Here is a 144179-nt window from a genome sequence, read left to right as displayed (position 1 = left end):
ATAAACTTTTACTGTAACATTCACTATATAATAATGTTACAAAATATATCTATTGATCGATCATTTCAGTTTGAGGGAAAAGAGACTTACACTCAAGAAGAGATTGATGTAGTCCGAGTAGAATGGGCAGAGCAGGTTGATGGATATATCCAAGATGAAGTACTAAAATAGTTAGCATGCAAGTATGTATATTTCTTATTTCTGGTATGACTTGAGTTATATATGTAGCAACAATTTGAATTATGTCTCCTACAAACAGTAATAGTAGTAATACCTTAATTCTGGATGTTGGACTTGTTGTCTTTGCAGGTATTAATACTTGTTTTGGATGGTGTATATATATGTAGCAGCAGCAGCAGCAGCAATAGCTACCTAGCAGCTAGTGCTTTGAATTAGGTAGCTAGTTAGCTTCAAATCAGTTATAATACATTTGATCTGGTGCATGTTGGACTTGTGGTTAGTTCAATTGTGTTGTCTTTGCAGGTATTACTTGTTTTGGACGGTGTATATATATGTAGCGGTGGCAGCAGCAGCAGCTACCTAACAGCTAGTGCTTTGAATTAGGTAGCTAGTTAGCTTCAAATCAATTATAGTACATTTGATCTGGTGCATGTTGGACTTGTGGTTAGTTCAATTGTGTTGTCTTTGCAGGTATTACTTGTTTTGGATGGTTCGTATGTATATATATATATATATATATATATATATATATATATATATATATATATATATAGCAGCAGCAACAACAGCAGGCAGTAGCAGCAGTAGCAACAGCACTAGTGCTTTGAATTAGCTAGGTAGCTAGTTACCTTCAAATCAGTTGTAGTACATTTGATCTAGTGTTGGACTTGTGCTTTTTGCAGGCTGCATCTTTTGAATGTTAGGTTTATATGGACTTGTTTGATGTATACTCGATGTTATGCGCACAATTTTTATAATATGAGATCATATTCCCTTATGGATTTAATGACTCAATTTTCAGAACTTTGAAAATATAATTTATGTGTCTTAGTATAAAAAGCATGACACATATGAGAATGTATTTTTGTGTCCTCTTATGAATTTAAGGACTACATTTACAGGTACTTGAGGACATAATTTGTGTGTTCTTATATAGAAAAGAGGACACACTTGATAGTGTATTTGTTGTGTCATCTTATAGATTTAAGGACTCTATTCCTAGAGATTGTAGGACACAATTTGTGTGTCCTCATATAGAAAAGAGGACACTTATTTGATAATATAAGGATACAATTTAGGTGTCCTCTTATACATTTAAGGACACCACGTACACAGCTATTAGGACACATTTTTATGTGTCCTCTTATAGATAAGAGGACACATTTTCGGTGTCCTTGTTTGGGACTTACAATGACACCCGGATAGGGGACTCTTTTTTTACGTGTCCTTGTATGTATTTAAGGACACGGTTTAGGTGTCCTTAAATCATGTTATTGTACTGGTGGTGAGACAAATTTTGGGTTGGCAAAATTTATTATTATGAGCAGATTTCTCAAGTCAAGACTAGGAAGGTATTCCAAGTATTTATTTATTTGGAATGGAAGGAATCAATTGCAAGCTAATCTGTCAAAAGAAGATTTGGAGCAATGGAAGATTTTGTTGAATTTTCTTCAATCAATGGCTCAAATTCGAGGACGAATTCTTTCCAACTAGGGAAGCCTGATGCGGGTGCTGGGTGCATATGGGGCAACATCAAAAAATTATTTTGTTGGTTTATTATAGATTCGTAATCTTGGATATTTCATTATTTAGATATTTTTAGAGTATCGTTTTACATTTAATTTAGGATTTACATTTAATTAGCTTTCCATTTTAGCTTAAGTCTACTTATTCTCCAAGTATTGTAAACCCTACAAATTTGGGTAATGTAATTGTTGTCAGATAGCTTATGGTTTATTTGAGGCATGGATTTGCCATTCTTTACGAGTTTGTCACTCCTTATTTCTGGTGTCTGTTGAGTGACTGTGGGGGACCTGTGTTCAATACCTTTTCCCCATCAGAAAGTCTGTACAACATGAAAATTAATATTGTTTCAAAAGGAAGAAGAGCAAATAATTCAACTGACAAAATAATAGCAGTAAACTTGGAGGTTGAATTCTCTGTTTGGCATCAATTCCGTCAGTTTTCAGACAATGCTCGATCTCTCTTCAATTGTGATTGTACTTTTAAGCAATGGGTTAAAAGTCTTCGTATTCATATTTTATTTATAAATATTGAATAATGAGAAAAAAGATAATAGCAAAGTTAAACATTGTTTATTCTAGCAAACATATTTATAGGTTCACAAAGATATAATGTAACATATTTAACCCTAAAATTTTCCCCAAACTGTATCCAATTGAAAGAGAGAACTGAAATTGATACTTACGCTTTAAGGAGAATCGAAGATGAGCAAACTTGTGCGGACCTTGGCCTGAAAATGGGAGGAAGAAGAAGAAGAGTCGCTAGCCTGTTCTTGATTTGGGTCACCGATTTCAAGGAGAGAGAAACATATCGGCGTACCCTATAAGCTGAAGAAGACGATCAGAGTTGTTTAGAATTGGATTTTCTTTCTTTCTATTGGATTGTAAAAACAAAGTTGCAGTCATTTCTGATTCTTTTGAATTTGAGAGAGTGGCGGAGGGCGAAAGAAGAAAAAAAAAGCTGAGACATGCCCAGGTTGCCCAGCTGATAAGAACAATTAGCCGACCTTATTTGGTAGCCTGAAATTGTGAAAAAAAAGCCAAAGGCAAAACCGACATTTTACCATTAAGTAAACAGATGTGAACAGTCAACTCATCTTTCATATATTAGTAATATGCCTCAACTTATCAGTGATTTTGACATGTGAATAGTCTCTGGGATAAAAAAAAAAAAAAAAAAACAACCAATAGATCTAGGAGCTAGCTCCGACAAAATTTCCAACACATATCAAAGTATTTACATTCTCATAGCTAGCCTAATTTAATGGAAATGATTCTCTTAATAGGATTGATGCAAGTGAAAGGGTTGAAGTCTCCTGCTTGAGAATTTTCTTTTAAATTATATTGACTGACACATGCACACAAAACCATTTTCTGATAACATGCAATAGTCAAGAATGAGATATCTAATTAGAAATTAATTAGATTATATCTATGATACTCTCATCTCCTGGCTGTAATTTCTGAGCTTTATTCTTGACTCTTGCTTGCTTCTGATCATCCCATGCCATCATGATCTGGCTTTTCAGCAAACAGCTACAGTCCAAAGATGCGCCTACTATGCTATTAGACATTTAAATTAACAACCAGAAAAGTTAAAATTCAATTCTTTGGTTGTCTCGCCTCATCCTTGAACTCATTGATCCCACCATGTCAAACCCAGTTGGAACCTTGCAACATCCCAGCTGTGATGCAGATACATTTCTGTCCGAAACCGGCGACCTCATCGCCAATAAGCTCGAACCCTTTGCGAGACCTACACTGGCCTTGATGGCAAGTGAACACAAGTCTTGGAGAGACAGTGGTGCTCTTAGCTGAGAAACTGGCATGAGGAAGTAGATTTGACCCAGCTGCAGCTCTTCATCGGTAGGAACTTGAGGGGCGTCCGAGTCGACGAACATGAACTCCGAGGGGCAGAGGAAGTAGTTGGGATTCTGTGAGAGAATGTGGGAGGCTTTTACTGGGCTCCTGAGCTCTTGTAGCTTCCCATCCAAATGAACCATCTTGACTGTGCTTGAACCATATACAATTCTTCCACCTTCCTTCAAGCACCGAGTAGATGCACAAATACCCATTAGAGAGATTTGTAGAGAGAGAGATTGTTCAAGTTTTGTTGGGTTGATGATGTACAGGAAACTGAGGATGGTGTTGGGTGGAGGAAGAGAGGGTTGTTATATATAGAGGTAGGGGAAGGAGAGAAGCACACACAAGAAACCAAGGGTACTAGGGAATCATGATTGACCACAAAAAATAACCATAGTTGACCCCAACAACAATTTTATAATTCGGAAGTTTGAAGCGCGTATGGGGTCATCGTTTTAAGCCTCAAGGGGAGTGGGGAGTGTTTGAAAATGGTTCATGTGTGGCATGACTTTATGGCTTCTAGTCCCAGTGTTATGGCTTCTATTCCCACATTACAACTAGCAAACTGGATTGGAGATGCGTATAATCTCCCAACTCACACACATTAATTAGTATAACATTCTTCCCGATGGTCTTATTTCCGCCAAATCCGTCCATTGGCATTCTCCCTAATGAAGCCCTAGGGTTGTCTTTGATTAATACAAGGTAGAGCTGGCCTATTTAGTATCGCCAAATTTGGCTGATTGCATCACTTGTAGGAATAGTACGTGATTGCTGAAGTTACCGAATGTTTGGCAACGAGATCAACCTGAAAGTCAGATGTTTAAACAGATCAAAGCCTAGAGTTATAACATGTAGAGGGTGGGTGAGCACCTAATTCCTTTCATATCAAAAACCCATAAATCATTTATTAAATGCTCAACCGTGGATAGAAACGTACTACATGCTTTTATTTCAAAAAGTATTGGCAATTTTTTCATTTTTCACAGGGACAGTGAAAGCAAAAAGCTTTCAAATAAATTTAACTGCCCTTGTTTCTTGTGGTTATTCATAGATTAGTCCACTTTACCTGCTACAATTTTGTTGATGATGGAATATTGGTTTGATGAGACTCTTGCTATTATTACTAATGCTCTGTATTAGGCTGATTATTGTAATGTCTGTATTGGTACTCGACGTTCAGGTATATATTATGACCCCAGCTATACTATCCTTAAATAAGAACAAATATGATCGTGCGGACGAGGCCTCTCAGCTTAACTGGGTTTCAAACCCGTTTTTGAAAGAAAAAAAAAAAAACAAGAAGATCCTCTCTTATATTATATCTCACAATAAATGATAATTACCACTTATAGTATAGACGAGATTCCAAACAAACAAATTTACAATGAGATGTATATGATTCGGTTAAGATGACATACTGGCATGTATGTCAAGAAAATTTGACTTATACCTATATATAAACAAGAGACTTCTTATACATGTATTTGTTAGAGATTTCGGATATCATTTCTGGACATACTCTAGATGTTTATTATAGTCAGGGATTTAGGCTCGATATCCCCCCCCCCCTGTATTCAATAATTTCAGTAATCAATACTTGAGGGCCACTGCACTTTTGAATAACCAAGAGACTGTGCATAGTTACTTTATATGTTGCCATCAAGTTGGAGTTTAGTGAAGATGAACAAAAGTTAGGGTACTCGAAGACGTAAACATAGCAATCCATGTTAGCATCTATAAAGGCTTTGGGTCCTTTTGGATTAGATTAAAGCATATATAATAACATATGCATGTTCTAGACTCAGAAGTACGCGCGTATATAGCTGCTTAATTAATCATATGTATATTATACAGTAATATTTAAATAAATGTATCCAATATATATTTTGAATTGAAAATCATATGTTGTACGTGCATTGTTCATCTTTGACAGTTTTGACACGTTAACTGGACCGCCCGGAGACGTACGTACTTGTTTACTTTCCTTTGGATCGATCACGAGTTCATGACGCGTCCAGGTCAAAATGGAGACTTGAATTTCAGTAAAGATATATAGAGCCAGGTTTCTGAAAATTGTTTCTTCTTTGATTGTGTGCTGTTACTACTTTAACACACACTAAATTTGAAAATTGAAATGATTCCTTCACATTTGTTTTTCTTTTGGCATACCCTAATAGATATAGAGTTCTACATACGTAGATGGAAAGAATATTAATTCGTTAGCTTTGGCATAGTTCTATCAGGATGTCCTTTTCTCCTTTGGATCGATGCTTCTAAATAATTTCATTCTTTTGAAAGGGATCGATGGATTGGCCTTTTATGCGGTTATTAGGTTATTCATTTCCAATCAAATCAAATGTGTTAACAATGCGCATCTGCTTTTCGAGGACAACTGTATGCAAGTCTAGATTACTGTGTACCGAAGAAGGTGTAATTATAGAGGATATCAAACGAAGTTAAGGGCCATTTGATCTTCAGTGGTTGCCTCCGCACTTAAATTTTTAAGATTGAAATTTCATGAATTTTAGGTACGATCAGATAAGTACGTGGACTTGTAATACTTAAACTCATGATGCCAGTGAACGGTCCTAAGGAACCTATGCTGTTGGTTGCAACTGATTGTCATGACTTGTCATGATATCACCTTTTGATTTCACAAGCTTTGGCGACTGGTTGCTACTCAAGTTGTAATTGGTCGCAATTACTCTCAATAGTAACCACGATCTGTCGGGGCTTTACTAGCAATTGTTTAGGAGTACTAAGAAGTTCGAATTTTCTTATTTTTCTTAGGTCTTGTTTGGTTCGCGGGTTTGATGGCTTGAGAAAGAAAAGAGATTGACTTCATGTTTGGTAAGCACAAGGAGAGGAATAAGTTTTCCAAAGCAAAGGAAAGGAAAAAGTGGGGAAGAATTAATCCTTCCATACCCCCATAAGGGATTCATCATTTTCCATTACTCATTCATTGTATTACTTATTTACATTTTATTATTTTATTACATTAATAATTATTGTCAACTCTTTAGTGTTACCAAACATAGAAATGGAAAGCTTATAGAAATCTTAATTTCTTAATTTCCAATCTTATAGGAAAGACAAATTTATTATTTTCCTTTTTGTGAACTAAACGAGTCATTTCTACCCTTTTTCCTAACTCTCTTCCTCGGCTTCATATATTGTTTAGTTATGTGAGCTGCATCGATAGTTTCCAACTCTCCCATATCGGAAGTCCAAGATGGGACTCACATTATGTAAGATCATCGAGTTTAAACAAAAGTTGAGAAGAAGGCCAGGTCCTACATTTTTTTTTTTTCACTAAACTATGCCTCATACTGCTAGAATATGTACTGGCAAATGAGAATCAATTTAGTAGATTTAATTGAAAATTACCAATATATCTTTGAATTCGGCATCCTACTTTAATTTTGAGGTTGCTTCAATCTAGAATATCATACGTTGCTTTGTCGTAAAACAATATTGCTGGAAAAGAGCAACGTCTTTTTGTAGATACGCAACATGAGTTGCATGATTAAAATAGCATGTTGCCCTTAATTGAGGGAGCAAAAAGCTTGGATACACAAATGTCTTAATTGATGAAGCTTAGGTATAAGATATGCCCCAGAGTAGGTTATAAAAGAAAAAGAAAAGAAAAGAATATGTACTGGCAAAGACATCTCTTTAAAGGACGATTAGAAAATAAAGATTTCAATAATTATGCAAAACTGTGTAATAGAAATGATCAGAGAGACAGAGACAATTCCTTATGTATACTGTCTGTGATTGTGATCCACTTCTAAGATGTTCATATATTCATTTGAAATCAGTTGTCCATCCTCTATGCTCATAAAAACAAGCATACGCAACTCCAGAAACAGAATTAGGGTGTTGTTAATTTCGAATATATAAACACTAACCATGGAGATCATTGCAGAACCCAAATCTCACCACCCTCTTCCCTATCCTCGTCTTCCAAAATCACACTCAACTTTGCCATAGAGGTATAACTTCCACCACCACCATGGCGTCCGCTTCTCCCTCTTCTTTTCCTCACTGTGTCTCGATGAACGCCAAAACTGCCGCTGCCGGCTGCCATCTTAGGCTTGACATCCTTCTTAATAGTACTACATACAATTTGATCATCCCCTCCTTTACAACAACACCTATTACTCCGTCTCATATTGCCAAGCGCCAAACTTGCCCTAACAGCCAAAGCCGCCATCTCATCTGCCTGAAGCGGCTTATTCAACCAACTCACCGGCAACACAAAGTAAAGCTGACCCAGCTGAAGCTCTTCTTCCCCATTAACAGCTGTAACAAAGCCTCCGACATCCATGTCGTCGGCGTCACATACAAAGCCCGGGGAGCTGATCTTCTGGAGTACGTAACTGGGTCTGAGAATTCTTGGAGCTGCCCGTCTTGGAGAATCAGTTCGGCTGTGGCCACGGAGGTTGACGAGCTGCAAATGCCCATTTAGATAATGAGTCATTTTGGTTAGGACTTCGAAGTTTAAAGGAAGATCTACGCGTTTGTTTTGTTAATTTGATTGTATAATTATTTAGTTTTGGTTACTCTTTAATTAAGGGATCCCAACAGATATTTTACTTTATTTGTGTCAACTTTTCTTGCAACTTGGGATTGATCGCCATTATCTTGGACCAATCTCTTCCAACAGTTGTTTGGATATATACGGTGATCCATATATTTATGAGAAATACTTAATTGCTTTAAAAAATATTTACTTTATTTGTCATGATTGAATTTGAGCATACCTAAAACATGATTCAACCTATATATAAGATATTTTGATACTATTTGTTGCAGCGTCTTTACAACTTGTACACTCTCGTATATAGTATATACTCTCATTTTCCTTTCATATAAAACTAATTAAATCATGAAATAGAAAGAATTAATTATATTTCCATAGAAGTTGATCAAGTAGATCCAAGGCTTGACAATGGCAATTAACTTCTTTTCGTATGGAAGAAGAAGCATTCCATATATTGGCGAAGAAGCATTCCATAGAAGTTGAAATTTAATTATTCTTTTTGAGAGATATGTCATTCACAAACAACTTACTTCATCATCACTTCAGCGAGATCTGAAGCAGAAATCTTGAATCGCTGTTCTGGTTTTCTGGTATGGGAGAGGTTTATGGTTTAGGCTGTTTCTTGCCTCTTCATTTTTTGAAGATCATTTGTAAATATCAGATAGAACAAAATGGTAAATAGAACTGCTTTGATAATCAAATATGCACCACAAAGACAACACAACAATTTGCTAACACAGTGTAAACCTCTCCACTGAGGAAACTTCACTGCATGGCTTGTAACGTAGCCAACACGAAAAATCAATCCACTATAAATCAAATGAGTTTACAGTATATAAGTAGTGTTGTTCACAACAGTCACTGTCACTTAGCAACAAATGCTAACTTGATTTATAACTGATCTAACTTCTTACTTAATCACCACACTATCAATATAAGCCTATCTTCCAATCTTCCTTGATCTCAACATCTCACTGATCTTGACAATGAAGTATGCAAGTGACAGAGTATGCAAGGAACCGAAACATATAACATGCAAAGAGAGTTTTTCAGAAAATGATTTGTGTAAACATTTGCAACACAAGGAAACAACTTTTGATACCCAAAAACTCTACACACATAAATAAGTTTGAAAACCTTATATAGAGGAGCAAGACTCCCTCTTAATCAAATCTCTTCTTAACACCGAAGAAGATAAATATGGAAAGGTTTTAAAACTGTTTTTAATATGCAATCAAATCTTTTCTAACTGTAAGCAATCAATATCTCTATCTGATATGCATGTTGAAAAACCTTTTAATGCAGATGAGTATATCAAATCAATCTAACCGATATGCATATCAATTTAGAATCATGCAAAATGATATGAATTAAAAGACACCTTTATCTCAAGATCAGTGAGCATGATTTCCTTGATTTTCTCTTGGTGATCTGATTCTGCAATCTTCTTTTATAGCCTTGAGTCACCGGAAAGGCAGGAGAAATATTCTCCCAATCCTCTGCTCCTTCTGCTCTCCTAGTGACCTTGGGAAAGCATGTGTTGAATGGTAATAGCCCAATATACTTACACCATTGTTCTTCGATTTGGTTAAATAACCTTGATTTTTCTATGATTTCGATGTTTGTTCATTACTTTAAATTTCTTTCATATTTTTAACTAAATAATGTGGTATGTGTTTGACACAAAAGTTAAAACACGTTAAAAAAAGAGTGGTTTTACTGACACACTCATATTCTCTATTCACACACTTGACACTCCCTCTCATTTTCTATTACTTTAATTTAATTTTTTATTATAAAATACCATAATTACCCTCCCTTGCAATTATGTTTTTTTTTTCCTTCCTATTTTCAGTTTAGCAAGTCAATCATCCCTAGTTTTGTCCGCCTGCCTCCTTCTGTGACTTTGTGAGCTCTGTCTTTAAAACTCTTTTTTCTCTTTTTTCCCCTACCAAAAACTAGTAAAAAAAAAAATCACCATCCAACCAAAAGGCGATTCTTCAAAATATAGAGACCAATTTAGAAGCAAAAAAATTACCCAATTTCTTACTAGTGAAACACATACAGAAATAAATATGATGAAATTATTCAAGCAGTGATATCAATTCTAAGTTAAAACCCAAAATGAATAGACCCACATAACTACAAAGCCGAAGGAAATCAAAACCTTAATATTAAAATTGTATTTAACAAGTGCACCAAATAATTTCAGTTAACATCACATTAGAGAGATAGAATGAATATGCTAGATAAGTTTTTTATGGAAAAAAAAATGGAAAAAATATTTTTGAAGATAGAGCTCATAGAAGGAGGAGGGCAAATAAGACTAGGGATGAATGACTTGCTAGATAGAAAATAGAAAATAGAAAAAAGAAAAAAGAAACATAATTGCAAGGGAGAGTACGTAGTTAGGGTAATTTGTAAACAAAATTGAATTAAAGTAATATAAAAGGAGAGGGGGTGTGTGAATAGAGAATATGGGAAAATTCTACAATGTGTTAACGTATGACATACATACAATTGCCTTAAAAAGTGGTAAAATGAGTCCTCAAAATAGTACTATTAGTCCTTAAAGTAGTAACATGAGTCCATAAAGTGGTAAATTTTCTTAGTTACCACATGAGTTCTCAAAATAGTAATATTAGTCCTCAAAGTGGTAACATCAGTCCTTAAAGTGGCAAATTTTCTTAGTTTACCATATGAGTCCTCAAAATAGTAATATTAGTCCTCAAAGTGGTAACATGAGTCCTTAAAGGGATAAAAATAGTTGATGTATGAAAAATGTTAACATACCATAGCTGTACCCGAGAATATGAATATGTCAATAACACCACCCTAAAAGAACTCGTCCAAATAAGTTAGAATTCAACTCCCAATCCATTATTACTCCCTTTCATCGATTAATAGAAAAAAGATCGCAACAGAAACTTGGGTTCTCAAGAGTAAGAGCGCCGCAATGTCTTTAATCTCAAAAGTTGAGGTTTTCACTGTGTAACCAAAATTATTCTTTTCTGTGTGAATTTTTTATTTCTGCCCAGTAAGAATTGCAACGTGTCTATCAATTCCCGATTTTCAGAAAACACGTTTTGTCCTAGTATTTTCACAAGTTCTGTTTGGTCCTTTGTTCTCAATCTTCTTTGCTTCTTAAATTGGTGTATAACATGTACAATAAGTGTACACCATTGTATAAATATTTGTGGATTTATATATAAATATATTGTGTTTCTTTTTAAAAAACAACACATTTGCACTTTAATCACTTTTAAGGCACAGTGTAGGCCATATTTACGGCATATATTTGCATGAAGTAAATGTCTTTTACGACACCAGTTTTATATACTGCTAGACAAAAGGCTTCACACGACACCTCTCAGACGACGTAACACTGTTTTCCGTGGTGTGAATAATTTCTCATTATTGAGACGACGGTTGTAAAATTTCCGTCTTCTAATATGAATTCAACCAACGGGTGTTTTTCATGCTGGAATTATGTATTGCTTCAGAAGACGTTTATAAATGGAAGCGTGGTGTGAGGTTGAATTATTATAGAGGCAGCAAGTTTCTCACAATTTGGTATTCCTCAGCATGTAGTGGTGATACGACGGTTTGTTTAAAACCGTGGTATGAATTCATAGATTTGCAAGTGCAAAACATGTCCACCAACATTCCCTCCAACATTTCCCTCCATTCACCCCTCCAAATCCATTTCCCTCTTACCGGACAACAAGAGGCGGCAAAACTGAAAATTTTAAAGTGGCATTCAGACAACATATATGTGGAAAAACATGGTCTGATGCCTTGTACATATATGTGAATCAACATTAATGGCCGTGTCCTAGCTAGCTAGACAACTACACTAGCATATATCCATTCAGACCAAATTATTAGAACACTAGAGAAAAAGTCTTTCCAAAACTAATGCCTTAGCTTAGACCAGCCCACGCCTATACCCCGACACGGCATTCACTCCACAAAACCCCACAAATCGACTCACCCCGACTCTCTCTCCAACTCACTCCGACTCTCTCGCTGTCTGACTCACTCCACAGCCACCCCGACTCTCTAGTACCCAACTCTCGTGGTAGCATTCACTCTCTTTCCAAAACTCCACTGCTACTCTGACAATCTCTTTCCCAATCCCCGACTCTGAAGCCCTTGACCACGAATCCACCGCCTCCGAGATCTCTCTGGTACCCCTCCGATTCTCCCCTAGTCGAGCGAGCTGGGCGCTGGGAATAAAGTCGGCGGCCTAGGCGGGGCTGGACGGCTCTGGACTGTCGGAGCCTAGGCGCTTTCTCCCTTTCTGGGTTCGAAATTAAGAAGGAACGCCGCTCCTCGATCAGTCAATTCTCAGACTCTCAGTCTCTCACCGAGTCTCCGGCCAGCTCTCTAGCTCTCTAGCTCGCCGGTAAATCGAATTTCTCTGGGTTTTTGTCTTTCAATAGAATTTCTGGGTTTCAATCTCACAATTTTTGATTTTCTGGGTTCGATTTTCAGGGCTTTCTGGGTTCGATTTTAGGTTCGATTTCTGGGTTCAAGGCTTAAAGGTCGGTGATTCTTCAACCACGAAGCTTGGTGATTCACTGATTCTTCAAGCTCAATTTCTGGGAATTCTGGGTTCGATTTCTGGGTTTAAGGCTTGAAGCTCGGTTCAACCTCGAAACTTGGTGATTCTTCATGCTTGATTTCTGGGTTCAAAATTCAAACTCGGTGATTGACTGATAGTTGAAGCTCGATTTCTGGGTTTTGGATTCTGCAAGCTCGGTGATTTCTGGGTTTTGTGGTGAGTCATTGTCTCAACTCTCAAAGTATCAAACTGTGATTCTGTGAATGTTATCAAACTGTGAGTCTGTGAATGTTTAGTTGCTGGGTATTGTATTGAACTGTGATGAACTGATGACCGTGTTGTTGATGAGTAGTCAGAGCAGATGACTCATGGTTTCCGTTGTCTTGTAACTCTTGTTGTCTTGTTGAGTTGTTGATGAGAATCATGAGATTAAGTTTGATTGTTTGGACTGCTCTGTTTTGGTCCTTTTGGACAGTTTCTGTGAGTGTTTTGGTCCTTTTTATTCTGATGGTAATTGAATTTGTTGGGTTGCAGTGAGGCAGATGTGTATCTATTCAGTGGTTGCATTAAGTCGTGGAAAAACCTCTTTTTTGTGAGACCTGATGCTGTGTTTAATGGGAAGAAACCTTCAGTCTCTCATATCTTCTCTCAGTCTCTCTTTTCTTTCGTTTTGTCATGGAACCTGATGGTAAGTCCTCGATCTTCCTCTTCCTTTCTCTTTTTTCTTGTTCGCTCTATGTTATGGTGATTGGGATTTAGGTTTTTGAATTCTCGATCTCATTGAAAGTTAGGATATTAATTTGGGATTAATTTGTCAGGGTATGAGAATGTGAAATTGGGGGTTAGGGTTTCTGTTTCTCAATTTGAATTTATGTTACTAATGATTGTTGACAGATTTCTTCTATGTTTAATATGAGATTGGAGATATAGTTAAAGGGAGGACGGTGAGCATTGCGGAGGTACAGTTCGCGACAGCAAAAATGTCACGGTACCCGGTCTCGATTGTGGATAGCCAAGCCATTGCCCAAAACATAAGGTCAGCCCTCGTCAATTAAAGACTGCATTTGTTACATTCAAGGACGCCGAAGCTCTTGAAATCGCCCTCTTGTTATCGGTATATATGTACTCAAATTGCTTTCCTCTCTCTTGGAATTGAAGTCAGTGTGCTTAGTAATTCTATTCTCTTCATAAGAAATATTTATGTCTTTACTCTTTTTTTTTAATAGGTTTTTTCTCTTAATTAAACTTGGGAACACTCGAGGTTTTATCTCATGTGCCTTATCAGATTACAGCCATCAGAGCAGGCTTCTTCTTCAATGTATACTTTTAACGGATTTTGATTTTTGTTTGGGTGTAATTTTCAATGAGCATGCATCTTCTTCTGTTTGGCTATAGATATTGAAAAAAATAACTTGCGTTTTGGATTGCAGGGAGCAACAATGGTTGATCAGATTGTGACTATCTGTTGAATGACCAAATAATGAGATGCCAGTAAGTTTACTTGAAAGTTGTCTGCAATTTGTTGTTTCCTTTGGCCAAAACTTGCTGTTTATTATTGCAATTTATGCAGGAAGTAAAAATGATGAAAAGTGCTGTTTGTGCTGCATTTGCTGAAAGAGTTTCATCAAATGCTGAGGTAGCTAATAACAACACCACACATCTAACACTTTTAAGAATTGTAACCTGTTGAAAACAAATTCTATACAGGGAAGTAAGTACCTTTTTGCTGTATGTGAGATTTTGCCTGGAAATGGAAACAAGTGTAGAGAACTTATGACAATATTTTAGGGTCTTTATGTAGGTGAATGTTTAATTCTTTGGGCTTTTCAGTGACAGAAGGATGATTGAAATTGATTATGTTTTCCTGTTATTTTCGTGTTAACAGTAGCATCAATCATACTAAACTGTGAGTGAGAACTGTTGATTAGGTAGAATTATGTTTGATTGCGTGATCTTGATTTAAAGTCTAGCAAGAGAGCTTTACCCCTTTTGTATACTTGCACATTTTACCTTAGTATACATCCCTCTCTCACTTTGTCTAATTCCTAAGGTCACTTTGTTTATATATGAACATTTTGGTACTAGGTGTTGCGGATCCTGATGGAACTTGGCGAAACTGCAAGCTCAATATAAAGAACTGCTCATCCGCTCAGCTCAAAACCATTCAAAGTCAGTCTCACAAAAGACATTAATTTCTAATCTATAGTAGACCAATATTAGATCGTTGTTTACATGGCATTTAAATTCTGTTAGTATTTTACAGATTTCGGGTTGCTATCAATGGAATTTTATGGTGTAGTGGTTGTTTCAAATTTGTGTGTGCATTTTTGGCTTTGATATTGAATTTTTTGAAAGTTTCAGAGTTGGATTTGAATCTTGAGTACAAGCCAGATGTCAGGGAAGACTTAGAGGCTGTGGGGAAGAAACTTGAAGAATGCACCGGACAATCATGTGGAAGATGGAGCAGTGACGAAAGCTTTTGAAGTGATAGAGAGAAATTTGTTTAGGTAGAAGTTGTACTGAGGCTAGAAGTTGGTCTTTTTTGGGTTGGCCTTAATTGTAGTTCGCCTTATTTTGTGATCCCTTATTTTGTGGATACATCGGATCCATTTAGAATGCTATGGGATTATAACAGCTTTCTATTATGATTAAATTACCATTCTTTTGGTCATTTTTGCTTCCAGAATCTGAATTTTGCCATTACAACAATAGTAGGAAAATATGTCATTTGATGAGGTTTTTAGGGTACAATCAAACAAAATTTCTGCAATTCAGACGACGGTTTGTATTGATATCATGGTCTCATATGTCATGGTACAACAGTTTGAGTTATATGTGTCGTGTGAAAGCACACATGCACTGAATTTTTAAGTCATCACACCACATTTTCCTAAAAAGCGTGGTCTCAGTAGAAGTCACACCACGCTGGAATCCTAAAACCGTGGTATGAGTGGAAGTCACACCACGCTGGAATCCTAAAACAGTGGTATGAGTAGAAGTCACACCACGACATATTTCTGTCGACAGCATGTCGGCAGATCTGCCGGTCCATCAGATGACGAAGTCAGCTGCAAACCGTCGACCCAATGATCGGTATACGACGGTTGAAAACCGTCGTCTGACAGCATTTCATCAGACGACGCCTCGATAGACCACGGAAATGCAAAACGTGAGACGACAGTTTTAAACCGTCGTGTGAAGCCTTTTGTGTAGTAGTATATATACTGCACTTTTTTACAACGTAAATCACTAATTAAGGTGCTTAATAGGTGCACTTTGCAGGCTGTAAAAGATTCTTTTTACTATAGTGCTTCATGACCTTATAAGTTGCCTGCCCAAGATCAAAACCCTAGAAGAAATCACAAAAAAAAAAAAAAAAAAAAAAAAAACAACGAGCTGAGGACCTCAATCGGGTTCAAAAGATCTAAGGATCAAGCTTGTTGGACGAGTACATGACATACCTTTCAAGCCCCGAATGAAGACATACTAAGACTTCACATGTTAGATCGCTAACAAAAGACGATGTAGTCTTGGATGCATTTTTCAAATTTCTAGTGTTTTTCATGGAAGTTTTGGAATTAACTGGTGAAGCACAAAATTTTTCTTGTTTTACCATCTATTTGGTTAAAAAAAATTATGCAATTAACTGCAATAGTTCTATAGTAAAATATAAAAAAAGATTAATTTTGTCAAAAAAAAAAATGTTGACAAAATCTCATAATTAAATCCCTTCAGTCAAGAAAATTGCTCAAACAAGTCATTTAAATAATTCACCACTTATATCTCTTCATTTTAAGATCCCATCTCCTCATAATCCCTTCACCTTATAGTCCCATCACCTTGAAATTCCTTGGAAAATATATCCAAATCCCCTACCCAAACACTGCCTAAGAGAAATGAAGGAGCACACCCTCTAATTCCTTGCTCTTGGAGCTTTGATCTTAGCCCTTTAGGCCTCAATATCAGTTGCTCATAGATATATAAGAACAACACTAGCAACCCAACCACCAATACTGACAATATGATCTTTGCTACTACCACTAACAGCTCTGCTTCAATTTTTTGACCTTCCATTTGCTGCTGCTTGTAAATCTTCATTTCAAATTATAGGGTATATGACTATTATTCAATACTGACAACCCTATAGAAGATCAAATTTCCCAAAAGAGAGAGTGAGTAGAGAGTATGCGACCACAATACTACTCAATACCTTATCAATGCTTTCCCTATTGAATTTCAATAACCAAGGAAAATTGAAGTAGAGTACTCACCAAGAATTTGCTGCAACTATTCTGCAGTGAAAATCATAACGTCTAGGAAATTCACAAAAAAGTTGTAATCCTAGATGAGTTATGAATCACAAAATTCTACTCAGATTTACACGGAGTAATTTGATTACTTTATGCAACATATTGAAAGATCAAAAGTCAAAGCATCAGTTTTTAAAAAAGGACTGCATGCAGAGCCTACACTACCATTTTCCAATTAAAATCTAAAAAACTCATAAAGCAAAAGGCAATTAACACCCCAAAGTTCCAAACTTTCCTACCCATTCGGGCCATTTCACTTCAAAACCTCAAAACCCATAAAACCCAAAAGCCAAAAAAATAAAAAGATCCAAACTTTTAGATGGGGATTACCTTTTGATGACTTGAATACTGATGGCGGGTCCACGAAATCAGCTTATGGCTGCATTCGTGCGATCACAATCCAAGCACACGGTAATGAGCCTTCCACTAGGCGACAGCTGGTGCAGACCCCAGCACACACCACTGCCTATATCTAGGGGGTCTCACCTCAAGCTCCAGGTATTCATTCCAATCCACTCACTCTAACTCTTTCCTAAACTCATAGTCAACTTCCGCTTTTCCCTATGCCTAAGTACAGAACATTCTGGATTTCCTACTAACTATTTCCTTTGTTGTAGGTTTATGAGCAGAGGTCATGAGCGAGCCAGGTTACGGTCTCCTTCTGCTCAACTAACCCGTCCGGATTCATGTAAAAACAAATATAAAAAACCATACCATAATACCATTCTCGGCCAGCAGAACACCTTGCAGAGATCGATCGCATGCAAGAATGAATCAATACCTCCCTCGATTTCCAAAAAACCCAAGCGCATATATTCAACAATGAATCAAGCCCTAAACACAATAAATTAATTAGCAATCAAATAATGAACAAAACCCCATAAAAAATAAAAGATCCAAAACAAGATGGATCATATCATACCCGAGTAGTGAGCAAACTCAGAGGCAAGAGAAAGGAAAAATTCAGACGCAAGCTGATGATCAACTTTTATACTTAGGTGAATAGTAGAATCTTTAAAAACAAAAGAAATAAGGGCAAAAAAGTGTTTTTATCAACGGATCAGTTTGAGTCAGCTGTAACAACCCGGAATTTTAATTATATATTAGATTGTGTGATAATATTTTCTTTACTAGATTTTGTGTGTGTGTGTTAGAGAAGTCTATTACCCATTACATATAGACTTGTGAGGAAGCTAGTTTTACTTGATTGGTTTAAACATTTTCATATGAGACCTTATAAACCCAATCAATGAATCTCTTTTTATGTTTGAGTGCTAATCATAGGATCGATTCATAGCTTAAAATAGATTAGTTAATCAAAATGTAAGTTATCATATTTTAGTATGCAGTGGAAATGAGACATCTTCGACAGTGTCATCAATTCTAATGTAGCAGCTGCAAATTGATATTGATATGCCTTGGTCAATAAGCTCATGTATCATTCTGCTCAAATATGCAGACATTTTTTGTTAGAGATAAGTGTAGCAAAATCAAATCCAATATATATAAACAAGATGGAGTAGCTTTAATAATCGAGCATATTTAGCTTAAGGTGAGAATATTTAAGGACAATGCCTTAATAGCTCCTACTATCAAAACTTTTAACTAAGGTTTGAACTGAGAAGGTTGTACAAAGTCTATTCTTATAATCACATTGGCTCTTGTTCAGCGAGAAGGTTTCCTAGTAGAATGAGGTGGTGAAGCTAAAAGCTCAAGGTCTTAGACTATGATTAGTCTTTTGACACCTCCTACTCATGGAATATATAACTTTACTATATGTTAGTATATTGTAAATATGTAATCTTGATGATCAAGTTATATCTAGATAAGACCATTCATGTCAATCACTTCATTGTGCTTGGTGATTAAGTCATTAAGTGATAGGTTTTGACAAACACATCTATATGCAGATTTTATTATAATTGTTTTGCTTGATGGCCAAGAACTTGACTAGTATAAATAGCAGCTATCTACTTGATTCATATCCACACTACAATGAGAGCAATAGAACAACAGAACGTGAGTGAGGGAGACAGAGAGAAAGGAGTAGAATAATATGTGAGAATAGAGAGGGAAGAAGAGGAAAGGAAAGAGGTAGAATAAAGAGAAGGTAAGGCATGATTACGAAGATTAGTTTCGGAGAATTAGATTTGGGATTCAAAGGTTTGTTTCTAAAATATATTTCTATTTCTATGGAACTTTGTTAATGTGTTTTGGCTCAGTTCTCGTCTAAGTTGGCTTAATATTTTCCACAGTTAATAACTTAAGTGATTTTCAAACAGAATGCAAGCATATAAACAGATTAAGATGATAAGAAAGTTGGCTTTCTTAAGGTGGGTGTCCTGAGTAAATTCTTAGGTTGTTGTTTGGGTTGGAATTGTTATTTTGACTTAACAACAAGAGATTAGAGTGATCAAAGAATCTATATGCACCAGTTTAACTACCTTAGACTGAGCAGTAACCTCAAACATTAGTTTGTAGGCATTGGAGAAAGCTAGAACAAGTTTCTGCATTATAATCATTTAGTTAACTTTGAGCAACCATATCTTTTGATCTAGACCTTCATTTTAGAAACCATTTGCATGTCTCGAAAGCTTATAATGTAAGCTTGATATCTATATAGTTTTGTACAATTTCATTAAAAATTCATTGGTTAAGTTTGAGGTTAAAAACATAGGTCTATGTTCTGTAAATCAGTTTTTCTGAGTTTTTGACCCAGTTTCGTTTTTACCAAAAATTGTATGTTTCGATTAGGTATTTGAAGTTGGAGTCTTCATAAAAGTCTCAGTAGACATCTTGAAGATCATTTCATAATTGTAATCTGATAAAAATAATTTTCTAGATTAAATTATGATTTTTTGAAGTTGAGGGTCTGCATCAGAAAACTCTGCAATTATCACAATGTTTCTGTTTGTTCTGTTTCATTTGAACAGTACATTATCTTTATTCAAACTTGTTTAGGTCAACCATAAACTGAACATAGATATTCTTATCTTTTCAACAAAACTTGTGACACCATTTTCCGAATTCATTTGAGATACTTATGTCGTTGTGAAATTGGCTAGCCATTTCTGTTTTTCGTCATAACAAATCTGTAAGACATTTTGGTTGGTCAGTTAGCACTTCAATGAAATCTAAATGGCTTGCGATTTTAGGTACTATTTTCTTAAGACATAAGCTCGATATTGAGGATTGTTCTTAAGGCAGAATCATAGCTTTGTGTTTAAAATAAATTATGTGCTTATGCATAGGAAATGTGAATTGTACTTGGATATTTACTTTTTATGCAGGAACATGTATCTATACAATAGCTTGGAATCCATGTAGGGGATCTGGGGAACCTCTACTCAACTGTATTGTACGCATATATGTTGCTTGACATGTTTGTTATGGAATGAATGCATATTTGATGCAATTACATTGTGAAGTATATATTATCAATTGATGCATCATCCATTGAGTACATATGAAGTATACGGGTGGCAATGGTGATATCTGTAATGCTATTGGTAGAAGAAAGTTTGAAATCATCTTTTGCGCAGTTGAGTCCATAACCTCAGCAGGTACCAGATCCCTGCAGGTATGCCCATTGTTAATGCACAATTAGTATAGGGATGGAAAGGGTAATTCGGGACTGGCAAAAAGGGCATGGACAAGATGACTTGCAAAAGAGGGCTAGGGGATTGATTTTGGGTGGGGGTTAGTTCATATAGTTGAGTACTCTGAGTCACCTTCGTGGTAAAATACATGGTATGGAACATGTAGGCTCAGTTATTCTGCTGTGTGAATTAACGGGAATAGAACATGCATTCATCCATACCATATGATGATTGTATGGTTATCGTTTGTTTGAAGAGGAATAGCTCCTTATTGAGCTACAGATTGAGCTCACCCCTTAACAGTCTTGCAGGTTATTAAACACAAGAACTATGAAGATTAGTGATCGAAAGCAATTAGAGTTAGTTTGAGTTTTGCATATGTAAGATCATTATTCCGGAAGTGAGTACTCTTAGTGATCTTGAGTTGGATTTATCCTTATATCGAAATGAGAAGTCAATTCCATTAATAAAGTATCGATTTTATTTTCTATTTGTTTATTTTTATTTTTACTCACACCTCGGATTTCGGGAAAATATTATTTAAAAAAATTGACTCTAGTTCAGGGTGTGACATTAGCACTGTTCCTAAGCCACAATAACCAAACCCTCAATGTGTGTGTGTGATTACTATATTTAGACGTTGGGGTCTTCTGGGAACTGTAAGTTTTGGGAGTTTTTTGTTCTCCTAAAGAAAACGCATATATGAACTTTAAATTTACTTCTTTTTTACCTTTATTCTTCTGAGTTCTTCTGAGTTCCAAGCCAGTTCTTTATGTGTTTTGCGTTTATAATGATAGTATCAGGTTGGGCTACTTAGTTAATAGCTCTTTGTGACATGTCATTGAGGGGTTACACGTCCATATTATTTATCAATGAAACTTTAATGCTAACAAATAATGGTAATATCACCATGGTAAATGTTATTATTTATAATTATTTTTGAGTGAATTGATGAGTAATTTTGTGGTCTTAAATATCATGTTGTGGTCCGAACCAGAACCAATAGATTTAGGACCCTATTGCACCGAAGAAAAAAAAATCATAGTAAATGGATCTAATAAAAAACAAATACTTTACATGTGAACCAATCGATCAGATCTAATTACATTAGTGCACATCACTCCGGAACTATACTATAATTGTCCGAATTACCACCATCTACACAAACCATGCTAGGACAAATATTAGCCCCCACAAAATTAAATTTCTTTTATTGACTTTTAACAAAAAATAAATAATTATAGGAAATACATTGCCACAATCTTTACAGCAAGCACACCAAACACCAGTGAAAGTGTTAAGGGTAATATAGGAGTGTTGGTTATTTTTACTGTGTTGGTTGTTATTTTTACATAGATTGCTTTAGTATATAAAGAGATTGGATGGTTGTAATCAAAATATTCCAGTCACAATGTAGTCCTCAATTTTCTCACGTTTTCTCCCTCTTCCTTTCTCTCATCTTCTTCTTCCTTTGTCTTTGATTCATAGCTCAGCTTTCAGAAAGCACTGCAGTGTTTCAAATAAGTACCACAAGCAAACCATGAAATTAACCAAGCTATATCATGAGACCATGAAAGCAAGAAACCAAACAACACTAGTTAAAATAGAAACCCATAACATTAAACACACGGGATGATAATCGACATTCCTCGGCCTCTGGATATTAAGTTGCAAGCGTACATATATCAGGATGGTCGCATGAAAGAAGCAATAACCGCAATTATCAAACTCGTCGGATCACCCAGCAATGCTGATATCACAATCTTCAGAGCCAACCCAACCATCTCACAATACCTCCTCACCTTACCTCTGCTGTGACCGGTCTGAACCATATTCTTGATCTTCGGAACGCTTGTCATCTCTGACCCCATAAGTTCAGTCGAGCTCTCCTCGATTATTTCCCTCGCATATGCTACTTCCAACTTATATTTCTTGCATCTCGACCTATAAATCCACCTGCCGTCTTTCTCGATCAGCTTCAGCTTGAGACCCTCATGCTCGAGCTCCATAGGAAGGTTTGCGCAGCAGGGATGGAGGTCGAAATCGCACCCCTCACAACGGTACAAAAACCCGGTTACAGGTTTGGTGCATGCATCGCAATATTGCGTGGCTTTCTTCGGCGGCCTCAAGCAGAACTTCAAGTTTTTGCACTTGGGCATCAGCGGGTGGAACATAGGAGTATGAGGATCGACGCCGCAGTGCTTGTGGAGGTCGAAGTTACATGCGGCGCAAGTGTAGCGCTGGCCCATTCCTATCATCTTGCAGCCATCACACCTGAACGGGAATTTTGTGTCCTCGAGTTTGAGCTGGTGGCAGTGGCTTTCATGGGATATGTGATTCCCGTCAATGATCATGGCTATGTTTTAAGCTGGCTTAGTAGTTTAAGTTGGAAGTTCTGGTATAACGAACTTAAACCTTTGAAGGGCATTATATAGAGGTAATGCAAATATATCATTTATGCATTTGCATAAACAAATGGTAAGTTACATGGCAAATGCCATTACGTATCAGTCTAGGCTACACGGTGCGGGACTTAGGTGGAAATTTATCAACGTAACCGTGTGAGTATACCGTCGTTAATTAAGGGGTTTGAAATGGTTCTGAAATTTCTATGAACTATTTATACAAGTTAAAAGACCATATTTTTAGCATTTATGGGACCTCTGATAGCAACAAACCGGATCACCTTCAAGACTAAAATCTGTGAATTATTTATACAAGTTAAACTTAAAAGAGGTTTTTCGATCCAAGTCCTCTTTGTTATATAAAAGTTGGATGTAGTCCGCGCATCTTTTCTTGTTAATTGCGGTCCATTTTCTTTTTTAATAGTCCATTTTACCCTTAGAACCAAATAAGGTAAATAATTCCAAATTCACTAATTAAATCACAATTTTAGTTCAATTTTAAATTTCAAATTCAAATTCCAAAATTTAGAATTCATCAATGAATAATTTTTAGACATATAAGATTAAATGCATTCCTATGAAATAAATATACCTAAGATGTAGGTATCGAATACTTATATACCTATATTATAGGATGAAAAACTTTAGAACAAAAATCTAAATCAATTATATCTATATAATAGGTATTTAAAGTTGTATAGTAGAGATTTGACCTATCTAGACATATGAAGCAGGAAAAAGAAACATAGAGTATATTACCAATCTAATGAAAAGGTACAAATATGTACATAAAAACCTTTACCTAATTGAAAGATAAAGGTATGAAAGAGAAAGTGAGAGATAATGAGAGATCCTTAGATATAGAGATATAGAAAAACTTGGAAATTTTTTTAACTTGTGAAGTTTTACCTATAAATGAGGCATGTAAATGTGAAATAAAAATGCCTGATCAAATTCTATGGCAAATATTACCTATAACACCATAATCGATTCTATATCAAACGTAAACAAAAACTTCTTACCAAGTTTATGATAAAGGTAGCTGCGAATTGAAGAAATCACGTTAGTGAGACCTAAAAACGAATTAAGAAGAGAGAAACCATACAAAAACTACAGATATGAGAGAAAAGGAAATAAATAAAAAAATCAGAAGTATTATGAGTTGGAAAGAAGAAATGCATGGAAGAAGGAGAGAAAACAAGAGATGATTCGGTAGAAAAGAAGAAGAAAGAAGAAGAAGAAGAAGAAGGAGAAGGAGACAATATGTAATAGGGAATAGCTAGGAAAAATAATGTCTTAATATATAAAGATTCCTCTTTTGAATTCAATCAAGGATCTAATAATGTTAATTTAAATTCAACATAATAAATTTGCTAATTTTACATTAACAAGATTGCAATAATTTAGGATTATAATTAATATATTGATTTTTACTGTTTATTGTAGAATATATTAAATAAGGGTATGTTAGGAATGAAAAATTTAGATGTTAAATCAGTAAGATAGAAAAGGAAAAAAATCTAACGTGGCATGTGAGTCATAGGACCGCGATTAATAAAAAAATTGATCCGGACTACACCCAATATGGGGTGCGAGTTTTGGACTTAAATCAAATTAACTCTTAAAGGGACCATTTTTTAGCATTTATTTTGGAAGTTCTAGTATAACGAACTTAAACCCTTTTTTTTTTTTGTCAACACTCGATCAATAAACCATGGGGAAGAACCCTTGACAGAACAAACAAAGAGCCAAGACCAAGCCAACTAAACTAAAGGTGGACCTGGAAAACCATCATACAACAAAAATTGAAGTAAAGAGGAGGGAGGGTCATGACGAACCCAGTTGGAAGGACACTTCCCACTGTTAACTAACGAAGCAACAAGATGGGCTGCTTTATTAGCCTTCCTACTTAAAACTATAAAGGGCATTATATAGAGGGAATGCTAATATAAAGCATTTGCATAAACAAATGGTAAGTTACTTGGTAAATGCCATTACGCATCAGTCTAGGCTACACGGTTCGGGACATGGGTGGAAATTTATCAACGTAACCGTGTGAGTACCGTCGTTAATTAAGGGGTTTGAAATGGTTCTGAAATTTCTGTGAACTATTTATACAAGTTAAAAGACCATCTTTTTAGCATTTATGGGACCTCTGATAGCAACAAACCGGATCACCTTCAAGACTAAATGAGCATTTCAATTTTTTATTTTTATTTTTATTTTTTTTATATAGATTCTGATCTTAATGTGGTAATCATCGGAAAATGCCACCTATTTACATGGCACTTGCAATATTCTTGGTCATTGTTAGACGTATACGTCAAGGCAATTAGGAAAACTCAAATTCTGGGTTTTGGAATTTGCGGCAAGTACAGAGGTAATTGCCTCTCGTCTACCAAGGTTTCCGATTTCTTCAAACAACCAAAGTGTGTCTCAAAATTTTTGTACGTAGTTTAACTTCATTTATTTAAGTGATATCACTATCGTCCAAATAATATGATACATATATTGATTAATATTTAGGGAAAATTTTGCAAACAGTACACCAAATAAAGGCCACTAATAATTTTTATACATAAAGTTCCAAACCGAGCATTTTGGTACACGAAATCTGAAACCCGACCCACTATTCATACACGACGTTAATGACGCCGTTAACTTTATGTCATTAGTCATTTGTTCAAGAGTAATTTAGTACTCTTTGACTCTCTCCTCTCCACAGACCCAGGTCACCCAACCACCTCCGATTAGAATTTCGAATAGATTTGTGGAGGACAAGGGTGCCGAGTTCGGCCGGTGGGATTGACCGGAACAACAAGATCTCTAAGACTCTAGTGGTCTTGAATGTCTACGAGCTCACCTCTATCAACAATTATTCAGTTTCATTCGGTCTCGGAATATTTCGCTCCAGTATTGAAGGTCTAGGTTTATTTTTGTTCTTCATCTTTTGGTGATCTGGGTGTGGTTGTGTATTGGTTTTCAATGTTTGCAATGGTTCTGAGAATAGGAAAACAATACTGGGTATTGTTAATTATGATGGATGCATCTACATTTTGGGCCAAGATTGGTACTTTAAACCTTGATGTATAATTGAATGGAACACAAAGTGGTTGGAATAGCCCAAGATTCCAAGGTGGAGCCGTATGGATCTACTGGGTCTTGAAGTTTTCACCTTTTTCAAGTGATTTAGGTTATGGGTCTTAGTTTACATTTTTCAGTATTGGTTTTCTTCTGGGACTCTTCGATCTTCTGGGACTGTGGGGTTTATGGGTGCAGTTACTTTACAGTGAGGTGGATTTGAGCTGAGGAATAGAGAAGAAAATCTTGTGGAGCTGTTTAGAGGTTTTGATCCTTAGTTCAGCTGATCTGGAAGTCGATTATGGCGCAGAGAGGTCGGGGAGCAGTGGCTAGGCAGTTGGCGAGGTGGCAGTCGAGGTCTTGGGCGGCTTGGTGGCGGAGCGGATCGGGGAGGACTGGAAGAGGTGGTGAGTTGGACGATTTCGGTGAGTGGATTTTGGGAAAAAGATGAGGGGATGGTGGACGACGGAGTGGACGGAATGACAATGGTGGTGCTATAGTGGCGAGAGAGGAGGTGGTTGTAGAGGTCCATCCATGTGGCAGAAACTAATGATGAAAGGGTGGTGGTGCTGCATTGAGCAAGCAGGTGTGTGTGTGTGTGTGAGAGAGAGAGAGAGAGAGAGAGAGAGAGAGAGAGAGAGAGAGAGAGAGAGAGATATGGGTGGCCAGAGTAAGAGAGAGACAGAGATGGGTGGCCAGAGTAAGAGAGAGACAGAGATGGGTGGCAAGAGTGAGAAAGAGAGATACCAATTTACCCCTCAATTTATGCCAGGTGGCAGAGGATGAAACAGCGTTAGTGACGTCGTGTCTAGATAGTGGGTCGGGTTTCAGATTTCGTGTACCGAAATGCTCGGTTTAGAACTTTATGTATAGAAATTATTAGTGGTCTTTAGTTCGTGTACTGTTTGCAAAATTTTCCCTAATATTTACCACCATGGTCTTGAGGTAGGACCACGCTGGTTCAGACTATGAGGATTTTTTTTTTTAATTATTAATTTCTTATGCTATCAGACAAATCATAAATCATCTACAATCAAACCAAAGTAGTCCATTTCAAAAAAAAAAAAATGAAATAAAAAAAAATCAAAGTAATCAAAGTTAAAAGCCAAGAAAACCTCCAATATTGTAATGGATAGTAATCTAAATCTTGTAAGAATTTGGTTGTATCGATCCAATCTGAGGTGTAGTAGATTTCGATCTAATTCATTATCGCTCCGGGTGATTAGTTTGTGTCATTGAATCTGGAAGGATATATGGATCCATTTGAAGCCAAATCTTGTGACCATGCAGCTAGCATTTTGTCTCCGCTTACGTAGTGGTGTAGTGATTGAGCTGTTGCAACTCTGTTGTCATCTATCTTTTTCTCATTTTTTGTATTTGTCTCTCATACATTGCTGTGATTATGTGACTTTTTGGCTTTGTTGTACCGTTGGTCTTAAGGCCGGCTGTTTTAGTGGCTTGTAGAGAGAGAGCCGCTGAGTGATCTTGGTTAGAGAATGTGGGAATATCGGGGACGGATTTGTTTGGAAGTCTTTGGATAAGAATAAAGTTATGGTACGTTAACACTTCTCATACATATATATATATATATATATATATGTCCTATTTCATGTAATATTTGTTTGAGAATGAGAGAATTGAGAGAGATTGATGAGAGAATTGTGTGTTCCACTACTGATAATAGGAGCCCTATATATAGGGATTAGAAAGTACATATTCTAATGATACAAGGAAAACTATTCCGGATAGGACTAGGAATTCTAGAACCTTCTCTCCTATTACAATCATAGAACTAATCCTAGTTAGATAAAGCACACAAATGTCAACATCCTTCAACACTCCCCCTTGTGCCGCTCAAACTTGGTGGTGACGTTTCATCCGTTGCCTCGTTAAAAACCTTGCTCGAGTGAAAAACCCTATGGGACAAAAACAAGCTCGAGGAGGAGAAAAATAGTACAACACGTCCTTCACTCTTCGAGAACGAACATGTAGACATCATACCTCCCCCTAATGTCGATATCTCCCCCTGATTGATACAATCATGGGAGTTCGGATAACTTTCTCAATCCGATGCTCTTCAGATGTTTCTCGAAGGTGGATTTAGGTAACAACTTAGTAAATAATTCCGCTACATTATCCTCTGATCGGATTTGATTCACTTCAATCTTTAGAAGTGATTGTTGTTGCTGATTATAAAAGAATTTAGGCGATATATGCTTGGTGTTGTCGCACTTGATGAAACCTAACTTCATTTGCTCAATACAAGCTACATTATCCTCATATATGCATGTAGGTTCATCTGTGGTAAACTTCAAACCACAAGTTCCTCAAATATGTCCAATTACAGACCTTAGCCATATGCATTCACACACAGCCTCATGTAGGGCAATAATCTCTGCATGATTTGAGGAAGTAGCAACAAGGGTCTGTTTTGTAGACCTCCAAGATATTGCAGTGCTTCCCATGACAAAGACATAACTTGTTTGAGAGCGACCTTTGTGAGGGTCAGAGAGGTACTCTGCATCATCAAAACCCATCAAAACATTATTGTCATTTTGATGGAGGGGAGGACGAAGGCACTGACCACTATTGGCACCGGCGGCGGCAATATGGCCGGCGACAATGCTTTGGATGGTGGCGACTTACCTCTTGGGGTCCGATCCCAATTTTTCGTCATTCCTCTTTTCTCTGTAGGGATAAAATAAGCTCATATCAATCATACCTTTTCAGTATCGAAATATTGTCTTTACACCAATCCAATGGCAGTGTGTTGGCACATAACTATGTTGAGCTAACAAGTTCATTGCAAATGAGATGTCCGGTCTTGTGCATTGAGCTAAGTACTAAGTAAAATAATGCACCTATTGCGCTTAGATAGGGCACTTCGGCCTTTAATAACTCTTCATCCTCATCCTTTGGACGAAACAGATCTTTTTTGGGCTCAAGACTATAGCCAATCATGGGAGTACTCACAGGCTTTGCTTTATCTTCATTAAAGCGCCTTAGAATTTTCTGAGTATATGCAGACTGATGGATCAAAATCCTATCACTACAGTGCTCAAGTTCTAAACCGAGACAAAACCGTGTTTTCCCAAGATCTTTCATCTCAAATTTGGATTTCAAATACTTAGTAGTTTCCTTTAACTCATCTAGAGTTACAATTGGGTTCATGTCATCAACATAAACTGCTACAATTGCAAATCCGGAACTTGTTCTTTTAATGAACACGCATGGGCATAATTCATTGTTGATATATCCCTTCCTAATCAAGTAGTCACTTAGACGGTTATACCACATCCGTCCGGATTGTTTTAATCCATATAGTGAGCGTTTCAATCTTATGAAAAACGTGCTCCGTGGTTTAGAGCCACTTGACTTAGGTAATTGAAGTCCATCTGGTACCTTTATATATATCTCTGAATCTAGATCCCCATAGAGATATGTAGTAACCACATCCATAAGCTGCGTGTCAAGTTTTTCAGAAACTACCAAAATGACATGGTAGCTGAACGTTATAACATCCATTACTGGAGAATAAGTCTCCTCGTAGTCGATTCCAGGGCGTTGTGAGAAACCTTGTGCCACGAGGCGGGCTTTATATCTAACCACCTCATTTTTCTCATTACGCTTTCTAACAAAGAACCATTTATGGCCTACAGGCTTTACATCTGGGGGTGTCGGCAGTATAGGCCCAAATACCTGTCCTTTTGCTAGTAAATCTAATTTAGCCTGGATCGCATCTTTCTATTTAGGCCAATCTGCTCTTCATTGACATCTTTGACAGAGCGAGGTTCGATATCATCATATTCTATAATTCCTTTTACAACATGATATGCAAAGGCATCATCAATAGCAATAGAATTTATATCCATCATCTCATGTACACTAGTGTAATTCATGGAGATCTCCCTATTCTCTGGGATTGGTTTTGACATTGGGGCCTCCCCAAGGATGTCTCTTGGACAAAACCATAATCCGGAATATTCTCATGAGATGAATTATTCACATCGATGATTAATGGATTATTTTGGGCCAAACTCGCTTTCTTTCTTGGGTGAGAATGCATTGAACCTTTGGGCCTCCCGCGCTTCCTGGCAGGAGCCATGAGCCTAGCCACAACGTCACTATAGGGTGGGACGTTGGCGCCAAGCTCAGGTTCCCTTGTGATGGCGTCATGTCCTCGAATTTTAGGGACATCAATCCTTGCAGGCATGTTTGCAGCAGGTATGTGTGATCCTGTCACTTTAGCAATATTAGAAAACGCATCAAGCATCGAATCTACTGCGTTCTGAAGATCAAGAATTCTCCGCACTTCAATTTTAGACTGTACAGTTCGGGGATCAAGATGAGACAAAGTGGGGACAAACCACGACAATTTCTGTCGTTCCTGTTGAACATTTATATTCTTATCTCCCCCTAACGACGGGAAGACTGTCTCATCAAAGTGACAATCCGCAAATCTAATGGTAAAGAGATCGCTTGTCAAGGGTTCTAAGTAGCGGATAATAGTTGGAGAATCATATCTAACATAAATGTCTAATCGTTTCGGATGACCCATTTTGGCGCGCTGTGGCGGCGTAATTGGCACATAAACTGCACACCCAAATATGCGTAAGTGTGAGATATCAGGCTCATACCCAGTCACCATCTGGGATGTAGAAAAGGGTTGAGTGGCAGTGGGCCTCAGACGAATAAGCACAGCTGCATGTAAAATTGCATAGCCCTAAGTAGAAATAGGGAGATTGGTGCGCATTACCAATGCTCTAGGAACTATTTATAGTCGTTTAATGGCAACTTCTACGAGACCATTTTGGGTATGAACAGGTCAACTTCAATCCCAACTGAAATGCAATAATCATCAAAAGTTTTTTGTGTAAACTACCCAGCATTGTATAGTCTTATAGACTTAATAGGATGATCAGGGTGGTGAGTCCTTAACTTAATAATTTGTGCTAGGAGTTTAGCAAATGCAGCGTTTCTGGTGGACAAAAGCATGATATGTGATCAGCGTGTTGATGCATCAACCAACACCATAAAATATCTAAATGATCTGCAAGGTGGTTGAATAGGTCCACAAATATCACCTTGGATTCATTACAAGAATGGTATGTTTTCTTTAGTGTCTTTTGCAAAAGATGGTCTCGATCCTAATTTTGTTAAAGAGCAGGCTTTGCAGAACAAATGATAGGCTTTAGAAGCAACCAATAAAGATTTTGGTTGAGCCATGAAGTCACAATTGACTTTAGAAGTAGAATTTGGAGTCAATGGGGTCCATGTGGCGTCAATGCCACTTTGTTGCCGTAGGGGGAAGGCGGCGCCGGCCTTTGGTGGCCGGACTTGCATAGGGACGGTGCCATGAGGCGCAGGTATCCCTCCTTGGTCCAAAATTTGAGTTTACTTCTTTTTGTTCTAAAGAATGGATGTCTGTGTGAAGTCTTTAATATACGGATCATCATATCACGACCTGGATGTCCCAAACAGTCGTGCCAAAGCCTATATGTGTCGGAATCCCATTAATAATCTCTCATAGCATAATTGGATTCAATGATTCGAATAGTGGTTGCGTACAACCCGCTAGATCAACACATATGTTTCTCTAAGACTCTTTTATGTCCGTAGTCATTAGAGGTGATGCAAAGAAACTCTTGTCCATTCTCACAATGTGTTTCCACATGAAATCCATTGGCTCTTATATCTTTGAAGCTCAATGGGGTTCTTCCAGCCCCAGGAGCATAAAGAGCTTCGATGACATTAATATTTGTGCTATTTGGCAATATAAATTGGGCTGATCCTCTACCATGAATGAATTGAGATGATCCAGCCATTATAGTCATAGAAGATCGAGTAGGCGTCATCCATAGGAACAACTGCCTATTTTGAAGGATTGTATGTGTAGTGGCACTATCCACGAGGCATTCTAGCTCTCCGGGAAACATACTGAAAAATAATAAAGTTTGAATTTAAAATATGTCCAAGACATTCAAAAATAAATTGATACTTTATTAATAAAATAGTCAATGATTACATCAAAACTTGTTGACCAAAATTTAATCCAAAATGAAAATCAAAATTTTGGATAAATTGTAGTCACTCAATCCATTTGGTAACTCCAATTTGGTTATGACCAGGTAAGGTAAGGCGAGATTTTAGGGGAGTATTGCTCACTTGTAAAATCGTTCTCTCAGTTAAAACCTTTCCTAGACATCATAATTACTCTTGGATGAGCCTAGTGAGAAAGAGTTAATACAAAATATCATTTTATTGATTTAAGGCATAATTACCATTACATAATTATTGAAAAAATAAAGGACTGTACTAATCAAAATCTGCGGCATCCTTGTGCAATACTTTGTCAGATTTGAAGTCCGCTATGGTGAGATTAACGTCAGTGTCATCACCCTCATCTTCTTCTTTGGTAAAGTATGCCTCTTGCTCTCTTACTTCAATATATGCTTTATAATGTGCAGCCAATTTGTTGCTTGCATTGCATTGCTTGAACCAATGTTCAATAGATCCATATCTATGGCATGCATCATTATGATTTCCTCCCTTTAATTGAGGTGCATCTTGTGCACGAGGACGAGGTTGACGTCCATGTTGGACGATGGCACCACCTTTATGGCCGGCGGCTTAGTGTCCTCCTCTCCCACGTTGGCTTTTGTTACCATGTGTTTCCGCTCCATTTTGGCGGTTACCTTCCTTTGTAGGGCGGTTATATGGACCAAAACTTCCTTTTTGTCCCTTAATTTTAGGGTTCCGCTCCTTCCACCCTCCTTTGGGTGCATTGTTATAATTCGTCTCTTGAACGCTCTTAGTTCCAACAGGCCTTAAATTATAATTCTTCACGAGGATGTTGTCATGTTTTTCAGCTACATACATGACATTAATTAGCTGATGGAACCTCGTGGTCTGTCCAGCATTGTACTCACCTCTGTATTGCTTGGATACCAAAATTGCTGAGACGAAGAAGGTGGAGACAGTTTTCACAATTAGCTTTTGCTCTGTGATGGGCTGTCCATAGAACTCCAACATGGTTTTGAGGCGTAGAGCTTATGAATTATATTTAGAGAAGGACTTGAAGTCGGCGAATCGTAGATTGCTCCATTGAACCTTCAAGTCGGGGAGGAGGGAATCCTGGACATTACCAAAACGTTCTTCTAGCGCAACTCATAGTTCTCTATCATCCTTGATTGCCATGTGGCGTCTTATTAAGATGAGAGCTATGGCGTTGTTCATAGCCGTACACTCAAATATGAGCTCAGGATTTAGTGCCTGAATTATGGGTAGGATCCCCTTTGAAGTGAGATGGTTCTCAACATCTGTAACCCAACTGTGGTATTCTGAGCCAGTTGAATCAAGCATAGGAAAGTCGAGCTTCGGTTTTGAAATCCTGAAAACAAGAAGAAGAAGTAGATTAGTTTCGGAGTCAAAGCTTCCATGACAACTAATAAATAATAAGATTTCCGAGCTATGCTACCAAGAAATCGATTTCCAAGAATTTTTGGATTAGACCGAAACAATGATGTTTATATGGTCATAAATCGATGCTTACAAATGCTCTTAGTCCAAAGTCTTACAGACACTCTTAGTTCGTTTATAGCATGAATCCCCATGATTCGGCTTTTCAAAGAATCAAGCTCACGTTACAGAAAGGTGGGATGTAGAAGAAGGTGTTGGAAAATGGAGATGGATGATGCTTCGAATGAATAGAACTTATTAGGTTGAGGCGTGTAGTCACTGCCCTTAAGAGTAGATCCGCCCCTCGAAGACTAAGTCTTGGTGTATCAGGTTAAGGCACCCTATGACAGGACCCGCCCCGGATTCCACCCTGGAACTCGAGGTGGCCCTGCGGGGCCCACCTTAGTGATAACTCTACCGAGAACTGGTCGAGTCACCCCTAAAGTGGACTACCCAAAACAGTAACCCACAATAGATCAGAGCCAAGCAAAGAAGTGCGGAAGCTATTCGTCAACTATGCCTCGAACCACGTACGCCCGACCTCAACTAATAACGCCTGCAAACTGGGCATTTGAAAACGAAGGGCCCAGGGGAAAGTACACGAAAAACGTTAGCGTGAGTGGACAAAAATAAACAAATATAAACCAAATGGATTTTATACTTTCCCACATTTATTTCTTTTAGAAATTCCCGATGCATGCAAGGATTTACGAAAACAAAACAAGAGAAATTCCACTCATAAAAACCGACTAGCCCCGCTAGTCCCATATGATTTAAAAGAAAAAGTTGGAACTCCGATACTCAAGGAAAACAAGACCAGCCCCGCTGGTTAAATGAAAATCGAGCTAGCCCCGCTAGCTAAGAACAACAATCAAAGAACATAGGGGAAATGGGTTCACCATACGGGAATGGAGCCCCTCAGGCTCTACCTACCCTCGACTGCCATTCGCACATAGATTGTGCGAGGAGGAGAACTAATAACCTCAACTACCATTCGCACATAGATTGTGCGAGGAGGAGAATATAACCTCGACTACCACCCACGTGAGGAGGAGAAAGCTACCTCACTGCCACCCACAAACACAAAGTAAGTGAGGAGGAGACCTAAACACATGACCCGCGTATGGTGAAAAAGAAGATAGTCGAAAGCCAAGCAAAACTGTATAATTTCCCCACTTATTTCACAAAGTAAAAATCCAAATGTATAAAAGACGTGACCCCGCACGCCAAGCTCAACTCAGGTTCAAATATAAGTAAGGTATAAATAAGTATAAAATTATACTTCCTCGAAACTCATTAATAATCTCAAATCGTCGAGTAGAAATAAATAAATAGTATAAATTGATCCGCATGAGTCAAAGTCCTCAAATCGAGCATAACGAAATTTAATTCAAATGTTCAAACCAATAAATCAATCATAAACCAAACAAAATAAAATGCTCGATAAATAAGTTGATAAATCAATATCTTAAAACATGCGGAATTTAATTTGCATGCATCAATTAAAATCAAAGGTCCACTCACAGTACTATTGGGTGACCACACAAACGAGTTCCTTTATCTAGCCGTAGCTCGCAACATTGCCCTGTACACAATTAAATTTCCGTAAACGGCAATTCGATAAAATAATTACGAACCTAAACGAAACCTGAAAATCTCTATCTCCAATACTTCTCAAATTCACCCCAAATCTCTTCCACAATTCCAATTCCTCAATTTACATATTCCAATAATGAAAACGAGGGAAATCCGACAGCCGGATGTCCCATGATTCCACCACAAAACTCCAAACTTCGAAAATTCACAAACAATTCCAAACTCCTCCAAAATTCACCAAACTTCACATATATGCCCTATGATAATTATAGAATTTAACTAGCCAGAAAATGAAATTAAAAAGCTTCCCTAGCCGCCGCTACCGCCGCCCACAGTGGCGGCACCGCCGCCACCGCCACCAGCTCCGATGGCCACCAAACTTTGGCAGCAGCACCTACTCAACACACTGATTCAACTTCTCAACTACAACATTCCCAAATAACAACTAGAAACAGTCGAAATCAATCCAAGAACACCAACCCAGAAAATTTCAAGAACCCTAATTCGATCCGGCCTCTACACTTCAAATCGCGTTACAAGACCATAGGGGAAATGATCAGTGGTAAAAACCAAACCTTCGACGAAGAAATGGGGACCGGAGGTGGCCGGAATCGCTGGGAATCGGCAAAAGTCCCAAACTGCAGCCGGAGTGGTTTAGGCTTCGATCCGTGGTTTTCCGGCCAAATCGTGGAAAACCAAGGCTGCTGGGGTGCTCGGAGGGAGGAAGCGCTCCTCTGGTGACCGGTGGCACGCCGGTTGGTGGCCGGAATCGCCGGAAATCGGAGGGAGGAAGGAAAGGGTCGAACCGGAGAAGAGAGAGCTCGGGGGGGGGGGGGGGAGAGAGAAAGGGGAAGGGTGGGTTTCCGGAAATGGAAACCTACCCTAGGTAACTTTCTATTTTAATCAAAAATTACCATGAACAGTAACTTCACATTTTTGGCCATAACTCTCGCATACTAAGTCCGATTTTTACGCACCACATATGCACGCGCTCGGTTTAACGTCCTCTACAACTTCCATGAAGAACCTTTCCTCAAATTTTGACCCGAACAAAAGGTCAACTTTTAGGGCCACAAAAAGTACTAAACCGAAAGTAAAAGTGAAAGTAAAGGCTGTTTACCGTCCAAATGACTAGTAAACCGGTAAATTCAGGTTCGGGACGTTACACCCTACCTCCAGGATACAACAACCTTGATCCTCGTATGTGTACACTCACAATACTTGGATTGGTAGAACAGCTTTGAAACTTTCTTTGGTGAAACAGGGAACAAAGAAAAAAGACTCACAAATACATGATATTGAGATAGCTATGTTGAGTTTTTTTTTTCCTGTGTAGATGAGCTCGTCAGGGAGGGCATAAATAGTAGTGCATGAGAGCAAATTAATCATGGAACAATTAAGCTTTGTAACTGACACTATTCAAACACCCCAATGCATGCAGACACAATATATGACCAATTCATGCAATTAAGGAGAGTTACAGACCTGTTGAGTTTTGAATATGGATTTGAATTCCACTTGAACGGTCCAATTGAACATGAATGCATGATTGAATTCAAATGATCATGTAACAGACCACTATTGCCATTAACTCATGTAACTGAAAATCTATGGCAATCAATATAATCATTTGAATTCTTTGAATTCCGGCATGAAAGAAATGGATGCATTCAATTGGAATGGAATACTAACAGCAAGTATTTTGAAATAGCATGATATTCTAACAATCCCCCACATATTTCAAAATACGAAATGAACTAGGAAATGAAGATAGAAGTACCAAAGGAAAATTGAGAAAATAATGCATCTAAACTGGTGTCTTTTGGACTATGAACCAGCCATTGGATAGGTTAGCCGTGACTCACAGAAATTTGGTGAAAATTAAATTTTCTATGAACCATAATTTCTTTAGTGTGAATCATGCAACTAACCACCCACATTAAGTCCTCGAAATCAAGTTGTTCTCTACGGGTTGGCGCAAATCGACCATGCGCACCTGGATTTTCATGAGTGCTCTAGAGAACCTGCCCAAGTCTCATAGGAAGCGGCCCCACTTCCACACTCAAATAGGTGAATCCATCAAGTGTGTACTGGAATCAAACACACCACCCTTAATAAGGGCTATGGTATTCATTAAGAACAATTTTGTTCAACCTTCCACGTTCCAGTTAAGCACTATCTACACCATAGGGAGGGACACTTCAATGAATAATCAATAGTGCACTACAGGTCAACACATGACTTGTTATTACCCATATGAACCTACTTCCTGGGATCTCCATTCACATAGGTTGGGTTACCATCACTCTTGACCTTTGATGCAGGCATAAGTCCCATCCCCCTCGATGTATCAGCCACTACCTTTTGGTTTAGTGGTTTTGTCAGAGGATCTGCTAGATTCATCTCTGACCTCACAAAGTCTAGGGATATTACCCCATTCTCAAGCAATTGCCTTACAGTTTTATGTCTTAGGCGTATATGCCTACTTTTCCCATTATATGTTTTATTTTGAGCTCGGGCTATTGCGGCCTGGCTATCACAATGCATAGACACAGAAGGAGCAAGTCTATTCCATAATGGAATTTCTGCCAAGAGGTTTCTAAGCCACTCAGCTTCTGAACCAGCCTTCTCTAAGGCTACAAACTCAGATTCCATGGTGGAATGAGTTATCAATGTTTGCTTGGATGATTTCCAAGACACTGCACCACCACCAAGAGTAAACACATACCCACTAGTGGATTTAGTTTCATCTGAATCAGAAATCCAGTTAGCATCACTATATCCCTCAAGTACAGCAGGCGATCCACCATACATCAATCCAAAATCAAGGGTACCTCTTAGGTATTTAAGTACTCGTGATATAGCTGTCCAATGATCCTTATTTGGACTTTGAGTGTACCTGCTCAATCTATTAGTAGCACATACAATATCGGGTCTTGTGCAATTTGTCAAATACATTAAGCTACTAATAATTTGTGCATATTCAGATTGACATATACCATCACCTTTATTCTTCTTCAATTGGGTATTAGCATCATAGGGTGTGGAAACTGGACTAACATCAAAATGCTTAAACTCTCAAAATTTTCTCTACATAATGTTCTTGAGAGAGTAGTATTCCTTCTTGGTTCCTAGTAATTTTAATTCCAAGAATGACATTGGCCACACCCATATCCTTCATGTCAAATTTAGATGCCAAAAAAGATTTGGTCTCATTTACAACTTCAAGACTAGTACCCATGATAAGCATATCGTCAACATAAAGGCAAATAAGCACACAAGAATCTCTAATGACTTTACTATATAAGCATTTATCTCCATCATTAATCATAAAGCCATTAGAAAGCATAACTTTGTCAAATTTATCATGCCATTGCTTAGGAGCTTGTTTCAAACCATATAAAGATTTTACAAGCCTACATACCTTATGCTCTTGTCCTTCAACGGTGTATCCTTCGGGTTGGTCTATGTAAATCTCCTCTTCCAATTCACCATTCAGAAATGCAGTTTTAACATGCATCCATTTGATGAATGACAAGATTATGAATGGATGCCAATGTAATAAGAACTCTAATTGAGGAAATTCTACTTACAGGAGCAAAAGTATCAAAATAATCTATATCCTTCTTTTGTTTATAACCCTTAGCTACCAGACGCGCCTTAAACTTATCAATAGAACGATCTGGTTTCAATTTCTTTTTAAAAATCCACTTGCAACCTAAGGTTTTAGCTCCTGGAGGTAAATCTACTAACTCCCACACATGATTAGAGAGAATTGACTCTAATTCGCTATTGATAGCTTCTCTCCAGAAAGGTGCGTCAATGGAGCTTATGGCTTCACTATAAGTTTGTGGGTCATTGTCAACTAAGAAGGTATAGAAGTCATCTCCGAAATTGGTTTCTTTTCTTACTCTCTTACTTCTCCTTGGTTCAATTTCGGGGCTTCTGTTTCTTTCATGTTCAGAATTTGAACGTGAAGTGGCTGCTTTATCTCCACAAATTTTCATTGGAAAGATGTGCTCAAAAAATTCAGCATTCTTAGTTTCCACTATTGTGTTCACCTCCATCAAGTTTTGATCATTTTTGACAACTAAGAACCTGTACGCAGCACTATTCTGAGAATATCCAATAAGCATTGCATCAAAGGTTTTAGGACCAAATTTCCTCTTCTTAGGCTCAGGTATAAGTACCTTTGCCAAACACCCCCACACTTTGAGGTATGTTAAATTAGGTGCATGACCTCTCCATAATTCATATGGAGATTTCCCAGTATTCTTGTAGGGTATTCTGTTTTGAATATGACAAGCAGATAAAATTGCTTCCCCCCACAAGTTTAAAGGTGCTCCTGAACTTACTAACATGGCATTCATCATTTCCTTTAATGTTCTATTTTTTCTTTCTGCTATTCCATTGGACTCGGGTGAATATGGAGGTGTCACTTCATGAATTATGCCATGTTCTTCACAAAAAGAACTAAATGGGTTTGACTCATACTCTCCACCTCTATCGGTCCTCAAACGTTTTATCTTTTTGCTCAATTGATTTTCTACTTCAGCTTCATCTTTATTCCTAAGTAAGTATACCTTGGTGTATCTAGAGTAGTCATCTATAAAAGTAATGTAGTACTTTTTCCCTCCTCCAGTCATTATTTGTTTTAAGTCCCCAAGGTCACTATGAATCAACCCAAGAAGCTCAGATTCTCTTTCTACAGATTTACAAGACTTTTTAGTTGACTTAGACTCTACATATACTTCACACTTTTCTTCGTTTTGGCAAGTAGAATATGTAAGCATACCAATTTCTTTCATTTTCTTAATATAAGGAAAACTCACATGACCAAGTCAGAGGTGAGTTTGAGAAGAACCTTTCCTTTTCCAACAATTGGTGAGGGCCTAGAGTCACCCATGAACACATGCTCTTCTCCTTCAGATATTGGAGTGAAAGAGGTGAAAGCAGATCGGTTTCCACAAATGTGCCTAGTAGCACCAGAGTCCACGACCCAGTCTTTTGCATTAGTCACCACATTGACTTCAGAGACAACCGCTGCAATAATGTCATCTTCAACAACCAGATTAGCACGGGCCTGATTCTGGCCTTTCCTGTCTTGACATTGGAAAGCATGGTGCCCAGGTTTTCCACAAACATAACAACTTCCTTTCTTTTTGATATTGGGATTGAAAGGCTTAAGCTTATTTTCAGTCTTAGGGAAAGGCTTATTGTCATGCTTGTGTTGAGATTTGTTATCATGCTTGACAATAAAAATTTTACGCTTACCAGTTGGCTTGGAAGGCATACCTTCAACAATGTTGGCTTTAGATATCATCTCTTTCTCTTGGTCGGCTTTGTCTTGAAGATGGTTTGTTTCTTCAATTCGGATATGCACAACCACATCTTCAAGACTCATTTGTTTCATTTTGTGCTTCATGTTGTTCTTGTAGTCCTTCCATGATTCAAGCAGCTTTTCAATGAGACTTCTAGACAGAAATGCTTCAGGTAATTCAACGCCTTCAGTCTTCAAATCATTGACTTCCTTGTGAAACTCATGAATTTGAAGTGAAACGTCCTTGTCCTTAACCATTTGATATTTAAGGAAATTCCCAATTGCATATTTTTGGGTTCCAGCATCTTCAGTCACGTACTTTTTGGTGAGAATCTCTCAAATTTCAGCAGCAGTCTTGTAGGCACAATATATATCAAAAAGCTCATTTGAAAGTGTGCTCAAAATAGTGTGCCTACATATTTTGTTACCATTCTCCCATTCAGCCAACTCTTTGTTATAATTCTCGCTACCTTCCTTGGGCTTGGCCTTCGTGAGGTAATCAGCCAAATTCATGACATCGAGGACGGAGAAAACCCTTTCTTGCCACCTTTTGAAGAAGGAACCCTTGAACACATCAATCTTGGTCACATCAGGAATCTTGGTGTTGGTCAAAGCAGCATCCATGGTGTAATACTCTTAAGATGGTTGGAAAATGGAGATGGATGATGCTTCGAATGAATGAGAACTTATTAGGTTGAGGCGTGTAGTCACTGCCCTTAAGAGTAGATCCGCCCCTCGAAGACTAAGTTTTGGTGTATCAGGTTAAGGCGCCCTACCCTCCAAGATACAACAACCTTGATCCTCGTATGTGTACACTCACAATACTTGGATTGGTAGAGCAGCTTTGAAACTTTCTTTGGTGAAACAGAGAACAGAGAAAAGAGACTCACAAATACATGATATTGAGATAGCTATGTTGATTTTTTTTTTTCCTGTGTACATGAGCTCGTCAGGGAGGGTATAAATAGTAGTGCATGAGAGGAAATTAATCATGGAACAATTAAGCTTTGTAACTGACACTATTCAAACACCCCATCGCATGCAGACACAATATAGGACCAATTCATGCAATTAAGGAGAGTAACAGACCTGTTGAGTTTTGAATATGGATTTGAATTCCACTTGAACGGTCCAACTAAACATGCATGCATGATTGAATTCAAATGATCATGTAACAGACCACTATTGCCATTAACTCATGTAACTGAAAATCTATGGCAATCAATAATCATTTGAATTCTTTGAATTCCGGCATGAAAGAAACGGATGCATTCAATTGGAATGGAACACTAACAGCAAGTATTTTGAAATACCATGAAATTCTAACAGAAGGGAGGTTTTAAGTCCCCGAGAAAAGAAAAGAAATTTAAATTGCATAAAGCAAGAACTTTAATTTAAATACTTACTTGTTGATTCAGAGCTTGAAACCTTGAGTCTTGAACTCTTGAAGTTTGGAGACGATGTAGATTGACGAAGGGGCCTTGGTAGGCTCGGTGGTGTACGGTGGGGAGTAGAAGAAATGAGCCGAGCGCGGCTTGTAGGATGGGCACGGTGTGGAGGACGTGTGCATCACGGAGAAGGAGAAGACGTGTGGCTGCAGGGGCAGCAAGTGCACGGGTGTGCAGGTCGTAGGGCTAGCGTGGGCTAGGTGCAGCGGTGGTGAAGCTAATAGTGAAGAAGATTTCAGTTTTTGGGTTTTGATTTTTGTGGTTAGGACTCGTGCTAATAACGTGTTTAAGAATGAGATTGAGGGAGATTGATGAGAGAATTGTGTGTTCCACCATTGATAATAGGAGCCCTATATATAGGGATTACAAAGTACATATTCTAATGATACAAGGAAAACTATTCCGAATAGGACTATGAATTCTAGAACCTTTTCTCCTATTACAACCATAGAACTAATCTTAATTTGATAAAGTACACAAATGTCAACATCCTTCAACAATATTTATAATTTTAAAGACTCATGTTGTAACTAGAAAAAGTCTTCATTAAGGCAAATAAAGTCCTCTTTAGAATAATATAGGTTCTCATTTGAGTAACTAAGTCCTAAATTGGTAATTTGGCATGTTCTCATTTAAGTCCTAAAAGTGGTTTTAAAAAAAATCGCTCTGTTAGGATTTTTCCCTAGCCTTATTTTTTGGCAGTGCCGTCAACAGCGAGAGACGGTGCTTTGGCACCAAGTCCAAGGTTGCTCACGCCACGGCTTTTTGGGAGTGGTTTCTGGCAAGGAGCCAACTTCGTGGGAGATAGGGTTGCTGCGATGTATCAGAATAAGGATGATCGTTGGTTTGGGGAGGCTAATTGACTGTCTATGGAGGCCTGTGTGGTTCTTGGCAGTGTAGGGCCTATGTGGTTCTTTGGATGTCGTTGATCGGAGGGCATGGTCATGGGTCGATCGCGAGCAGTTGCAGTGGCTGATGGCGGTGCTGGTTAATCGTGCCAGGGGGACTAGACGGGAGTCCAAATCAGAATGGAGTTTGTGGATGATTTGTTCTTGGGCCCAATGTAGAAAAGTCAATTTGGGCTTGAGTTTTCCAAGGATTTGGGACCCAGGAGGTGTTTTGGGTATATTTTTGATCAATTGTGTTATCTATATTATTTCGAGTGTACCGTGTTTAGGTGATAGGAGCATGAAATGTGACGTTAATACTAAACCCTATGTTTTGCCAAGTTATTTCCTTTAACTTGATCAATTTAACTTAGTTAGTGTTTTTACAGGTAAAATGGAGTCTCAAAGTCCAAAAATGACTAAGGGAGGCACAAGTGGCCTGAAAATGAGAAGAAATGAAGAAATGGAAGTTCTCCCAGTTGGACTAGGAAAAGGAGTCCTAGTTGGAGTAGGAGTCTGAAGCTGACTTGGACTAGGAGTTCTACTTGAACAAGGAAACCCAATTCTACTCTCTGAAGGAATTCTAGTGTGACAGGAGTCCCTATTGGATAAGGATTACTCAAGAAGGTTTTGAAAGAGTGTAGAAGCATTGCAGAGAAGAAGTTTGTATTCAACTAGGAAACCTACTTGCATATGGAGTTCTACTCATACTAGGAGACCCGTGGAAGCTAGGAGAAGGCCATGGAACATCCAAGAACTATCTAGAAAACTCAAGAAGGATCATATGCCGTGCACATGGAGAGGAATACACTTTGGATTCGGTTTTGAGAGAGATATGGAGTTGGAATTCGAAGTGGAAAAGGATTGGAATTGCCGTGATATTCTTGAAGGTTCTTGACGTCTCAATTCTTCAACAAAGGTGTGGAAGAAATGTGAGAGGCATGTGATGGCAAGGGAAACGGAATTGGACACAAGTTATGCATTTAAAGTCAAATCCATTACAGCCTCGGAAAACTGACTGTGCAGATCAGTCAACTTCAACGGAGTGTAAAAAATATCTCAAAGCTTAGAAAATTATGGTCTTTATATGTTGGAAATCTAAGGATGTCTAGTTTCCAGATCTTTTTACGGCTTTCGATATCTATTTTCTAGAGGAAGTTATGGCCGATTTAGTGCACTGAGGTCAAGTCTGCCGGAAATCTGTTTTGTGTCAAAGAAGTCCTAAATCAACACGAACTTGGAGAATCAAGTAGAAACAAATTGGGAGAGGCTTTGGGACGTCTCCCTATATATACCTAGTGTATTTGACTTCTCAAGGTTACAATTTTTCTCCACAAATTCGGTTCTCACTTGTGTGCTCTTAAGTTTTCAGGTTTTCACAATCTTCAAGGAGCTAAGCGTGCCACCTTCCTCCACCACCGTGATCTTCACTTGTTGCTGTGCTAAGGAGCTGCTTTGGATCTTTGGGACATAACTAAGGGTTGTTCATATGCTTTACCATACATTTATTCACGGTTTTTGTGTAATTGTTAGATGGATTTTTTGCTTTGGAATTTCTATGTGTAATCCGAAACTTTTGAATATGCAAACCTATTTTCGAATGCAATTTTGATGTTCTTTTCAATGGTTGATGTGTTTAAGTGTTCTTGATCTTGCTTAGTTGCCGAATATATGGATTGATAATCTGATTTTGTGCTTCATTACATGTAAAGTTCTTGTGGTTGCAAACATAGGAAGGCTTGCATGTACTTGCTAGTAATTAGGTTTTATGTTTTGTAAACCCTAATTTACTGAAGTAGTAAAGGCTTGCTTTGAGTCGAAATTGGATTATTCATGTGATGATAAGTCTTGACTTGCTTTGAGTGCTTGGATTTGCATGTCTATCAATTCTTTCTTGAACTTAATGAATTGAAAACGGGATTTTTCAACGCAGTTGCTTTGATTGTGTGATATCGACTTTTCAAAATAAATTGTTATGGTACTTTGCTATTTTGATTTACTTAAGAAAGAAAGTTAAAAGGGACATTGGTTGATTTGATCTTTGTGTCTTGGTTGATAGCTTTCCATGGTAACTAAGAAAGATTAAGAGATGCATGAAACGTTAATCTTGAATGGTTCTTGATAAATTGTTCTTCAAAAATTCTTCTTTTCCCACCTTTGTAAATAAAAACAATTTTATTTCTTTTTATTTCTTTTCTGAAAATTTATATTTTGATCTTTAAAAACCCCTTTCTTTACCGTTTTCTTGTTTGTGTATATGTGTAAATTGATTTAGGTTTCTTAGGATGCATGTTAACGTAACTACAAAGTATATAATCTGAAATATTTAATTAAAATAGCAAATAATTAATTTGTAAGTGTTTTTGCCAAAATTATATGTTTGTGTTTTTCAGGAATTTGTTTTGGTGTTTTTTAGGAGTTAGTTTGGTGTTTTTTAGGGATTGCTAAAAAATAGGGATTCTTTTGGTGTTTTTTTAGGAAAACTAGTTAGAGTTAGTTTTAAACTTGTATTCCTTGTTTGACTTGGTTTAGAATTTGTATCCTTGTTGTATATGGATTCCTAATGTGAATATGACTTGTAAAATGTATATAAGTAGGAGTAGGATTTCCAAAACTCGTTTTAACTTGGTTTTCTCTCTAATTTTCGGATTCTATGTATATATATACTTGTATATTTTGTTTCTTTCATACCTTTTGCTCTCTAATTTCGAGTTACATGTATATGTTGTTCTCTAACTCTTTGTTGTTGTTTGTTTTGAATTTTATGCATTACTTCAATGATATTTTAAATGCCCTATTGTAATGTGGGGGTAACACTTGTAGCATTTTATCTTACGTGATCATTAAATAATCAGTGCAGAGTTATAAATTTTCTTGTTCTCATATGGAGGAAAACACTCCTATGAGAATTGTGGTTGATGGTTTATTTAAGGCTTGCAGATAAATTAAAATACAGGGTTTTGCGAGCTAAAGGGACAAGCACGATATGACCAAAGGGAAAATAAAATATGACATAAGTCATATATATGCCTCCCGGATGAGGCTCTTATAGTCTCGAGGAGGAGACTATATATAAAATCGCTGAAGGGGGATGTGCTTAAGCCCATAAGGGAGTCACCTAGAGAGGTAACCCAACTTCTGTGATTAGAGATCCCATGAAGGGAGTTCAATGTGGTAGAAACAATCCATACTGCGTGACTCAAATATAGCACACATAAACTTTAAGGATATATCCAAAAGAGATATTATCTTGTGCATCCCTAAGGCATTAAAGTGCTATATTAAATGTGACGTTAGGAAGGGAAAACAATGATACCCTGAATGAGTTTCGAGACGGGAAAACTCCCGCGGGGTCCGGGCACACGTACCCCTGGAGAACTCACCTAAGTGAGAGTTGTTCGTGAGGCCGCGACAATGAGAATTGGGCTATTCTCTAATACTCTCATGAGAATCAAGATACGCGCACGGCCATAAATGCGCCAACACGCGAACTTGTCTAATTACCCGTACTGTGTGTGTGATATGTTGAAGTTTGGTCAAAGGTATCAAAATTCAAGACAGTGTCACTTTGGTTCCTCAAATAGAGACTATCACACTAAGCTAGGTTCAAACCCGAGAGGTACCTATGCTGATTGCACAGTAGAAGCACTCACTTATGTTTTTTAATGATTTTATTTTAATTTTAAATCAGTGGGGGATTGTTGGAAATTTTATGATTTAAAATTAAAATATATTTTATTTATTTTGGGGGTTATTTTATTTTGTGTTTATTTCTCTATTTATGGTTTAACAGTTTTATGTTTTAAATATATGATTATTATTTGACCGTTATATGGTTAATGAGGTTATTGATGGTATGGTAAGTGTGCCCTATATAAGGGTACGTGCCTATGGTTGGAAGGCATATGGTGAGGCATGAAACATGCATATGTGTGGGAGTTTAGATTGTCTGAGAATGAGGGTATACATGACGGTATAATCCACCATAATGCAACCACTCTAGCCAAATACCTCTACCAAAGATATTCTTACAAACTATACATATACATACTTTACTTATACACCGTTTTGAGTGCACGGGTGATAAAGGTTCAATGGGGCTTCTTAGCTGCACGACGGAGCTCGAAGAGTTGTTGTATCTTGGGGGAAGTTTGTCATTCAACCTTGTGCAGTAGGGGACGAATCTTCTCTTAGGACAGTGCGCTTGCACGCCTCGACTCGATAAGTTTTCCTATATAAAAATCTATATATTATATTATCTTCTTGCTTTATTTTATTTTCTCATCTATATCATTATTCTTATTTCCTAAGATATTACCATATTATTTTGTCTTTTATTTTACAGGAATTCCGTCCCATATTTTTTACACTCGATTTGAATCAAATTCCCTTCTACTTGTGCAAGGCATGCACTCGATTCACTACTCTACTATTCACTTGAGAGTGGTTTATGAAAATGACCTAATCCTCTTTTCCTAGCTACGAGGAAGTACCTTTACTCATCTTGCTAGGGAGAGGAATCATGCTGCGCTCATACCCTTTCTCGTTGGGCTTTCAGTAATAGACCTTGTAATGTCTTTTTTAATTATACTCCTCCCATACTTTTTTTTTTTTGGATCAAATACAACAACTAGTCTATTGTAAGTCGAACTCACGATCTCCACTTACAAATGGGAGACTTATGTCATTAGACCAAATGGTACTGGGAATACTCCTCCCATACTTATACTTGAGGAGATTATCACCCACAAAGACATCGGTCGGGTTTTTGTTTCTCATCGGTTTTTTGCCGATGTCTGGGGCCATAATTCTAGTAGTGGATATTACCATATTATTTTGTCTTTTATTTTACAGGAATTTCGTCCCATATTTTTTACAACAGATAATAGGGCAAATGAGAGGAGACAAAGACCCAAATTAGGGTTTTGCCAATGGATCATAATCTGAATGTGTGATTATTGATTTGCATTGAAAAGTATGAGAAAATATGTACAAATAAAAAATTATTGAGGGGCAATAATACTATTATTGGGGGGGGGGGGGGGGGGGGACAATAATACGACTATTAATGTGGGATAATAATATGATTATTAGAGACAATAAAATCAGATGCCGGATTTTGGTCACCGATGACCAGTTGTTGGAATTCGGCTACTGGACTTTGGTGACCTATTGCCAAAATCCGGCCACCGGACTCCGGCGGCCAATCACCGAAGTCTGCCAAGTCTCCATGACTCTCTTTAAGTGACAAAGAGGGAGAGGGCAAAATTGTCTCAAAAGTTAGAACAAAAAAATCTTATTGGGTATTAGGGCAAAAAAAAAATGTAACTTCTTGGGTAAGTGGGCAATCTTAAAAGAAGTTTGAGTAAGTGGGATTAGTGTAGCTCAAATTTGGGTAAATAGACATTTTCCCTATTTAATGCACGCTTTCAATTAATACATATTCCTTCATGTTTTTAATTTAATATTTAATTGTGAGAGAAATAGTTTAGTGAAAATAATTCATTGTTAGATCTGCTTTTTTTTTTTAAGAAGAAATATAAATTTTATTGGATCAAAGAGATCAGTTATATTCTCTAGTGATAATATCCTCAAGAGAGGGTATGAGCAGCATGATTTCGATCCCCTCCCTAGCAAGGTGAGCAAGGATCTAACATTGATCTAGGGTTTCCCACAGTGAGCGCAGCCTATTCAATGTGCGGGATAATTGGGCGCTCTATTAGATTACGACAACTCTGACTGGTTTTTCCAACACACCTTGGATAGCAACTACGAGTAGCTATTGCATTAAGGCATCAATCATGGGATTTAAGTCTCGTAAGCCTTAAATTATCCATTGAAACAAGGTTTGAAATGTTTGAAGAATAGTTTACAGAAACCTTCATGCCATGAAATGATCCACACATACATCTTTTCTCATCTATTTTTAGGTTTTAGCTTGCCAATGGTAAACGCTTCTTTTTCGGACCATCTAGATTAGGGTGCAGTCCTAATCTTATACCCATATCCACCAAATTTAAAAGAGTTTTAAACCCATCCTTGGTTTTTCCTGGAATGTTCAACAACGTTCCTATTAAACTATCACACACATTTTTTTTTCAATATGCATGACACCAAGACAGTGCCTAATAGGGAGATACTTCCAATATTCAAGCTGATATAATCCTCAACACCCATATAAGCAGGAAGAGAATTTTTTTTCCCCCAAAAGGCCAATGTGGAACTTCCTTCTCCAACCTCAATAATTCTTCTCCAGTAAACGGCACTGGAGCTGCTGCATGTTTTAGTCGGTTATTGAAAGCAGCCCTTAGCTTTGGATAAGGATGGTGTCTTCCTAAAAACTGTTGATGAAGGGTGTAGGTCATCTTCCCTCCGTGAACTAGCCTTGTAGGTTCTGTTTTATCAAGGCAAATTAGACATGCATTATATGTAGTATTTCACTATACTCCCTGAAAGGTTACCGTACAATGGAAAATCATTGATTTTCCAGAATAGTAAAGCCCTTAGAGTAATAGTTTTATTCTTAATGGCATCGTAAACTCCACTCACCCCTTCCCATAATAGTTTCAGGTTATCTATCAACGGTTCAAAGTAAACATCGATGTCGTTTCTAGGTTGTTTAGGGCCCGATATCAATAAGGTAAGCTTCATGTGTTTCCTCGATCTTCAGTACCAACCATGGAGGCAGTTTATAGGTTATCAAAATAACGGGCCAACAACTATATTTGCTACTTAAGGAACAATAAAGATTAAACTCATTCGATGACAATGCAAGTCATAGGTTTAGCTCATTACCAAAATCTGCCCATTTTTCATCTACTAACTTCCAAGACACCAAATCTGCAAGGTGAAAAATTAAGCCATCCTTGTTTCTCTTGGTGGCATGCCAAGTTAAACTCTTTGATGTTTCAGTTGATTGAAACATTCTTTTGAACCTAGGAATATGAGGCTGGTACCACAACACTTTTGCAGGTACTCCCTCCTTTTCTTTTTTGTTTTTGCATACTTCCCACCTAGAAATACTACATGTAGAATACAATCATTATATAGAGAGTACAATCAGTATGGCAGGCATATATTTTGGTGTAATCCATTCCCAATGCACTCAAAGTCTTCTTTGCCTCATACACAAAGCAGGTATCTCATTTCATATGGGAGGAAAACTCAGCAAAGGCAATCAACTAGTTAAGAGTATACTGCAACACTCATGCAATGCTTGGCTTTCAAGTTGTAAAGTCTAACAAGCACATTCATCTTCGTGTGCCTATCGCAACAAGGGTATAAGGGTTTGTTGGCATCTTTAACAAACTGCCTTAATTCATTATACTCAATTGAAAGCTCTTCATCCTCATCGCCTTCCAACTCCACATCACTATCTAATTCTACTTCATAATTTGCTCCCATGTTACCCTCCACAGTTTCAAATTCAACAGCTTCTGTCTCTACGCTATCACTATCACTATCTAATCCCAACTGTACTACAACCTCCCTATGCTCTATTTATTAATTTATCATAACCTAAGTCCATCCCATTCACAAACAAGTGATCCTTTATTACTTATGCAGAAAAATCTTTCACATTTCCACATTTTGTGCAAGGATACACCACTACAATAATAGGCTATAAGGACACCAAACAAGGACACATTATTCATGTGGTGTCCTTGACGGGTTATAAGGACACTCTAACATGCAAATGAGATTTTCCAGGGGGTGGATACTATTTCGACCGTTGTGTCCTAAATATTCCCATTTCACTTTACTGCTCAAAACAGCTCCAAATTTTGACTTCGCGCCCGAGCTCGCTCCCTCCCGAAATTTCACTTCCCTCCTTCCAAATTTCAGTTCCCTTCTCTCCCAAATTTCAGTTCTCTCCTCCAGAAGCTTTATTAGACGCAACAGCTCTCAAATTTCTTCTTCTCCCAAAAACCTCTCAGACCCTAGCACCACCGCGATGACCTCGACCGAGAATCCGAGATGGAGGACGTCATACGACGTCGCACCGCCACACCACGTACCGCAAGAGGTTACTCTAGCACAAGGAGCTCGACTCCTGAGTCCACGCAGGTCAGATTCGCACCCCAAACCATCTTCTATCCAACTACAAATGTTCCCAATATGTTCAATTTTTAGTCTAGGGTTTCGATTCCGATTTTCAATTAAGCCGATTTTGTGCCCTAGCTGTTAATTTTGGTTGGTGTAGTTTCTGGGCAGTGGGTTTCTGTGTGAATTGGGAAATTTTAGATGGTATGAGGAATTTGTTTGGGTATGAATTGCTTGTTTCGGGTTTTATAGTGCGAGAAAACTTGCGAGGAGCTAAGAAGGAGTTTGGAAAACTAAAGATGATTTGAAGTCGCTTCAAAGTGTTGGTCACATTATAGGGGAAGTTCTAAGACCTCTTGATTATGACAACTAGTTTAAAATGTTACACTATTTGAAATACAGTGAAGTTTAACTCGAAACTTTCATTTTCAAGGCTGGTACTATTGTGATTTACGTTTCAGCATTTCTTAATTTTGATGTATTTGAGGTAGTTGATTTGTGGGATTGTTACATGTTGCTGTAGGGGTGATGGTCGAATTTGAAGATGGAGGTGGAAGGATTCCATACAGTCCGACTAGAGGTGGCAAACGGGCAGCTAAGCACGAGCACGGCACGGGCCCGGCACGTTTAAAAGAGGCCCGGCAAGGCCCAAGCCTGTTAGTGGCCCGGCACGACCCGAGCACGTTAGAATAACGGGCCGGGTTGGGCCTAGGAATATTGGCCCATTGGCCCCGCCCGGCCCGAGCCCGTAATGGGCCCAGCACGGCCCGAGCACAATATATTGTGGGCGGCCCGTTATAAATACAAAATTTCATTTTTTTTTAAAAAATAATTAAAAACCACAATGATGAGATTTGAATATTAGACCTCTTTATTTAAAATCTCATGACAATTCCACTAATGCTATTTCTTTATATTGTCAAAATAGTGAAATAAAACATTATATCCTTGTTTTGACATAAAGTATTTTTTCTAATCTCATAATAATAAAACTATAGAATGAAGAAAAGAATAATATGATACTAAATCTTTATCATTATATTAATAAAGATTAATCTCACAATAATATACTACAAGCAATATATTTTGAGTTATTTTTTTCTTTCTTTCTTGTAGTGGAATATAAAAAAATTATTAGAAAACTAATCTTAAAAAGCTAAGATTAAGAAAAATATTGTAGAACTTAATTTATTTTAATTTTCTAAATAGTTAAATAAAATTAATTTTTATTTATTCAAATTAAGATTTTAAAATCGTGTTTTATAGTGGGTAGGCACGAGCACGGCCCGTTTATTGACCCGGCACGAGCATGGCCCGGTACGGTATGGGCTCGGGCCATGGGCCGGACCGGGCTTAATGTTTAAGTAAATGGGCCGGCACGAGCCCGGCACGATAATAAATGGGCCGGCCCAAGCACGACACGAAGCACGACTAGGCCCGCTTAAAATGGGCTGGGTCGGGCCGGGTTTGCCACCTCTAAGTCTGACATGCCTATTAATTTGGAAGGTAATATAGGGGTTACCACATTTTGCGAATTTATATTATTTTGCATTCTTGCTTGAATTTGATATGTTGCTTCTGTATATGATATTGAAATTGATCCTTTTTTATGTACTTTATCTCACTTAAGTTGTTTGTTTCTTCTTCTTTGTACAGGAGACCAAGTGAAGCCAGTGCTTGACCTGGTGAATCCTCAACGTAAGTAAGTTATTCAAAAGCCACTTGGTTGCTGGCCACTCTTTTGTTCAAGTTGCGTAAGCGTTTACTATGTAGTGCTGTGACATAATAAACTTGATATGATATGTTTCAGTAGTCACTTATTTAGTCTATTAAGGACTTCGGGTACTTTTTTTTTTTTTTTTCCCAACTAAAGCTCTCTTTTTCTTGTTTCATTAGTGCATTGTTTTGTCTATTGGAGTAGTTTTCTGATGAAGAATAACTTTTCTTGTTTTATGTTCTATAGATTATTGAGGAGGGTCCAATAACTGTAGCTCCACTAGAGACAATTAGAAAGTTGGAACAGGCAGCTCGAAGGCTGGCTAAAAGTGTTAGCTATGTTGGAGCAGCTACTGTTGAGTATCTGTACAGTATGGACACTGGCAAGTACCATTTCTTAGAGTTGAATCCTCAGTTGCAGGTATATTATTTTGATTTAAGCCTTAACTTTGGCTACAGTCTCATTTTAGCTTATGGTTCTTGTTAAACACCGTTTTAAATTTGTTTTGGTCAATGAATAAAACATTGACAAATGTGTTATGTGTGCTTCAAGTAACATAGAAAGAAACTATGCCTAACTAAGCCATCAGTCATAATTAATGCAACCTCTTAGAAAAGGATTGAAATCATATGATCAGTAGGATCGCAAGAATTTCATATAGCTTCTACTACTGCCTATGCATGGGCAAACTGAGTTACCTTCTATTCTTGCATCTTTTTTTCAAGACATTTAATTTTCAGAGTGCTAAATGTATAGATTTAATTCAATGTAGGTGGAGCCTTTTCCTGATTCTCTCTCAGTGAATGCTTACCTTTTCCCCTTCTTTTGCAGCAAAAGAAGAGCTTTATCCTGTTGCTGATGCAACTACATTTTTCATTGACCTTCACCACATACTTTGAGTTATAGCAACAGGGAATATCAGAACTTTATGCCATCATCGCTTGAATCTTCTGGAACAAGTAAGTAGACTTGTATTGATCAAATAGTCATTCAAATGCATACAAATGCTCTTATGAATGGAGGACAAGTAATTGTTTTCTAACAATATGCTTGTCTACCATGTAGAAGTTCAATCTTCACTTAATGCTTAATGCAGATAAGGAATTTCTGGCCCAAAAAAGTGCTCCACATCGTGACTTTTATAATGTTAGGAACGTCGATATCCATGTTCATCACTTGGCATGCATGAACCAGAAGCATCTTTTGAGGTTTATAAAGTCAAAGTTGAGGAAGGAGCCTGATGAGGTCATTTGACATTTCAATGCCAATACGTTGTCAAGTGATTCTTCTTTCTTTCCTTCATTTCAGTATTATAGTCGCTGAATGATCAGCTGTAGTGAGTTTATATTATTTGTTATAAGTTACGACTCATGTATGATAATCATTGGTTGCTCAAGTTCATATACTTTTCTATTGAGGTTGTAATATTTCGAGATGGCACCTATTTGACCTTGAGAGAAGTTTTTGAGAGTCTGGATTTGACTGGGTATCTCCTCTGTCCCACTTTCAATTTTCAACATATTTGACTTCTGTTCTTTGAGGTCCTTATTGGTGTATTTATAATATATTTGTGAAGATGCACCGTGGATGACATAAACACTTGTCACATTTGTTTCAACATGTACAACCTGAATGTGGACCTTTTGGATGTTCATGCAAACAAAAGCACATTTCATCGTTTTGATAAGTTTAATTTGAAGTACAACCCCTATGGTCAAAGTAGGGTCATGGAGATTTTCCTTAACTAGGATAATCTTATCCAAGGTATAATTATTTATTGGCTTACTTGCTCTTTTCATAGTGAAGTATTGGATTCTCAAGCCATGCATGGCTTTTGAGATGTTATTTCTGTCAAGTCTTAAGAGGCATTTTCATGATCATCTTTTGTTGAATAGGCTGTTTCCTTGCTGAGCTAACAAAGCAAGTGTTTACTGATCTTTCTGCCAGTAAACATCAGGTGCTTTCTTTCTCTGCTACCATGTAGATTTAGGGTTTAGGATTTTGTAAAAATCTTGAATTCTTAATATAAGAGACTAAAACTTGGATTTTGAACAAGTTTGGTGTTTTCTATTTACTGCAGGTGATCCTTATTTATTGTGGCTAATTGACTTATGTTTCTATCTATATCATCGTATGCATGTTTTTTCTTTATTTGAGTTCTGCTATGTTTTGAAGTATGAAGAGATTGAGCCTCCAAATGTGGATGAGCTTTCTGACATAACTGAAAATACATTCACTAAACAACAAGTATTTGATCTTTTCTTTGCGGTTGAATTTCTTTTAATCAATTAGTATGCCCTTCTTCATGGTAATAAATAGGATTCATACTAAATGTAATTTTCTGGTGATTGTAGAGGTGATCAAGATGGAGGCTGACTACAAAGTAAGTTCCCTTTGAACCTTCCTCTTACATATTTGGATTTGCCAAGTTGATATAATCTGATATTGACTGCTTTGCTTTGCTTTTCTTTCTCTTTTTTTTTCATTTTTTTTTCATGCATACTCCTAATATGTAGTTTTAGGCTTTGATTTACTACCTCACAGATCTAAGTGAATTACTAATGGTTTTATTTTTGGCTACTAGGTATATAACAAAACCTTAATATGTTTGTTTCATTGATGTTGGTTTCTTGATTCTGTTGCTCTTTTGATTTTGCTGTGTTATTGTTTTTGCTCTATTGTTGTTTCAAAGGTGAACCCATTCCTCCCTGTAACACTACATTAGTTATCATTCAAGGTAAACCCATTCCTCACTGTTAAGTACTCGATCTTCATTTGTGTATTGGTTGCATGGTTTGATTAGTTGTAGCTTTGTTTTGTGTATTGGTTGCTTTGATCAGTTTTAGATTAGTTTTGTGTACTGGTTGCATGTTTTGATCAGTCGGAGCTCGATCAGATTTGTGTACTAGTTGTTTTGATCAATTTTAGCTCAGTTTTGTGTACTGCTTGCATGCTTAGATTAGTTGTATCTTAGTTTTGTGTAATGGCTGTTTCGACATAGTTGTACATCAGTTTTGTGTACCGCACTACTACAAAAACCACATATAAGGACACTCAATGGTTACATTTCACTACTACGTGAGTGGTTCAATGGCATAAAATAAATTCATATTCTGGTTGTTTCTAATGAGGGATGACCAAAATCCAGTTCCTTTTTCCTTTCCTGGGTTTTTGTTTTGGTTTTGAATAGGGAGTAGTTTAGAGAGAAGTACAGGAACATCGCCACAACACATCGGTCGCTGCTGTAAGTGAATCTCATTTCCCAGATCTACATGCTCAATTCTTCTTGAGATGATATTTTTTGGTTGCTTTGCAGAAATGTTAGTGTTGGTCCATAATATATCAAGTTGTTGGAAGATCCTATAATCATTGAGCTTGCATTAGTCTGTAACTTAGACATGAGACATGAAACATGAGTTTTGTTCCTTAATACTTAACTGATCACCTGGAATCATGAATGAATTTATTTCACATTTGACAGGGATATATACGAGACAGTGCATTTGAACCACAATGTTGGGCTGCTCCAGGGATGCATATGATACCAGCTTCAACCAAGTCTTGAATGTAGAATTGGATCAGATTATTGAGCTTTTAACAAAATCTTTCCAAGCTGGTGGTTCTTCCACAATGGGTCAGTCTCCTATTTCATTAATGTTTTGTATCTGTGCATCAAAATGTGATATCTTAATCTATTTCTCATTTAATATGTTCTTATATTTCTGTTTGATTATGAAATGATGACTTTGCTCTTTCTTCTGAGGTTGGATGATGAAAATGAAGACATGAAGACATGGCCACCTTGAATTACCAAACAGACTTATCAATGCAAGAATCTTTCCTGAGAAGCAAAGCGCGTGTTCGTTGGTTAATTGAAGGGGATTGAAATACTACTTTTTTACATAATATGGTGAAGATTCGTCGAGTTCATAAAACTATGACATCAATTAAACTGCGGTCACAAGTATTTCATAGTCTGGATCAGATTGCATCCCAAGTGGTAGATCATTTTGAGACCTTATTCAGTAGGGACTCCAGTATCATTGACACTGGGCTAGTGACACGCACAATTCCGACACTAGTAACTGAGGCAGAGAATTTGAGTCTTACCTATAAGCCAACAGCAGAGGAGATTCATAAAGCAGTGTTGAATTTAGATGGTTCCAGTGCACTAGGTCCTGATGGATTTGGAGGTATTTTCTTCCAAGAATGCTGGGAAGTGGTAGCCTTGGAGGTAATTGCTGCAGTAAATAGTTTTTTTTTACAATGGTTTTATTCTCCCCCATTTCAACTCCAGCTTAATCATTTTGGTACCTAAGAAGGAAGAAGCTGATAGTATCTCAGATTATCGTCCCATTGCACTGGCGAATTTCATTTTCAAAGTAATCACGAAAATTTTAGCTGACAGACTTGGGTTGGTTGCTTCCAGGATTGTTTCCTCCAACCAAAGTGGATTTATCAAGGGTCGTTCAATAGTGGACCCAATTATTCTTACATCTGAATGTGTGAACCTTCTAGATAGAAATGGTAAATGGGGTAATATTGCTATCAAACTCGATATCAGCAAGGCTTTTGACACTTTTTTACTGCGATTTCTTCAAGCTTTTGGGTTTGATTCATTATTTATCAGCTGGATTAATAATATTCTTGAGTCTGCTTGGTTGTCATTTTTAATAAATGGCAATTCATGTGGTTTCTTTCAATGCTCAAGGGGCGTCCGACAAGGTGACCCTCTTTCGCCGCTTCTCTTTTGTTTAGCAGAAGAGGTTTTAAGTCGAGGTTTATCAAGGTTGGTCTCAAAGGGCAAAATCTCCCCTATTGTAGCTCCAAGAAAGGTACGGCCTCCTTCTCATGTACTATTTGTTGATGATGTAATGGTATTCATGCAAAGCAACCCACGTGGTCTTCGTGCTCTTGTGAAATTCTTGGATGAATATGCAATTAATTTGGGTCAGGTTGTGAACAAGAGTAAATCATCTGTTTTATTGGGAGAATATGCTCAGCGGCGTAGAGTTTACATCTAGCATGTTTTGGGCATCAAAGAAGGTTCATTGCCCTTCACCTATCTCGGTGTCCCTATCTATAAAGGGTGTCCAAAGCCATCTTACTTCAGAACCATTGCAGACAAAGTAAGATGTAAACTTTCTTCTTGGAAGGGTAAACAACTCTCAAAGGTTGCCAAACTTCAGCTAATTTCTTCTGTTATTCATAGTCAGCTCTTACATAGCTTTCAAGTTTATGCTTGGCCCCTATATCTTCTTTTGAAGGTGCAACAATGGACACGGAAATTTTTCTGGTCTGGTGACCCCCTAAAGAAAGGCTCAACACTTATTGCTTGGGATACATGTTGTCTTCCGCTTGAGCAAGGAGGTTTGGGTTTAAAGAATTTATTTCATTTTAACCGGGCTTTGCTCCTAAAGAATTGTTGGAACATAGTCAATGGCTCATCCCCTTCAGCAGCCCTCCTGAGAGAGCGATTCTTTTCCCATGAGTTGCTCCCTATTCAGTATTATGAACGATCCTCAGTGTGGCCTGGTCTTAAAAAATTATGGGATTCTTTCTACTCTAATCTCCAGTGGTTGGTGGGAGATGGTAGCAGAATTTCTTTCTGTTCGGACAATTGGTTGGGTGCTTCAATTTCTTCCATTCATCAGATCACGCCAGTGGTGCAGTCCCTTATGCCATCCTGAGTTAGTGAGTTTATTAAAAATAGGCAATGGGCAATTCTGCCTATTTTTTCTTTTTTCTTTCCAGATCTTGTTTCAAGAATTTCTAATGTGGTGTTGCCTCTGGAAAATGAGGGGGACCAAGTCATCTGGCCTTCTAATGCAGCTGGAATTTTAACAACCAAGGATGCTTTCATGTTTCTCTCGCCACTTAGACCTTTCGTAACCTGGTGCAAGTTAATTTGGAATAAGGCTTTACAGCCCCGCAAGAGCCTAGTGACTTGGAAGGTCTTAAAAAAGAGGATTGTAACTGATGACTTGTTAGCCAGAATGGGTATTTCTCTCTGCTCTCAGTGCTCTATTTGCCGAATACAAGGTGAGTCTTTAAATCATCTTTTCTATGAGTGCGATTTAATCCATGTTTTTTGGAGCTGGCTTGCTTCTTTTTTCCGCAAGAGTATTTTGCCGGGTACATCTCTTGCTGATCTTCTCTCCCCAGATTTTCTAAATGGGATGACTAGTGCTTCAAAATCTCTATGGAGTTTTGCTTTTTGCAATGCCCTGTGGTGCATACGGTCGGAGAGAAACAAAATCTGATTTCATGAGGGTACTTTTAACTTATCACGTTTCAAGCATTGGTTTCTAATTTATTTGAAAGAATCTGTCTCCATTCACTTTATGCCATGCTCTAACCCTTTGAGAATGCAAGGCCTATTCGCCATGCTAGGTCTTTCATCCTTGACTGTAAAGGCTCCAAAATATACCCCAGTACAATGCCCCCCCCCCCCCCCCCCCGCGCCCCCAAATGCTTTGGTTGAAGGTGAATACAGATGGTTCTTTTCGAGGCAATAGCACAGCTGGATTTGGGGGGATATTTAGAGATCATGAGGGTCAGTTTAGAGGAGCTTTTGCTAAAAAAGTGGAGACTCTCAGTGCAATTGATGCGGAAGTGTTAGCAGTTATTGAGGCTTTGAGGATTGCTTGGGTTAAAAGTTGGACTCACATTTGGTTCGAAATCGACTCTTATGCTTGTGGTTCAGTATTTCAAGAATCCAAAGTTAGTTCCATGGAGGCTACGGAGGGCATGGTCTAACTGTCTGTCTTTCACCCGTATGATCCATTTTAGAGTCTCTCATACTTTCCGGGAGGGGAACACTGTAGATGATGCTCTTGCTAATCATGGTGCGCTCAATGCGGGTTATAGCTGGTGGGATGACCCTCCATCCATTATTGCTGGTCATTATGGACGCGAACTGTCTTATATGGTTTATTATAGATTTCGGTGATGGTTTTTTGTTTGTCTTTGTTTTTTGTCTTTTAATTTGTTTTTGCTTGGTTTGCTTGTACTTCGCAAGAAGGGCTTGTATCTTCTTTTCTCAGGTTGGGTTTTGGTTTGGTCCCCCCAACTACTTTGTATTTCTTATTCTATTTTAATAATTTAAGGGGATGGGGGGTGGGTTCCCAGAGTGTGGCAGACCCTTCTTCTTAGGGATTGAGGGTGGGACTTGCTCCCTACATTGTCTGCCTCCGAGGAACTAATATTGCCTAATCCCTTATTTAAAAAAAAAAATGAAGGTGTTCAATATATTAATAGAGTGCATCTTTTTGGCTGCACCAGCACAGGTTTCTTCTATTCCATTTTCATTAGACTATGTTCACATTCATGTGATTTGTTTATATACTCTCTGAATTTATTTATTTTTGGATTCTTTACAAGTTTTAAGGACACTTTGTTAACGTCCTCTATTATCTTTATTAAGTGTCCTGTTTTAGTTTTAAGGACACATGAGTTTTTTTTTTTGTGTCCTCTGAAGGATTTAAGGACACCATTTATGGAGTTTTTAGGACACAGTTTGTGTGTCCTAGTATCAAAAAGAGAACACAGTTTCTAGAGCTTTTAGGACACAGTTTAGGTGTCTTCTTATGGATTTAAGGACACCATGTACACAGCTATTAGGACACATAAACTGTGTCATCGTATAGATAAGAGGACACATTTTCGGTGTCCTTGTTTGGGACTTACAATGACACCCGGATAGAGGACTCTTTTTTTAAGTGTTCTTATATGTATTTAAGGACACGATTTAGGTGTCCTTAAATCATGTTATTGTAGTGGTGATAGCAAATGTGGTTATTGTCTCCCATTATCCAAAGCAAATTGACAAAACTCGGCCACTCCTAGCTTATATTTATAAGACCTCCTGTCGGCATGCATCCATGACTTATCCATCTACATTAAACAAAACCAATTTATAACACAAACCACACCTACATTTACCAAACCATTTAACAAAGACAGTAAAACATAGTTATATATGCTCCAATATCGAGTGACTAAGCAGAGCACCTATATAAACCAAAATATTTGTCAAGAGTTATTTATAACTGTTGGACCAAAAACTCATTCAAAAGCTAGCTTAAGTATGCTCAGAAATATAATATATGGGTACTCAACATCCATTCAGTTCATTCAATACACAACAACGTTCAACATAAATATATAGAATGAAGAAATAAGAATAAATTCAAACCATCAAAAACATCAAAGCTCTAAATATCAAACCAACAAAATTCACATCAAAACAAAGAATAGATTTTGATAGAAATTCTTACCAACAAAGAATAGAGGTTCCTGGTTAACTCTAGCTTCTTGCCCTACTTCGATGGACAAAACTTACACGGCCTATACAACAAAACCACTGGTTATAAGAAAACCAAAGCCAATGAATAAGAAACCCTAGGGTTTGAGCAAACCTAAGCAAAACCAAATTTAACTATGATGAGAATAAGCAAACCAAAACGTGAGTTTGCTCACCAAAGCAAAACCAAATTTATCGATATATATAAAATGGGTTTGAGCACGATTCGAATAGTCTAGATACACCCCCCCCCCCCTTTCACCTCCTTCATTAATGTATCCAACAGTCAAGAAACCCTATTTTCCTCCTCCAAATCGAAATTGAAAACCCTCATCTAATCCAGTAGCCCAGAAGAACCTACTCCTCATGTTCAACATGAATCGAGTGTTTTGAGAAGATGGTGATGGCCAAGATGGTATTTTGTGAAGATGGGTTTTGCTTGAAGAAGACTATGTGTTAGAAAGCGGCTAAGTGTAATAAGTGTGCCCTAATTGGAGACAAGACGCATTAAGTTAATTTGTTTTCTATTTTTTATAATAGACTCCGACAACACATGAATGATGTTGTTTGGTCTGATTTTCTACTCTTTAAGGAAAACTCCCGCCAATTATGTGCAAGCACAAACTCATTTTGGTGCTAGGATGGCATTTCATATTCACACAACAAAAAAAAGTCATTATGTTATAGGAGCTTACAAATCTTTTGCCAAAATTTGGTTGTTTTGGGGGGAATGAAACTCATTTTGGGGCAGATTAAATCTTTCCAATGTAATCTCCCTCAATTGGACAACACAAAGAAAATAAATGTTGTATACAATTTTCAAAATACAATCCTACAATATATATAAGTATTCTGTTGTACAAAGTATAGTACTTTGGCAGTGCATGTGAATCAGAAATTGGAGCCAAATATGAGTAAAGGTAGGGGAAAATATCTCGCTATTTCTTTTTCATTCAGACAACAAAACATTCTTTATATGTGTTGTACAATAATATTCTTCTATTTAAAAAATTCTGAATTGTAACATCTTTATACAACGAAAATTTCACACATGTACATTGTATGAAGCAATTTCCATCAATACACAATGAAAATATTTTTTTTCTTTGTGTGAGAAGCATCGTCTGTTGAGGTTTTTGGTGTACTGCTAGAGGATTAAGATGATTGATTTAATAACTAAAACTGATAACTGAAAATATATTCAAATATTTAATTGAGGAAATGAGTTGGGAAACTAAAAACTAGAGTTTAGAGCTTAATTAAGTCTTATCCTAGACCTAGACACCTAGCTAGTCTTATTTGATTTTTTTATATTAATTAATGTACAATTGGGAAACCCAAAACGTGTTGGAGAGTTCAACATCTAATGCCTGGAAAAATGGAAAAGCTAAAAGTCTTTTTTTTTTCAATTATAAAATACGGAAAAACATAAAATACCCGTTTAATAAGTTTAGTATAAAAACAATGCGTTTTATTCCTAATCTTTGGATTTGAAACAGAAAACGGATGTTTTATTCAAAAATATGTCATCTTGCGAATAACAAACTAGATTACAGATAAGTTACATCTATAAGGATTAGGAATAACTTATGAACAATTCTTAGGTTCACCCCTAGGGTGAACTAGCATATTCACCCCCATTGTTGATTAACATATTTTTACTTAATAAATTTATAATCCAACGGTCCATATCTTAAATTAGCATTTAAAGATCATCTCTATAAAAAATCAATCGAATCAGAAATCGTTTAATTATCTAATTGAACCAAACAAATGGATGGTTCTAACAACATTACTACTATTATGATGAACCATCCATGTATTTCATCCAAATGAATAACTAAAAGGTCTTCAATTTGATTGATTTTACACAGAGCTAATCTTTATATTACGTTATACAACATGAATGGTTGGATTATAAATTTATTAAGTAAAAGTATGTTAATCGACAATGGGGTGAATATACTAGTTCATTCTAGGGGTGAACCTAAGAATTGTCCATAACTTGCTTATTCCTTATTCAAAAAAGGAATAACATATTCCTTCCTTGTACTAATAGGATTGTCAATCCTATTTTTGCCTTGGAAAAAGTCAAAAGGTTTGCATTGTCCCAGTATAAAAGGCCAAACCCGCTGCTTAAGTTATCAAAAACTGCCGTGCATCTTCTTCACACCGACAAAACTCAAAGCGCAATGGTAAGTACATCCCTAGTACGAAAGCACAGAGCTGCCGAGTTTTCTAAGATGAGAAGGGAGCTGAAGAGACAAAGAAGAAAGCTCAAGACACTGAATCTGAGAGACAAAGTCGAAGTCGAATCTAAACCAAAGCAAAAAACCGACGAGAAATTATATTTTACGGACAAGGAATATGCAAGTAGGCGCTTGATTATACCAGAGGACGAAACCGCCGAGTTCGCGGAGCAGGCGAGAAGGAGATGGAAGAAGGAAAATAGAAAGCTCCACATACCGAATCTGAACAACAGAGCCGAAGTCGCGGCACTTCGGAAAAGGCTTCGAAGAAAGACAACCTCTGACCTTACAATAAAAGAAGACGGAGAAGTAAAAGATAATGAATATGGTTGTGGCGTTTGTGCTAACATGGATGAGAATCACTATGATTCGGACTGCCCATGGCTAGATAAACTGCCACCAGACCAAACTATTGTTGGCCCTTACTATGACATAGTTTGCATCGGCTGTGGCCAGATTGGTGAGCTGTGCTGTTCCAAGAGAGGTTCCAAGCGAGGATATGCTGTTCTTAAGTCCTGTATATATTGTCATTCAACTGGTCACTGGCCTTGGGAATGCCTCACTGGCCCCAAATTCTGGGGCTCACGGAGGAGCTCGTCGAGGAAGTCATATCCTCTTGAGCCATCCTGCAAGATTCCAGGGCTCATGGAGGAGGTCCGGTCCTCCTCCCAACCTAGCTTCCATCTGTTCAAATAGCAAATCAACGGAGGGATGATATAGCTAAGCTGTTTTGTTTTAGTTTTTCGTATCACCATTAATAGTTTCAGTCATATATATAGGTTTAAGTCAAGTTGTATTGGATTTACTACAGACCCTGCATGCAAGAAAACCTCATTGACCTTTGTTCTCTATACTCTATAGTCCATTAATATCAAGCATATTTTCATTGTCAATCTTTATTTTTGTGAAAGAAACAAAAAGGGATTTTGAATATTTGGGTCACTATTGGGTCTAACATTCCAAATGAATGCATTATTGGCTAATCAGCTTCAGCCAATAAAGTCCTGATCATTATTTCATTTCCTAGTAAACGAAGTAACGAACTAGAACTCCAGCATATTTGATTGGCTTACAAATTCAAGAGATGATGCTCTTTAAAACTAAAAAGTGGTGTGTTTTAGCTGGAAAATTTCAAAAGAAGAAAAAAGTCGTTGTGTGCAACATAACTGATAACTGGCTCAATATTGCCTCAAATCCATGCTGATGATATGCGATGGTATGCACAAGACATAGTTTTACAACTTGAAATTTCAACCTGCTGATACGTCACCAGGTACACACCTTGCTTTTTCATGCCCTATGATTTGTGTCGTACTAACATAATTGGCTCTATGTGAAAATTTTCATGATTGTTTGCATTTTAAATTCTATTTGACTGCTTTAGGTCAATTTCTTATAAAATCTATCATCAGTTTGTCAGCACACCATTCTCCCCCCTCCAGGGTAGTTGAGTATGCAATTTATTGTTAGCATTTATATTAATTGTCCCTCTCTTATGGTGATGCCAATGGACATATATGTTCAATAGGTAGGCAGTCTATTATTATACATTTAACAGTATAGCATTGTACAATTTTAGATTGTTTACCTACATTGTTTATGTTTCCACGGAAAAGCATATATAAAGGTTGTAGACCTAGCAACACTTGAAGGTTAATCAGTAATAAGACAATGAATATAACGAGCATGAGAATCAATAATACTAACACTAAGAAGTCTAGATATCTGACAGAAGATAACACCACCACACTGGTGATGGTTTATTGCATTGCTAACCTGTACATGGTAACTGCACTAAAGCGATGATTAATGTCTACCATGCCATGATTCCATGAAGTACTTCTTAGACACTTGGCTTAACTTGAAATTTTGTGAATATTTAAATCACGGTTACTTGCAGGAAGTGCAGTGTTCCTGAAATTAGTAAAGCTTTCACATGGAAAACAGCTATAGGAGAAGAAAAATTAGATTTAGTATCAGAGAATTGCAACCCAAAAGCTGTAAACAATGCGGGCAATGCTGCTGAAAGTGAGGGTCCTTCTCTTCTAAGATTACTTTCTCATAATCTTTTGTTGCTCCTTTACCTACCATTTCTTCTTCTGTTTCCTGTTGGATAATATTATTATTTGCTGTCTGTACTTGGATTGCTCATTGATTACAATCCTCATGATAGATCTAAGTGAATTACTGAATGATGAAAATGCATGTCTCGGTAAATTGACATGCAGTAAGAAAAGTTGGATCTCTTATTTGATTCTATTTTTTTGATTTATGATATGATTACTGGTTACTGGCCAGATGAACCAGAATCTGACAATTGTTTAAATTCTGGAACTAGTTTATTTGAGATTGGTTCATTGCTGAAGCAATTAATCTCTGCATAGTGACCATCTTATCGTTTATGTATTTGTGCAGCCTGTTGTATTCAAACCAACAAGTTAGTTAATGATCAAAATGGCACCAGAAGTTGTGAATTCAAATAAACAGGTAATGTTGTCCTAGGCGCTAAGTGCATGAATATTTACTTTGTTGTTTTATTCCAGAATTTAATAACTTTTGGTTTTTTTATTACATGGGTATGTGGCATTGTGGCTAATCTTTTATGTAATTAATCTTGGATTAGAAACAGTTGTAGTGTGTCCCCATAGGCCTGTTCTTTAGTAGTGTTGTGAATCTGTGATAAATTAAGTCCGGTCAAATGACTCAACGTGTCACAATTTCAATATGGTTTACTTTACCCTATAAGAAGCTCCCTATAGACGTATCAACATGAAGTACTGAACCTAAGGATAAAATGTCTCTTTCATGTTTCATATGAGCTCTCATGCCTGAGCATGCATGTGGGCTGTAGTTATACATTACATATATATTAACTATATCCTTGTAGTATCAACTACAAAGCATGCATCTATATGTGTTTTTTGTAAAAATTATAAAAAATAAAATAAAATAAAAAAACAATGAAGTGTAGGATGGTTTTTACTTTTAGGTTGCTTAAATCATCAGAGGTTTGGCTTGAACATGTACCAATGCATCCATTACTCTTAAAATGGTGTTTTCTTTTTAGTCATGACAAAATGGACATAACTATTTATGCAATTCGATTCTCTCAGTTAAGATGCAGAAGGAGTTCTCTGATACTGTTTTGCTTTATGATCATATATATATATATATATATATATATATATATATGCAGCATCGCAATCACGATGATCAAAATGACTATGACCAGGAGATGCTTCTTTCTTTTGCCACTTGTAAATGGTTGCAAACATGAAATGCTCCTTCTTTTTCTTGGTTATTTTCTAGTAATTATTTCATATTAGTTGAGTGACTCCATTCTCTTACTGCCTAGACTTGCAGAATGTGCAAACCCTGTGGTCACTTCTCACGTACCAATTATAGAGAAAAAGGAAGGATATACCATTTACAGAAGACCATAAGGCATGGCAGCAATTGTGGAGAGGGCGTTATGGCATTCAATTTGGTATAGAAACTAGTCCTGAAACGTTGAAAAAAAATTTATATCATCAATAATTTTGTAAATGAGGTCTAACTGATCTTTTTCTTGTAGATAAAAGGTTTATGATTGTGGAATAAATCTTCGACTACAGAGTAAAGAGAGGAGGTTGAATGGAGAGTATTCTCGTCTCTCTTCCACTGACTGCTTGCATGGTGGGAACACGACCATGTAAGCTTTCTGGTTTTCTCTGCCTGATACTCTTAGTACTGAAACGGTTTGAAGTTTTGACTTATAATTGAGGGAGTAAATCTTGTTGTTGGTGTGCAGAAACGGGAAAAGGGAAGCGAAGAATGGAAATTATTAGATGCTTGCACCAACCCAAGGAATGGTTTTGATGTTCTGAATTATATTTTGTATCATTTTGATATTTAATTATTTATACTTCTGTCACCTTCCAATACCCCTTTTTTGTTTCTTTTATAATTGAGGGTTAGAAGTTCATCAAAAACTAGTATAATACACGTACAAGGTGATGTAAGTTTTGAATAATGTTAGAAATGACATCTTTTTAAGACTGGAAATTAACTCTAGCTGCATATATAAATTTCTTCAGATTGGTTAACATCTGTTAACTGGCATCAAGAGCAACAATCTTCCTCTCAATCTTTATTTCCTCTCAATCTTTGAATTATATTTGTGGAAATGAAATTTTGTAATCATCAACATCAGTTTTTTTTTTTTTTCTCCCTCATACAATGCTGGCAAAATCCCAGAAAAGAAAAGGAGAGAGAGAACAAACTGACCTGCCTGGCAACACCAAAAATGTATCCATAATAGTTTCAATCACCAGAGTCGGAGGTACTAAAAGTACATACACCCTCAGGCCTCAGCATTACATATGCCACCACATTTTGCTCTCTGTGAATGTGCCTGAGCTGTAGAGTAGCAAACTGATTCATCAACTTCTTACGGTTAAGAAGCAAGGTACCTAGAGGATGCAGATTGACATCTTCATTTTGCAAAATGTGAATCAAGCTTGCAGAGTCAGACTCCACCTCAAGATGTTGGAGATCATAGTAAAGGCCCCAAGATTCAGACTGTATAACTTACCCAGCACCAATATTGGCCATGAAGCCACTAGTCCACTCTCCTGTTTCGTCTCTAATGAAAAGTAATGACACCACCTGCACTAATTAAAACAGTAGCAAGCTTAGAGCCATCAACATATATATGCATTCAGCTAAAACTTTCCCACCCCAGGCTTACTTCAACAATTCAATTCAATCAGCAAACTCTTTTGCCCTACAGGTCTACAAATTATGTTCTGCCATTCAGTTGCATAATTCATAATGACTTCAGAAATATATATATATATATATATATATATATATATATGAGGGAAATCAGGGTCAAAGATACTCTTGCACCTCCATTTCCAAATAAACCAGCAGCAAAAAACAGAGAAAAAATTAAGTATTCCACTTCTACTTCTAGAGAAGCACCTCTTTTGCTTCAAATTAGCAATAATCCACCTCTTATTCCAATCCGTGGGTCTCCGACGTATGAATCAGAATTGACTCCGACGACGACGTCCATTCAAAGACGGAATCAAGTCGTGTAGTCGAGAATCTTGAAGAGCTTCTCAGCGACCTCTGGCCTCGGCGAAGTAGAAAAGCTGAATTGCGTTTTTACTGGGTTGATTCAAGACTTTTTGTCCAATACTGTTTGAAACTGACGGTAATGGTCTAATAGATCATCCAATGGCTGAGATCTCTTAGTCGCTTAAGGGCAACCAGATCTCCTGACACCACATCAGCTGACCCCCACCTGAGTGGGTAGGAGTGAGCTGGAGGAATCTTTAGATGCTAGGCGGTGAGTTGCAAGGTTAGGACACGTGTCGTGCTCAAGAGGAAACCTTCCTTATAAACTGAAGCCCTAAGTTTCTATAAACTGTAGCCCTAAGTTTCCAAACCCATCAAAACCCTAGCTCTATTCTATCCATCAAAACCTAGCTACTCATCTTCTTTCCATAAACAAATCTTTCCGAAACCAAGAAAAGCAAGAGAAGAGATCGAAACATGCAGAAAGAATTTCCGATGGAGGAGAGCAGAGGCAATCAACTTCCTGGCCAGAGGTTCTGCCCCATGGAAGATGAACTAGTTCTCTTCTACCTCAAGCCCATGTTGAGCGGACAGAACGTGCCCAGCAGAAACTGCGTGGTGTTCGACTGCGACCTCTACGGTCACCAAGAACCTTGGGAGATATGGGAGGCCTTCAAGACCAAAAGACCACACGACTTGAGGCTCAACAAGGACATTTACTTCTTCACCCAACACAAGAAGATGAGTTCCACAGACAAGCACGTATGCCGAAATGTTGGAAGTGGCACCTGGAAGGGCGACGACTCCGGCAAGCCTGTACGATCTGTTGAAACTGGTCGTGTTGTTGGCTTGAAGAAAAGATATACTTACAAGAACGATGACTCGGTTCACAACGGTTGTTCGATCTTGTATGAGTTCTACCTTGATCAATCACTCAAAGACAAGAAACAAAAGCTGAAAGACTATGTTCTTTGTCTACTACGAAAGAATGGTGAACCCAAAACCAAGATCGAAAAGAAGAGAAAGCAACGTGAAGAGGAAGAGGTTCTTGAAAACAATTATGCCTTTGATGATGGAGAAAAATCGAAAAGGGAGCAAGAAGAGTTGCTTGAGCCACAAGCGAAGCGGCAACGAACGGTGCCATCCATTGGTAATGCACCACTAACAATGCCATCAGAAGATGATGCTGCATTCGCAGCTGAACTAGAAGAGTCATTGGAATGCTTTGAAGATGATAATGCACCCTCAGAAGCTCGAGCAATTGGCTTTCAAGGTGGGGAGAATGGTGGACTCCAACAATTAGTAGCTGAGGTGCAATCAGGCCCTTCATTTGTAGACGATAATGGAATATTTAATCCGCTACCGAAGGAAGACTTTCTCTTAGCGGAAATGTTAGAAGAAATGGGTATGGTGGACATGGAAGAACTAGTTCTTATTAATGGTAAGAGTATTAATATAGATGTGGCAGCTGAAGAAAACGTGGAAAACAGCACCCTTCTCTCTGCTCCCACATCATCCATGTCTGCGGCCTATGATGGTTGCAATGATATGCCATATTTATCCTCGGAAAATGGTTGCATTGATCGATCTGGAAGCAATAATGTTTGTGGAGGATCGATTGGCTTTCAGGATGGTGCGTATTGGGTTGAGTCTTTGGTGGAGGTCCCAAGTACTGTTGAGCAACAAAAGATAGCTGATGAAGATTGTTCAGATTGGTTGGAGTCAATCCATTTTAGTCCTGAGGAGAACAACTTCCTTTTCAGTGAAATGCAATGGTGATCGTAGCTGATATTGGCATGAAAATTGCCTAGCTGTTTAAGATTAATTGACAACAATGTCAGTAAATTTTGTTTTAATTTGTTGTATGTATGAACGCGTGGTACTCTTTCCTTTGGCCGGGGTTTTATCCCAATTGGATTTTACCCGGAAAAGGTTTTAACAAGGCCACATATATTTGCGTTATCTCACTTTTGTAAGAAAGTCTAGTATTAATGAAATCTTCAGACCTTCATAAAAAATATAAAAAAAACAAAGAGTCTACATTTCATATTCAACTATAAAAGCTTTTATTAGACTCCAAATCGTATTTCCTGCTATTGGCTAAACTCAGTAGGTGCAACCGTGCAACATTTTTTGCGAGGAAATGTTTTGTTCTCTTGATGTCACCTCAAGAAGTTAGCAGATGGCATGGTAACTAATCTGAAGATTTATGCAGCTAGTCTTAAAAAGATTATTCAAACTGACATCACCTAGTACTTGTGTTAATGCTTGGATCCGTTGGGGATCTAATTAACGATAAGTAAGAGATAGAGAGAGAGAGAGAGAACGACACAAGCGAAGTATAGTGGTTCGCCTCCGCATGAGCGGGAGACTACGTCCACTTGAAAGCTATACTAGTGTGTCGAGCCTTGCGGCCTAACAAGATTACAAGAGATGTAATGAATGTGTTGAGTTGTGGGAGGAGGCATTCCTTTTATAGATGAAGGAATGCTTCTCATTTACTTGTTCTTCGATGTGGGACAAGCAAAGTTACTATTCTAGTTTATTTAACATGTAGAAAGCTATGTTATGGGGGCATCTTGGCAAGGGCGGAAAGGTGGCTTCCCGGTGGCGGATTTGCGACTTCCGGATACCGCCGCGTAGCCCGAACATAGGGCTACACGATGCATGTCTCGGTTGGGCTTTGCCATGTCTTGTGGATGTCCCAAAGTAGGTGTTACTTATGCTTGGTGATGTAGTAAATACTCCATATTATTGGAGGTATGCACAAGTCCCCGAAGTCCCCGAGTAAGAGTAGCTTCTTGGTTGGGGAGTTCAAATCATGAAGTCATCAAGCATAAGTAACCGGGCGGTACGGAGCCCACAAGTCCCCGAACTCCGTAAGCAAGAAGGGACTCGTCAACCTGCACAACAAAGACAAAAAACAGGCATATGTAGAATGCTCGTTGCATTGGGCAACAAATGTGAGTTGCAATGATATGCGTTGGCATATATGAACGTATGGGGTGCGTGATACATGTTGATGTATACATGCGAATGGCGCCGAGTACGATCAAATATGACGTACAAACTCGAGAGCGCGTATGGTCGTGTGAGCATATGATAAATGTAAGTTGTATGAGCGCTGCGAAGGTAAACGTTTGTAATTCGTGAATGATGAATACGTGAACGCTTAAGTTTGTTTTGGTTGTCGCTCGTGTTAATGGAACGCGAAAAGAATTCAATTTGTCACGGGCGACAGATGGTAGAAGAATTCAATGTTCCATTAACGTGTTGTGTGTCGAGTAGACATGAGTGTAAAGCTCGAGGATTGCCGGGCAGGCATGAGCGGAAAAGTCAGGGTTGCCGGGAAGGCATGAGCGGGAAGCTCGGGGGTTGCCGGGAAGGCATGAGCGGAAGCTCGTGGGTGCCGGGAAGGCATGAGCGGAAAGCTCGTGAGCGGAAGCTCAAGGGTGCCGGGAAGGCATGAGCGGAAAGCTCGTGAGCGGAAGCTCAAGGGTGCCGGGAAGGCATGAGCGGAAAGCTCGTGAGCGGAAGCTCAAGGGTTGCCGGGAAGGCATGAGCGGAAGCTCGGGGTGCCGGGAAGGCATGAGCGGAAGCTCGGGGTGCCGGGAAGGCATGAGCGGAAAAGTCAGGGTTGCCGGGAAGGCATGAGCGGGAAGCTCGGGGGTTGCCGGGAAGGCATGAGCGGAAGCTCGTGGGTGCCGGGAAGGCATGAGCGGAAAGCTCGTGAGCGGAAGCTCAAGGGTGCCGGGAAGGCATGAGCGGAAAGCTCGTGAGCGGAAGCTCAAGGGTGCCGGGAAGGCATGAGCGGAAAGCTCGTGAGCGGAAGCTCAAGGGTTGCCGGGAAGGCATGAGCGGAAGCTCGGGGTGCCGGGAAGGCATGAGCGGAAGCTCGTGAGTGGAAGCTCAAGGGTTGCCGGGAAGGCATGAGCGGAAGCTCGTGAGCGGAAGCTCAAGGGTTGCCGGGAAGGCATGAGCGGAAGCTCGGGGTGCCGGGAAGGCATGAGCGGAAAGCTCGTGAGCGGAAGCTCAAGGGTTGCCGGGAAGGCACGAGCGGAAGCTCGGGGTGCCGGGAAGGCATGAGCGGAAGCTCGGGGTGCCGGGAAGGCACGAGCGGAAGCTCGGCGGTGCCGCTGAAGCATGAGCCCGAAAGCCCGGCGGTGCCGCTGAGGCACGAGCGGAAGCTAGGCGGTGCCGCTGAGGCACTAACGGGTAGCTCGATGGTGATGCCCTGAGGCATGAGCGGAAAGCTCGTGAGCGGAAGCTCAAGGGTTGCCGGGAAGGCATGAGCGGAAGCTCGTGAGCGGAAGCTCAAGGGTTGCCGGGAAGGCATGAGCGGAAGCTCGTGAGCGGAAGCTCAAGGGTTGCCGGGAAGGCATGAGCGGAAGCTCGTGAGCGGAAGCTCAAGGGTTGCCGGGAAGGCATGAGCGGAAGCTCGGGGTGCCGGGAAGGCATGAGCGGAAAGCTCGTGAGCGGAAGCTCAAGGGTTGCCGGGAAGGCATGAGCGGAAGCTCGGGGTGCCGGGAAGGCATGAACGGAAGCTCGGGGTGCCGGGAAGGCACGAGCGGAAGCTCGGCGGTGCCGCTGAAGCATGAGCCCGAAAGCCCGGCGGTGCCGCTGAGGCACGAGCGGAAGCTCGGCGGTGCCGCTGAGGCACTAACGGGTAGCTCGATGGTGATGCCCTGAGGCATGAGCGTTGCCGTTGCTAATTATGCTGGGCTGTATGTATAAGTCCCCGAAGTCCCCAGTCAAGGAAGGTGTGCTCGCGGGTTGATACCAAAGCGTAGCTTCGTGCCGTATATCAAGCATAATTAGTGCGAGTGCGTCGTCCATCTAGAATTGGTTGGAGCGAACGCTTTTGCCCTTTCGGGTGGGCCCCTGCTAGGCCCGCCAGGGAGTCCCCCACTCCTGGCTATAGACCTCCGTATGGTCGGAAAATTGTTTGATGAGGGGAGCTGCGCGGAGCAGAGGGTGTTGGGTAGCGAGCCCAATCTTAGATACCCAAGCGTCGGGGTTAACTGCCGGATCAATGGCTGCCGTGGGCTGTGTTAACTAGTCCCTAGCTGTTTTCTCGAAAGAGAAACTTGACTGCAATGCCGCGTAGCGGTCATTGTCATGATGAGGCGTTGCCTTACCGCTTGGCGGTTGAATGAAAAATGATAAACACATAGAGCAAGTAATAAAATTTTGTTTGAGTGTCCCATACTTATTTAATTTTGCAATTTAAAATAGAAGCATGGCATATGTGTATAGCATGTACTTGTAATGTGGATGCTAATAACATTGTATTATTGTAAACTTGCTTAGAGATCGTTTGAGATCGGTATACGAAGCATGGCATATCTAGCATGTGAGACCTAGAAAGTGTTGCCAAATCTACGAAATGTTGTAGGCATGCTTAAAAGTTTATGGAAGCATGTAAAAGCATATCAAGTGTGATATATTGTAGGCATGCTTAGAAGTAGTAAAAGCATGGTATTGGCATGGTAGTAGCATGGTAGTAGCTCTAATTGTAAGAGCGTAAAAGATAAGATATAGTTACTTATCTTATGCTGATTTGGAGGCTAGCGGAGTTGTCCGAGCATGACGCTCCATTGCATCGGCGAAGCACCATAGTAGAAGGATAATGATTTTGCTAATTAGAGGGGTGATCGGTGATTATGCTTCCCAGTTTTCCAGCTCCAGGCGTTGATCAACGTTTAGGTGAGGAGATTTTGGTATGCAGCGGACAACGTTCTGGCGGTTCTCAGAGCTTTGCCTAGTGGAGCTGCAGTTTTGCGGAGGCCTGGCCGGCGGTGATGCTCAGCGGAGCGGAGCATTTGGCCGGCGGTGCTTGAAGATCATGGGTTCTTGGCGGAGGTTTTGTTTAACGGAAAAACTCAGCGGAGGAAGCTTTGAGGTTGCCGCTGATTGTTGCCGGAGTTGAGCGGAAGAAACTTGGCGGTGATTGTTGCCGCCGATGATGATTGAAGAGTGGGTGTCCACAGTGGATCTCTGGGTGTCCAGACCTGGAGGTCAGCGGGGACGTAGAGCTCGAAGGAGGCCCGAAGCTCGGCGGAGGTGTGCAGCCCAGCGGAGGCAAGGTTCAGCGGAGGTGGCTGGTGCCGCTGGGTGGCCGCTGCACATTCTGGAACTGCAGACATCGAGGTCGATGATGATGAGTGAACGAGAATGAGCACAAGAAGCCATCGAGCCTAGCGGGAGAGTTGCCGCTGACGGGGATTAGCGGAGGAAAGTGCCGCTGATGGTGCTTAGCGGAGGAAGCTCGGGTCAGCGGAGGATTTCCTGGCGGAAGCTGTTGTCGGACTTGGCAGAGCTGCCAGGCCTGGCGGTGAAACTCAAAGGAGAAGTTCGGCGGAGGAGCTTGGTCGGAGGTTGCCAAGCGGAGATTGTCTTGGTGGGCGGAGGTTTTTCCGCTGGTGCTCAAGAGTCCGGCGGAGACCGAAGAGTCCGGCGGTGGCTGAAGAGTTCGGCGGATGGTCAAAGTGTGGCGGAGCTTTGGAACTCAGCGGAGCGGAGCGCTGTGCAGCGGAAGAAGCTTTGCCGGCGGGTTGGGCGGAAGAGAGCCGGGTAGTCTGCAGCAGCTAGCTGTCACGCCCCTGGTTTTACGCACATGAAAATCGATATATATAACCCCATAATTATATATGCGTGAACGTCCAGTCATCAATACAAAATACCTGGAATCTTTTTCCCTTTAACTTACACAGATATTGATGCCCTGAACCCTCAAAGTTAATATAAACTCGCTCCATAGAGTTATATATTACAATGCTTACGAAATAGATTGTCAACAACAAAATAAAACGTAAATGCAGCTCAGAGTAACTATACAACGGAAGTCCTTAATCAACGGTAAAGTTACAAAAATGGCTTCCTACCGTAAAGCCGCAAAGGCGCTACCTCCGCTTCAGCCCCGATTATCCTAACCTGCAGGATTAACCCCTACACCGTTTGAATAGTGTACCGGGTTGCCACACAACAAACCCGGTAAGCTTTTGCAAGCCCGTATGAGTAACTCAAACCACACACAACTCACGCCAAAAATAAGGAAAACAACTCACGCTTTGATTCCTTAAAACACGAAATAAAGGAGAATACCTCACACTTTAATTTCCTTTCAAATCGAAATAAAAGAAAGCAACTCACACCTTGTTTCCTTTTAAAACGAAACATAGAAAACAACCCACACTTGATTTCTATCAATAAAACATAGAAAGCAACTCACACCTTGATTTCTATCAATAAAACATAGAAAACAACTCACACCTTGAATTCTATCAATAAAACATAGAAAACAACTCACACCTTGAATTCTATCAATAAAACATAGAAAACAACTCACACCTTGATTTCTATCAATAAAACATAGAAAACAACTCACACCTTGAATTCTATCAGTTAAAACATAGAAAACAACTCACACCTTGAATTCTATCAGTTGTACCATAAGCGTACCATAGAAAGCAACTCACACCTTGATTTCTATCAAATCGTTAATAAGGAAATCAACTTGCACCTTGTCCCCTTAAAAACCATTAATAAGGAAGCAACTCACACCTTGTTCCCTAAAAATACGTAATGTCATGAGTTGTAAATAACCAATTCCCGTTACCCCATGAATTACCTATATGGCAGACAGATTAGAGCTCTAACTGAAAAACGTAACCACTCGTCCGGCCAAAGACGTGGTCACCTGAGATTCTGCCCAAGGTCTTAGACCTTCGATCCTCGGGCCGCAATGTCCCTTGGAGCAAAACATTAAAGGAGTCGCATCTGACCCAAAATGTTACACAAATCGCAACGCTTTTGAAAACAATCGAAATCAACATTTCCATAATCATTGTTTTCCGAAAAAGCCATAACACAAAACAATAAAAAGCATCAATTCATGCCCATTGTTTTCATACCCAAATCTCAACACTTTTCTCAAATCTCAACGCTTTTCAAAACAAATCGAAATCAATCATTTCCACAAATCATTTGTTTTCCAAAAGCCACACCCCAAAACAATAAAAAGCATCATTTCATGCATATTGTTTTCATAAATCCACAAACCACCCAAAACATATATATTTCACGTAAACATATATCTACTAATACATGAATACGTATGTATATATATACATCCCATAATATACATATATACACACGTAATCATCTACTCAAAAGTGCCACTAATACCATCTATAGTTTGCAGTTAACTAAATAACTCTCAAAACAGTATGGTGAACCCGTTCGTGATATGAACTTCGTGAGATTACTCACCTCAGAATCCCGCTGCGTCTTCTATACAGAACCGAACTAGTACACTATCACCAACAACTTGTCCAATTCACCTTCTAGAAGCACCTATTCACCAATGATCTCAAATCAGTAACGATTCATAACCAATTTTAAGTCCGAAACCCCTGTTTTGAACTAAAATCCCCCAAAGTGGCGCCAATCGAGGCAAAACCACATCCGAGACCTCCCGAAGTCTCTGGAATACGTCCACGATCGATGTGACCAAACCACAAGTCGATCGGACGCTCAAATCCTCACGGATAGAATAATCGATCGGTATGAAATTGCAAAAATCATAACAATTCCATACGAACTCCAAAATTTGCATATTATATATCGAAACGCTCGTATCAACGAGTAGAACATATATAATACCAAAAACAGTTCCTTAAGTGGCCGGAACACCGCCGGAACACCGCCACAGACGGTGGTGCACCGCCGCCGGCCAAAAACTCATTATTTCACAAAACTCCCAACATCAAAAAGCTTCATCTAAGCATGCTTGTGAATTCTCATAACTGGATCGAAGTCAGAAAACAAGCCTAAGGGATCGAAAACTACCTCACAAGCCGTGAACAGTAATCCCAACTGAGTTGATCGAAGTTTCACGTGAATCGATCCAAACAACCACCAAGGATCGATCAGCGAGGCCGCTCTGAGCTCAACCAAGGAATCGTTGAAGCCATGAAGTCGCCGGAGTTGTGTTTTCCGGCCGGGTCCGAAAACACCAACCTGCACCGCCTTCTACCGCCGCTACCACCGAGAATCGGCGCTAGAGAACACCACAGGGACCACCAGACGGCGGAGACGATCCCGTCTGGAAAGTTTCGTCGCCGGAGATGGCCGGAGCTCGCCGGAAAAGCCGGGTCGGGTCGGCCGGGTTCGGGTCGGGTCAGTCGAAAATCTTCGACTCTGAGGGCGCGGACGAGAGAGAAGAGAGAGAGAGTGTATGGTTTCCGGAAAAGGAAAGTGGAAAATGAATATATTTTCTGATTTTTTCCTATATATACTAAAATGGAAACTTCTTTCCATAGCCATAACTTCCTCATACGAACTCCGATTCTCGCGTTCCACATGTCCACGAACTCGTATCGACGCGCTCTACAACTTTCGTGAAGGAAGTTTTCGGAGAATCCCAACGAATAAAAATTCAACCTTTGGCAACCCCCCTAAAACCATATTCTTCAATTAATTATTCGCCCGAAACACTTCCGCTCCATCCACGAGCCACGAAACCGTCCAATAGTTATAAAACTAATTCCGGAAAATCCTCGGAAAATAATTGTGAATTTCCGGGGCATCACATTCTACCCCCCTTAAAGAAATTTCGTCCCGAAATTTACACGCACCACTCCCACAAGTACGCATAAACCAAGCTCAAATCCAATTTTCATTCTCAGCAAGAATTCCTTCATTTCAAAGTACAACTTCCTCGATCAATAGTGGATACAGGTACCTCACCTAGTATCACAACAATAGGAATCGTTACCACACCACTTGGTGGTAACCCAATAATTTCATGAATTCCCGTCCTCGTACCCTACCCACTAAAACTCTTGTGATTGCAACACTACACACAGATCACACAAAAGTCCAGAATCCTGTTATCACAACAGTGTCTGTACCACTCAACGATGATGTAACCCTTACGTTACAAGAATTGAAAAAGAAACCGTCAATTCAATTCAATTCGACCAAAGCCTATGCATCACAACATGCCACACTCATAGGTCAAACTAAAATCAACAAGTAAAACCTATCACAACACAACATACGGAAAGAAGTACGCAACTATCACACATTGTTCTAACAACCCAAGTAGAAATAGATAAAGTACCTTCTTCCTCGGTATTCTGTTGATCAATAGCAAACACCCTAGTTTGCCCCTGAGGCAGTTGTCTCTGCTGGTTCCCTTGTCCCCTACCCTGCTGCTGGGTACAATCCCTTGAGAAATGCCCTGTCTGGCCACATGAGAAACATACCAAATTCTTCGGTCTCGTGCAAACTCGAGCAACATGGCCCATCTCATTGCAATTGAAACACTTATGGTTTGCCACCTGCCCCACAGGTGCAACCCTAACAGGTGCAGCTGCAGCCCTAGCTGGCGCCTGCTGATGAGTCCTCTCTCTCATAACCTTAGGTTGGGTACACTCCCGAACAACATGTCCCTTCAGCCCACACTTGTAACATTTCCTGCACTTCGGCTTCACACAATTCCTAGCCACATGCCCCAACTCGTTGCAGTTAAAACATCTCAAAGGCACAGCTTGCCCAACAGGTGCAATCCAAGTAGGTTCAGCGGCTACACCAACAGGAGCCTGCTGACAAGTCTTCTGTCTTTTCCGAGACCCATCCTGAGTACCTGGTGCATCACTGCCTTCCGCAATTGCCTTTCCCTTTCCTCGGGAATCTCCTACGATTGATGACTCCTCACGAGAAGCCTGGAGTTCCCGCTCGATTGCTATAGCCCTATCCAATATCATTGCCACAGTAGGCAGTCGAAGGATAATCATCCTCTCCCTGATCTCATAGTTCAATCCTTGTTCGAACCTACGAGCCAACTTTTCTGCATCCATCGGCCAGACAAACCGATACAATTGTGAAAATCGAGCCTCATAGTCTCTGACACTCATAGTTCCTTGAACTAATGAGATAAAGTCGATCCCCAATTGCTCTCTAGCAGAAGCCGGAAAATACTTATCTCGAAAGAGTCCAACAAAACATCTCCAGGTCAAGGTGGCCACATCCTTTGTCTTCAGTACAAAATCCCACCACTGCTTTGCCTCATCCTGAAGGAGAAATGTAGCTACTATCCACCTCTCAACGTCAGTACAGATAATCATCTTAAAATAGGTCTCCATGTTCTCGATCCAGCATTCAGCTAACATGTAATCTGTACCACCATGAAATGCGACTGCTCCCAATCTAGTAACTTCCCCAGTCAACCATGATAGGCGAGTAGTATTGATGCCCTCAAAAACAGGCAGAACAGGCTGCATCAAAAGCGGTCCTTGCACATCATCTTTCCGATAAGACTCCTTCAGAGGGAAAAATCTGCCTCTATCCTTAGCACTGTCTCCGTGAAGATCCATTACCTAAAGAACATAGCGTAACCATAAGGTACTCTCCCAATCACAAGTATAAGTCAACTACAAGACTACATCAACCACCTTACTACGTTAGAAGATACAATTCTATCCCCTACGTAAACAAGAGTTAAATCTAAAGGTCCTCGTTCCTCAAAAGACTATAACTCCTAGAAGCTACCTTAAGCTCCTACAACTTATTCACTGAGCCAACACTACCCTGAAGACTCACATTCCAACACTAATTGCATACCCAATGACTATATCAATACCGAAGAGCATCAGATGGGGATCCGCTGCAGACGGGCCATCACTCGAGGAGTATTGATTGTCACCAAATATGCACCTTACGCTCTGATACCAAACTGTCACGCCCCTGGTTTTACGCACATGAAAATCGATATATATAACCCCATAATTATATATGCGTGAACGTCCAGTCATCAATACAAAATACCTGGAATCTTTTTCCCTTTAACTTACACAGATATTGATGCCCTGAACCCTCAAAGTTAATATAAACTCGCTCCATAGAGTTATATATTACAATGCTTACGAAATAGATTGTCAACAACAAAATAAAACGTAAATGCAGCTCAGAGTAACTATACAACGGAAGTCCTTAATCAACGGTAAAGTTACAAAAATGGCTTCCTACCGTAAAGCCGCAAAGGCGCTACCTCCGCTTCAGCCCCGATTATCCTAACCTGCAGGATTAACCCCTACACCGTTTGAATAGTGTACCGGGTTGCCACACAACAAACCCGGTAAGCTTTTGCAAGCCCGTATGAGTAACTCAAACCACACACAACTCACGCCAAAAATAAGGAAAACAACTCACGCTTTGATTCCTTAAAACACGAAATAAAGGAGAATACCTCACACTTTAATTTCCTTTCAAATCGAAATAAAAGAAAGCAACTCACACCTTGTTTCCTTTTAAAACGAAACATAGAAAACAACCCACACTTGATTTCTATCAATAAAACATAGAAAGCAACTCACACCTTGATTTCTATCAATAAAACATAGAAAACAACTCACACCTTGAATTCTATCAATAAAACATAGAAAACAACTCACACCTTGAATTCTATCAATAAAACATAGAAAACAACTCACACCTTGATTTCTATCAATAAAACATAGAAAACAACTCACACCTTGAATTCTATCAGTTAAAACATAGAAAACAACTCACACCTTGAATTCTATCAGTTGTACCATAAGCGTACCATAGAAAGCAACTCACACCTTGATTTCTATCAAATCGTTAATAAGGAAATCAACTTGCACCTTGTCCCCTTAAAAACCATTAATAAGGAAGCAACTCACACCTTGTTCCCTAAAAATACGTAATGTCATGAGTTGTAAATAACCAATTCCCGTTACCCCATGAATTACCTATATGGCAGACAGATTAGAGCTCTAACTGAAAAACGTAACCACTCGTCCGGCCAAAGACGTGGTCACCTGAGATTCTGCCCAAGGTCTTAGACCTTCGATCCTCGGGCCGCAATGTCCCTTGGAGCAAAACATTAAAGGAGTCGCATCTGACCCAAAATGTTACACAAATCGCAACGCTTTTGAAAACAATCGAAATCAACATTTCCATAATCATTGTTTTCCGAAAAAGCCATAACACAAAACAATAAAAAGCATCAATTCATGCCCATTGTTTTCATACCCAAATCTCAACACTTTTCTCAAATCTCAACGCTTTTCAAAACAAATCGAAATCAATCATTTCCACAAATCATTTGTTTTCCAAAAGCCACACCCCAAAACAATAAAAAGCATCATTTCATGCATATTGTTTTCATAAATCCACAAACCACCCAAAACATATATATTTCACGTAAACATATATCTACTAATACATGAATACGTATGTATATATATACATCCCATAATATACATATATACACACGTAATCATCTACTCAAAAGTGCCACTAATACCATCTATAGTTTGCAGTTAACTAAATAACTCTCAAAACAGTATGGTGAACCCGTTCGTGATATGAACTTCGTGAGATTACTCACCTCAGAATCCCGCTGCGTCTTCTATACAGAACCGAACTAGTACACTATCACCAACAACTTGTCCAATTCACCTTCTAGAAGCACCTATTCACCAATGATCTCAAATCAGTAACGATTCATAACCAATTTTAAGTCCGAAACCCCTGTTTTGAACTAAAATCCCCCAAAGTGGCGCCAATCGAGGCAAAACCACATCCGAGACCTCCCGAAGTCTCTGGAATACGTCCACGATCGATGTGACCAAACCACAAGTCGATCGGACGCTCAAATCCTCACGGATAGAATAATCGATCGGTATGAAATTGCAAAAATCATAACAATTCCATACGAACTCCAAAATTTGCATATTATATATCGAAACGCTCGTATCAACGAGTAGAACATATATAATACCAAAAACAGTTCCTTAAGTGGCCGGAACACCGCCGGAACACCGCCACAGACGGTGGTGCACCGCCGCCGGCCAAAAACTCATTATTTCACAAAACTCCCAACATCAAAAAGCTTCATCTAAGCATGCTTGTGAATTCTCATAACTGGATCGAAGTCAGAAAACAAGCCTAAGGGATCGAAAACTACCTCACAAGCCGTGAACAGTAATCCCAACTGAGTTGATCGAAGTTTCACGTGAATCGATCCAAACAACCACCAAGGATCGATCAGCGAGGCCGCTCTGAGCTCAACCAAGGAATCGTTGAAGCCATGAAGTCGCCGGAGTTGTGTTTTCCGGCCGGGTCCGAAAACACCAACCTGCACCGCCTTCTACCGCCGCTACCACCGAGAATCGGCGCTAGAGAACACCACAGGGACCACCAGACGGCGGAGACGATCCCGTCTGGAAAGTTTCGTCGCCGGAGATGGCCGGAGCTCGCCGGAAAAGCCGGGTCGGGTCGGCCGGGTTCGGGTCGGGTCAGTCGAAAATCTTCGACTCTGAGGGCGCGGACGAGAGAGAAGAGAGAGAGAGTGTATGGTTTCCGGAAAAGGAAAGTGGAAAATGAATATATTTTCTGATTTTTTTCCTATATATACTAAAATGGAAACTTCTTTCCATAGCCATAACTTCCTCATACGAACTCCGATTCTCGCGTTCCACATGTCCACGAACTCGTATCGACGCGCTCTACAACTTTCGTGAAGGAAGTTTTCGGAGAATCCCAACGAATAAAAATTCAACCTTTGGCAACCCCCCTAAAACCATATTCTTCAATTAATTATTCGCCCGAAACACTTCCGCTCCATCCACGAGCCACGAAACCGTCCAATAGTTATAAAACTAATTCCGGAAAATCCTCGGAAAATAATTGTGAATTTCCGGGGCATCACATTCTACCCCCCTTAAAGAAATTTCGTCCCGAAATTTACACGCACCACTCCCACAAGTACGCATAAACCAAGCTCAAATCCAATTTTCATTCTCAGCAAGAATTCCTTCATTTCAAAGTACAACTTCCTCGATCAATAGTGGATACAGGTACCTCACCTAGTATCACAACAATAGGAATCGTTACCACACCACTTGGTGGTAACCCAATAATTTCATGAATTCCCGTCCTCGTACCCTACCCACTAAAACTCTTGTGATTGCAACACTACACACAGATCACACAAAAGTCCAGAATCCTGTTATCACAACAGTGTCTGTACCACTCAACGATGATGTAACCCTTACGTTACAAGAATTGAAAAAGAAACCGTCAATTCAATTCAATTCGACCAAAGCCTATGCATCACAACATGCCACACTCATAGGTCAAACTAAAATCAACAAGTAAAACCTATCACAACACAACATACGGAAAGAAGTACGCAACTATCACACATTGTTCTAACAACCCAAGTAGAAATAGATAAAGTACCTTCTTCCTCGGTATTCTGTTGATCAATAGCAAACACCCTAGTTTGCCCCTGAGGCAGTTGTCTCTGCTGGTTCCCTTGTCCCCTACCCTGCTGCTGGGTACAATCCCTTGAGAAATGCCCTGTCTGGCCACATGAGAAACATACCAAATTCTTCGGTCTCGTGCAAACTCGAGCAACATGGCCCATCTCATTGCAATTGAAACACTTATGGTTTGCCACCTGCCCCACAGGTGCAACCCTAACAGGTGCAGCTGCAGCCCTAGCTGGCGCCTGCTGATGAGTCCTCTCTCTCATAACCTTAGGTTGGGTACACTCCCGAACAACATGTCCCTTCAGCCCACACTTGTAACATTTCCTGCACTTCGGCTTCACACAATTCCTAGCCACATGCCCCAACTCGTTGCAGTTAAAACATCTCAAAGGCACAGCTTGCCCAACAGGTGCAATCCAAGTAGGTTCAGCGGCTACACCAACAGGAGCCTGCTGACAAGTCTTCTGTCTTTTCCGAGACCCATCCTGAGTACCTGGTGCATCACTGCCTTCCGCAATTGCCTTTCCCTTTCCTCGGGAATCTCCTACGATTGATGACTCCTCACGAGAAGCCTGGAGTTCCCGCTCGATTGCTATAGCCCTATCCAATATCATTGCCACAGTAGGCAGTCGAAGGATAATCATCCTCTCCCTGATCTCATAGTTCAATCCTTGTTCGAACCTACGAGCCAACTTTTCTGCATCCATCGGCCAGACAAACCGATACAATTGTGAAAATCGAGCCTCATAGTCTCTGACACTCATAGTTCCTTGAACTAATGAGATAAAGTCGATCCCCAATTGCTCTCTAGCAGAAGCCGGAAAATACTTATCTCGAAAGAGTCCAACAAAACATCTCCAGGTCAAGGTGGCCACATCCTTTGTCTTCAGTACAAAATCCCACCACTGCTTTGCCTCATCCTGAAGGAGAAATGTAGCTACTATCCACCTCTCAACGTCAGTACAGATAATCATCTTAAAATAGGTCTCCATGTTCTCGATCCAGCATTCAGCTAACATGTAATCTGTACCACCATGAAATGCGACTGCTCCCAATCTAGTAACTTCCCCAGTCAACCATGATAGGCGAGTAGTATTGATGCCCTCAAAAACAGGCAGAACAGGCTGCATCAAAAGCGGTCCTTGCACATCATCTTTCCGATAAGACTCCTTCAGAGGGAAAAATCTGCCTCTATCCTTAGCACTGTCTCCGTGAAGATCCATTACCTAAAGAACATAGCGTAACCATAAGGTACTCTCCCAATCACAAGTATAAGTCAACTACAAGACTACATCAACCACCTTACTACGTTAGAAGATACAATTCTATCCCCTACGTAAACAAGAGTTAAATCTAAAGGTCCTCGTTCCTCAAAAGACTATAACTCCTAGAAGCTACCTTAAGCTCCTACAACTTATTCACTGAGCCAACACTACCCTGAAGACTCACATTCCAACACTAATTGCATACCCAATGACTATATCAATACCGAAGAGCATCAGATGGGGATCCGCTGCAGACGGGCCATCACTCGAGGAGTATTGATTGTCACCAAATATGCACCTTACGCTCTGATACCAAACTGTCACGCCCCTGGTTTTACGCACATGAAAATCGATATATATAACCCCATAATTATATATGCGTGAACGTCCAGTCATCAATACAAAATACCTGGAATCTTTTTCCCTTTAACTTACACAGATATTGATGCCCTGAACCCTCAAAGTTAATATAAACTCGCTCCATAGAGTTATATATTACAATGCTTACGAAATAGATTGTCAACAACAAAATAAAACGTAAATGCAGCTCAGAGTAACTATACAACGGAAGTCCTTAATCAACGGTAAAGTTACAAAAATGGCTTCCTACCGTAAAGCCGCAAAGGCGCTACCTCCGCTTCAGCCCCGATTATCCTAACCTGCAGGATTAACCCCTACACCGTTTGAATAGTGTACCGGGTTGCCACACAACAAACCCGGTAAGCTTTTGCAAGCCCGTATGAGTAACTCAAACCACACACAACTCACGCCAAAAATAAGGAAAACAACTCACGCTTTGATTCCTTAAAACACGAAATAAAGGAGAATACCTCACACTTTAATTTCCTTTCAAATCGAAATAAAAGAAAGCAACTCACACCTTGTTTCCTTTTAAAACGAAACATAGAAAACAACCCACACTTGATTTCTATCAATAAAACATAGAAAGCAACTCACACCTTGATTTCTATCAATAAAACATAGAAAACAACTCACACCTTGAATTCTATCAATAAAACATAGAAAACAACTCACACCTTGAATTCTATCAATAAAACATAGAAAACAACTCACACCTTGATTTCTATCAATAAAACATAGAAAACAACTCACACCTTGAATTCTATCAGTTAAAACATAGAAAACAACTCACACCTTGAATTCTATCAGTTGTACCATAAGCGTACCATAGAAAGCAACTCACACCTTGATTTCTATCAAATCGTTAATAAGGAAATCAACTTGCACCTTGTCCCCTTAAAAACCATTAATAAGGAAGCAACTCACACCTTGTTCCCTAAAAATACGTAATGTCATGAGTTGTAAATAACCAATTCCCGTTACCCCATGAATTACCTATATGGCAGACAGATTAGAGCTCTAACTGAAAAACGTAACCACTCGTCCGGCCAAAGACGTGGTCACCTGAGATTCTGCCCAAGGTCTTAGACCTTCGATCCTCGGGCCGCAATGTCCCTTGGAGCAAAACATTAAAGGAGTCGCATCTGACCCAAAATGTTACACAAATCGCAACGCTTTTGAAAACAATCGAAATCAACATTTCCATAATCATTGTTTTCCGAAAAAGCCATAACACAAAACAATAAAAAGCATCAATTCATGCCCATTGTTTTCATACCCAAATCTCAACACTTTTCTCAAATCTCAACGCTTTTCAAAACAAATCGAAATCAATCATTTCCACAAATCATTTGTTTTCCAAAAGCCACACCCCAAAACAATAAAAAGCATCATTTCATGCATATTGTTTTCATAAATCCACAAACCACCCAAAACATATATATTTCACGTAAACATATATCTACTAATACATGAATACGTATGTATATATATACATCCCATAATATACATATATACACACGTAATCATCTACTCAAAAGTGCCACTAATACCATCTATAGTTTGCAGTTAACTAAATAACTCTCAAAACAGTATGGTGAACCCGTTCGTGATATGAACTTCGTGAGATTACTCACCTCAGAATCCCGCTGCGTCTTCTATACAGAACCGAACTAGTACACTATCACCAACAACTTGTCCAATTCACCTTCTAGAAGCACCTATTCACCAATGATCTCAAATCAGTAACGATTCATAACCAATTTTAAGTCCGAAACCCCTGTTTTGAACTAAAATCCCCCAAAGTGGCGCCAATCGAGGCAAAACCACATCCGAGACCTCCCGAAGTCTCTGGAATACGTCCACGATCGATGTGACCAAACCACAAGTCGATCGGACGCTCAAATCCTCACGGATAGAATAATCGATCGGTATGAAATTGCAAAAATCATAACAATTCCATACGAACTCCAAAATTTGCATATTATATATCGAAACGCTCGTATCAACGAGTAGAACATATATAATACCAAAAACAGTTCCTTAAGTGGCCGGAACACCGCCGGAACACCGCCACAGACGGTGGTGCACCGCCGCCGGCCAAAAACTCATTATTTCACAAAACTCCCAACATCAAAAAGCTTCATCTAAGCATGCTTGTGAATTCTCATAACTGGATCGAAGTCAGAAAACAAGCCTAAGGGATCGAAAACTACCTCACAAGCCGTGAACAGTAATCCCAACTGAGTTGATCGAAGTTTCACGTGAATCGATCCAAACAACCACCAAGGATCGATCAGCGAGGCCGCTCTGAGCTCAACCAAGGAATCGTTGAAGCCATGAAGTCGCCGGAGTTGTGTTTTCCGGCCGGGTCCGAAAACACCAACCTGCACCGCCTTCTACCGCCGCTACCACCGAGAATCGGCGCTAGAGAACACCACAGGGACCACCAGACGGCGGAGACGATCCCGTCTGGAAAGTTTCGTCGCCGGAGATGGCCGGAGCTCGCCGGAAAAGCCGGGTCGGGTCGGCCGGGTTCGGGTCGGGTCAGTCGAAAATCTTCGACTCTGAGGGCGCGGACGAGAGAGAAGAGAGAGAGAGTGTATGGTTTCCGGAAAAGGAAAGTGGAAAATGAATATATTTTCTGATTTTTTTCCTATATATACTAAAATGGAAACTTCTTTCCATAGCCATAACTTCCTCATACGAACTCCGATTCTCGCGTTCCACATGTCCACGAACTCGTATCGACGCGCTCTACAACTTTCGTGAAGGAAGTTTTTGGAGAATCCCAACGAATAAAAATTCAACCTTTGGCAACCCCCCTAAAACCATATTCTTCAATTAATTATTCGCCCGAAACACTTCCGCTCCATCCACGAGCCACGAAACCGTCCAATAGTTATAAAACTAATTCCGGAAAATCCTCGGAAAATAATTGTGAATTTCCGGGGCATCACACTAGCAGAGGTGCTAGCGGAGCGTTGGGGAGTGGGCTGCGAGCTGTGAAGCGCCAGCGTGCATGCGAAGCCTGGCGGAGCAGTTGCAGGTAGTGGGTGCGACAAGGAGATGGAAGTTTGGCGGGAAAAGCTAGCGCTGAAGACTTTGAAAATGGTTCTGGGTGCCCAGAGAGTTTTTCTGGGTGTCTAGAGCAAATTTGTACCAGAATATTTTTTTTTTTTTTTTTCAGCCAGCGTTGACTTTTTCCTCCCTCAGCGTTGACCAGACGTTGACCGGCCCCTGATGGGCGTTGACCGACTCCGCCGGGCGTTGACCAGCCATGTTGGGCGTTGACCGACCCCGCCGGGCGTTGACCAGCCATGTTGGGCGTTGACCGACCCCGCCGGGCGTTGACCGGACCCGCTGGGCGTTGACCGACCCCGCCGGGCGTTGACCGACTCCGCTGGGCGTTGACCGGACCCCTTTTGATGTTGAATGAGCGTCGACTCGACATTTTCGGGTCAAAGTTCGTGGTAGGTGACGAAGCCTTTGTGTTGGCTTCCCACAGACGGCGCCAATGTTAATGCTTGGATCCGTTGGGGATCTAATTAACGATAAGTAAGAGATAGAGAGAGAGAGAGAGAGAACGACACAAGCGAAGTATAGTGGTTCGCCTCACCATGAGCGGGAGACTACGTCCACTTGAAAGCTATACTAGTGTGTCGAGCCTTGCGGCCTAACAAGATTACAAGAGATGTAATGAATGTGTTGAGTTGTGGGAGGAGGCATTCCTTTTATAGATGAAGGAATGCTTCTCATTTACTTGTTCTTCGATGTGGGACAAGCAAAGTTACTATTCTAGTTTATTTAACATGTAGAAAGCTATGTTATGGGGGCATCTTGGCAAGGGCGGAAAGGTGGCTTCCCGGTGGCGGATTTGCGACTTCCGGATACCGCCGCGTAGCCCGAACATAGGGCTACACGATGCATGTCTCGGTTGGGCTTTGCCATGTCTTGTGGATGTCCCAAAGTAGGTGTTACTTATGCTTGGTGATGTAGTAAATACTCCATATTATTGGAGGTATGCACAACTTGTATCAGACTACTGTTGATGGACTACCAACTGCTAACCCTCAACTACTAAAGGAATTGGACTGGAAGGTGTTAAAAGAAGTAAAATTCTCAAATCATGCAAAATATATTTCCGATCATCAAACTACATTCCTCACTTCCCCCGTCTTCTGGTTCTTTGGGGGGGTGCAATCTTTACACTTAAAATCGGGTTTACGGAGGACTGCAGAAGACTTCAAGTTTGTTAGATTGCATAAGCGTGGGTGCCTAGTCAATGGAGCTCTACATTGGCTAGAATAGAAAACTCCCATTTTGTACGGATTCTTCATACGCTGCTCATTAATGAAACTAAAACTCCCAAATGGAAACATCGATGATTGAAAATTTCCCAACCTTACATAGACAACAACATAATGCGGTTGTATAATTTTCTAAACAAATCCAAATTATGCTCTCACAATGTCTCTTGGTTAAACATAACTACCAACCTCAACATTTGGTTTTCAGATTACATTGATACGGAAGTAGCAATTATCGGAGAAGTAGCAGGGATTCTCCGCAATCCAATTGTCATTGACAGTCAACTTTGTTGCACTATACATCCGACACACTTTATATTTCTGTACGTGTAGCTTCAATTGGAATAAGAGTAATTGATAAGCTGCCCTATTCTGTATCTCCTCTGGATGAAGCAACCTTATGTCTCTAATCATAACTGTGTGTCTGTAGTCACCCTGGTAAAAGTCTCGAAATCAATTAGTTATATAGCCACATTATAAGAACAGAACTATGAACACAAGTGAGAGGAATTGTGTATAAAGAAAACTAGACATTGATCATTGTTAGTTACCACAAGTTAGCATTGCACTAAACCATGGTCAGTGTGTGGTATTATCTTGTGTCGGAAATCTAGACTTCTTAATTATTATTGATTCTCATGCTCGTTATATTCATTGTCTTATTACTGATATCACTTCAAATGTTGCTTGGTCTACACCCTTTATTTATGCTTTTCCATAGAAACATAAACAATGCAACAACCCAAAAGGTAAAAGTATAAGTAAGTAATGTTTTCTTTCCTAACAATCTAAAATTGTACATTGTTATACAGTTAAATGTATAATATTGACTGCCTACCACATTTCCATTGGCATCACCATAAGAGAGGAACAACATAAATGCTAACAATAAATTGCATACTCGACCACCCTGGAGGGGGGGATTGGTTTATTGACAAACTGACAGATTCTATAAGAAATTGACCTAAAGCAGTCAGATAGAATTTAAAATGCATCAATAATGAAGATTCTCACATAGAGCCAATAATGTAAGTACTGCACTAATTATAGGGCATGAAAAAGCAATAGAGGTGTGTACCTGGTGACATATCAGCACGTTGAAATTTCAAGTTACAAAACTGTGTCTTGTGCATATCATCAGCTTGGAACAAAGGCAATTTTGAGCCAGTTATGTTGCATACAACTGCTTTTTTCCTTCTTTTGCAATTTTCCAGCTAAAACACACTCCACTTTTAGTTTTTTAGAGCATCATCTCTTAAATTTCTAAGCCAATCATATACAGATCGACTATAATATAATGCAGAAGGAACCCTCAGATCTTTGTAGAATCTATCCTACATAGGATAAGCAATTTACTAGGATTAAGTGGAAAGACCATCTTCATTTGAAACTAATCATTAAATGGATTCAACTTCTTACTTCTATAAGGAAACATCCTGAATGATTATGCTGGCCATCTTTTTCCATCACCTTATCTGTTAAACAGTATATCTTATCCCTCAACTCAGTCAAGGTTTTTCGTCCAACGACCAAGAATCCTTGGGTCTGCAAGCAAAACTAGTATCAGTTCAGGTCATCATTGCTAGATAATGATTTATTACAGGGGATAATACCATTAATAAGTAAATAAAAAGAAGTGACAAAAAAAAAAACAGAAAAAAAAATTCACAAGCCTATTCAATGACTTTTTATGGTTTTTCTTTAATTGCTATGGGATATGAAGCTTTGGAAACATAGCTCAGCCACAAGGCTTATTACAACCCTACACCCAACAACCTGGCTAGTTAAGAGCTTAAGACCAACTCCAACTTGAAAGGAGAGGTATCGGTTGTTGAGGATTTACTCAGACGTTCCATCATTACAGATACCATGATTTTGCAATCTCTGTACAGGAAGTCAACGGTGCAAAATCTGCAACAAAGTTCCCATCCAAGGTTATGAATGGAAGCATCTTCAGCCAGCCAGATTTAAGCATGGATAGCTCTTTGGAGTTGGTTAATGCTTGAATCCTATCAATTGTGTGAATTCCTTTCTTATTTTCTTTTTTAACAATATATAGCATATGGGTTGCGCTTACACAAATATACTCGCAAATAAAGCGGGACCCCAAAAAAAATTTGCAAAGAATTATTATTTTGACTAGTAAGAATTACACAACCGACAAATAAACCCCAAACCAAAAGCTATTTTATTTGCTTCAGCAAGAGAACAGAATAGATAGATACCTTGATCTAGTTTTGCACATTATGGTAAACATCAATGGAACGGGCAACTTCTGGATGGTATACAGGTATGCAATCCTGAATGCTGGAGTTTACCCGTGTTTCTAAGGGGAAAAAAGAAAAGATGACCAACCATCTGAGGAGTCAGGGTCAGCAAATCACATATAACTTCATGTACATCAGAAACCAAAGAAATTAAGATAGGCAAATGAAATTTCTTCATCAAAATGACCACACATTAAAAGTCTGGGTAAATTCTTCATAAGTCGTAAAGCAGATACTATGTTCATCATCACCTGTGATTCTGATTTAAGCTGCTGCCATTACAAGAGTTCATTTTCCCATTTGCCCTACAGGAATGCAATATAATCAGACTTCAATTTTAGCTGGAAAATGACATTTATTAAACATTGAAAAGAGATTCAACATTTACCATGATATTTTCTAAAGACAGCCTGCTAGATTAATAAATTCCATGTTAGCATCTTCATCCATTCATGCCAACTCGTGAACTCCAAAATCACCTTGAAAGTTCAGTTGGGCACCATGCTTCACTTCATAAATCTATCCCTATCCAAAAAAATCAAAATGCTTTGGAGTTCCAACGTGTCACTCTTGTAATTGTTTTACTGGGCCAGTAAGAAGAATAGCTTTCTCCTCTGCTACTGTAATCATATTCTTCCCCAGCCTTTCCTGTGTTAAGGTTAAGCACTTTGTTAGTACTCAATAATTAATACTGTTCATCCAACAAAAAAAATAGTCAGAGGAATATGCAGCTACATTTGACATTATCAACAAGGGATTTTTAATTCTTGTATCAACATGTCAAAGCAGTCTTACTGTTTAATGAATTTCTTTAGCTATCTTGATATGTATTGCGTTCTAGCATAATATTCATCTGCTTGCATTAAATAATTTGGTTGTGACAAACGTGAAGTGAAATGTGGAAAGGCAATCATGATAACAACAAAAGATTCAAATACATCCAGTAAAAAAACAAATTTCTATTTCTTTTGCCAACTCAATGAAATTCTATTTAAAAGAACCTCTTTACAGTGTGAGCAACCCAAAAAAAAAAATACAAAAGAAATCTTGGTATATGTTGATAGCAAAAGAAATCAAACTTGAGTATGAAGTTTGCTAAATCGGAGCTTCAAAAACAGCTTGCATGAAGATAAAATTGAGTTGCCCCAGACATTTAAACAGACTTGAGGCCCCCATCTATTTCCATCTGAGAAACTTGCAAAGACGAGTTGCTGCTATGAAAACTACCAATGATTAAAGATACAAGAAGATCTTACCCAATAAGATGACACTTCTATTATCAAACCAATCTCTGATGAAATGTCCTACAAAAGTCAAAAGCCAGTTAATACAAAATTGCAAACCTAGAGAAATATACCTGCATGCAGAAATTATAGCTTATGTGCAATACATGACTAATACAGTGCTTGATATATGTGAGTGCTCAAGATAAGAACTTTTATGTATCAAGCAGGCATTTATCCAAAACTTTAGGAGTGTCACACATGCACTTACTAGAACAACGACTCTTCTAGCGGGTAAGTCAACAACTTGCTGTACGAAGGAAAGAAAGATTATATCTTGGCAACACAAGAGATGTCAGTTCAGAAATGCCATCCCCTAGCACGCCAAATTCTCTGTGTCTTGTCAAAACGACGAGCAGCTTTAATCTTCAAGTATAGCTTATAAGCCCTCTCTAACTTATTTGAAGCAAGAAGTTTGTTACTTAGTTTGCTATAGGTAAGCCTGCTTGGGCAAAAACCTTTTCGTAGAGACTCTTCCATGACAAGTACAGCATTTTCAAGCTGCCCAATGTTGCAAAGTCCACTGATTACATACTCATAAACTTCGATATCAGAAGCATATCCACATTCCTGCATCTCTTCCCAAATGTTTAGCAACATTCCACATTTACCAAATCTAGAAAGGCGCATAAGCAATAGCTTATAAGCAGTCAATGATATTCTACATCCGACCTTTCTTGCTTTCTGGTAGATCATCATAGCAGCATATGGTGGACCATAGCTACATAGGGGTTCCATAAAAGAGGTTATAGTCCCGTAGTAGGAACAAATCCTCGACTTAACATCTCATCAAACATCTCCAGTGCATCCGCCACTTTCCGGGCTTTAAGGAAACCAGCAATCAATTTGGTATAAGTATCAACATTTGGATCGCAAGCATTACTCGACATACTCTTGAAGTAGTTTACACATTCATCAATATTCGCAACAGAGATGAAGTTAGAGATCATTGCATTGTATGTAATGGTGTCTGGCACGCAACCTTTCCCCTTCATGCTCTCAAAAATCTCAACTGCATCGTCAATCCGATCAGCTCTTCCTAGACCCTCAAGAATGTAACTGAAAGTTGCACTATCAGGACTAAACCCATCTGCTACCATTGCTTCCAAAGTCCTCTCCATCTCACCAACTCTACCATATTTCGACCACCCACCAATAACAATGTTATACGTAGTGCCATTGAATCGCACTTTCCCCTTCACAGAATTAAGAAACGAATTTGCAGCCACTACATGAGACCGCTGACACAGACACTGCAGAAGCACATTCAGACACTCAGTATCGCAATCCAACCCAAACTCTGCCGAGTTTCGGAACATTTGGATTGCTTTCGAGACATGTCCAGCCCTCACAAAACTATCCATCACAATCGACACAGTCTCCAAATCGAGACGTATGTCTTGGCTCCTCATGTCATTCAAAACTTGCATCATATAATTAAAGAACTTTCTTCTACCCAATGCTTTGAGGATTATATGGTATGTATGAACATGCTTAGCTACATTTGGCTTCTTAATCGCCCAATTAAAAAACACAAGCATTGCTTCACCGCCTAAACAACCTCTATTCACTACTTGTGCAACAACATCAACACTCAAATCCACACCAACATTGTCGAGCGCATGCTCAATTACAGCTATACCCTTCAATTTCTGAAGAAAAACCCCACGTAATTTCTCGTCGGGCATTAAAAACCCATCCACAGCCCTAACAGATTCTACCTTCTTATTCGAATCAGTGGGGTCAAATTGTTTTGGAGGTAAAATTTGATGGGGGATTGGTAACAGAACAGAGAGCTGGTGAAGAACAGAAGGTTCGTCATGAGAAGAAGACTGGTTGGGATTGAATTTGACATATTCATGTTGGGATTGAGCATTAAGAGTTGAAAAGAGAGACGAAGAAATTGGTGAATGAAGGTGAAGCATTGGGTAGTACCTGGCTCTGCTGCTGAGAGATGGCAGCGATGATAGGACACGGCGTGAAGCGCCGTGAAACGCCATGAAAATGGAAGTTGGACCGGAGAGAGAGAGAGAGACTCAGACTAACCAAATTCAAGTGTAAATTTTCTGTTATAAACTGTTTTCTTCCAAAGGTATATAGTGATTCACTGATTTCACAACGGGAATCAGTAGTATATGTGTAACTCTCTACCACTGTGTCATCATCCTTCTTTCTAAAATCAGTCCAGGAAACCTTCCAAATCTTGAGCAAACTTTGCCTGCAAGAACATCATAGGGGGAAGGAGTAAGAGAGATTATGTTAACAAAAAGACATTGTCTACAATGCCACTAACACAAGAATGAGGCTATCAATTTAAAAATTAATAAAAATAAAAAATCCGAAGAATGATAAGTAGCAGTAGCCAAGGGGTTGTTTAATTCCTCAAGTACAAACATAGATGGCATCATGTCAAATCCACAACTAAGAATCATGTGGCATGAATGACAAACATATAAAAAGAACTCCATACACCTAATCATGATATAGTTGGTCAGTTCTCACAAAACTTATTTGCTGCTCCGCTAAACCTAGAATAGAAGGCATAAAAGTTGGAAAGAGAAAATCAACAAACTAAGTAGTAGCTGACAAGAATAATATAAGAAATTTTGGGTGTGCAGCTGAATTGTTAGTATGGAATGAAGTCTGCAGTCTTAGTACAAAAAGAAGTGTCAAACAAGAAGTAGATATGAAACAAAACTGTGGGTAGTATCAGCATGTATGGTCATGGTCCTTTAGTGGTTTAAAGTTTTCTGACTGCTGCCATCATCAAACGAGAGAAAAAAAAACTTGGTGAAAAATCAACTCATTTCTACCAGGTTTTCTACAGATAATATATTTGTGAGTTGACCTATTGTTATGCATATCCCATTCAACTACATGCACCAATGCTTATTGTTAATAGTGAAAACACACATATTTTGAAGGGGAAATGACAAATAACTCGCTGTCTCAATAGTTCTCTTTGCAAGCAAAAGCGTCAAGAAGACGGGAAACATTGCGGCACACAGATTAAGATGTTTATATACTTGCATATAGCGCCAAGTTTTTGTCCCAATACCAGAAGCTTAACTACAGGACCACACTACCTGGGCTTCATATAGTTCCCATGAAAACAAAGGATGAGACCAACAACCAAGAAAGGGTAATGGGAATCCCTGAGATTAAACCTGAGCCTATCAATTTCAATTCTTCAGAGCAAAAGAGTACAATGCATCTAATAGCAATCCAGATAAAAGAATAGAACTGTTCAAAAGATTATAAACATGTGCCAGGTTAAAACGTACAGCCACAGGGTCATAGCCTAAAGCCTTAATCCATGATGAATAATCAGTACTAGCAATAGTGCCCGCGCTTTGCTGCGGGTTTTGTAGTGGATTAATTTAGCTGTAGTAGTATACAGCAGTTGGATTTTTCTTAATATAAGAAATAGGAGACATTGCTCATAAAGACTAAATACAGAAGGAAAGAACGGTATTGAAGCCGTTAAACAAAATGCTCAATTTTAATTCCCAATATATACTCTCGGATTTTAAAGCTACATTCACTAAACATAAATGCTCAGCGGGCAATTTTCTAGATGCTGCTACAAAAGCAAACTACAGAAGGAAAAGAATGGTATCGAGGTTGTTGAGAAGTAATTACAACCTCTTAGATGAGTTTATAATTTTGTTCTTTTTGTTAGTATACACCTGCTGCAGCTTGTTTACCTTAGCTACGGCTTCTCTCTTTATTTTCATAGACTCTGCTCCACGGCTTTCATCAATGCATCAACTTTTTTCATCAGCATCTAGAGAAGTCATAATACGCATTAGAAAAGAAAAGACATAAAAATTTGAACCAACTCTACCTCAAAAGTACACCTATCAGATGCAGCAACAATTAGATAAAAATTTATCAGCTTTTACCTCGACAAAAAAAAACACGATTACATTGAGTTCTTCTTTGCTCAATTCTCTCTGTACTTTGATGACTTTCAGCAGCACACTCTTTTAGTAATCTTTTTGTCCCTCTCGCCACAGTTTTTGGTGCCGTCACTACATTAAAATGTATAACACAGTTAAAATTTTACGTTATTATCCTTGATAATAAACTCTTAAAAACTCATAGCATTAGTTCAACTTCGGATATGAAGAGACAGACTAAGAATGAGTAGTTAATAAACTCCTTCAACCTAACAATCCAGTAATTTCAACTTTTGTACAAATGAACAATAAATTGAATATGATTAAGAATCATCTGAACTTCACATAAAACCAAGCTTTATTTAGATAAACAATAATACTCACCATTACTCTTTAAATTTTATTAACGAAATCACATAAACATTCATACCTGATTTGAAAATATTTTCAAATTTTGATACCACTGTTCCTGATATCTGCAGAACATAAACAAACAGACCACTTGTTACAACTATATAAACCACAACCCAAGCATATTCCATTATTCAAACAGTATCAAAAATAATATAACATAGATCAACAGTTACAATATAAATCCTCAATCGAATGACATCGTCAACACAAAGCAAATAATTACAAAAACTAATTCAACAATTAATAATCTCACAACGAAACTCACATACCAGAATCAGAAGAGGACGCTGAACTAACACCAAATAACAAAATCAGGAACAGTGGGAGAACAACAATCCAGAAACTCTTTTGCATAAAACCTACAGAATCAAAACGATACAACTATTACCATAGCTTCAAATAGAGAGATACTGTTACAAAAGAGCAGTATAGTAAAAAAAAGTTCACATCCAATTAGATAAGTATAGTTGCTACCTGATTAAAACCTAGACCCAAATGTTACTCTTCCCCTTGACTCCAATTCTGCATGGGCAAAAAGCAAAAAAAATTACTGACGATGGATTCATAGATACAGATCTATATACATGAAATTCGGTGATCCTTTAACAAAAGAAAGAACGAAGAACACACCTAATTAAAAGCCTCCACCCACACCAAAAATCAGAGCTTTGCAATTCAGATACAATCTGAGAAACAAAACTCATGCTGATGAAATTTTACACAAAACCCTTAATCGAATAATCCCGAAAAACCGTGCCCAACAAAATTGACCGAAAAATTAACATCAAGAAGTTACCCTTTACACAAGAGCTTCCCGTCCGTCTGTTCTCCTCCTCTTCCTTCTTTCCCGTTCTCTTCTCCCTCCCTTTTTTTTTTTCGTGTCGCCGCTTTTCTCTGTATTCGGCGAACAAAAAGATCTCCTCAAATTGTCCCTGTAAAACCAATATAAGAAAAAACATGAATCAGAAAGGAGCAAAATCTCAGAAATTGACAGACGGCTGCAGGTAGTATAAATAAGGTCAAATCAAAACCCTATTCACCCCGTACTCAGATGGTAAGCTGAAAATTTCCCTTCGATCCGTCTATCTATTTCGCACAAACCAAACAAACACACGCTCTCTCTCTCTCAGTCGTTCTTCTTCTCGACCACTGATCTCTCTAGTTTTTTCTTTTTCCCTTTTTTTGAATACACCGATCTCTCTAGATTGTGCCGACAACAATCGATGAATTATACAGGGATGGCACCCTGTAAAAAACGAAAGTAGCAAGGGCAAAACCGTCACTTCCTTTCGTGAACAGTGATGAACAGTGGAAGGAGGCTAGGAGCTTTAGTATATTTAGAACTAGGAAAGGTTGTCCGCGCGTTGCTGCGGGAGTTATGATTGTTTGTGAATTGTTTTAAAAAGTAAGTGATTGTATGCATAAGGACATGATTGATTTTTTTATTGGAATGAACGTGTGATAAAGAGGATTGGCTAGGTATCAAAGCAGTGTCCTGTTATTGCTAAGAATTTAAGAGACAAAGTTTTACTGCTGTTTCTGAATACACCAGAGCTGCTAAAGTGCCATCTATATTTGGCTGTGTGACTAAACAATTGAGGCCCTAAACCATAAGCATCTCTCCATACAAATGAAATGTAACCCAAAAAGGGTAAACAATTATTGAAGCCAAGCTTAAATAGAGAAATGAAGAACTGCATAGTCTATTGTAGTTTCTGTAGAGCTAACCCAAATGATTAGATAAACGAAGCTTTCAATATTTGATCGCTTTTCTGCAGCGTCATTTGTTTTCTTTAATTTGTAGGATGAGGAATTTGGTGTATTTGCTGTTAAGATCAATGATATATTGGTTATTGAAGATAATGATATCTCAGATGATAAAGATAATGACCAGGATGATGTGCGGTAACTGAATCTTTTACTTATATTATGTAGTACAGCAGTTAGTGTGTGCCATGCTTTAACACAGTAACTGAACCATGAAAATATGATTTGACATGAACAATGTAATATAAAAAGTGTCAATTATCATTTGGCAACTCATAATTACAGTGATAAAAGAAAGGAACAAACTTGAAGCAAAAACAGTAAAACCAAAATAAGCAATGATAATGCAATTACTAAAGCATTCACACCGAATAAATTCTAAGAGATCACTAAAAGCTTGAAACAGAAGGAAGCAACAGACTTGCCAGTTAGAATACCTTGTGAAGCTGAAGGAGAGCTCATTTTCCCATTTATCTTCTTCAATCAGCAAAGCTAAGCACACTGCAAAAATATCAATACACATCGTTTAGGAAAATTTAGAGAAAAGCTGAAGAACCAAATATTTATTCAGCAAATACCTTAAATCTATAGCAAAAGATTTTGCATTTGTTAGATAGAAACACGATATGAACCAAGTTTGAAAAACATGTGAAAAGAATGACTCATTAGTGATAAGAAATACTAGAGGGTTCAATTATATAGAAAAAAGTAAGAAGGGAAGGTGGTTCTATATGTAAAATCAATGTATGTATTTGAGTTTAGAGGAGGCAAGAAAGGTGGCAGTGTAAACAAACACACCTGTCAGTACACAAACATAATGCAGTGACGTTCTTCAATCATTTGTCTTATTAATCATTTTGCAGCTTCTGATATGAAATTTCAAATGGAAAGAGAAAGCCTTACCAACAATGTTTGAAGACATCAATCATAGTATAAGGCTATATCTGCATGAAGTTTGTGGAGCACTATCTGATTTTTTGTAGAACGTGTTAGCTCATGTTTGTTTGTAGTATGGGTAGTAGGAAAAGATATGTAGTGTATACTATACTTACATAGATAGATTTCAGTGCTTCTATTGTCTACATAAATGAACACCAACTAACAAAACCAGGGACAGCGGCAAAACAACAATCCAAGTACTGCTTTGCATAGAACCTACACAACCAAAACAAAAGGATTATTTTAAAAAAATAAAAATAAAAAAAAAATAAAATAAAAAAACATTCTATAAATTCAAAACAACAGATATATACATTGAAAGAGCACTCAGTTTTTTCAATGTAAAACGACAAAAGATAGTCTTACAACTATAATAGCATTCTTTTCACCTTCTCATATTCATAGCCACACTAAATTCAAAACAGAACAATCCAGTAATGAACAATGATGTCAACCGTGAAATCAATAGTAAATCATATGGAAATAAATACACTAATAATTAATCAAAAAACAATCCAGCTAACTTTTCTAACTGTAACGTCATCTTCTTTTCACAGCTCTACTGACGTCATCTTCTTTCCACAGCTCTACTGACCTTCTATTAGATTTTTACATGATTATACGTCTTTGGCCTATCATGAAAAGAGGAGATTTTACATATATTACGATGCTGAAGCACAACCATCAAAACAAATTATCAGATGATTATCACTGAAACACACATGTGTAACCCCAGTAGAAAGAAAGCTAAGAAAAAAAGAACATAACAGCAACAACACACATTTCAAAACCTACAATCCTTACTCCCCCAACGAAACCCAGATCTATAACAATCATTTGTTATCTGAATTACTTGCACATTTGGTCTCTATCTTTTCTATACACTTAAACCTCCATACTTACGCAATACCCACCTATGCACTAATCACCTAAATGCCTAAATCTATGATAGCAAAACGTCTACTCTTTCTTTGACAACTATCCCTAACCTCCTCTTATTTTCATTGAAGGTGAATTCGACTCTACTATACTCTGCTAAGAAAAAAAAACGAACATAAGAGCAACAACACGCATTTTGAAACCTCCAATCCTTACTTCCACAACGAAACCCATATCTATAACAATCATTCGTTCTCTAGCAGCTATCCCTAACCTCCTCCTCTTTTCATGTATTTACTTCAGTATTTATTGAAAATAGAAGAAGTAGACAGACAATACTGAATTTAGAATAAAAACTCTTCACAATTTACCCAAAAAAAGAAAGGCCTCACCTTGAACCTCCTCCAATCAATCACTGAAATAAAACTGAAGCACAAACAATACCCCTACAAAATCGAAACTGAAGTCAATTGAAAACTAATCACAGCAAAAAAAACCCAATCAAAACGACAAACCAACGTAACAAATCAAAAACCCAACCCAAAAGGTACCCGACAGAGTTATCCAAAATGCAGATCCTCTTCCTTCTCACAGCAAAACCAAACAATACCCCTACAAAATCGAAACCCAATTCAATTAAAAACCAACCACGGGAAAAAACAAACCAATCAAAACTATAAACCAAAGACAGCAATCAAGAACCAACCCAAAAGGTAAACGGCAGACCTATCCAAGACGCAGATCTTCTTCCTCCTCACAGCAAAGCGGAATCACCACTCTCTCTTTCGCGCGCGCGCTCTCTCTCTCTCTGTTTCGACTGTGCTTTCTCTATAAACCACGAACGAAATCTACACATATTTGACTTGATTATAGACGGATGGCACCCCGTAAATGAGAGAAAACGAAGGGCAAAAGGGCCACTTCACTTCCAGCCTATGAACAGTATGTATGTATAATAATGGCCAAAGCTTCAGCCAAACTGCTGAGGCAAAACCGTCATTCATCAAAATATCAAGGGCAAAACCGTCACTCCACATTGTGTATAGTGATGAACAGGAAACCGGGCAACCGAGCTTTAGTATATAGAGAATTACTAAAAGTTTGAATTCCCAGAGTCTAACATAATATTGGAGAACCTCAAAAACCTTTGACTTCACAAAACTCTATATGAAAAATCACTATCAGATTTAGAATCAGAATCATTATCAAAACTTTTAGGTTGGTATTGACCTCATTGCACGATCAACTTATAAAAAAAGTCAGAAATCTAAAATGGCGAAAGTGAGGTTACACAAGTCTGCCAATTCTCTGTCATCTCCGACCAAACCAATGTTCATTCGGATTGCTTCTAATCAGTCCTAAAAGATGCGATCCACAATGTCAAGTCCTGAAACTCTTGAAACTCCAAAAGACAAATTCTAACCCAACAAAATTGCATCTAACTGTGATTAACATAAAAATAAAAAATCACATCTACTTCCATTACTGATTTCACACCCAACCAGAATTCACATATGGTTAAGTTTCTGCAAAAACGTTATTAACACATACACAAAATGCCTTATACTCACAATAAAGAGAGAGAGAGAGAGAGCTGACCGAAAAACTGTCGTCGGATTCTCCAATTGTTCCTGATAATTTAACCAATAGTAAACTATTAGGTTACAATATATAGAAATCGCATACTAATTTCCATGGGAGATAATAAGCCTTCAATTTTGAATCAATCGTCAAATTTGATTACAGTAAAAAAAAACATAGAATCTCAAGCAGCACGTAATTATAAAATTGGAAATTAATATAATCCAAATGAAAATAAAACCTCAAGTGGAGATCGAGCTTATTTATTATAGTGATGATCTGTGGTGGAGGACGACGGTGGTGGTTCGTTCAAATGATTGAGCTTTCCGACGATCATCTGTGGAGGTCAATTTGTGGTCAGAGGCGGAGCTCAGTTCGTTCTCTGTTACCGTTTGAGTGAGGTGTTTTCAGAAAAATAAAATTAAAAAAATACATTCAAATCTCACGTCTACTATTTATACCAAACACTCTCGATGCTACTCAATCAAGCATTTATTTTCAAAATCAATCCGCTTGTGAATATCATCAGACTCTTTAAAATCTGAATTGAATATCACAAAATTTTAAGAAATTTTAAAATACAAAATAATCCCCCCCCCCCCCCAAAAATTTTTAAGAAATTTTAAAATACAAAATAATCCAATAGACTCCCCCCCCCCCCCCGGCCATAGTTGTGTAGTCAGAGTGTCAAGCTCAACTGCTGAAGCATTGACTCCCAATATTTTCAATAACCTCATGACTTTTATAATTATGATAAACTACTCGGCTCCTCAATTTTCATTTTTTCAGTATGTTACCAACTTTTTTTTTTTTTTAACAACAGAAAGATTAGAGAAATTTTAAATATATATCTCTAATTATTTAAGAGATATTGACCATTTACACAATTTGAGCTTAAAAATTGCCCACTTACTCCACCAAAAAGTTTTAATCTCATTTACCCAATTTAAATATCAATGATAGTTTTGCCCCCATTTTAATTAACAAACTACTCTCTCTCTCTCTCTCTCTCTCTCTCTCTCTCTCTCTCTCTCTCTCTCTCTCTCTCTCTCTCTCTCTCTCTCTCTCTCTCTCTCTCTCTCTCACACACACACAGAACTCTAAGGCGTTGGACCTAGGCTTCCGGCGAATTAGACCGCCAATCTCCCAACGCCGTCAATTGTAGAATGATGTCAGTCAGCAGCGGCAGAGAAGGTAGGGCGGTGAAGGTGCTGCAGCAGCAGGAGATGACATTGGTGATGGGGACGACGACATATCGGATTCTATGCCACGATATGAAGGCCAGAGCGATGATTAGGAAATCCAGCAGCATTATTAAGTAGATCCGGCAGCACATCAGCGTGTGGATTAACGTGAACGAGCTGATTCCCGGAGACGAGGAGCGGATTATCGAGATTTTCAGCGTGACCCGGAGGGAAGGATCCAGGCATTCTCTCCAGCACAGGAGGCTTTGTTTCTGATTCACGAGTCGGCACTAGAGAGTGAGGTCAGCGGGGCCGATGAGGAGGATGAGTACGACGGCTGTGGAGGTTGTAGAGTGGTGGGACACTTGTCTATACAAGGCTTGTGGTGTCGAGAATGCATGTGGGGAGTTTGTTGGGCAAAGGAGGGAAGATAATGTTGGAAATTTTATGATTTAAAATTATAGCAAACTACATATACCCCCTTGATAGAATTTCAAAACACAAAAAACTCCACAACATTTGGTTTTGAACATTTAAGGACAAAAGTTTACACTTAAGGATAATATGATCTCCACTTGCCACATGTCATGAGTTAATTTACTTTTTTATCCTTAATTACTTATTTTGACTTGTAATCCCTTTATAAGGATTAAATATTACAAATAAGGACAATCTGCTCTCCATTTGCCACATGTCATGAGTTAATTTACTTTTTGACTCTTAACTACTCATTTTGACTTCTAATCCCTTTATATTACTTTTTTTTCTTTTTCTGAGAATAATCCATTTACGTTACTTTTTTTTTTCTGAGAATAATCTGTTTATATTACTTTTTTTTTTATGAGAATAATTCATTTATGTTACTTCTCAAAAGCCAAAAAAAAAAAAATCTTTCTTTTACACGTTGCTAAGAGAAAGAATCTCAGACCTCACTCTCCTACTACTCTCATCTCATCGCCAAATCCTACTATTGCACTCATCCAATTCTGCTACTGCACTCATACTCATCAAGTTCTGCTACTGCACTTATACTCGTGTCCAGTTCTGCTACTCATGTTCTGCTACTGCACTCATCATTGCCTAATCCTGCTACTGCACTCGTTCAATCTTGCTACTGCACTCGCTGCACTCATATTTGTCCAGTTCTGCTACTGCACTTGTACTCGTGTCCAATTCTGCTACTCGTGTTCTGCTACTGCACTCGTCATCTCCTAATCCTGCTACTGCACTCGTTCAATCCTGCTACTGTACTCGCTGCACTCATACTCGTCCAGTTCTACTACTGTACTTGTACTTGTGTTCTGCTACTGCACTCGTTCAATCTTGCTAATGTACTCGTTGTACTCATACTCGTCCAGTTCTGCTACTGCACTTGTACTCGTGTTTTTCTACTGCACTCGTCATTGCCTAATCCTGCTACTGCACTCGTTCAATCCTGCTACTGTACTCGCTGCACTCATGCTCGTCTAGTTTTGCTACTGCACTTGTACTCGTGTTCTGCTACTGCACTTATTCAATCCTGCTACTGCACTAATACTCGTCCAGTTCTACTACTGCACTTGTAAAATTGACACAACAGAAGACAGAACCAATTAAATTAGTTGGATCGAAGAAGATCATGGTTAGTGGTACTTTGTTCCATTGTAGAAAGAATTCATGGCCTCCTCAGGAGTATATCCCTAGAAACACCTTACAATTGGTACGCTTCTCTCTCTTTACTTCCTCCCACAATCTTATTGTTAAAACAAAGATCGAAACTTTAAATAAGTAATCTACAATTTACCTGATTGAATTTACTATGCACGGGAATTTCACTTACTGCTCAAATTGAATTTCACTCACACTCGTCATCATCTAATCCTGCTACTGTACTCGTCCAATCCTACTATTGTACTCGCCCCACTCATACTCGTCCAGTTCTGCTATTCGTGTTCGGCTACTACACTCGTCATCGTCCTTTTACACTTTGCTAAGAGAGAGAATCTCATAGATCTTTGTCAAACTTTTTTCTTATTCTTTATTGCTAAACGTGTCCTTGGTTCAGTAACAAGTTCATTTGTTGTAACGTCCCGTATCTTAATTTACCTGTTTACTAGTCATTTGGACGGTAAACGACAATTACTTTTACTTTTACCGTCGTTTCGATACTTTTAGTGGCCCTAAATTGTTGACTTTTTGTTCGGGTCAAAATTTGAGAAAATGTTCTTCATGAAAGTTGTAGGGGACGTTAAACCGACCGCGTGGATATGTGGTACGTAAAAATCGGAGCTCGTATGCGAAAGTTATAAGCGAAATATTAAAGTTACTGTTCATGGTATGTAGTATAAATTTGAAAAAGTTATTGTTGGGGTTAAAATTTTTCTCACTCTCTCTCTCTCTCCGCGCAATTTTCTCTCTCTTCTTCCCCGGTTCTCTCCTTCCTCTACAGCTCCGGCTAGCCTCCGTTTCCGGCCACCTGGGGATGAACCGCGACCACCCCTAGCTTCGTCTCCTCCTTCCGGACTCGCTAGTGGTGGTGGGTCGCCGTGAATCGACCGGAAATGCAGTTTCGACGCCGAGAAGCTTACGGTTACTGTAGCAGTTTGGGAGTTTTGTCGATTTCCGGCGATTCCGGCCGTCTCCGGCCACCAAATTAGCGTTGAAGGTTCGGTTTTTGACACTGATCGTTTCCCCTAAGGCCTTTTGCTCCGATTTGCATCGTGGAGGTCAAATCGACGAAGAACATCCTAGGGTCCGAAGCTTGATTTCTGGGTTTTCTTCATCGGCTTAATCCGAGCTCTTAAAGGTAAAATTGTGACTTGTTGCAGTTGAGAAATTTGTTGGGTTTGTTGTTTTGCAGCTACTGTCAATTTTTGGTGGCCATCAGAGGTGGTGGCTGCCGGCGCGTGGGTCCCACGCGCCACCACTGTGGGTGGCGCGTGGAGGCGTGTTGGGCTGTGTTTTAATTCCAGTTTTTAGCCCATTAAATCCTATAAATATTGTAGAGCTTGTATATGAAATTTGGCGAATTTTGGAGAAGCTTGGAATTAATTATGAATTTTTGAAGTTTAGGGTTTCGATTATCGAATTACGAGAATCCGGCCGTCGGATATCTCTCGGTTCTGCTTTGGAACCTTTAAATTAACGAATTGGTATTAGTAGTATAATTTGGGTTGCATCCGAGGAAAAGTGGAGATGTAATTATGAGGAATTGATTTTAGGAATCGTATTAAATTATTGAAGAATTATTCATGGAATATAATTATGTACAGGACGACGTACCGAGCTATTGCTCAATGCCGGAACACGGATGCGTGATCATCGGAATAGTACTGTGAGTGGACTTTTGTTTTTAAGCAAATGATGCATGCATTTATTTATTTGAATATGCTCTAATTATTTATCAATTTATTTTTTTTCGAGCATATGGTTATTTTCGGAAATGGATTTGGTTATATGATTATTTGAAGATTTTATGGCGTGCGGGGTCACGTCATTGAAATGTTTATTTCTCTCCTATTTATTTTATTAAGGAGATTTTTGAAAAGATTGTTGAAATGGGATTTCGATGGAATATTAGTTCCTTATTGAACTTCCTTGCTAAATCATTATTGACCCGAGAATAATTTTGGCGTGTGGGACACGCCGTTGAGTTATCGTTTTACTTCTTATATATATTTATCGACTTTCGTTTTTGGCATTGGGAATGCCTTAATGATGATTTCGAGATTTTCTAGAATATTATCGGAAATGGGATTTCCTAAGGAAATTATAATGATTTACTATTTCTCGCCCATTTGTTTATGATTTCGAGACTATTTTGGCGTGCGGGGGTCACATCGTTGAATACATGGATTTTATCTTGAGAGATTTTGGAGAAGCCTTAAGGATTTACGGATTTACTGGTTTTCGATGGTTTCTCCTCACCATACGCAGGTCATGTGATTAGGTTTCCTCCTCACCGACTTTGTGTTGGTGAGTGGCAGTTGAGGTAGCTTATTCTCCTCCTCACCTACTTTGTGTTGGTGAGTGGTAGTAGAGGTGACGTATTCTCCTCCTCACGTGGGTGGCAGTCGAGGTAATGTTCTCCTCCTCAACAATCTATGTGTGAGTGGAAGTCGAGGTTATTAGTTCTCCTCCTCGCACAATCTATGTGTGAGTGGCAGTCGAGGGTAGGTAGAGCCTGGGAGGCTCCATTGCCCGTATGGTGATATCTCTTCCTCATGTCCTATCATTACTTGACTAGCGGGGCCTAGTCCGATTTCCGTTTAACCAGCGGGGCTGGTCTTATTCTGTTGAGTATCGGAATTTCGATCTTTCCTTTCAGTCGGTTTTTCTTAAGCGGAGCTTCTCGTGGTTCGCTTTCTTAATTATTGCATGCATCTGGAGATTTTTAATGAATTAAATGTGGGAAAGTATAAAATCCCTTTTGTTTAAAGATTGTTTATTTTTGTCCACTCACGCTAACGTGTTTTCAATACTTTCCCCTGGGCCCTTCGGTTTCAAATGCCTAGTTGCAGGCAAATTGGTTGAGGTCGGGCGTACACGGAGTTGAGGCATATTCAATAGCATGGCTTCCGCGTCTGTCCTTGAATTAGGTTTTCCTCATTTACCTTTCTATTAGAATTGCTCTGATTACTTGAGGAATTAAGGTTATTAAGTTGAGATTTGTGTGTTGTGATTTTGGTTGATGTTGATTTGGGGAGCAGGGTGGCTCCAGGAGAATAAGGATGAGTGATTTAGAAGGGTAAATATGCTTTTTACAGGTTTTGGGTAGTCCATTTTAGGGGAAGTTCCGCCAAACTTTTGGCAGAATTTCTTCTAAGGTGGGCCCCGCAGGGCCACCTCAGATTTCGGGGTGAAATTTGGGGCGGGTCCTGTCATCTGTAGTTGCAGTAGCAGTAGCAGGAGTAGTAGCAGGAGCAGTAACAGTAGCAGTAGCAATAGCAGGAGCAGGAGTAGTAGCGATAGCAGGAGCAGGAGCAATTAGATCTGTCAATCCATGAATGACAAATCAATTCAATTTGAACACTAGCAGATCATATCATTGATAGTAGCTGATCATATCATTGAACCAAATTACATATCATATCACTGAATAGTAGCAGAGCATATCATTGACATAAACTATAAACTATAGCAGCATATCAATTTAATTTGAATAGTAGCAGATCAATAATAGCTTTTACCATGGTTAGAAAGACTGAAACTTACTACCATTTGCAATAGACAAAAGCGAGATATTAAATAAGACTGCAAAGAAGTTGACGACGATTTACAAGAAACTTAAGGGTCATTTTCAAGTAGTTATGTGGTACTAGAACTTAAAAAGTTTACCTACCTCTCTCAAAATGAATTACTTTGTTCTCATACATCTTTTATTAACAAAAGCATAAATCCAGATAACATAACGGTTCAAATTGGTTTGGTTTGAACCTCCAACTAGTAGCAAAGCCAAAACAAATCAATCCTGTTTTACAGTAGCAGTATAACCTATAGTTTTCTCATCCTTTCTACTGAAGAATCTCAATAGCAATAGCAACCCATGTAACTAAAAGAAAAGGCATCAGAAAAACTCAAACTGTACTATATACCATGTATTGCTTAATTTCCCACTTCCTTAGCAAACAATTTAAAGATGCTAACTACGAAAGAGGCATAATCAATAACTGAGACTATCTTATCATCGTCAATTTCCTTTTTTCGACTAGAACTTAACTACTTACCATTATAATTTTCAACAAGCAAGCAAACACAAGTATATTAGCATGCTGGTTAGTAAAGATGCACCTTTAATAAAACTTTGGTGAACTTATTAACCCCAATATGACTATTTGAAACTATCTTTCAAAGTCCCTCAAGATCCGTATATCTTTAGAAAAGGTTCAAGGAACATATTGTTCTACGAATAACAGAGCAACACATTTTGCTTCTGATAGCGAAAACGCATGAAAATGTATAGCGATTTGGTATTCTAGAACATCACTAATAAAAAAAATTGAAAAGCAATCCAGAGGCATTGACATCGACCCAAACTTCATTCACACACCCAATCAACCGGAAAGGAGAATTATACTGTGCAATCGAGTAAGCAGATCTACTTTCTTCTGATGTAGAATTAGCCCATGGAGACCTGCTAAGTCTTGTGGCTAGTTTATGTGCTTCTTGCACAATGTTACTATCTCTTGCAAATCCCGAGAATTTCCTGACCGCAATGTAATGACTATCCCATGTATAAGGTTTCAAGTTGAGTTCTGGAAGGGGTGTGTGTGTGTGTGTGTGTGGGGGGGGGGGGGGGAGCTTGAAACTTCATTGGCAAATAGAATCTCACAAAGCATGCGGATGAGTGCAGAGGGCCAGCTCCAGGGACAATGCTTGTCAACACAGGAGCTGTCATGCCAATTCGAGAGCAATTCAAATTAGCACCTTGGATGTACTGGAACAGCCTGCGAGTTGACCATAAGCAAAGTGAAATTGGTATTTTCAACTAAATTGAAACAAGCTAAGTAGATAGTAGCTACAGATTGCAGAAAAAGAAAATAGCTAATTTTAACATGAAAATGTGTTTCAAGGAAAGCCAAATTCACACAAATAATTGAAGCAGGTACAAAACCCAAGGGTCGCATAACATGTGCCACCTTGCAACCATCTGTAAAAGTAGAACTATATGAATGTCTTCCATTTCTCTCTGATTTTTGCTTTTCTTGTCCATAAGCATATTATAGTTATCAAAGATAACCTGTAAGTGTAATATTGATCCAATATATGCTATCAATTTCTCTCACTAGTTTCAAGAACTGACTTTTGCACCATATAAACAACTCCTTTGATCATGATTAACTAATAATTAGAAACCATGTTAATGGTATTAGACTCATATACATGATCGAAAGATCAGATACCCAGAATTCCATGGCCGGCAATTTTGATTTTTTTTTTTTCAAAATGAAAACCCAGAAAGTATAACCAAAAGCTAAGGTGGGTAGACATGTACCTGTGGAAGCCATTTCTGGTGGTCTTAAGAGCAAGGCTTAAGACCTTAAGAGCAGCTCTAGCTGAATATGATTGCAGGGTTTGCTAAAACTACACAAACAGAGTATCATTGGTATGTTTATACACAGTAAAGCTTAATTCTCTCATGGAATACAGAAAAGTTGATATTTTCTTGATTAAAATCTCTTTGCATATAAAGAACTAAATTTTCAATACTGAAACCTCACAGATCCAACCACTAATCAACCCTCAATCCAAATCAAGCATATAAAAATTTTCACAAAGCTACTGAATTTCACATATCTAATCCACCTCACAAATCAAAACCGGATCAGAATCTTAATTGAACCAAATAGCAGCGAAATTGAAGTAAGGACTTAAATTGTTGACTTCCATTGAAGCCAGATTCGAGCAGAGCACGGATTTGAATCCCAGCTGCTACTGCTTCAGAGATTTGGGGTTTTGGGTTTCTGTTTTGGCGTTGGCTCCGTCGCTCGGTTTGGATTTTTCATTGTTGGGAATTGGATATTGGATCAGTGGCAATACCCGTAAATTGTTATAAAATTCGAGCATTTTGGTCATGTTTCATTAAAATTGGGAATCAGGCTTACACCATTTGACTTTTGGGCCTGGGCTCATGTCCTTATTTGTCTAAATCTTTTTAAAAGTGGATTTTCTGTGTTTACATCTTTGGTCATGTGCAACTATGTAATTTTCTAATAAAATTAAAATATATTTTATTTATTTCTTTATTTATTTTGGGGGTTAGTTTATTTTGTGTTTATTTCTCTATTTATGGTTTAACGGTTTTATATTTTAAATATATGATTATTATTTGACCGTTGTATGGTTAATGAGGTTATTGATGGTATGGTAAGTGTGCCCTATATAAGGGTACGTGGCTATGGTTGGAAGGCATATGGTGAGGCATGAAACATGCACATGTGTGGGAGTTTAGATTGTCGGATAATGAGGGTATACATGACGGTATAATCCACCATAATGCAACCACTCTACCCAAATATCTCTACCAAAGATATTCTTACAAACTATACATATACATACTTTACTTATACACCGTTTTGAGTGCACGGGTGATAAAGGTTCAATGGGGCTTCTTAGCTACACGACGGAGCTCGAAGAGTTGTTGTATCTTGGGGGAAGTTCGTCATTCAACCTTGTGCAGTAGGGGACGAATCTTCTCTTAGGACAGTGCGCTTGCACGCCTTGACTCGATAAGTTTTCCTATATAAAAATCTATATATTATATTATCTTCTTTCTTTATTTTATTTTCTCATCTATATCATTATTCTTATTTAATAAGATATTACCATATTATTTTGTCTTTTATTTTACAGGAATTCCATCCCATATTTTTTACTACAATTTTTAAACAGAGGTATTTTAGAATACCTCATTTTTAAAGATGGTTTCATTTTCATCATCAGTCATCATCATCATCATCTGCCAGTCGAAATTTAGACTTGAAGGACTTCGCATATTTCACAAAACCAACAGGCTAATCTTAGATTGTTGTAAAAAATATGGGACGGAATTCCTGTAAAATAAAAGACAAAATAATATGGTAATATCTTAGGAAATAAGAATAATGATATAGATGAGAAAATAAAATAAAGCAAGAAGATAATATAATATATAGATTTTTATATAGGAAAACTTATCGAGTCGAGGCGTGCAAGCGCACTGTTCTAAGAGAAGATTCGAGTGGAATTTCTGACAACAACGGACAATGTGAAGTTCGAGGAGTCACAATCAATATCGCACATTTGGCTTCTTCTTTATTTCTCAACTTATGAATACCTTAATATTTTTCTTTCAATTATTAGTTTATATTGGCCTTGAATATGCTAATTGCATCTTGCTTTGCATGTATACTAATTAATCGTTGAATATCAACTAATTCTTGATAGGAAAAACCTCTCAAATGCCAAAGTTGACGGAGGAATTAGTGACGCAATATACATACACTAGCCTCTACCATGACGAAGGAATCCTAAACCACTTCTACGGCATAACTAACTTTTGTTCTGTAAGAAATATATATTTATATTTTATTATATTCATGAGATCGTTCAATCACGTATTCTTAGTCTCACTCCTTCTCAATCATGCACATTGATTACTTAACATTTTGTAGTTACAATTATATCATTTGGCATATAAATTCATATTCAATGCATGTGAGTTTTCCATACATATGCAAATTATAAAATCGTGATTAAATTATATAAGTGCTAGTAGCCAGCAAGCAGGTACATCCATATGCATGTTACAGTTAATTGATTTATATACAAAAGCCTATTTTCTATCAAATCATCTTTACAAATTAAATTTGCTTTCAATGAAAATTATTCTGCCATGATAGCAGGTTCGCTATTCTTGATTTATGACTAGTTAATTTACCGTTATATGAAACTAATATTTCCTATAATATATAAAATGTTGCTACTCGAGGTATGTACATTTTGATTACTGGTTTTATGAGTTATTCTATTGTATTTACATACATATAATAATTGATTGCATACAATTAAATATGTTAACAATTATATTATGAATGCAATTGACCTTGAAGTCTATTGTAGCTCTTTATATGTTGCCATGTCAACTAAAAATGACCTTTGTCTTTTGTTTTGAGGAACTTATATTTTGTTGGAGTTGCATATTATAATTAATGATTATTTACTTTTCTTTCATATCTAAAATAATGCTGCTTCAAATTGTGGTGATACTATTAATTTTGTCTAATTATTAGAATTTAGTTGAGTTATTAGCTGTAATAGTGATTGAGTTCTTGAGTAATTGCAGAGAAGGAAATAAAGATGGTACGTTTTCTTTTACTTTCACAATTTAATTTCTATGTGCATTATGAGATATACAAATGCCCTTTGTGTTAGCCAATGTATACACAATTACAACAAGTTATCTCATAAACAAGAATGCTCCTACAATACTTATAAGTTCAATTCGTGAGAAGTTTTATTTTTCTTTAATGAGTCAATAAGAAGTTATTTTTAATTTCAATAGCGGGGGTTACTATTTGAAATTTTAACTATTTCATTAGTATTCTTTAATGCTTATTATTACCATTGGTCTTATATATCTGATTCTGTTATGAGTACTCTTAGCATTTAGTATTCTCTCATGAAGTCATCTCAAAAAAAAAAAAAAAAAAAAAAAAGTATTCTCTCATGAAGAGCATCTTTCTTGGTGATGTGGGGGTAAGCTCTAGCTATAACTGCTATAAATATTTATAAACATGTCTTTAAGAACATTTAATATCAAGTAATGTGGGGGTTATGATATATATTTCTAGTTGTAAAAGTAAAATTGGGATTGGAATTGGTCTACTCATTTCATTTCATAGTCCCTTTATGTAGGGAGATGATTACAACGGAAATATGAATTACATTAAATACATTGAATGCTGATTGATCTTTAATTGTGCTGATTGATGGTAATCGTTGATTCCTTGATTCCCTCTCCGTCAGTTGCTTTGACGAAGACACATAATCTGTTTTTCCTTTAACACTCCCCCTTGTGCCAAGTCAAAGACGAAATGGTCCATGAGTTGTTGCCTCACTAAAAACCTTGTTAAGTAACAAAAAAAACCCTGTGGGACAAAAAATACACCTTGGTCGAAGGAAAAGAGCACAATGCACCTTTTACATTTGAGTATGACATATATGTGTTAGACTCCCCTTGACGTCTACACCTCCCCCTGATACTTACATTAATCAGGATAGTTTGGAAAGTCTTCGTATTCCTATGCTTTTCACATGTTTCTCAAATATGGCCTTAGGCAATGATTTGGTGAACAAATCTGCCACATTCTTCTCAGACCTTACTTGATTCACTTGAATCTTGAGGAGGGCCTGTTGTTGCTGATTATATAAAAACTTTGGCGATATGTGTTTTGTATTATCACCCTTGATATATCCTAGCTTTATCTGTTCGATGCAAGCTGCATTATCTTCATAAATGCAAGTAGGCTCTTCAGTGGTAGAACTCAAACCACTAGTCCCTCGAATATGTGTGATGATAGCTCTTAACCATACACACTCACGAACCGCCTCATGTAGAGCGATGATCTCTGAATGGTTAGAGGAGGTAGCCACAAGGGTTTGCTTGGTTGATCTCCAAGATATCTTCGTGTTCCCAATGGTAAATACATAACCAGTTTGGGAACGACCTTTATGTGGGTCAGAGAGATACCCAGCATCAGCAAAACCAATCAAAACATCATTTGGCGTTTCGGTGTAGTGAGTGACACTTTAGCCATCAATATTTCCTTCAGGGACTACAGTTCCATCTGCGGTCCCTCTTGTCTCTCTGTAGGGAAAGAACAGTCCCAAGTCAATGGTTCCTTTTAGGTATCGGAAAATGTTCTTGATACCATTCCAATGACGCCGCATTAGCGCTGAGCTAAATCTAGCTAACAAGTTCACTGAGAATGCAATGTCTGGTCGAGTACATTGGGCTAAGTACAATAATGCGCCTATTGCACTTAGATAGGGAATTTCAGCTCCCAACAACTCTTCGTCATCTTCCTTTGGTCGAAATGGATCTTTCCTTGCATCCAAACTTCGACCGATCATGGGAGTGCTAGCAGGATGCGCTTTTTCTATGTTAAATTGCCTGAGCATCTTTTGGACATACGCAGACTGGTGGATTAGTATTTCACAAACTCGGTGTTCTAGTTCAAGGCCTAGATAGAATCGAGTTTTCCCAAGATCCTTCATCTCAAATTCGGATTTCAAATAGCTCGCGGTTTCTCTTATTTTATCAAGAGTACCTATTATGTTCATATTATCGACATATACTGCTACAATTGCAAATCTGGAACTTGTTTTCTTTATGAATACGCAGGGGCATAATTCATCGTTCTTATATCCCTTCCCAATCAAGTAGTCACTTAGATGGGTATACCACATCCACCCGGATTGTTTCAATCCGTAAAGTGAGCGTTTCAACCTAATTGCAAACGCACTCCTTGGTTTAGAGTCACTTGGCTTGGGTAATGTAAGGCCATCAGACACTTTCATATATATCTCTGAATCTAGATCCTCATAGAGATATGTAGTCACCACATCCATAGCAGAACGTTATAATGTCCATTACGGGAGAGTATGTCTCCTAGTAGTCAATTCTAGGGCATTGGGAGAAACCTTGTGCCACAAGGCGAGCCTTGTACCTCAGGACTTCATTCTTCTCATTACGCTTTCTAACAAAGACCTATTTATATCCTACAGGCTTTACACTTGGTGGGGTTAGCACTACCGGACCAAATACATGTCTCTTTGTCAGATAATCTAATTCTGCCTGGATTGCTTCTTTCCATTTAGGCCAATCTGCTCTTTGTTGACATTTTGCAACAGAGCGTGGTTTGATATCATTGTGCTCTATGATTTCTTGAGCAACAGTGTATGCAAATACATCATCAATGTGTATGGAAGATCTTTCTATCAACTCATACGCACTCTCATAATCCATTGAGATTTCTTTATTCTCTGGAATCATTTCAAACATCGGAGCGTCCTCCAGTATTGATTCATGGACATAACTATAATCAGAGACAATCTCATGAGAGGGATTCTCTACATTAATGATTAATGGATCGGTTTGTGCCTTACTCGCCCTCTTCTTCCTTAGGTTGGGTGAGTGTCAATCGAACCAAGTGGCCTCCCCCTCTTCCTTTGAGGAGCCACGGCCTCAACCATACCTCCACTAAGTGTGGTTGTAGTGCCTCTATCTGCGGCACCGTGCCCCTTGTTGGGGACTTCTAACCTTGCAGACACATTTGCAGATGGTATATGTGATCTCGTCACTTTTGCGATATCAGGCATCGAATCTGCTATGTTCTGAAGATCGATTATTCTTTTCACTTCACTTTCACATTGTGAAGTGCGGGGATCAAAATGAGACAGAGTGGGAACAAACCACGACAATTCCTGTCATTCCTTTGGAAAATCCTTTTTCTATCTCCCCCTAACGAAGGGAAGACTGTCTCATCAAAGTGACAATTTGCAAATCTAGCGGTAAAGAGATCGCCTGTCAAGGGTTCCAAATAGCGGATAATCGTTGGAGATTCGTATTCAACATAAATACTTAATCGTCTCTGAGGACCCATTTTAGTGCGCTGTGGAAGCGCAATAGACATATATACTGCGAAACCAAATATATGTAAGTGTGAAATGTCAGGCTCATATCCATTTACCAACTGGTACGCAGAAAATGGTTGACTAGCAGTGAGTCTGAAACGAATGAGTAAAGCTGCGTGCAATATTGCATAACCCCATGTAGATATAGGCAGGTTGGTGTGCATAACCAATGCCCTAGCCACCATCTGTAGCCTTTTGATGGTGGCTTCTGCGAGACCATTTTGTGTATGCACATGGAGTACAGGATGCTCTACATCGATCCCAATAGACATGCAATAATCATCAAATACTTTTGATGTAAACTCTCCAGCATTATCAAGCCTTATAGACTTGATAGGGTGATCAGGGTGGTAAGCCCTTAAGCGTATAATCTGTGCTAGGAGTTTTGCAAATGCAGCATTTCTTGTGGACAATAAAATGACATGTGACCAGCGTGTCGAGGCATCTACCAGAACCATAAAGTACTTGAATGGTCCGCATTCTGGATGGATAGGTCCACAGATGTCTCCTTGTATCCTTTGTAAGAATGGAATGTTTTGTTTTGTATCTTTAGCATAGGAAGGTCTCGATCCTGTTTTTGCTAAAGAGCAGGCTTTGCAAAACGAGTGATGTGCCTTTGAAATAGTCAACGAGGCATAATGGGAAGGAGGTAGTGCTTCTGGGACTTCAGAAAGTAATGGTTGCACTTGAGCAATACGAGGACCGACACCTTTTTGTGTGGCGGATTTTTCTCCCATTTTATTTTTCACTCGAAAGAAAGGATGTCCGTGTGAGTTCTTCAAAATACGGATCATCATGTCACGATCAGGGTGCCCTAGGCGGTCATGCCAAAGCCTGTATGAGTTAGTGTCCCATATTTCATTGTTGGTGACAACATATGATTCAATGATCTGAATCGTAGTGAGGTACAGTCCACTAGATTGACTCATAAGTTTCTTTAAAATGCGTTTCCTTCCACATTCATTAGAGGTAATATAAAGGTATTCAGTTCCATTCTCACAGTGTGTTTCTACATGATAACCATTGGCACAAATATCTTTGAAACTTAACAAGGTTCGATTAGCTCTTGGTGCATATAGAGCGTCTGTGACTTTAAATATTGTGCCATGAGGCAGCAAAAATTTGGCAGTTCCTTGCCCTTTTATTACTTGTGATGATCCAATCATCGCAGTCACAGAGGAATTATAGGCTATTAATTCAATAAATAATTGCCTATTCCTCAATATGGTGTGGGTAGTCCTACTATCAACTGCACTCAAGTTCTCCTCGATTCATTCCTACAAATAAATGGGAGATATTATTACTTTTGAAAATATAACTCATATTCTTTTCATTCTAATAATTTTTCATCCTACTAAATCAAGATCTTGTTTAGAAATCTAATTCATCAAACGATTATTGAAATAAACTTTAAGACTACGTAATAGTCTAATTAAAAATGAGGCGTTATGCCTTCACCACTGTTTTTGGAAAATAAAATAAATAAAGCATATCAGTCAAAATCTGAAGCATCCATTGACTGAGCAAGTTTCTTGTTGCCATTGAAGTCTGCAATTGTGAGGTTGATGTTTGGGTGATTGCCTTCTTCTTCCATATAGTGAGCCTCTTGTTCTTTAAACTCCTTATACCTGTTGTAATTGGCTGCTACTCTGTTGCTTGCTTGACAGTTCTTGTACCAATGCCCCATGACTCCACACCTATAGCATGGTTCATTGCCAACTCTACCCTGTTTGACTGAAGGGTTCTTAGTGCCCTTTGCACCTTGTTTCCATGACCACTAGGGCCAGCACCACCATCTTTGCGCCATACATTGGGAGGGCCTCCACGACCCATACCACGACCCCCACGTCCCTTTCCACGTGGTGCATTGTTGCCACGTGGGTAGGGATCAGCACGTCCAACCCCCTTTGCATTGAGGTTCTTTCCACCTTGACTTTGCCATAATTAGCTTCAGGAATTTTCTTTGTCCCAACGGGCCTGGCATTGTTGCTCAAAAGAACCTCATTATGCCTCTCAGCCACTTGCAGTAGATTGATCAGCTTATTGAAAGTTGTGATTCTTTTGTTATCATACTCTAGCCTATACTGGTTCTCTAGTATAATTGCTGAACTAGGAAAAGTGGAAAGAGTCTTCTGGATCATATTATGTTCTGTGAGTTCATTTCCACAGAAATTTAGACGTGCCTTTAGGCGCAACATGTCCTTGTTGAAGTCATTAATCTTTTTGTAGTCAAGCAAGCGGATTTCATTCCACTGAACGGTCAGTTCTGGAAGCAAGGTGTCATGAATGTTCCCAAAACGTCTCTTAAGGGCATCCCACAGTTCTTTGGGTGTCTTCAACTAAAGGTATTCTCAGCGTAAGCTAGGATAAATATGTCACCTCAGAAACATTAAGGCATTTGCTTTCACCTTATTAGACAGTCCATCGTCTTTGGGGTCAGTGGGAGTTTGGATGGTGGCAGTGTAGTCTTTTGCCACAAAGGCAGTTTCTACATCGGAAACCCAACGGTGGTACTCAAGTCCTTCTGAGTCCAAAATGTCAAATTCAGGTCGAGTTGGATCAGCCATCTACATCAACAAGAGAGAAGATATAAATTACGCAGTCATAAAGACATCCACGTGAATTATTTTCCAAAAATATGAATTAGATTTCAAGACCAAGATTCGTAATGGTCACATTTTTTTCCGATGCTATGTAAAAATACTTTATCACGGTAATGTTGTGTGTATAATACACATGAATTTTCATTATCATGGCAAAGCGGAATTTTATATGTTGTATTACAAAAATAACTATAACACATTTAATAATAAAACATAGCATATATAAAAATAAATTACATGGCATGCTCAAATTTCACAAATATACAACAAATTATATACTACACATAATAATAGCAAGAATATATCATGCATAAAATAAAATACAAACGATAGCATAATATAAAGGCATGCTTAGGAATAATTTATATAAGGATAAATAAAATAAAAACATGCTCAAACTTTCATAAATAAACCATAAACAATGAAATATATAATCATGCTTAAAGATAATTATATAAAACATAAATAACAAGGCATGCTTCAAATGATCAAAATTATCGACTAAACATGCTTAATAACAAAATATAATAAAATTCACATGCTTTGTTAAAATCATAAAATAAAATAAAGAAAACATACTTGATTTCGAGAAAATAAAACAATAATAGTGCACACGCGTGTTGATGCAGGCGTGTGTAGCGATGTGTTTGTGCTTGAGAAAAACTGGGCCGCTTCCTCTCCCTTTTCAGCAGTGGGCTTTGATCTTTTTTTTTTTTTTTTTTCTGGGCCTGGTCTTTTCTTTAGGCCTTCTCTTTTTTTCTTTTCTTTTTCTGTGTTTTTTTTTTTTCGTTTCTGGGCCTGCAGGGCCTGCTTATTAATTTTTTTTATTTGGGCCGGGTGTATACTTGGGCCCTTTTCTTTCTTTTTTTTTTTTTTTTTCGGGCTGGGATTCCCCCTTTTTTTCTTTTTTTTTTTTCGACCGGACCTTTTCTTTGGGCCAGTTTACTTTTTCTTTCTCTCTATTTTTTTTTCTCTTTTTCTTTCCTCTCTTCTTCTTTCTCTATGATTTCGATCATTCGGTTTGTGATCATTGAGGATCAGGCCGTCCGATCGACTTGTAGTTCTGTTATGAAGATCGTAGGACTGTCCCGATGACCCTGTGTGGTCACAAGTGAAAATCTGACCGTTGGATCTTCGTATAAGTGCATTTCTTGAATTGTGCATTAAGTTAAATATCGTTTTGATTAGGTGTTTGACGGATTTGTTAGCGGACAATTGTGAATCGTATTTTGAGCTGTAAGAAGACGCAGCGGGAGTTTGGAGGTGAGTAAATCTCACGTGGTTCATTTACGAACCGAATTTCATTATTTACATTTAATTGCTATGTGTGAAAAATGGTTTTGAGAAAATGAGTTTTTAAATATATAAAAAAATGAATTTCACGGTTTTCTGACGTGTGAACTATAGTTGGTATTAGTGGTCATTCCTGAGTGGATGATTACGTATATATATATATTTACGTGATTATATATTGAATGGTGTGACATTGAGGTGCGGAATTGTGATAACATGATTTTAATATGTTGTTAATGAATGTTGATAAATGATTTTATTATGTTGTTAATATTTTGATAAATGTTGGTGATAAGCATGTTGATTTTGTGAGTTGAATAGAAGGTAGAGAATGTAGGATTCCGAGGATCGAATGGTCCAAGGATCTTTGGTTAATGATAACTGGAGTGTATGTGTTCTGAGGACAGGGAGGTCCAAAGTTCGACTGTTAAATAATAATGGGGATTTATTGTTCTGAGGACATGAAATAGTCCAAAGTTCGTGGGTTACTGAGTTAACCTGGAGGTGCCGTTGCTTGACCCTAGGCCAAGGTGTCAGAAGTAACGAGACGGTTAGAGCTCTAACGTAGTGCCAAAGTGGCGATAGTTGTGATTAGGTGCCAAAGTGGCGAGAGTTGTGATTTGGTGATTGTGGAAATGTGTTCCATGTTGTTTCTTGTGTGTCGGATTGATATTTCTTTGTGGATGTTGAGATTGTTGGATGTTTACTTGAGTTAATTAAAGGACTTGTGATTTATTATTAAATCAATCGTTCATTTCTTATTTACTCACGAGCTTTGCAAAAAGCTTACCGGGTTTTGTGTTGTTGCAATCCTGGTACAGTATTCAAATGGTGTAGCGGACAATTCTGCAGGTCAGGATAATCAGGGTGGAGAGCGAGCTGAGTAGAGCAGCGGGGTTGACGTCAGCACTTAACCTATTTTGGTGTGTTGTAGACTCTTTTGAGCGTAACTTTTATTTATGGTGGTACTGTAATATTTGACTCGAGAGATAGTTTGCTACGAGGTTTGTATTATGGTTTGTGAGATGTTGGTTGTTAAGAAAAAAATTCAGGACGTTATTTGTATTGGTTATTATTCATGTTTCGGATTTGAATTTGTTATTCAAAATTCGGGGCGTGACAAAACTACAACATAATTATCAAAATAATCTTGCCTACACTAACCAATTCACCTATCATCCAGTTATGCTTTTTTTGTTTGCAGTTGTCAGACTAAACTACAACATAATTATAAACATGCAAACACGGGGCCATCAGGAAGAAGCAAGGAGCATACCAGAGGCAGCAGCTCCGCAAACTACCCATACCAATAGAGGCTAAGTAACAGGCTTGGTCAGCTGAAGACGAATCTTCCATTGGCCAGCCGAAGACAAATACAGTAACAATGCATAAGAAATCCAAGAAAGAAGTTCAATCAGAAAAATTGAGACAAAAACCACATCAGATTCCCACAAATACCAACCGATCAAAGAAACCACAGAGAGCTTTTTGTCTCCTTCTGTTTCTTCTTTCTCTTATTTCCTGTTCTCTTCTCTTCTCTCTCTTTGTTTTTACTCTCGCCTCCTCTGTGTCGGGGGAACAACAAAACCCATAAGAACAACCAAAATCCAACAAAACCCATCATCCAAATTCATAATAAAAACTAAGGACGAAGAACAGAAATTTGGCGAAGAATAAATCCAAGCATAAAAGGAATTACCCGCAAATCGGTTGCACCAGAGGAGCTGATGCTGCCAAGAGTCCTCAGATGCGGGTAAAACAGTGGTTGTGCAATTCTCAGCCAGCAGCTAATCAGAGGAACACAGCTGAGAACATGGAGGACAAAAGGAACGGCGTAGCAGGGAAGGTGGAATCGGAGTTGTAGATGCTGACAAACAGCACCACTTTCTTCACGCGCTCCCTCTCTCTACCGGAGTGAGAAGGAAATATCGAATATCATGGAAATATTGATAGTTCAAAAAAAAAAAAATTCAAAGAAAATATTGAGAAAATAGTGAATATTGATAGAAATTTTATCAAAATTTTGGATAAAAATTGTATGATTAGCTCAAACTATACTAAAAATGATATATCGAAAAGATGTTAAAATTAATATCGATAATTGTAAAAATTGGAAATTTTGAGGAAATATCGAGTATATCTTGGATATTTTAGTACTTGGTAAAAACACGATAACACTAAGCAGTATGACAGATGTCGGGGCAAGAGATAGGAGGTAGGGGCAAAATCGTCTTTTCACAATGTCAACTCGGCTTGAGCCGGCACTATTACTAAGCTGATGAATAGTGAACCCGCAAATAGTATATAGTGTTTAAGGAAAACCAAAATTAGGAGAGAATTGAGTTGTGCTTTCATTGATAATAGGGGCTTCTTCATATAAATGATTGCAAGACATAGAATCAGAGTTGTATAATGAAAGATAATCGTACAATTAATCAGATATCTGTGAAATAATCTCTAATTTATAACCCAATTACAACTAGGTCAAGTAACCTAGAGTTTGGGCTAGACACATATTCTGGATTTACTTGAACACTCCCTCTTGTGTCGCCCAAATGTGGTGCTCCTCTCGTTGCCTCATTAAAAACCTTGCCGAGTAACAAAAATCATGTGGGACAAAAATAACCTCGGTCAAAGGGGAAAAAGAACACAACACACCCTTCACGTTTCAAGACCATACATGTAGACATCTCCCCTGTAGACATCTCCCCCTGATGTCTGCATCTCCCCCTGATGTCTGCTTCTCCCCCTAATGTAATTGGGTTGAAGATGAAGAGGCTGGGTGGGTACATGGGTGAGAGCAATTTAGTGTTTCGTGTAAGGGCAAAAGAGGGAGTGCAACACATAAAATCATAAAATATAGTAAATTCCGCAAACGATGCTACCAACATGTTTCTTGAAAGTGAAATTTAGGCAATAACTTAGTGAGCAAGTCTGCCACACTGTCCTCAGATTAAACCTAGTTCATTTTGATCTTAAGGAGAGTCTGTTGTTGCTGATTATACTTGGTGTTGTCGCTTTTGATGTAGCTGTGTTCTTGGTTCAGGATTTAGGAGTTGGATCGGTACCCCAGGCGGTATAGCATTCTGTGTGAAGTAACCGGAGAAAGCCACAAGAAACACCCACTATCTAAATTTACTATATTTTATGATTTTATGTGTTGCACTCCCTCTTTTGCCCTTACACGAAACACTAAATTGCTCTCACCCATGTACCCACCCAGCCTCTTCATCTTCAACCCCAGTTATGATATTTACCGCAGAAAGATAAAGGAAGAACATCAACCTCAATCCTATCACCTAATCCATAAACTCAAATCCCATTTTCCTTTCTCTGTTTCTCACTCTCTTCCTCAAAGTTAAGTCTTTATCTTTTCTACGGTTTTCATTTCTCGCTATAGGTCGAGTTCGTTGCTTCGTTGGAGGTGGTGTCTACAGAAGTGGTGGTGGCAACAGCCGTGGAAGTGGAGATGTCAACAGTCGTGGAAGTGGAGGTGGTGGCTGGGATCGTGGATCTAATGGTGGGAGCTGGAGAAGTATTACCTCAAAAATGCAGCAAACTCTCATGTCTTCCTTTTCCTTCAGTTTGCTGGCTTTCTCCTCCAAAGTCCTTGGTGAAAAATTCAAGTGTGGGAAACATGGCCTAGTCAATCCCAGTTAAATTCCCAATAAAAACCATACACTATAAGAATCAGAAAATCCAACTATATGTCCCAAAAAATTGCTCGCTGGTGAAGCTATTGAAAGTCCACAACCTGCCAATCTCTCCCTTCAACTACTCAAAAGACCAAATGACTAGTATTACCTTTTTCAATTGTTCTTCAACTGAAAGGGAATCAACATGCTGAGGAGACTACCATTGTTGGAGCATGAAGTTAGTTTTGACTTATCAAGTCATTGTTTGCTTTGCTGGCTAAAGTTTTGATCTTCTTTTCAGATAGATGCAGACTTGATCTGCTTAGTAGTCAAGTTTTTGAGCAACTACAAATTCTACAATTGATGTTCAGATTTCTTTTAATTTAACTAGATAGAAAATTTATTTTAACTTTTGGTAAAAAAATAAAATAAAAGGGCAAAACGGGAAGTAAGTTTATAATATTAAATGTAGATAGTAGGAGTGCATATTACAATTGGGGGTGTGCAAATTTCACTCCCCTGTATCAAATACAACAACTAATCTACTGTGAGTAGAACTCACGACCTCCAACTTACAACAAAGAGACTTATGCCACTAAATCAAATGGTGCTGGCCAAACTCCCTTATTTTGAGTTGTTGGTTTTTTATTTGTATTTCTTTCATGAAAAAAATAATAATAATAAAAGAAGGAAAGCAATTGATTTCAGGGGAATAGTGACAGAACCCGCCCCGGATTTCACCTTGAAATCCAAAGAGGCCCTGCAGGACCGACCTCAGAAGAAATTCTACCAAAAGTTTGGCAGAACTCCCTCTAAAAGTGGACTACCAAAAAACCTGTAGAAAGACATTTACACTTCTAAAATAATCCATCCTTAATCTTCTGGAGCCACCCTGCTCCCCGTATCACAACATCTCCAATTTCACAAACAATTCTGAACTTAAGAATATTAATATCTTGGGTTATCAGAGCAATCTAGTGTACAGGCGTACAAGATGATAAAATATAAGATAAAAGACCGATACTTTTATAATGCAGAAGCTATGACAGCTATGCCTCAACCCCATGTACGCTCGACCTCAAGCTAAACTGGCCTGCAAACTGGGCATTTAAAACCGAAGGGCCCAGGGGAAAACATTTAAAAACCGTTAGAGTGAGTGGACGAAAAATAAGTAATTTCAAATGTATAAGTAAAACTTAATGTCTTCCCAAGTTATTCTCTAAAACCTCGCATGCAGTAACAATCTTGAAAATACTTTTAAACATCATCTTTACTGCAATCTCTTAAAATCTCATCCTCAATCCTTTTTTAAAACATCATTTTCAAGAGGTTCGTTTGATGACTAGAAATGACTACTGTCTAGTCATCTCATGCCATCTGGGAAGGACTGCCACCCAGATGACGCATCGGAAGGGACTGCCAACCAGAACAGGAGGCGGTGGATAAAAGGGACTGCCAACTAACCACAGGTAATTAGAAGGGACTGCCAACTAACTACCTCATGTCATCTGGAAGGGATTGCCAACCGGGATGTAGTCTGGAAGGCACTGCCAACCAGAACAGGAGGCGGTGGGTAGAAGGGACTGCCTACTAACTACCTCATGTCATCTGGAAGGGACTGCCAACCGGGTGACGCAACGGAAGTGACTGCCAATCGGGATGTAGTCTGGAAGGGACTGCCAACCAGACTATCACCTAGAAGGGACTGCCAATTAGGTAATGCATGCATGCGCTGACTGATAGCCTCCTCAAGAAACTGAAAATAACCTCTTTCAATTACTTGCTTTTGGAAAGAAACTCGATATTACTTCAATAAATCATTAAAAATTCACCGAAAGCATAACTCAGGATTATCTCGCTAACTCAAATCTCAATATCTCAATAAATCCTCGAAAGCATAAATCAAATACTCTGTAAATCAATAAATGCTTTCAGAAAGAAATCTCAATCTAACTTCAAGGCTGACAAGTGCGGAGCTCAAAGCTCAATAAATCTCGATAATTCAATCATGCTCAAATATTCGATGAAACATTCGTACTCGTGAATCCTTATAAAAACCGATATTCGAAATCAATAATTCTCATAATATTTTCTGAATCAGTCACTTCCCGAAAATCATTTCCCAACTCAATAACTCATAAATAATTAGCTTGAAAATCTATTGAAAGCCCTCGAGAAGGAAATCCACTAAAAATCCCATAACTCATAGAGCATAATAAATCTCAAGAAATCAAGCTCATAAAATCATAATACTCAATAATTCAAATAATAAATTAAATCTCAATCGGAAATTAATAATATACTGCATGCACATTTAATTTAAAATAAATGTCCACTCACAGTACTGTTTAGGCAACCATGCATACGAGTTCCTTCGTCGAGCAATAGCTCGGTACGTCGCCCTGTACACAATTATTTTCCATGAATAACTATTTAACAATTAAATACGATTCTCAAAATCAAATCCTCATAAATCATCTCGCCACTTCTTCTCTGATTCAACCCAAATTTTACATCTAATACCAATTCATTATCTTAAAGGTTCCAAGTCAGAACCAGAGATATCCGACGGTCGGATTCTCGTAAATCGATAATCAAAATCCCAAATTCCCAGAAATTCATAATCAATTAAAAACTTCTCCAATTCCAACCAAATTCACATATTCATCCTTTACAAAAATGATAGGATTTAACTAGCTAAAAAAAAAAAACATAATATAAATCACTATTCATACACCGCACTATTCATGCGGCGACACTGTTCATGCGCGGCCAACTCCTCCTCCGGCCACCAAATTTCATCCACAGCATCATCTCAACATTTCCAATAACTTTCTCAACTGTAACAAAGTCAGAAAATACCTTGAAGTAGCCAAACAATTAAGCACTCCGAAGTACAGTGAAATTTTCCAATTATGCTTTCTTCCTCCATGCTTCGATCTGGGTTATGAAACTTGGCGAGCATGAAGAGTGGCTTAAGATGCTTCTAATGGACCTGGGTTTATGACCGGAGGTGGCCGGAAATCGGCTTTGGCTAACTGGTGGCTTCGATCTCCACATTTCCGGCCAAATCGTTGTAAACAACTCCCACATGCGTGATAAGGAGGAGGAGACGAGTCTATCGATGCTCGCAGCTCGCCATTTGGTTGCCTAGAGGTGGTGAAAGAGGAGGTTGCAGAAGAGAGAGAGAGTTGCAGAAGAGAGACTGAGAGAGGACGGGGAAGGAGAGAGAAAAGAAAGAAAAGTTACCCGGCTACAGTAACTTTTCAAATTTATACCAATCTACTATAAACAGTAACTTTTATATTTCGCTTATAACTTTCGCATACGAACTTCGATTTTTACGTACCACATATGCACACGCTCGGTTTAATGTCCTCTACAACTTTTACATTTTCTCAAATTTTGATCCGAACAAAAAGTCAATTTTTAGGGCCCCCTAAAATGTCAAAACGGAGCCAAAAATTAAATGTAATTGTTGTTTACCCATCGAAAGACTCGTAAACTGGTAACTTTAGGTTCGGGACGTTACAAATAGTCTTAGAAGCATCGTCCGCCACAGAACTTTTTAACTTTGAAACGTCGACATGCTAAGCATATTTTATTATACCACAATACCACATTAATAAATGGAACTTCACCTGTCACATAATATGACTGAAATATGGTCCATCTAAATTTTTGTAATTGTAGATATCGAGAAATTTAACATATACATGAATTTTGGAGAGGAAGTGATTGAGGGACGAGACACACAAAGTAGGCTCCTGGTCAATAATTTTTTAACTAAGGTTATATTAATTTCGTATCATGTCTCAACAAAAATGAATGCCAACCCAACAATTCTTTTCAATGTCAAATAACTTTTGAGTGGAATTATGTCATTATAAATCGCATTCACATAACTTGACATTGTAATTACAATACACTTTCCAAATGCACGACGGCAAAAATTGGAAGAACACCTGAGTACAAAACTTCATGCAAAATGCTTCTCGGATTGATGGAACCAAACAGCCAAGAATCAATGATGGCACTAAAACCCCATAAGCTGTTGATAATCTAAGCAGCAGTGATGGGAAGGCGTGCAACATCAAGGCCTTTTGTATAACTCCAATTGCCTGTGTTTCAACTCGGTTGTAAAAGTTAAATTTGCGTTATTTTGATCCACAAAATCAATCCTCAAACCATATATGTCATGCCAACCTGCATTAGATGCGAATGAGGCACGCTCAAATTTGCAATCCCCCTCCTGCAATTTTTTCTCAAGAAGGCATAGAAGTAATTTATGATTAACTTCTTAATAAACCAGGAATCTTTTCTGGCCCTAATATCCCCATGGCCAAGAAGATAGACAACCCCAGATTCTTTTGCCTTGCGAATAAAAGATAGTTCCCTCTCAATACTCTGCTCAGAATCAGAAATTGCTGGATCTGTAGGAGGCACTGACGTCATCTCCTCAGATGTGCTAGCTTCTGAGATTGGCTTGCTCGGCTCCTTGTACTCAGCCAGGAGAGGAACGCCAAGTGAGTAGACACTTCCATTGGGAGCTATGAGAACCCTTGAGCAAGAGGACTCATCTTCCGAATCTGTATCCCCATCATCCCCATCACTCTCCAATGACCGCTCCTGAGCTTCCCGACGAATAAATTTCTCGAGGCTCTCAATTAGTAACTGTTCAAAGGTCTGGTGACTTTCCTTCCTAACATCCTTGTAGCCATACCTATTGAAGTAATAACATCAAACATCTAAACAAATCATGAGGAAAAGCAAAAAGGAAAATGATGTCCCCACATCTATAAGACTACAATTTTACTCAGCTGCACTGAGGGTCATGCCCTATTAAGGTTCAGCATTACATTAGGGACATCTCATAAGAAACAGTAATACTAAAATAAGTATTCATTTACACTTGGCCCATATTTTTATATGGAATATAATATGAGAAAAGTAAATGGAAGTAAGTGGTGAGGCCTTGATATTTTTTGTTACTCTGTAGTTCTGCTGTAAGAAAGAAGGGTCATTCTTTGGTATTTTGAAAGTTTAACCAAAAGGGGCTCCACTACGGCTAACGTCAACCGATACTAGGGATAGATTCCAGAAGTTGGAATCGTTGATCCTTTAGATTTCTTTTTTAATAAGCAACTCTTCTGCTACGTTGGTAACCTTTTGGTCATGTAAAATTGTGAAACAATACAGACCATACAGACCGTCAGAATGAACTAAAATGGTGAAAATGGGTAAACAAATGGTTAAAGGATTACTGGATTTGAATGAAACTTTGCAGGAGTCATATATTAAGATGGGTGGTCTTGATTCTCAAGATTTATATTTTAAATTAGGATGTCAGCAAATTTTTTAATGTAAGATTAACTCCGTTAGTGGATAAGGCCTGTACACACACACACACACGCACACACACACAACAACAACAACATCTATAGAGACAAATTAAGGTTACTAAAGGCCAACATCTTACTCTCCCAACCAGTATTTTCTTTTCTTTTTTCTTTTTCTTCTCTTTTGGCCAATCCAACTCACACAAGTTTAGCACGTTACCTGGCAATGCAACGAAATATGTGGTAGCTTTTTGGGCAGACACGCCGGAATAGGAACCTTTCACTTTGAGGCACTACAGGAACTGGAACATATTTTATACATACAAATATGACCATTGAGTGGACAGCAGGAAGTGTGGTCAGAAAATGGCCAAAGATTGCTGGTATACCCTTCACTAGCTCATTGTAAAGTAAGCCAATTCCTGGAGCTCTGATGGTCCCAAGATTAGGACCCAATTCCCGCATCAAATCCATTGACAGCTTTTGCTTTACTTCAGTTTCATACTTAAGCTTGCTTCCATAGTTCCATATAAACATTATGAAGAACATGATAACAGCAAAGACCAAAATTATCCAACTTCCATCTCCCACACTCCAGAGAACTGATGAGAAAAATGTCAATTCCAACCCGAGGAAAATTATTATGAAACTCAGCACGATAATAATGTTTATCTGCCATATAAGAAGCATAACAATTGTTACTAAAATGGTTGTCATCATCATCACTCCTAGCTCAGCAATTCCTGTAGTACAAGAGGATCATTATCAAAAAAAATAATATAAAAAAATTAAAATTTAAAATCCAGTATATTAAGTGAATAATGCATGTTCATCTGTATAGACACAGGAAAAATTAATTGATATAAATTCTTAAAGTATATCATCAAAATGCCTGTATGTTATACAGCAGGTGGGCAATCATAAATTGGTTGTTTCTTAGCTGAAACGACATTAGGTATTCCAGATTTTATATTTCAAGTTGAGATAAATATTAGAATTTAAGGTTGATGTAGGAGTAGGGACCAACCTATTGGATTCCAGTAGGAAAACAAAAAAATGGAGTCACTTATATGGCTTATCCATATGTACAAAGCCTCAAACAAGTAGATTCTAAAGAGGGAATTTGTTTTAAACATAAGGAGTTCATTTACATATATAATATTTTGAATTATTTCATTTTGTCATGTTATAAAAAGTTTTGATCAAGTAAATGTGTAAATTTTGAAGGTATCACATATTTCTCTACTCGTGCAAATTAGAAGGATACAAGAGTTAATGTATTTCCTATATATGTTACAGCCGAAAATAATAAAAGGTTCTAACTGTGGGGATCAGGACCATAACAAGATAAATTTTAACCAAGAGAGGAAAACTATCTTCATAAAGAAAAACAGACTAGGTTTAAAGTTAAAAGGGGAAAAAAAGTGCTTTGAGAAGAAACAGAACTTTTGTTAGAAAGAGGCCATGGTGCAATAGAAGACAAGAAATCCTCAAACATGCCGAAAAATAACTCAATATATAGCACTGAAACTTCAAGAAAACTACATTTATCAAGTCACTGCAGCTTTTCAATCTAGTAATGAGGCTGATAGGGAGTAGTTTCTGAACTCTAAGGAGACCAAAATTTGTTCTTTTAAACCAATATAATTTCAGAATGCAATTCTTTTATCATATAGTACCACAAATTTCATAAGCAAAACACTGAGGAAGTACAAGCCAAAAAGAAAGCAATTCATTAAAAGTTCAAAGACAATAGGGGAAATTTAAAGCAGAAACCTTCCGCACATGTCATACCCAAAACCCAATTAATGAGACATTTTGCAACTATAACTTTAACCAAAATGCAATAACAAAGAGAGTCAGGTGTATGGAATGCAGTGAGTACTAATAGGTGAGGGAATGCACAACATTTGTTCAGATTTTGAACACAACTAAACAATTACATTTCGTTTCAAAAAAACAATTACATTTATGCAAAAGTTTGTGTGTAAGTTCTCTAGAGTAACCCAGTATATTAACTTAAAGATTGATAACAAAATGAAAAGCAAAGCTGAACAAAAACAAGATTAAATATTTTGGAGCATAATGAGTATTACCATATGCATTTCCAATCTCATCAATGCTTGAAATAGAGCAGATAGACACCAGGCAAACCACCAGCAAAAACCAATTCACAACAGGGATATAAATCTGCCCCATAAATTTCCGGGAGGTATGTATGATTTTAAGACGAGGGAAACAACCAAGTGCCATTGATTGTTTTATGCATGAAAAGGTGGCTGTTGTCATTGCACGACTAGCAATCAATGCAGCAATATTAGCAATGAAGAACACAGGCCAAAAGGCAAAAGCACCACCTGCAGCCAAAGAAATCTCAGTAATTAATGTTCATCCATTACATATGCATGCAATACAATGTTCAAACTGCAAACAAAAAGATAGAGTTAATGACATATCTTTTATGACTTGATAGTCAACAAAATATCGAAGCACTAACGAATGAAACAGGCACCAACACCTAAAATACATAGAAAGCCAAAGAAATAGACCAATGGAGCTTACTTGGAATTGAAGAAAAGAAAGCTTGGTCAGCCCCATTGGGATTCTCCATAAGGTATGCGGCTTGACCCAAATAACCCAACATAAGGCAGGGCAAAACAAGGCAAACAAATGTAAGCTGTAAAGAAAAAGAACCCGGTAAATTAAATCTGTAGTAATCAGCCAGCGAACACCATATTCAAATTATGATGTATCACAGGAAAGGTATTAGTTCTTAATTCTTTACCTGGACTGATCGCACAGAAAAGTAGCAAAGATCTGCGAACATTGCCTCAGAACCTGAAACATGCTACATGCCATCAGTAACACGTGTTAATAGTTGATGACATTACTACATAGGTTCCCTGTCCACCATACAGGGAAAAAAAAAATACAGTATCTGCATATAAAAGCACAGTTCCACCAATATTTCACCACGTGAGTGATGGTTGACACTCCATAAATCATGCTTTACACTAGGAGCACTTCAATCACATGTCTTTTCTTTTCCATTTTTCCACATTATTGCGACCTATTTGATAGGGTTAGAATAATCTTCATCAAGAAGCTATGGGATATTCTCCTTTGAATATGAGAATATTTGAAAATTACAAAGAGGCTGGGATTGAGGGAGAGAGTTAAATTTTCAACCAATGTTGGTTTTCATTGAGACAAGGGATCCATCATTTTCTTTTAGATTGGCAGGCAGCTGTAATTTAGAGGTCTATGAGGTCTGTTAGATAAGCTATTAGAAGTTTACCCGTTTGGTTTATCTGGTGTATTGAGCTACTTATCCAAAGTTTGATCTATAAAATTCCATTAAATTTTTGGTTAGAAATTCATAATGCCTGTCATTTTCCATTCTCATTTCCGCACATGAAGCAACTTCATAAGAAGGTTTTAACTAAGAGAGGCCAAGACATTTGATATCTATTCAAACAAATCAAATCTCGAATTCTTGATTGCTTTTGTCTTTTTATTACAAGTTCTTTAACCAAATAGCGACTTTGATCTTTCCATATGCTGATACTATCCACCAGATAATGATTGGAAATACCAGGGGAAATTCAACATGTTCAAAATCTGAAATTGTAGATGTAGGAGCTATCTCAATATCCTAGTGACTAAACCTTTAATTTCTTCATGAGTTTCTTGACAATCTTTGTCATAAAATTGCTGAACAACTACTGTTCTTGATTACAATTGATATTTATCATTGACCAGGAATTTAAATTTCACTCATCAGATCATCATCTTTACTAAATATCTTTTACATCTGCATATTCCTCACACCAACTTCTACACGTGAAGTTCATTTTTTGAAACATGAAAATCTGCTTGATACTTCTTGAACCCCTTCAGTTGCTTGTGTTGTGAATTTGGCTCGTTGATATGCCTAAATTGATTAGGATTCAAGGCAAAACCAGATGGGTAAGTGAAGATTAGTGCGCACGGGAATTCTTCTAGTATCCTAATGGGTTTTGGAATAGGAAGAGTTATTCCTATTGATTTAGACCTGGAAAATAAGTTCTATTCTAGTTAGGAATAGGAAAGCTAGCTCTCTTTCCTTGTTCTAATAGTTTTAGGAATCCTAATGTGATATGTTTGTAACCAGCACCTATAATCTATAAATAGGGCTGCAGGGAGCTCCTATAATGTGTCCTCAGATCAGATTAGAGAAGAGATCAAAGAGAGATCTCAGAGAGTTCTCAGTTAACATATAAACACAGAGGCAGGGAGAGCCAAGGGTGATAGAGAGATCTAGCAAAGAGGTTGGGGATTAGCATAGGGATTTCAATAAGTACTTGTAATCAAGTTGTTATCTCCATAGTGCTAGTGATTCTCAAGAGAGATCACACAGAGGACGTAGGCAAAGTTTTGTCGAACCTCTATAAAATTCTGTGTTCGTGTGCTGTGGTTTTCTGCTGTGATATTTAGCATCATCATCCTATTATTGTTTGCACAGTCATAAGCCTATAAAGAGAAACAAGGTTCTGGGTAAAAGGTGCATATTTACTACAAAGTGGTATCAGAGCTTAGGCTCAAGGTGTTTCTAAGATGGCAGATGACAAGGCAGATGCAGGCAGCAATGTGATGCCCATTATGTTGAATGGGAAGGATAACTTCACATTATGGCAGAGGAAGATGAAAAGTGTCCTGATTCTACAAGGTTTGTATGAGGCAAGGCAAGGAGCTTTATAGAGCTACATCTTGCTGATCATGTATTGGTTCATGTATTGGCTAGTGCCGGTGGGAATATGAACAGCAAGGAGACCTGGGATTATCTCGAGAAGGTTTATGTGGGTAAGGTTCATATTGGTGAGAATATGAACAGCAGTAAGACATTGGACAATGTCAAAGAGGTTGACACGGATAAACTCTTCTTGAAAGACGAACTCTATAGTCTTCGGATGGAAGAAGGCGGGGATCTGCAGGGTCATTTGAATAAAATTCAGATTTGTGTTGCCAATTTATCAAAGGTGGATGTGAGGTATAAAGATGAGGAGAAAGCACTTATGCTGCTAAGATCTTTACCAGCTTCATTCAAGCACTTCATCACCAGACTTGTTTCAGGTAAGGATTCTCTCAAGTACGATGAGATTACCGAAGCTATTCAATCTTATTTTAAGATGAGTAGGGAGACCAAAAGCTCTCAAGGAGGCCTTCATGTCAAAGGCAATGAGACAGGTCAGTTGACGAGTAAGAAGGATAAATCTGGTAACAAGGGTACATCAAAATCCAAGGAAAAATACAAGAAAGGTTGCTTCAAATGTGGTGCTACCGACCACTTGAAAAGAAACTGCAGAGAAGGGAAGATGAGAGCAGAGGCGATGGCAGGGAATTCAAACACAGCCAATGTAGTCATCAAACAAGATAAAGATGACGGTGAGCTCCTTGTGGTAGCAGCCAGCTCCAATGCTTTCAGAAATTGGATTTTGGATACCGGTTGTACATTTCACGTGTGCAATCCGAGAATGGTTTGACACATTTGAGGACAGTAGCAGTGGACACGTTTTTAGGGGAGATGACTCATCGTGTAGGATCCTAGGTATTGGATCAGTGAAAATCAGAATGCATGATGGAGTTGTTAGAACGCTGGAGAATGTCAGATATATTCCTAAGTTAAGGAAGAACTTGATATCTTTGGGTACTTTGGACAAGGCCGGATATAGGTATCGCTCTGAAGAGGGAAGACTCAAAGTTCTCAAGGGATCACTTGTTGTGATGAAGGGCGACATTCAATCTAACAACTTATACAAGCTTCAAGGGACTACAATAATAGGTGGAGTTGCAATGTCTACTGAGGTAAAAGACAAGACTGAGCTATGGCATCATCGCCTTGGGCACATGAGTCAAAGAGGAATGCAGGAAGTCCACAAGAAAGGTAAGCTAGAAGGTGTCAGTGTTTGCAAACTGAACTTCTGCAAGGATTGTACTCTTGGGAAGCAGATTGTGGCATTCAAGTTAGCAAATTGTGAGAACAAAAGCAAAGGATTGCTGGATTATATTCACTCAGATGTATGGGGCCCGGCACCAGTAAGGTCTATGGGAGGCTTCAAGTACTTTGTTACTTTTCTAGATGATTTTTCGAGGAAGATTTGGGTCTACTTTATGAGGGAGAAATCCGAGGTTTTCACCAAGTTCAAGGAGTGGAAAACAGAAGTAGAAAATCTAACAGGCAGAAAAATCAAGTATTTGAGAAGTAACGGTGGCAGTGAATATAGAATGAAAAGGTTCTTACAATTTTGCAAGGATGAAAGAATCACGAGACACTTCACGGTGAAGGAGAATCTCCAACAAAATGGAGCTGCTAGAAGGATGAATAAAACTCTCTTGGAGAGAGAAAGAAGCATGCGGTTGCATGCAGGATTACCGGACACGTTTTGGGCAGATGCAGTTAACCATGCGTGTTACTTGGTTAATCGGTCACCATCAAAAGTCTTGGACTTCAAGTGTGCAGAGGAGGTATGGTCTGGAGAACCAGTTGACTATTCTAACTTAAGGGTGTTTGGTTGCAGCGCATATGCTCATATTTCCAACAATGAGCAAACCAAACTCAGGCAAAAGTCATGCAAGTGCATATTTCTCGGTATTGAGAAAGGAGTAGAGGGCTACAGGTTATGGGATATTGTCAGCAAGAAAAGGGTTCTAAGTAGACATGTCATTTTTGATGAAGAGACAATGCCGTTCAATGAAGTCAAGACAAGTGAGGTGAAAAAAGAAGACTGATGTTGTAGAGAAAGCAACCGAAGTTCCTCTAACCAAAGGGATCATGGAAGAAACTCCAGCTCAGGTGGAGCAAATTGAGCAGGTGGAGCATGATAAAGGGGTTATCGAGGAAGAAGTCTTAGAGCAACAACAACAGTCATTAAAACAAGCTCAAGTGGAGCAATTAGCACTGCGAACCTACGACTCGGTTCGTCAGTCACTTGGGCAAGAGTTCCAGAGAAGCATAGCATTGGACAAGTATGCTCTAAGTTTCAGTCCAGAAGATCCAACCACGTATCAGGAAGCTATAGCAAATGATGTATAAGAAAGTTGGATGGGAGCTATGTTAGAACAGATGAAGAAGTCCATACAGAAGGACTTGGTTCAGGAGTTAGTTCCTAAGCCCAAAGAAAGAAATCAGGTTGGCTGTAAGTGGGTTTATAGGAAAAAGGAAGGAATGCATGATGAGGAAGCCATGAGATTCAAAGCTCAGGTATTGGCCAAGGAGTATTGGCAGAAAGTAAAGGTCGATTTTGACCAAATCTCACCAGTGAATAGCTGCATTTATCATCACGTGTTCAAGGATAGTATGGTTTTACTATTGCTACTTTATTTAGGTGACGTGTTAACTACATGTCAGGATATGTCTAGAATTTCAAAGTTAAAGACACAACTAGGGAAGGAATTCGACATAAAGGATCTATAAACTGCACAACAGATCCTAGGAGTGAAGATAAGGAGGGACAGAGAAGCGGGAAAAATATGGCTGTTTTATGAACCCGTGTCTACTCCACCAGTAGCACACTTCCAGTTGAGTGTGCAGAGATCATCTACGAAGGAGTTTAATGAGATGATGAATGTGTCTTATGCGAGAGTAGTGGGATGTCTTATCTATGCTAGAATCTGCACAAGACCAGGTTTAGCTCAAGCATTGAGCATTGTGTCAAAGTATATGGTGAATCCAGATAGACGGCACTGGCAAGCAGTGAAGTGGATTCTGTATTACTTGAGAGACACGAAGGAGCATGAATCTATGTTTGAAAGACAACAAGAACAAGCATGCATTGCTGGTCCTAAGGGTTCAGATTTGGCAGGAGACATAGACAAGACAAGACCTGCAACAAGTTATGTTTTTACTTGTGGTGAAGGTTTAGTGAGCTGTAGAGCAACCAAAGAATCAGCTACGACGTTGTCTACCACTGAAGTAGATCGCATGGCACTAACAGAAGCTTCCGCAGAGGCATTATGGCTTAATGGATTAATGAGTGAGTTTGGAATTCAACAAGAAGTTGTGATGAAGAATGGGGTCATCAATTTGACAAGGAATCAAGTGTTTCAAGCAGAAATGACACACGTTGATGTTTGTGGTCATCGCAACGAAGGTTGGGTCAACTCAAGGAAGATAACAAATGAGAAAGTTCATTCAAGGGAGAATGTCTCAGATTGTTTGACCAGGACCATTGCCATGGAGGAGTTCAAGTGTTACTTGAACCTACTCGATCTTCCAGCATGTTGAGATTGAGGTGGAGCACCTCCTCACTTGAGGTGCGTTGAGGCAAATAGATTTTTTGCCAAGGTGAAGGTTCTTGAAGGTTTCAGGATTACTTCAAGAAGTACAAGATATCCTGGAGGTTGCAGCAATCAGTTTGGTATCAACTCACCAAGGTGGAGATTGTTGTGAATTTGGCTCGTTGATATGCCTAAATTGATTAGGATTCAAGGCAAAACCAGATGGGTAAGTGAAGATTAGTGCGCACGGGAATTCTTCTAGTATCCTAATGGGTTTTGGAATAGGAAGAGTTATTCCTATTGATTTAGACCTGGAAAATAAGTTCTATTCTGGTTAGGAATAGGAAAGCTAGCTCTCTTTCCTTGTTCTAATAGTTTTAGGAATCCTAATGTGATATGTTTGTAACCAGCACCTATAATCTATAAATAGGGCTGCAGGGAGCTCCTATAATGTGTCCTCAGATCAGATTAGAGAAGAGATCAAAGAGAGATCTCAGAGAGTTCTCAGTTAACATATAAACACAGAGGCAGGGAGAGCCAAGGGTGATAGAGAGATCTAGCAAAGAGGTTGGGGATTAGCATAGGGATTTCAATAAGTACTTGTAATCAAGTTGTTATCTCCATAGTGCTAGTGATTCTCAAGAGAGATCACACAGAGGACGTAGGCAAAGTTTTTGTCGAACCTCTATAAAATTCTGTGTTCGTGTGCTGTGGTTTTCTGCTGTGATATTTAGCATCATCATCCTATTATTGTTTGCACAGTCATAAGCCTATAAAGAGAAACAAGGTTCTGGGTAAAAGGTGCATATTTACTACAGCTTGAACTTTCTCAAAATCAATATTATTAGCTTTCTTAGCAGTACTTCATGTCTATAGGGTTAGCTCAAGTAATGAGGGCTGAAGAAACAGGTTAGGACTTGGATACATTAACGGTTCAACACCCCTCACCCTAAATAAACTTGACAAGATGATGAAAAACCGTCCTAAGATTCATAAAAGGGTATTCAAAGAAGCAAACCATTTGACTGATCTTCTAAAGAAGGATCAGAAGTGAGAATGAATGAGTGAATGTCAAAGTGCTTTTGACAAGCTAATGCAGTTAGTTTGGCACCAGTGTTGGGTCCTCCAGGTGTTCAAAAACCTTTGAAACTCTACATAGATGCCTCTGATCATGCAATTGGGGGTGTGTGCGTATGCAAGAGGGTCACAGCATTCTATCAAATAGATGGTACTATAATCAAAACCAGAGATATCCGATGTTTTTCCCCTCCAAATAAGAAAGGTGGTATTTACTACCTCTCCAGTTCATTGCATAAATGAACGAAATTTATCCTGATAGTTAGGCCACTAATTTGCAGCAGTCTTTCCAATTTGTCAAAAGGAGGGAAAGGGTTTAGACCACAATTCCTGCACTGTAGGTTCACAAGTCAGACCTGGTCCCCTTTGTTGGACTTGTTTGGCTTATTGTGGGTGAGCCCTAGAAGTTTCTTACTGCAGTTGTCTGGTGGCTTTCTAGAAGTGGGGACTGAGGATACATAAGGTCACTTACCTATGAAGGTGTACTGAGTAGATCCTATAGTGGTGAGTGGATTGAATGCCACAATAATATCTTTAAGACAAAGGAAGAAGATGCAGAATCATTATGGGATAGGATTCCACTATTTCCTTCACTTTAGCTTTCATTGACAAGCATTTGAAAGACATTGCCTTAAGCCAAATCCTTCTCAACTAGAAAGGACATCTCATCCATTTTATTCTACTTACTTGTCAGACACTAATAATGTTTATCAAACTATGTGATTTTTACAATCCTTAAGCAACATAATAATACCATTTATTGAAATCCTAAAGAGAGTGGAGTGCCAAAATCACTTCCCTAAAGAAAATGATTCTAGAGTCACTGTTTCATAATTTAACATGTAACAGTTAAATCTGCATTACACAGGTGTAAACAAAATTTACAATTGGAATCAAGGTTGCATAATTTACAGGGACAAATATAACAATAATGAAACATCCACACAAGCAAAAGTTTCAAGATTCGTTACCTGTTGCGCATAGAAGACAACCCCCAAGAGCATACCAGGCCTTAGTTGAGTTCCTCTCGAAGAAGTAATAGATGTGAACAGGATTGAAGGCCCTCAAGACACTGCTGTCATATTGAACAATGTTGTAAATACCAATACCCCCAAGGGAACAAAACCATATGAATAAGGCAGGGCCTACAGCAAGTCCCACTTTACTTGTCCCAAATTTCTGTACACTGAACAAGATTATAAGAAACGCAACTGAAATCATCATCACTTGATCTGCACCCAAAGACAAAAAGGGGAACTAAAAGCTTAAGATCGTGGTTAAATTAAAGCAGCTCAATTAGATTTAGAATGAAGAAACGAGGATGACCATCACTAATTACTTAACCCATACTTTACATCCATATACAAAGAATACCAATTCTATAGATGTTTCCAAAGAAAATCTTGAGGCCTTGCTAGGTCGACAAGTTAATAAGGTACAAGTTACGAGTAATAAATACTGAAAATAACCAAGGGAACTTACTCGATAAACTTACTCTTCGCATTACAGTACACACAATATTTACACTTTTACTGCTGAACACACATAACACTTCCTTCTGGTAACCAGAAGTCAAGCTGTACAAAGCTAAATCTAGCTGCAGCTTGATAAGGGAAACAGAAAGGGCCAACTTGTTTACTATCATAAGACTGCCATGTGACAATAATGTCATGTCATAAGGCAGTATTGTTCATGTCATGTCATACGGCAGCATTGTTCATACCAAACAAGTAATCAAACTTATAGGCGTGCATCATACCAAACAGTTCCTTCATACCAACTTCTAATGTATCAAACTGTAATTTTATTAAGAACAAACGATATAACCCAAAATAAAAAATAAATAAAACAAAAAAGAAAGTCAGAGAAGTAAAAAAAAAATTTAGAGTTGCTTCACAGATTAGACAATACCTTGTGTAATTCCATCTACTCCAATCTTTAGGCCACCAACAGCTGAAACTACTGCATAGAGAAAAACAAGTAAATGAAAATCAATGACAAAGTAATAGAAAGCATTAAATTAATCTTGTAAAACCCACCAAAAAAAACATGACATCCAAAACAACCACAAAAGTAGTTCCTCCATGTCATCAAATCATTAGAAGGTTGATCTGATCAGCTGCAACAAGAACAAACGAAAAAACTGCTCCAATACCTGACATTGCTGGTGTAACAACGCCATCAGCTATCACCATAGAAGTACCAGCAAGCACTAACATTAGAAGAAGCTTCTTCAAAGTCAGTGAAGCCTCAAGCCTTTCCTTTATTTTCAAAGATCTCTCAAGTTCAGGAGATGGCACCTTTAGCCTGAAGCTTGATATGCGGGCATCTGATGGAAGCTGATTTGGAAGAAGACTGACCTTAGCATGTCGGCAGATCAATGAGTACAAAGCAAAAGTACCACCTGGAACAGTTAAAATTATGATACTTCAAGTGAAGATGTAATTTTACTATATACATCGCAGGTTTGCATATAGATAGATAGATAGATTGATAGATACAGACACACTCACACACACACACACACACAGAGAGATAGTGACAAATGCAGCATACCTTCACCATCATCGTTAGCCCAAAGAACAACCAGAACATACTTAAGCAAGGGGATTAATATTAAGGTGTATAGGACTAGTGACAATGCACCCAGAACATCTTCATTTCCATTAATAGGTGCCTTGCTAAACAGCACACTGAAGGTATACAAGGGACTGGTTCCAACATCACCAAATACAACCCCAAGGGTCTGGAAAGCAATTACTATTTTCCTTCCAAGACTGAAATCCTGCAATTAAATATACTTTATTATTTCAAATTTCAACAATATCCGTGCTCCATGCAAAGAAACATCCTTCTGCATGATCCAATAATTACACTATGACTATATAATTAACTCCTCACTTAATTAAAGTAAACGTTTAGCAAAAGCCAAATTTGATTTCTTGTTTTTTAGAAGAAACATGAACCGATAAATTATAAAACAAAAGAAAGGTAAAAGTAACAAAAGTGAAGAAACAACAAGACAAGGAACATGCACATTCCTGTATCAAGGTTCCATCTCAGTAAAAAATTTAAAACTTTGTTTTAGCGAACCATAATCTATCTATGTATTCAAAGTAGAGACCTAGATACTTTCGCAACTGTTCAATCTTTCAGTAGACAACTCAAATTTCATTAGCATGAACAATAACGAAGACATTTTTGAACCCATATTTGGAAGGGAAAAAAAAACTGCATAATTTCTCCAGTTACCGCAGATCTACAGATAACTACAAAATTGAGTGCTTTTTCATAGAACAAAAATTAAAAAGTAGAAAATGTACACCAGTAGACCAGAATTCCACCAGACATAGCCTAAACTACAAGCATCATTACACAAAATTCTACAGCGTACCCTAACTGAAACTAACAAGGAGCTGGTCTTCAATCTACAGAAAATACTAAAAGATGAAACATCCCCAAATTTTGGTGTAACCGAAGCCCAAAGCCTGGCTTTGTCTAAGAGCTCCTCCACTCCAATCCCATTATGATGTTATTATAATCAAAGATGTTCTGATTTCTTTCCACCTACGGAAACCACAAAACCGCAACTGTTTGCTTTCACAAAGCTGTATTCTGTTCGCCGGGAATAGCCTAACTACTCAAGTGCTTTCGGAAGCAACTTGTAAGTATCAGTTGCCTATAGAGAAACTTAATGTGAAAATTCATCACACAGTTCTAACAATAAGCTGCTAAAAACATAAAAAAAAAAAATAAAAAAAAAAAAATTCAATTACATGTAGCTGAGGTTTATTGAAAATAACTGAGCAAAGGAAATTTGGCAAAATGTAAAGAATGAAGTGAGTATGGATTTGTAAAAGTGAAGAGTGAAGGTGGAGAAGCACCTCATATTCATTTCGGTGAGCGCCAGGGACCTCGAGGGCTTCGACATCGAAAGAATCGATGCGAGGCCCAGTGCGAATCAACCTCTGCTCGGCATTATCGTCCTCGTCATCATCCTCAGAATCCATTACGGTCCGGCGGTGCCTCACGTCTTCCTCTGCGTCCTCGTCGTCGATCTCTGAGTCGTCCTCGTCCTGAAACACCCACCGAGACTCGATGGAGTCCAGCGATCCCACTCCGCCATTGATCTCGCCACCTTCCTCCTCCTCAGCCATCAATATCAATGGCAACTCTTTTCACCACTCTGGATTCTCAACAATAATATCTACGATTTTGGTTCTCTGGGTCTTCAAGGTAATGTGACGGTCATTTTTAGGGTTGCCCAAAACAAAATCACGACCCAAATTTTGGGTTTTGGTAAAGAGAATGGGGTTTCCCTTTATGCGCTCAATTTGGGATTAAGCTTCAAATATCTAACCAAAACAAAATCTTTTAATAATTTTGTCACGTAACGGTAGAGGTGGCAACCTGGCCGGTCTGGTCCACTTAATTGGGCTTGAGGCCGTGTTCGGACCGGCTCATTTTTTAACTGGTTTGGATATAGGCCGGCCCATATATTTAAATACTAGGCCCGACTCAGTATACGGCCCAATTCCACAACGTGTCGGATTGTGCTCGTGCAGGGCCCACAGGCAGGTCGTGCCTTATTCATTTCGTGCCGAAAATTAAAATTAATCAAGGCAAATATTTTAAATATAAGTTGCGGCTCATATACCACTGGTTCCACTCTCAAAGTCTCAAGTCTCAAGTCTCAAGTCTCAACTATACACAATCCAATCACAAACCAAAACTAATTCCTACACTCTATTGATCATTTTTTTTTTTGTAAACAAAATAGATAAATAAGTGACAAATGCTCATTATTTACAAACCAATCAACTTTGTCATTATTTACAAAGTAATAAAATTTCAACAAAAATGTTTGAAGGGGAATCCAAATTCATATTCAAATATATATTATCTTTATATGTAAGTTAATTGTATACACTCAAATATAAGTTTATTGTTTATAAATATATATTATATTTATAATATAAAGGAAAAAAATTATATTATAGAAACAGGCTGGATCGCAGGCCGCTAACTAGTTTAGGCCAGGCCAGGCCGCTTTTAAACTTGCCGGACTCATGTCGTGGTCAGGCCTAGCGACCCGTTTGCCACTTCTAATGTATCGTTTATTTATTTTTATTTTTATTTTTATTTTTATTGAATAATGTTAAAATACTTCAATGTAGAGAAATCTCCAAAAAAGACTC

The 144179-nt window shown here is 38.5% G+C and overlaps 5 protein-coding genes, 1 long non-coding RNA gene and 1 pseudogene across 7 annotated transcripts; 1 reads left to right on the top strand and 6 right to left on the bottom strand.

Moving 5' to 3' along the window:
* Positions 1 to 3298: 3298 nt before the first annotated feature.
* LOC112171188 lies at positions 3299 to 3778 on the bottom strand. The gene has a single exon (XM_024308409.1). It carries the CDS (start codon positions 3776 to 3778, stop codon positions 3299 to 3301), a length of 480 nt encoding a protein of 159 aa, XP_024164177.1.
* A 3396-nt stretch (positions 3779 to 7174) lies between these two features.
* LOC112174394 lies at positions 7175 to 8024 on the bottom strand. The gene has a single exon (XM_024312161.2). The coding sequence runs from the start codon at positions 7897 to 7899 to the stop codon at positions 7489 to 7491; it is 411 nt and encodes a 136-aa protein (XP_024167929.2). The 5' UTR covers positions 7900 to 8024; the 3' UTR covers positions 7175 to 7488.
* Positions 8025 to 13307: 5283 nt separating this feature from the next.
* LOC112173692 lies at positions 13308 to 15226 on the top strand. Of its 2 annotated transcripts, XR_002925663.2 has the most exons (6): positions 13308 to 13796; positions 13909 to 14000; positions 14113 to 14173; positions 14253 to 14318; positions 14768 to 14851; positions 15044 to 15226. It is a non-coding gene; the product is annotated as an uncharacterized LOC112173692 (long non-coding RNA). The 2 variants fall into 2 exon arrangements; XR_005802310.1 differs by lacking the exons at positions 14253 to 14318; positions 14768 to 14851.
* A 7050-nt stretch (positions 15227 to 22276) lies between these two features.
* Positions 22277 to 22840, bottom strand: LOC112171187. The gene has a single exon (XM_024308408.1). The coding sequence runs from the start codon at positions 22838 to 22840 to the stop codon at positions 22277 to 22279; it is 564 nt and encodes a 187-aa protein (XP_024164176.1).
* A 55615-nt stretch (positions 22841 to 78455) lies between these two features.
* LOC121049746 lies at positions 78456 to 86755 on the bottom strand. The gene is made up of 3 exons (XM_040507811.1): positions 86735 to 86755; positions 83441 to 84698; positions 78456 to 79548 (listed from the first exon to the last, which is right to left on the bottom strand). Exons 2-3 carry the CDS (start codon positions 84693 to 84695, stop codon positions 79520 to 79522), a joined length of 1284 nt encoding a protein of 427 aa, XP_040363745.1. The 5' UTR covers positions 84696 to 84698; positions 86735 to 86755; the 3' UTR covers positions 78456 to 79519.
* Positions 86756 to 89451: 2696 nt separating this feature from the next.
* LOC112168771 lies at positions 89452 to 101742 on the bottom strand (annotated as a pseudogene).
* Positions 101743 to 128084: 26342 nt separating this feature from the next.
* Positions 128085 to 143138, bottom strand: LOC112170012 (potassium transporter 7). Its single transcript, XM_024307156.2, has 10 exons — positions 142866 to 143138; positions 141538 to 141766; positions 141137 to 141385; positions 140893 to 140943; positions 139953 to 140213; positions 132434 to 132486; positions 132211 to 132325; positions 131745 to 132005; positions 129869 to 130391; positions 128085 to 129032 (listed from the first exon to the last, which is right to left on the bottom strand). Exons 1-10 carry the CDS (start codon positions 143136 to 143138, stop codon positions 128492 to 128494), a joined length of 2556 nt encoding a protein of 851 aa, XP_024162924.1. The 3' UTR covers positions 128085 to 128491.
* Positions 143139 to 144179: the final 1041 nt, after the last annotated feature.

This window comes from Rosa chinensis, chromosome 6, assembly GCF_002994745.2.
Source record: "Rosa chinensis cultivar Old Blush chromosome 6, RchiOBHm-V2, whole genome shotgun sequence".
Lineage (NCBI taxonomy): Eukaryota > Viridiplantae > Streptophyta > Magnoliopsida > Rosales > Rosaceae > Rosa > Rosa chinensis.
This window is presented reverse-complemented; position numbering and strand designations above follow the sequence as displayed.

Excerpts from the sequence above, each read along its gene's own strand:
- LOC112171188 (XM_024308409.1), bottom strand. The coding sequence starts at position 3,778 with ATGGGTATTTGTGCATCTACTCGGTGCTTGAAGGAAGGTGGAAGAATT.
- LOC112174394 (XM_024312161.2), bottom strand. The coding sequence starts at position 7,899 with ATGGATGTCGGAGGCTTTGTTACAGCTGTTAATGGGGAAGAAGAGCTT.
- LOC112171187 (XM_024308408.1), bottom strand. The coding sequence starts at position 22,840 with ATGGGCCAGCGCTACACTTGCGCCGCATGTAACTTCGACCTCCACAAG.
- LOC121049746 (XM_040507811.1), bottom strand. The coding sequence starts at position 84,695 with ATGGATCTTCACGGAGACAGTGCTAAGGATAGAGGCAGATTTTTCCCT. Across the intron at positions 79,549-83,440 it reads ACAGAATACCGAGGAAGAAG|GTAATGGATCTTCACGGAGA; the intron begins GTACTTTATCTA and ends TATGTTCTTTAG.
- LOC112170012 (XM_024307156.2), bottom strand. The coding sequence starts at position 143,138 with ATGGCTGAGGAGGAGGAAGGTGGCGAGATCAATGGCGGAGTGGGATCG. Across the intron at positions 132,326-132,433 it reads TTTCTGTGCGATCAGTCCAG|CTTACATTTGTTTGCCTTGT; the intron begins GTAAAGAATTAA and ends TTTTCTTTACAG. Across the intron at positions 130,392-131,744 it reads TGAGATTGGAAATGCATATG|GAATTGCTGAGCTAGGAGTG; the intron begins GTAATACTCATT and ends CTTGTACTACAG.